At 44.9% G+C, this 134,197-nt stretch overlaps 1 protein-coding gene across 11 annotated transcripts; it reads left to right on the forward strand.

Annotated features, from left to right (window-relative positions):
• Positions 1–47,620: 47,620 nt before the first annotated feature.
• LOC138785889 (acetylgalactosaminyl-O-glycosyl-glycoprotein beta-1,3-N-acetylglucosaminyltransferase-like) lies at positions 47,621–121,049 on the forward strand. Of its 11 annotated transcripts, XM_069962336.1 has the most exons (5): positions 59,186–59,407; positions 94,744–94,874; positions 107,077–107,690; positions 110,943–111,113; positions 117,676–121,049. In XM_069962336.1, exon 5 carries the CDS (start codon positions 117,700–117,702, stop codon positions 118,834–118,836), a length of 1,137 nt encoding a protein of 378 aa, XP_069818437.1. In that variant the 5' UTR covers positions 59,186–59,407; positions 94,744–94,874; positions 107,077–107,690; positions 110,943–111,113; positions 117,676–117,699; the 3' UTR covers positions 118,837–121,049. The 11 variants fall into 11 exon arrangements, with proteins under 11 accessions (XP_069818436.1, XP_069818443.1, XP_069818435.1 ...); XM_069962334.1 differs by lacking the exons at positions 59,186–59,407; positions 107,077–107,690; positions 110,943–111,113 and adding exons at positions 47,744–47,868; positions 47,988–48,052; XM_069962338.1 differs by lacking the exons at positions 107,077–107,690; positions 110,943–111,113 and adding an exon at positions 95,588–95,610.
• The last annotated feature ends 13,148 nt before the right edge of the window (positions 121,050–134,197 follow it).

A 134,197-nucleotide genomic window follows, 5' to 3' on the forward strand; every position in this document is an offset into this window, starting at 1 on the left:
CATTGTCCACATATTAAAATCTGCATGCACTATAATACACGTAAAGAGTGGGAGAATAAGTTTCATTACAACTATACGGCATTAACCATTTGTCATTTGTGCATCAACACTCAAAAAGCTAAGTCTCCATCGTGAATTTACAGATTATTCTGTATTATGGTCTGCCTTAAAAAAAGAGGGCTTACACTGATGCTTTGAGTGGCTTCCAGCCTCTTGTAGGCTACAGCTCAGCTGAAGTCCATAAGAATAAGTGGTGGGCAGGGAACTTATGGTTCTCTGCCAAGCCATACTGGAGAACACATGTGGTGTCCTACCACGGGTGTTACTATTATATACACCCTTCAGAAAAGTCTGTACTTATTGTACTTGTGTGGTAATGAAAGTACTACTAAAGTTTTGCCACGCTGTATTAGATATGTGTATTTAGATGCTGCACAGCTTTACTGTGTAAAGGGTTATTGTTTGTTTGTATGTCAGATGGATCTGCGAACCAATAGGAATCTGTTCTTCTCTCCTATCATCTCTTTCTTTACTTCTTGCACTGTTTGCACTGTTCACCCACTCACAGCACACCTTAGATGCACTGAGGAAGGAAGTCACATAGGTGTAGGAAGTGTATAGGTCTTTGGTGTTGGAGGAAGGACGCAAGCTAGATAGCTCTCTACAAAGGTCCACTCTGTGCCCTGGCCCTCTGCCAGGTCCCCTACTCTGGTATGTCTTATCTAGAACCCCGTATGGGTAGGACGCAAGACAGCACACAGTTTTCTTCTCAGTAATGCTACACAACAATATGCAGTGTTAGACCTTCGCAAGAGAGGACAAGTCAGAGACAACCTCAAATCATGCCGAGGACAAGGAGAGTCACAGAGCAGGACAGTATCCACAGACAGCAGTAAGCTAGGAACTTATCCGGATAGAGCAAAGTTGCACAAAGCCTAGGAACTCTATCTCGCAGGGCAGTTGTCAGCAGGGAACCCTTAGCATTCCGCTCACCCCAGGTAACAAGGTCTGGGCCTTGTGTCACCCCCTAGGATGGTTCAGCCAAATTTAGTGGGCATCAGGTGGTGTGAAGACTAACAAGTCAATACATGGGCACAAGTGTTCTTCTTCTTCTAAGTATTCTTCTACTTCATCCTCCAACATCCCAGCAGAGCACAGTACTACTTGGGTTGAGACTCTCACGACATCCTCCTCTCTGCTACTCTGTTTCTTTGTATCACTCAACACGCTACTCAGTCAGCACGACTGTATTCTACCTTATATTCCTATCGCAGACTCAGTTGCTATATTGTCAAGTATTGGTTCCAGGAACTTAACTGACCGGAATCCAGCGCCGTCCTCAGCCTCCAGGCCGCGGCGCCACCTCCCGACGTCCTCCCGAGTGACGTCACGGATACATTGAGTGTTCCACATATACAGCGTAGGGAACGCCTTTGTGGTTGTCCACGGCTGCCTAGGGCCGACTGAGGCAAGTAAGTAGGGACAGTGGGTGGGTTCAGACTCAGGGCCCACTGTCTTGTGTACGTACCTCTCTGTCCTGACAATTGGTCTATAAGTTTTATCAAGTGTACTATTAAGTGTTTTATCAAGAGAAACATCATAATTGTGTAACCTGCTGCAAGCACGTACTTTCTTAATAAACCAGGCTTATTTATGATAAAAAGACTTTGTGATCCTTTGCCTTACACCGTAACCTTCGGACATTTCCCCTTTCTGTGGGTGGCAGTTCCAATAGTCCGGGGAGAGTGATTACACTGTCCCAAGGGACCCTGTAGCAGCCCGGCAGGAGACTGTCCACAGGGGAAAAAGGTACAACCGGCCTCATAAAAAAATCAGGCGTGCCATCACACCTATGTGCCTACCTGGCACTGGCATCACAAATTAACACCTCGAGGTCCAGCTGTGTCTTAGCCAACCACCACTGGAGTGGCATCACACTTTACCATCTAGCAGGAACGCTGGAACGCAAGTGGCGTCATTAAGATGGCTGCGTCTGGCTACACTACACCGCTACACAGGATTAGGTAAAGTATAAGATACAGACTGCAAAGGCAGTCTGTATTTTCATGAATAGACTAATAGGCTCAATTAGGTCAGACATACACAGCGATCTTGCGATGTGTAGAGCAAGATCACTGTGTATTGACAGAGCGGCGGGCAAAGACTCATGGGAGCCCTTCCTGCCACTCTGCATGCCGGGAGCTTCCTGTCACGCCCCGACTCTTTTGAAAAGAGTCGGCATGTGACAGTGAAAAAAACGTGAATAAATGAAAAATGCAGCCAGAAAATTTCTTAATCTTATTTACAAATATTAATAAAAAAAGTAATTTGAATTAAATTAAAGCGTAACTGTCATATTTTTTTTTTTATTGCAGAAATCAGTAGTATAAGCGATTTTAAGAAACTCTGTAATAGGTTTTATCAGCCAAAAAAGCCTCCTTCTGTACTCAAGAAGCAATTTCCCAGCCTGCCCCCCAGACTTCTTATCTGTGCATTATCAGGCAAACACGTCTTCATTACAGAGAAGCCAGTGAAGACGGGTTCTGCTCTCTCCATTCTATCCTTATGGAGGGGGGAGGGGCCGAGGGAGATGAGGGAGCAGGAAGAGGTGACATGAAGGTCAGCTGTTTGTAGACTCTCTGGGCAGCTAAAACGCTAAATTCAGGTGTCAGAAAGGTCAGTGCTTATCTATGAACTTACTGAGAGAAGATTGCAGGGTGCTGTGCTGTGCAGGACTGCTCCGTGCTCAGTCACTCCTAACAGCCCCTCCCCTCTCCATAGCCACATAATGGAGACAGAAATCCTGCTTCATCTGATGTGAGGGGGGAGGCTGGGATATTGCTTTTTCAGTACAGAAGGAAACTCTTTTAGTACATAAAACCTATTACAGAGTTTCTTAAAATCGCTTGTACTGTTGATATTTAATGTTTTCAAAAAAATTACCCTGAAATGACAGTTACGCTGGAAGGAATAAAAAAAAAAAATTGTCTGTGACTGGTTCTCTTTAACCTCTTAAGGACATATGACGTACCCCTACGTCATATGTCCTCACTTGCACTTCAAAGCGGGGCCACGCGGCGGCCCCGCTTTGAAGTGCCGCGATCCCGGGTGCCGCGAGTAGCCCGGGACCGCTGCTATTAGCGGGCACGGTCTGATCGCCGTGCCCGCTAATTAGCTAATCGGAGGCAGCTGTCAAAGTTGACAGCTGCCTCCGATTACCGGAGGCAACGTTTCCCTGGGGTCTAGTGGGGGAGATCGCTCCTCCGGGACCTTGTCTCGGAGGAGCGATCTCCGTTACTGATGCCGGCCGGGGACGCGTCCAAGATGGCGCCGTCCTCGGCTCGGCACTCGTTCGTTTTCAGCTGCAGCAGCCGAAAGCAAACGAGTGCCGATCTAATGGATCTCTGCAGCATATCTATGCTGCAGAGATCTCAATGAGAGATCACAGTGTATATACTAGAAGTCCCCCAGGGGGGCTTCTAGTATATGTGTAAAAAAAAATAAATAAAGTGTTGTTAATAGTAAAAAGCCCCCTCCCCTAATAAAAGTCTGAATCACCCCCCTTTTCCCAGGTTTTAAATAAAAGTAAACAAATAAATAAATAAATAAATAAACATGTTTGCTATCGCCGCGTGCGTAATCGCCCAAACTATTAATTAATCACATTCCTGATCTCGTACGGTAAACGGCGTCAGCGCAAAAAAATCCCAAAGTGCAAAATTGCGCATTTTTGGTCGCATCAAATCCAGAAAAAATTTAATAAAAAGCGATCAAAAAGACGTATATGGGCAATCAAGGTACCGATAGAAAGATCACATCATGACGCAAAAAATGACACCTCGCACAGCCCCATAGACCAAAGGATAAAAGCGCTATAAGCCTGGGAATGGAGCGATTTTAAGGAACCTATATTGGTTAACAACGGTTTGAATTTTTTACAGGCCATCAGATACAATATAAGTTATACATGTTATATATCGTTTTAATCGTAACAACTTGAGGAACATGCATAACAAGTCAGTTTTACCCCAGGGCGAATGGCGTAAAAACACATTTCCCCCAAATAAAAGAAATGCATTTTTTTTTTCAATTTCACCACACTTTGAATTTTTTTCTGGTTTCGCAGTGTACTTTATGCAAAAATTCAGCCGGTAATTGCAAAGTACAATTAGTGACACAAAAAATAAGGGGTCATGTGGGTTTCTAGGTGGAAAAATGCAAGTGCTATGACCTTTTAAACACAAGGAGGAAAAACCGAAAACGTAAAAACGAAAATGGGCCCCGTCCTTAAAGGGTTAAGGATCATCTGCCCCCCGCTCTTACCAACTCGCTGTCAGCACGTGTGATAGCGCAGGCAGGGAGCGAGGAGTGAGGAGCAAGCGAGCGCTGATCTGACAGGTCGGTATTTGCTTGCTCCTGTGGATTGGCCCATGTAATAGGGACTTTAGAGCTCAACCCCTTTAAGAACCTTGAAACATAACTGCCCAACAGTTTGGTAACACTTTATTCTCGTAGAGATTCTGGTTTGGTTGATAATCTCCAGTTATGTTTCAAGGCAATTTAAGTGGTAAAGCATTGACTTTCAGGGATGCTACGTAAAACAGGTAGCACCACAGGTTGCAAGGTTGCACCTTGCCTTCTGGAGCAAAGCTACTTTGTATATTTTTTCTTAGAGGTTTTAAAGACTTCTCACATTGGTTTGCCACTCTCCTACCTTCCTAGTCCCTTTAAAGAAGGAAGGATGACATGATCTCCTCCCAGCATTCCTTTCTATGTAGTCTACTGATATGAGTGTTCCACTAATCGTGTATCCTTATGCTCAGTATCATGCACATGTTTGTAGTAAACAGTCTGGGTCATACACAGGAGAGGCTTAAAGTATAAGAATCAGGGAGAAATGTAGTAGTAAGGCTAAGATGGTACATTAAAACACATCCATATATGATATATATATTATTTCCCCCCCCCCAAAAAAAAATACTGTGTATATATATATATATATATATATATATATATATATATATAATATATTTATTTATATATATACACAGTACAGACCAAAAGTTTGGACACACCCTCTCATTCAAAGAGTATTCTGTATTTTCATGACTGTGAAAATTGTAGATTGCAGCGGCATGCTATTCCATCCGGTTTGCGTTTAGTTGGACCATCATTTATTTTTTTAAGAGGACAATGACCCCAAACACACCTCCAGGCTGTGTAAGGGCTATTTGAACAAGAAGGAGAGGGATGGGGTTCAACGACAGATGACCTGGCCTCCACAGTCACCAGACCTGAGCCCAATCGAGATGGTTTGGGGTGAGCTGGACCATTCAAAAGTTTGCGGTCACCCAAACAATTTTGTGTTTTCCATGAAAAGTCACACTTATTCACCACCATACATTGTGAAATGAATAGAAAATAGAGTCAAGACATTGACAAGGTTAGAAATAATGATTTGCATTTGAAATAACATTGTTTTTACATCAAACTTTGCTTTTGTCAAAGAATCCACCTTTTGCAGCAATTACAGCATTGCACACCTTTGGCATTCTAGCTATTAATCTGTTGAGGTAAGCTGGAGAAATTGCACCCCACGCTTCTAGAAGCAGCTCCCACAAGTTGGATTGGTCGGATGGGCACTTCTGGCGTACCATACGGCGTTTCACAAACGTTCTTCTTTGTGATCCAAACACCTCAAACTTGGATTCATCCGTCCACAACACTTTTTTCCAGTCTTCCTCTGTCCAATGTCTGTGTTCTTTTGCCCATCTTAATCTTTTTCTTTTATTGGCCAGTCTCAGATATGGATTCTTCTTTGCCACTCTGCCCTGAAGGCCAAAATCCCGCAGCCGCCTCTTCACTGTAGATGTTGACACTGGTGTTTTGCGGGTACTATTTAATGAAGATGCCAGTTGGGGACCTGGGAGGCGTCTGTTTCTCAAACTAGAGACTCTAATTTGCTTATCTTCTTGCTTAGTTGTGCAACGCGGCCTCCTACTTCTTTTTCTACTCTGGTTAGAGCCTGTTTGTGCTGTCCTCTGAAAGGAGTAGTACACACCCTCGTAGGAAATCTTCAATTTCTTAGCAATTTCTCACATGGAATAGCCTTCAATGAGCAAACACATTGTACCATTAAAACACTGGAGTGATAGTTGCTGGAAATGGGCCTCTATACACCTATGTAGATATTGCACCAAAAACCAGACATTTGCAGCTAGAATAGTCATTTACCACATTAGCAATGTATAAATTGTATTTCTTTAAAGTTAGGACTAGTTTAAAGTTATCTTCATTGAAACGTACAGTGCTTTTCCTTCAAAAATTTCAATGTGACCCCAAACTTTTGAATGGTAGTGTATATATATATATATATATATATATATATATATATATATATACATATATTCTTGTGGTTTTAAATAAGGATGGTCCGAACCTGCCGAGGTTCAGATTCCCGCCTGGAAAACTGGGATACAGCCTATTTGGACCATCCGTAGTTTTAAAGAATTAGCACAGTGAATATCTATGTATAGTGTAGTTCAGAGGTACTCAACAACTTTTAGTGAAGGTCCACTTACCAGGGACTTTTGTCCGAGCTTAACATCAGTAGTAAATGCGTTTTGTTACTATTTTACAAACGTTGTTGAACTATTTACATACAGAATTGATGCTTGTTAGTGGGAAAAGTGGCATTTTTTGAAATAAGGTACAAAGGGGGTGGCTGTCCCCAGTAGTATATAGCCCCCCTGTTGCTCCCCCAGTAGTATATATACTACTGTGTGCTCCCCCAGTAGTATATAGCCCCCTGTGCACTCCCCAGTAGTATACTGTATAGCCCCCTGTGCGCTCTCCCAGTAGTATATAGCCCCTGTGCTCCAAACTGTTCCAAGCAGAATACATGTCTATTTGGACAAGTCCCTTCAAGCACACTACTCTATTCTCTCTTCTGCAAAACTCTCTTCTCAAAAGCACCTTATGTCTATCTTAACTGCAAGCAACTGAGTAACCTGTAGGATTGTTTCCTTGTGTTGCACTGGACTGTATTTCTGCCAAAGTACTACTGTATTGCACTAAGTTCTTGCAAGTAAACTGTTCTATTTTTGTTCTAAGTATTGGACTCTGGCCTATGTGGTGATGTTTTCTGGTTGGTGCTACTGCAGTACTCAGCCAGCGATAGTAGTGTCGTGACGCCAGTTCTAGTCCAGCACACAGGTGTTATGTTGGTACCTGCTTTAGTGTGGCCGGTCTGTAGGGTTCCCCAAATGGTCAGTGACCTGCTGGGTTGTAGTGGGCCCCTTGAGCTCTTGTCACTGTAGTCCTGTGTAGCAATTGACCCACCCGGACTATCGTTACTGCCACCCACAGAAAGAGGAAAAGTGACCCAAGGTGTGTGGCTAGTGTGTATAGGTGCTGGTTTGGAAGAAAAGGATGACTGAGTCCTAGTGATGTAAAAATAGAACAGATTTACTGTACAGTCTCTTGATAATACAAAACACCTTGGCAAAAATCTTTGTACAGGCTTTAGTGCTAAAACTCGGTTGTGCTGTGAAGAAGCTTGAAGGAGTAGACTGTAATAGAGTTGTAGTTGTAACGGTGCTTGAAGATTTTAGAGCAGCGTAGAGGAGAGGAGTTTGTCAAGGGAGTCCTAACCCAAAGTAGAACTGTGCTCTGCCGAAACTTGAGACAATACTTGAGAGTGGGAGAGATACAGTACTTGCACCCGTGTATAGACTATAGTCTGACCATCTGCTGCCCTACAGTGTCAAGCTTCTCGTCCTAATAGGGTGATACAAGCCCCAGCCATGGTTATCTGGGTGAAGCTAAGATTCCGAGGCTTCCCGGTTACCTGCACTGCGAGATAGGATAGGTAGACCCTCTGGTAGCTTTTTCCTATCCAGGCTAGTTCCTCTTGTGTATCAGGATACTGCTCTGCACCTTTTATACTGGTTCACAGCATGGGTTAGGATGATCCCTGACTCTTCTCCCTATGTAGTGTCTAGCACTGCATAGAAAGTCTATTAGAAATACTGAAAGAACTTAGTATCTCTGGTTGCTTCTGCATACACGTGTCCTAATCAACTCATTAAACACACTCAACTAAACTGACTTGTCCCGGACCAGAGGACCTGCGCGGTGGTACACGGGGCAATATGGCTTGATCAATTCATATACAGACACTCTGGTGTTGATTTTTAATATAGGCCTAGCGGCATTAGTATCAGCCATAGATGGGATGTGCAGCCGTTCCACTCTCTCCAGTTCGTATTTCACAGTTCTCCCTCTCTGAACAGCTAGCACTCCTTTATAAGACCCACATGACCAAAATTAGCAGGATATGCCTGTGCTCACATGTCTGGACCCTATGTCTTCCCCATTCTGTGAGAGCAGCAATGGTAAGTGTAATACCATATCCATACTTGTGTCATTTGGGGGCAGCCTTCCCCGCCGGTGGTGCTGGCTGGGTTTTGGTGGGGCTTTTTGGGTCTGGTCCTGTGACATTGGGGTTGCAGGGCCGTTCCATTGCCTCCCTTCCCTGCATGTGCACGCTTTGCGGGGTTGGCGGTCGCTGACCGACACGGTGTGGAGTTAGCGTAGGGACCCGTGTGGACCAGAGGACCTGCGCGGTGGTACACGGGGCAATATGGCTTGATCAATTCATATACAGACACTCTGGTGTTGATTTTTAATATAGGCCTAGCGGCATTAGTATCAGCCATAGATGGGATGTGCAGCCGTTCCACTCTCTCCAGTTCGTAATATATATATAGTGTTGTGGTCAAAAAATAAAATCTCCTGGGGCCAGAGGCAGCCACAAAATTGACAGACAGAGCAGAGAGCCAATGGCTGCTTGCTCTGTCAGTCCACTATACTTAACCATAAGGGGGATATATCCCTGTCCAAATTAAGTAAGCTGAGCAATAGCGACGAGGACATGACACCAGGTGGAAAGACGGTATAATTTCCTCTCTCAGCTTGAGTTATGAATGCGCACTCAACGCTTTATTTGGTTTCACATGAAATATATATAAACTTTTAATACAGGTGGGGTTTTAAGTCACAAGACACATACATATCACACTCTGATAGGTCAGTGCATAGATGGTCAGTGGTGCTGGCACATGTGTTGTTTACCATAATTTGTTTATAAAAAGTGCCTCGTTCTTGTGTCTATGTTGTGGCTGCAATGTAGGTTCATGGTGCTCTCCTCCTAGGCATGCTGCCAGCATTCCTTTCCGTCTTCCAGAAGCAGATACAAGGCTGAGGCCATTTGAGGATTACAATGTTTTTACCCAAAGTAACATCACCTTTATGGCCACCTTCACAAGGGTCCATTAGGAGCCCTTATGGATAAGTTCATAGGTGCAGGAGCAGACTACCTTCTGCTTAACCCCTCATGTACACCAGTGTGTAAGTGACCCAATTAGGGATGGCCCGAACCTGGTTCGGACGGGGTTCGTACTAACCTGAACCCTCCGCAATGATTCCCGCTGTCTGCCCGCTCCGTGCAGCGGGCAGATCCAGCGGGAGAAACGCCTGGAAGACTGGAATACAGCCATAGCCATAGGCCGTGTCATCAGTTGCTCAGTCGCGGTTGGCTGAGCATAGGATGACGCTGCAGAGGGTGGCTGGCATTCAGAACAGTCGGAGCTGTTCGCCGGCCGGCCGAAGAAGACGTCACTGACTGAAGATCGGAGACGGGGGTTGCCACGTGACAGGTAATGTATAGCGCACCACACTTCCGGGTACACGGGTGGGGGTGGTGGGACATGGGGAAGGGGGCCATTCACAGACATAACATACATTACAATATTGTATAACTTTGTAATGTGTGTTATTCTGTGAATAATTCTTTACCGCCGCACTACCCCTTTAAGGCACACCATGGGTTATAATAGAGCAATATAAAATAGATATAAAATACTATAAATGACTTTGGCAGTAGGCAATGGTTAGATTGTCCATAGTTGTCAGGAATTTGCCTTTCCGCTCCCCTGTTAAGGGCATTCAGCGCAGAAGACACTGAACCTGGTGTGAACAGGGCTCTGTTTTTATCTGTTCAGCCCAGTAGTGGATTATAATAGGGGCGTTTCGGGCGGCAGCCCGGGGCCCTGAGCTCCTGGGGGGTCCATGACCACCCAAAAAGACTTATACTTTCAGTGGTATACTGTCTCCTGGCTACACTTCCGCCATGATTTGCAAAAAATCACTGTTTTTTTAATGGCAATTTTGCACAAATCAGGACATCATGACATTATCTGTCCTGTACTATGAACGCCAGGCTAGTGCTGCCATAGTTACAGTGGGGTGGGGGGGCCCAGGCTTGGTGAACAGCCCGGGGCCTATGGTAAAGTTAATCCGCCTCTGGTTCAGCCACACCCACCCACCCACCTCTTAGCCTTTGGCAAGGATAGGGTTACTCTGTCTCTGCTAGTTGATTCCTGCAGCTGAGCAGTCTTGTATGTTCCTTGATGGGCAGGTGCATCTGCAAGTTAGGGTGTTTGTTATCTGAGCGCCGGTCCAATGGGGATCTGGAGCGGACTCCTTCACCTCATAAATAGGCAGCATTGTCTGCAGCAAGTGGCTGGCTATTAGTTTACCCACTAGACTAAGCGTTTGTTGCTCTGTACTTTTATCTGACCTCCGCTTGTATCCACTCTATCCTGTTTGCTACCTGCCCTGACCTCTGGTTTGCTCCCGTTTACCCGACTTGTCTGCCGACCTTTTACTTCTGCTTCCCGCTGGTACCGACCCGGATTGTCGACCTTAAATTTATTGTGTTTATTTGGCTGTCACTGTTCTGCGTTTCACCCCATTGAGTATAGGGACTGCCACCGTGGTTGTCCGCAGTCGCCTAGGACTGTCATGTGGCAAGTAGACAGGGACAGTGGGCAGGGTCAGCTTAGGGCTCACTATCCGTGTCTTGTCTGACTGCCTCTTGCCATACCTAACGCTGATAGAATAGCCAGCCCAACTTGGGGTCACTCGGACCATGGACGCCGTGAAGGCTCTAGAAAACCAGATGCAAGGCCTGAACACGCTGATTAAGAACCTTGCCGAGCGCGTCCAGGAACAAGAGGCGGCACCCCGACAGGTGACTATGACCACTCCTTTACCTCCGGAACCTCCTGTGCAGCTCCTTGAAAAATTTAAGCGGCATAGGAAGAATTTCCAGACTTTTAGAGAAGGGTGTAAGTTATTTTTCCGTTTACGTCCTCGCTCATCTGGAGATGAGAACCAAAGGGTGGGCATTATTATGCCCCTTTTGAAAGGACCGCCACAAGAGTGGGCGTTTTCCTTACCGCACGACTTTTTAGAATTGAGGTCAGTGGATCAATTCTTTGCAGCCATGGGGCTACTTTATGATGACCCAGATGTCCCATCTGCCTAGAATGCTCCCGCACTGCGGTGTCAGCTCCGTATGGGACTATCTGAACAACTGAAGGACTTGTTAGTGGTCTATCCTACACCCAAGGCTTTAGAAGAGACTATGACCTTAGCTATACGTGTTGACAGACGCATGCGGGATAGACATAGAGAAAAAGGGATCCCTGAACCTCTTCAAAATCTGTCTCCTGTGGCTTTCTCTCCTAAATTCTCTTCTTCTATGTCCTTGCCTCAAGATGAGCCCATACAAATTGGGTCCACTGATGCTAAAACCAGACGGACATACCGCTTACAAAATCATCTGTGTCTATACTGTGGCAAAGCTGGACATCGAGTACGGGAGTGCACCTCCAGACCTCGACCAATGCCAGAAAAACTCCAGCACCTGAATGACTATGGAGGGGGTCATTCAGGTGCAAAGGTAAACTTTTATAGAAAGAATAAATTGATTTTACCAATTTCTTTAGTTTTAGGAGACAAATATATCTCTATATCAGTCTGGGGGTGTGCCCGCTTCTGCTTAGGTGTCCATTGAACATTTACTGGAGTGGACTTCACCCCTTTGGTTCAGGGTAAAGTACAGTACATTACTTCTCATCTTGATGTAAAGGTGGGATCAGTTCATTTCGAGATGCTTGATTTTTTGATTATGGTGAATTTGTCTTCAGATGTTATGTTGTGGTTGCCCTGGCTGGATCAGCATAACCCATAGTTTGACTGGTCCAACAGGGAAGGGAACGCATTCAATGGGGACAAAGGTGTTCCTCTCATTGTATTGCTTTAAATTTAGTGGAGTGTTCTCCTAAGGAAGGAGAACTTCCTGAGTTTTTGTCTGATTTTGTTGATGTCTTTGATGAGAAATCTGTGGGTGGGTTACCTCCTCATCGTCCATATCATTGTGCCATTGATTTAGTTCCCGAATCTAAGTACCCTAAGGAAAGAATGTTCAATTTGTCCAGGTCTGAAAGGAAGGCCATGCATGAATATGTCAAGGATAGTTTGCACAAGGCCATATCTGTCCCTCTTGCTCTCCTCTGGGCGCAGGGTTCTTCTTTGTGGTGAAGAAGGATGGTGGTCTGCGTCCTTGTATTGACTATCGAGAATTGAATAAAATCACTATAAAGAATCAACACCCTCTTCCCCTTATTCCTGACCTGTTTAATCAGATTGTGGGGGCTCAATGGTTTTCTAAGGTTGACTTGCGGGGAGCATATAATCTAAATAAGAATTAGAGAAGGTGATAAGTGAAACACTGCATTCAATACCCCTGAGGGGCATTTTGAATACCTTGTAATGCCCTTTCGATTTTGTAATGCTCCAGGAGTCTTTCAGCATTTCGTGAATGATATATTTCGTAAATATCTTGGTCGTTTTTTGGTGGTGTATTTATTTAGACGATATTTAGATATTCTCCCCTGATTTGTCTTCACATGTTCGTCATGTTCGTATGGTTATGGAACTACTGAGACAAATTCACCTTTACGCTAAGCTGTCTAAGTGCCAGTTCGGTGTATAGGAAGTTTTGTTTTTAGGATATAAAATCACCTCTAACACATTTGGTATGGACCCCCTGAAAGTAACAGCCATCGAGAAATACGAACGTCTTAATAACCTTAAGGCCCTACAGCGATTCCTGGATTTTGCCAGTTATTTTAGACGGTTTATAAAGGGGTTTTCCATCATTGCTAAACCCTTGACTGACCTAACCAGAAAGGGGGGGGATCTGGTGAATTGGACTCCTGAGGCCATGCTGGCATTTGACAAGCTTAAAGGGGTAGTGCGGCGCTAAGAAATTATTCACAGAATAACACACATTACAAAGTTATACAACTTTGTAATGTATGTTATGTCTGTGAATCGCCCCCTTCCCTGTGTCCCCCCACCCCCGCACGTGTACCCGGAAGTGTGGTGCATTATACTTACCTGTCACGTGGCGACCTGCTTCCCTGATCTTCTGTGCCACGACGTCATCTTCGGCCGGCCGGACGAAGCTCTTCGATAGTCCCGAGTGCCGGCCACCCTCTGCCGCGTCATCAGATGCTCAGCCGCGATTGGCTGAGCATAACTGTGCTCAGCCAATCGCGACTGAGCATCTGATGACGCGGTAGAGGGCGGCCGGGACTCGGGACGATCGGAGAGCTTTGGCCGGCCGAAGATGACGTCGTGGCACAAGATGGCGGATGGGCGCAACACGGATCAGGTAATGTATAATGCACCAACACTTCCGGGTACACGTGCGGGGGTGGGGGGACACAGGGAAGGGGGCGATTCACAGACATAACATACATTACAAAGTTGTATAACTTTGTAATGTGTGTTATTCTGTGAATAATTTCTTAGCGCTGCACTACCCCTTTAACCCCTTAACGAGAAAGGGAGTATATTTACGCCCTATTGCCGGTAAGGGAGTTCAGAGCGGGGCCGCGCGGCGACCCCAATCTGAACCGCGGCGGTCCCGGGTGCCGCTTGTAGCCCGGGACCGCAGGTATTAGCGGGCACGGTCTGATCGCCGTGCCCGCTAATACAGTAATCAGACGCAGCTGTCAAACATGACAGCTGCATCCGATTACCGGATTCAGCTTATCCCTAGTGTCTAGTGAAGGATATCGCTCCTCCGGGATGTTATCCCCGAGGAGCGATCTCCGTTTCTGAAGCCGGCCGGGGACCGCTCCAAGATGGCGCCGTCCCCGGCTCGCCACTCGTTTACTTCCGGCTGCAGCAGCCGAAGGTAAAAGAGTGCCTATCTCATGGATCTCTGCAGCATATCTACGCACGGTAAACTGCGTCAGCGCCAAAAAATCCCAAAGTGCAAAATTGCGCATTTTTGGTCGCATCAAATCCAGAAAAATTGTAATAAAAAGCGATCAAAAAGTCGTATATGCGCAATCAAGGTACCAATAGAAAGTTAACATCATGGCGCAAAAAATTACACCTCACACAGCCCCATAGACCAAAGGATAAAAGCGCTATAAGCCTGGGAATGGAGCGATTTTAAGTGACATATATTTGTTGACAATGGTATGAATTTTTTACAGGCCATCAGATACACAGAAGTTATATATGTTATATATCGTTGTAATCGTAACGACTTGAGGAACATATATAACAAGTCAGTTTTACCCCAGGGCGAATGGCGTAAAAACACATTTCCCCCAAATACATTTTTTTTTCAATTTCACCACACTTTGAATTTTTTTCTGGTTTCACAGTGTACTTTATGCAAAAATTTAGCCTGTCATTGCAAAGTACAATTAGTGACGCAAAAAATAAGGGCTCATGTGGGTCTCTAGGTGGAAAAATGCAAGTGCTATGGTCTTTTAAGCACAAGGAGGAAAAAATGAAAACGCAATAATCGAAATTGGCTCTGTCTTTAAGGGGTTAAAAGGTGTTTTTCTAAAGCTCCGGTATTAATCCAACCTGACTTCGAACAACCACTTATTATTGAGGTAGATGCCTCTGAGGTAGGTGTGGGAGCTGTTCTGTCACAAGGTTCGGAGACACTCATCAACCTCAGAACAATAGCCCACTTTTCTAAAAAATTCTCCAAATCTGACTGCAACTATGACATAGGTAATAGAGAACTTCTGGCCTTAATTGGACCTTTGACGAATAGAAAAATTTTCTAGAAGGGTCTACACACAATATTAAGGGGCTACACACAAAATTAAGGTTTTAACTGACCATAAAAATCTCATATACATGGATAAAGCAAAACCTCGTCAGGCCAGGTGGGCTTTATTCTTTAAACAATTTGATTTTGAAATTACCTTTTGGCCTGGTTCAAAAAATGTTAGAGCTGATGCTTTATCTCGTAGTTTTGACACCAGCAATCCCTCTAGGGAGGAACCGGACACTATCTTGTCACCCGGAGTGGTGGTGGCCATCCTGCAACCTGACTTGGCAGCCCAAGTGGTGGAAGCTCAGTCCTAAGCTTCTCGGAATACTCCTGAGTCTAAACTCTGTTTCCCCCAACCGAAGGTCTTCTTCACCCCCTTTCTGTGCCTACTAGACCTTGGACCCATATCTCCATCGATTTTATAACTGACTTACCACCCTCTAAAGGTAAAACTGTTATTTGGGTTGTCATTGACAGGTTTTCTAAGATGTGCCACCTCATTCCTCTTGGCAAATGTCCTAATTAGAGATGAGCGAACCGGGTTCGGGTTTGAGTCAATCCGAACCCGAACGTTCGGCATTTGATTAGCTGGGGCTGCTGAACTTGGATAAAGCTCTAAGGTTGTCTGGAAAACATGGATACAGCCAATGACTATATCCATGTTTTCCACATAGCCTTAGGGCTCTATCCAACTTCAGCAGCCACCGCTAATCAAATGCCGAAAGTTCGGGTTCGGATTGACTCGAACCGAACCCGGTTCGCTCATCTCTAGTCCTAATGCTCGCACTCTAGCTTCTCTGTTTATAAACCATATTTTACGTTTGCATGGTGTTCCGTAAAATATAGTGTCTGATAGAGGAGTACAATTTGTGTCTAAATTCTGGAAAGAATTTTGTGGTCGCCTGGGAACCTCATTGTCATTTTTGTCTGCTTTTTTATCCCCAGACTAATGGGCAGACTGAAAGAATCAACCAATCGTTGGAGCAGTTTTTGAGAGGTTTTGTTTCTGGGGCCCAAGACGGAGGGAATATCTGTCTTTGGCAGAGTTCGCTCTCAATAACAGAGAGAATCAATCTATCAAAATGTCACCTTTCTACTGTAACTGTGGTTTTAATCCTAGGTACTCATCTGTGCATGCTTCTGAATCCATTAATCCTTCAGCTGAGAATGCCTATAGGAAACTGTGCACAGTTTGGGTCCAAGCTCTTCAGAGCTTGGTTAAAGCCCAAGAAACAGCTGAAAAGCAAGCGAACAAAATACATATATCTGACCCAGATTACTTGGTAGGAGATAGAGTAAGGCTCCTTAAATTTAAGGTCCCCTCTGATAAACTCGCACCCAAATATATTGGTCCTTATGTAATCACTGACATCAGTAATCCTGTCTCTTTTAAGTTACAGTTGCCTTAGACTATAAGGATTCATAATGTATTCCATAAAGCGTTACTTAAGAGATATGTTAACCCTGTATTACCTTCCGCCCTCCCTGCTCCTTTGGTCTTCCAAGGGGAGCTGGAGTATGAAATTTGAAAGAATTCTCGATTCTTATTGGGACCATACCTGATGCTGACAATAGGGCAATTAGTTTTTGGATAAACTGGAACAACAGGATGCATCAGTCCATTTACACCTTTAATGGTGCTATGATGCATCAGTCTTTTTTTTCTGTCTTTGCTTGTTTTAGAAGCAACACAAGTAGATTTTGTGAGGCGCTTGTTCCTCACAAGAAAGAGGATTAAAGGGAAGGGGAACACGGCTAGGCCGGGCATGACAGCTTAAACAGGGATGTTGCTAACTAGGGACACACATTAAACTTAGGGAGCCAACTTGGCTCAACTTAAACTCAGCAGACCGTTCATACTTTCACTTGCTTAGACAGCAGAGTGTCCTTTTTGTAGGAGTGTCAGGGACACTCTAGTGACTTAGGGCTTTATTCCACCGGACGATTATCGTTCGCATAATTCTTAACGATTAACAAACGACCGCTATTGTGAAAGACCTGAAAACGTTCAATCATTTCCATGGAACGATAATCGTTACTTATGATCGTATTTGCGATAGTTTTTTCTTCGCTATCTCTTCGCTATTGCGTTCGTATCTACTGTGAACGACCGAACGATGTCTTATTCAATGTGAGCGATTTGCGAACGAGCAACGAAAAAAATAGGTCCAGGTCTTATAAAGCGATCAACAATTTCTTGTTCGTTCGTTAATCGTTAACTGCATTTCAACCGAACGATTATCGTTTAGATTCGAATGATTTAACGATAATCTGAACGATAATCGTCCGGCGGAATAGTGCCCTTAATGTGGTACCACGGGATATTCCCCTCCACTGGGGCGAATACCTATAAGACCACACAGCACCCTGTATTCTCTACCTGTAACACCACACAGCACCCTGTATTCTCTACCTGTAACACCACACAGCACACTGTATTCTCTACCTGTAACACCACACAGCATGCTGTATTCACTACCTGTAACACCACACAGCACGCTGTATTCTCTACCTGTAACACCACCCAGCATGCTGTATTCTCTACCTGTAACACTACACAGCACGCTGTATTCTCTACCTGTAACACCACACAGCACGCTGTATTCTCTACCTGTAACACCTCACAGCACGCTATATTCTCTACCTGTAACACCACACAGCACACTGTATTATCTACCTGTAACACCACACAGCACGCTGTATTCTCTATCTGTAACACCACACAGCACACTGTATTCTTTACCTGTAACACCACACAGCATGCTGTATTCTATGTCTGTAACACCACACAGCATGCTGTATTCTCTACCTGTAACACCACACAGCACACTGTATGCTCTACCTGTAACACCAAACAGCACAGCACGCTGTATTCTCTACCTGTAATGCTGATATTGAAATAAAGAACTTTTAGATTTTTTTTTCTTCCACTTTTAATTTCCACACACATATTATGATCAAGCATCTTTTATCTTAAGTTGAGCCCCACAATAAGGCTCTGATCCTCTGCCGTTTAGTATCATTTACTTGTGTTACTGCATCATTTTTGTGAATACGCTGCAGTACTGCAATGACACTCCAACATGTGTGAACACAGCCCTAATTTCACTGCACACTTCAGCACAATTCGAGAGATCAGTGCAACACCTGCTTCTGGCCGGTCAGAGATGGTGAATCACTCAGGGGATTGGGGGATCCAGCCAAGCCTCCTGTGAGATCGCGCCCTGCCCCCCAGTCTGCATCATAAGCCTGATCTCAGCAAACACACACAATGTGAATCAGAGGCATGGAAGGTTTGTGGATTGGCACAGGGGCCATTTTTTTTCACTTTCTGGATTTCTTTCAGCTAGCAGTGTGGCAGAACCGTACAGGTATGGTAATACATTATATAGACACAACTATATAACTTTTAATGTACTTTTAATAGAAAACAAGTTTTTCTTATCCGGAGTTCCGGAGTGTTTTATTGAAAGATTTTTTCTGAGATTTTTTTTTCAAAGACAACAAACAATATATATGAAGAAAGAGTGCCAATGCACGAGCAAGGCCAATAAAAAGGTTGTTAAAATACAGGAATTAACAGATAGCTACTAACAACGTCTCTTCATATGGTGTGCAATGTGAGTCTACCACATCAGGGTACTGGTGTGGCATGTGCATTTGAGATAACAAGGGACGATGGAAGTCCATGATATATAGGGTCCATGCAATGGCATAATGATATAATGGTAAAACAAAACAAAAATAATAAAGTCAAAAACAGCAGGAAAAGCATTAACACGAACCTGATAACAAGCATGGCGGCATCTTCACTTAAAGTGTCAGCTGACACAAAGAAAAGGGTAGGCAGGACCTGATTAATGGTGTGTTATGTATGTAGAAGTTAGGCAACTCTGTGGCTCTGTAGGAGTCAACTACCTCAGATTACAAATCAGTCAGGGGGGGGTGAGGTATAGGTACTATTCGACCAGGCTGACCATTGTGCTGAAAAGGAGGCCGTAGTGCTTCTACTGTATGCTATATATTGCTCCAACGCATGAACCTGTCGTATTTCAGCAATCACATCCATAGCTAAGGGGGGAGTTCTCGATTTCCAGCGTCTGGTGATTGCAAGACGCGCTATAGTGAGGATCTTACATATAAGCGGTTTGTGTTTTGTGGGTATATGTGCTAATTGAAGGGACAGCAGAGCTTGGGCAGGGGTGAGGAGAATGGGTGGCCCATCAGTGTCATAAGCAGGTCAGAGACTTGGCACCAAAATAGGCGAAGCAAGGGGCACTCCCCGGTGTTTATCACCAATAGTGATGCCTGAAGTCTGGGAATCTGTAAGGAGCAGCTGCGCTAGCGGCTCCATAGAAATAATGAATAAAAGTGGAGAAAGGGGGCAACCCTGCCGCGTTCCGTTGGTAATCCGGAAGGGGCAGGAGAGGGCTCCATTTGCGAAAACCTGGGCCGAAGGGTTACTATATAGGGCAGTGACATATCTATGGAACTCTCCGGGGATGCCAAATTTCTAGAGAAACGAGAAAGCATAAGGCCAGGCTATTCTGTCAAATGCCTTCTCGCCGTCTAATGATACGAGGACTGCTCGCATCTTATGTTTGTGAATATGGTGTATTATGTTAACGACGCTACGGGTATTCTCATAGGCCTGTCGGGACTGGACAAATCCTGTTTGGTCGTTATTTATGATGGACGGAGTTCCCCTTTAATTTGACCGCCATCACACATATGGCTCATACTCACATCCAGGAACCATCAATTGCCAATTTTGTCTCTGCTTCACCAAGGGTCCTGGGAATAAAAAACAAGAGCAGTATGAGATTCTTAGCATTATAATGTGAAAACATTTTCTATATATCAATATAATTAAGATATAATTGAGTATTTCAACAAAGGGAATATCTAAGTTGGACTCCTCTATAGCAGCGACTGTAGAGTACAATACTCAATAACTTACAAAGAGGAAAAATACTTAAGTAAATATCTATTTTAACATTTTAACTTTGATAACCAGCTTGGACTATTTGACGCCACTTTGGTACCAAAAGAAAAATGGTACCAAACAAAGGAAGTAATAAGAAAAATCCAAAAAGTAAAGACAAAAAGTTAGAAAAAGAAAAATATCAAAACAATGAATACAGCTATTTCATAAAAAAGAAAAATATATGCTTAAGTAATCAATATTCCTAACACTAGGAACAAAACAGAAGAAAAAATAATTATTGTGCCGACACACTATACACAATGCATCGGACAGGACACAAACAGACAAACATCAAACAATAAGGGGAAACTAAACTTTTATCTGTCCCATGATGCATCCTTGGGCAGCTTCTAATTAAAGGTGGTCCAGTTGGTTCTATAGAATTCATACTACGACTTCAGATTTAAAGGGAACCTGTCACCCCCCGTGCCGGAGTGACAGGCTCCCGACCCAGAGAATGATGGAGCGTCGGACTCACCATTGATTCTCTATGAGTGTTGGACTCATCTCAGGAGCGCGCGCGCCGGGCTTCGGGCGCTGATATCTCCGTCACCCGACCGGATCAAGAAGCGGGACCCAGCAGGATCAGGTATGTATAAGGTGACAGGTCCTCTTTAAATAGTCACTGCTGTTATCCAATTCATGTGTGTAGCTGTTGGATACACCTGTTGGATAAGGTATACAAAACAAAGAAAACAAAACATCAACACATCAACAGAAATAGATATTTGGCTGAAGCAATATCTATTCATCACAAAGGGATGTTAATTTGTTTAATTGTTTGCAAACAATTACTAAAATGTTATGTTTGATAACACATGGATTTCTATTAACAAATTGGCCAAATATACAGAGTTCCTTTCATTTTGAATAATTAACAACCAGTTTACTTTGTTGATATCAGAGTCAGAGTTTACAGCCTGTTAAATAAAAACACAAATGTTAGTCTCATCGTTCTGACATCACAAGATTAATGGCCTCCAGTCTAAAAAGAAAACACAAATAGAATTAGAATAGAGAAATTGACACCATAAACAAACACAGCTTTGTCCATTACTCATTTACAAATATTCAGGTATATCACAATATGCAGAAAAGGTTCCCCATATTTAGTAACCTGTATTGGTACATTGTGCTGTACTGTTAATCAGTAGGGGTAAGGCAATCTGAGACCAACTCCAGAATAGCCAGAGTGGTAAATTTGTCCACAAATTGTACGCTGGGATATTAACACCCTCCTTCTGTTCTTCACAACAAGATATATTTTGTTATCTCTTTGTCTCTTTTTTGTGTACATTGGGATTCTGTGTTGTTTGTGACTCTGGTGCAGGTATAACAGGATGAGCCTCCATGTTACCCATCGTTTCCCATGTCTCTGTGAACTCTTGGTTATGGCTGGAGATTTCCTCCTCAAATTGGACACTAGCAATCTCCTGCTGCAATTAATGGACTTTTGGCTCAGGGTGTATATAAGGTGTATTACAGAACCGTTTAATATGCCCTGGCCTACCACATCTGTAGCAATACCTAATATACCATCTCCTCCTAGGACTGTACACCGTAGATATATGTTCTGATGTCTCATAACTGTCTCTAGAATCTTCATACCAGTCCCTATGTACAGTCATGGCCAAAAGTTTTGAGAATGACACAAATATCATATTTTCACATGATCTGCTGCCCTCTGGTTTTTATGTGTGTTTGTCAGATGTTTTTATCACATACAGAAATATAATTGCAATCATATTATGAGTAACAAAAGCTTATATTGACAGTTAGAATGAGTTAATGCAGCAAGTCAATATTTGCAGTGTTGACCCTTCTTCTTCAGGACCTCTGCAATTCTCCCTGGCATGCTCTCAATCAACTTCTGGACCAAATCCTGACTGATAGCAGTCCATTCTTGCACAACCAATGCTTGCATTTTGTCAGAATTTGTTGGTTTTTGTTTGTCCACCCGTCTCTTGATGATTGACCTCAAGTTCTCAATGGAATTAAGATCTGGGGAGTTTCTAGGCCATGGACCCAAAATCTCAATGTTTTGTTCCCTGAGCCATTTAGTTATCCCCTTTGCTTTATGGCAAGGTGCTCCATCATGCTGGAAAAGGCATTGTTGATCGCCAAACTGCTCTTGGACAGTTGGGAGAAGTTGCTCTTGGAGGACATTCTGGTACCATTCTTTATTCAGGACTGTGTTTTTAGGCAAGACTGTGAGAGAGTTGCTTCCCTTTGCTGAGAAGCAACCCCACACATAAATAGTTTCATGGTGCTTTACAGTTGGCATGCGACAAGACAAGCTGTTTTCCAGATGTCCCAAACAATCGGAAAGGGGATTCATGAGAGAAAATGACTTAAACCCCAGTCCTCAGCAGTCCACTCCCTGTACCTTTTGCAGAATATCAGTCTGCACCTGATGTTTTTTCTGGAGAAAAGTGGCTCCTTTGCTGCCCTCCTTGAGACCAGGCCTTGCTCCAAGAGTCTCCGCCTCACAGTGCGCGCAGATGCACTCACACCTGCCTGCTGCCATTCCTGATCAAGCTCTGCACTGCTGGTAGCCCGATCCCGCAGCTGAAACACCTTTAAGAGATGGTCCTGGCGCTTGCCGGTCTTTCTTGGGCGCCCTGGAGCCTTTTTGGCAACAATGGAACCTCTCTACTTGAAGTTCTTGATGATGCAATAGATTGTTGACTGAGGTGCAATCTATCTATTTGCGATACTCTTCCCTGTTAGGCCATTTTTGTGCAGTGCAATGATGACTGCACGTCTTTCTTTAGAGATAACCATGGTTAACAGAAGAGAAACAATGATGCCAAGCACCAGCCTCCTTTTAAAGTGTCCAGTGGTGTAATTCTTACTTATTGATCTCCAGCCCTGTCCTCATCAACACCCACAACTGTGTTAATGGAGCAAGCACTGAAACGATGTTAGCTGGTCCTTTTAAGGCAGGGCTACAATGATGTTGAAATGTGTTTTGGGGGATAAAGTTAATTTTCTAGGCAAATATTGCCTTTGCAAATAATTGCTGTTAAGCTGATCACTCTTTATAACATTCTGGAGTATATGCAAATTGCCATTTTAAAAACTGAAGCAGTAGACTTTGTAAAAATTAATGTTTGTATCATTCTCAAAACTTCTGGCCATGACTGTATGTTAATAAATTTCTCAAAAGAGTTAGTATTTCTTAAAGCAATTCTTGTAGTGTAATCTAATCTACATTGCACTGTTTTTCCATTAAATACAAGAAAGTAGCATCATCCTGGGACATGTCCGGACAGCTGTATACAGACCTATATAGGGCCAGATAATTGTTACAGAACAGTGTTGGATCATCATGCTGCCTAAATCTGGACTTTCTAAGGGCATTCTAACCCCTAGTGTCTCGCACACCCAGGATACGCTGACGTTCCTTCCTTCTTAATTCTTCACTTCTATATGGTCACCTATATGTGCCAGTGATAACTGTGCTGCAAGTGGCCCTGGTAGTCAGGCTTGGAGCAGAGACCAGGCATCTCTGTTACTTAACCAATATTGTTTCACAAAAGCCTCAAATCGGTGACTCATTTGTATCTGCAGCAGAGTTCTTGGCTATAACTGCACTTATCGGACTGCTGACTCTTGTAGTACATTTTGGAAGCTCCTGCCAGAGGACAATCTGATTACCCCTTTAGAATAGGTGTTTCTCTTTTTGTAGCTTTACTAAGTGTTTTCTAGCTAGACATGGCTAGAGCTAAAACTCTTTTATAAGTAAAAATTGCATCCCTACTTTCTGGAACCTGACTAGCCTGCTCTCTACTCCTTCTCCCTAAGCTAGACTGAACTAAACTGATTTTACTTCATCATTTAGGGAGCTCTGTGATTGTAGGAAACACACCCTGTGACACAAAATAAGGCCTTTTATGGGAGGAGGGCTTTGCATGAGGTATCCTTGACAGTTATCAGTCATCTTTCAAACCACAACATATGATTAAATAACACATTTAATCCAGTCCAGTAGCTTAACCAGAATAATGTCCGTTTATTTAAAATATTCAGTGCAATACAACAATAAGGCTTCAGTAACTGCAGGTGCAGGCAAGTGGTAGAAGAAGTAGTAATTATAAAAGTGAAAGTAGAGTAGCGTCTTGAGTGCCCTGTCCAAGGTAGCTGTGTACTCTGCTGGGATAGTGTGGTTGAGAAGAGAAGAAGAAATTCGTACTCATGTATCTGACTGTTTATTACACTACAATGTCGGGGTACCTGTCCTATTAGGGTAGTATGAGGTCCCAGGTCCCTGCACTGGGTGAAGCAGACTTCCCGAATTGTTTCTGAATAGCCGGGCATTACAGCACAATACGTAGGCAAGTATCCCTGGCGTGGACAAGGGGATCCTCAGAGGACATCCTTTCCTCCTGAGGGGTATAGCACTGCATGATAACGGTGACAACTTGCATTAGAAAGAAGTAAGATTAAGTTTCTTGGTCCCTGACAAGGGTCCTGGCTTAAGTCAGACCCTGGCTTCACTGCAGCAAGAACTGTCTCTCTGTATTGCTCGGTGACTGAAACTAGAAGATGATCTTCCCACCAAGAAGTAACCTCTTTTGGTAGGGAAAACTAAACCTCCTACTAATTGGTGGGGCTGTGTAGTGCAAAAGAGAAAACAGAGGAGATAGGACAGCAAAACGAGGGGAAACACCTGCACCTGTGAGGAAAACACACATGTGACATAAATAATTAACCCAATACTTCCTCCAGTTGTGTGAGATACATAGCACACAAAAAACACAGTAGTGACCCCTAGTGGAAAGAACACAGAATGCACAGGGCCATATCCCACTGTGGGAATATGGAATGAGTTAATTTGCCCAGGTGCAATAAAGACTTAGTGGCACACCTGTGTTGGGACACTACATACTCCCCCACTTCAAATAAGCTGCCCACGGCGTAGCATCTATGGGAAAGTCATGAGAAAAGGTGACCACAGCATGGGTTACAAAAATAGGCAACTTGCCAATAAGTACATATACAGAGTACAAAAGTGTACAACAACGTAAAACATTTTGTAAAGTGCCTCAGTGGCTCTTCAAAGACAAGCCAGAGGTCTTGAAGAGCATCCAAGGTCCCACCTGCCATTGGGACCCAGGGGGCGCAACGCCTTGCGACAGTGGCCAGGTTTGCTGACCCCCCTCATCCGGAGTTGCCTTCCTTTACAGCCACCCACAGGAAGGGGAGATGACTTAAGGAAGGTGTATGTGCTGTGTCGGTGTTTGACAAAGAATCACAGAGTCTCTTTAGCATAAATACAATCTTGTTAACTCTGAATATACTTGAGGTAGGCAGCAGATAATACAAATTTGCTTTGATATTATACTTTACATTTGATAGGTTACTTAATACTGTAGAGTTCTGATCTGCACTGAGAGTAGAAGGAGTGGTACCTTTGTGCTGACTGAGTTGTGTGATGAGAGATGAAATAGAGGATCAGAAGAGTAGAGAGGAGGATGTTGAGAGAGTCCCAACCCAATGTAGTACTGTGCTCTGCCGAAACTTCGGAGGTAGAAATAGAAGAATACTTGAGAGTAGAGAGAATACTTGTGCCTGTGTTTTGACTCTTTGGTCTTTGCACCACCTATTGCCCACCAGTGTCAAGTGACCCATCCTAGAGGGTGACACAAGCTCCAGACCTTGTTAACTGGGATAAGCGGAATGCTGAGGGTTCCCTGCTGACACTAGCGCTGCGAAATACAGTTTATAGGCTCCTAGCACCTTTGCTTTATCCGGATCAGTTCCTTACTTTTTTATGGATCCTGTCCTGCACTGTGTTCCTCCTTGTCCACGGCATGGGTTGGGGTGATCCCTGACTTGTCCTCTCTTGTGAAAGCTTAAAGGGAACCTGTCACCCCCCGTGCCGGGGTGACAAGCTCCCGACCCCACGTTAGAGACCCCTATACTTACCTCATCGCGCCGGGTCCCGCTTCTGAAGATGGTCGGGTCCCGGAGATCTCAGCCGCTGCATCCCGGTGCGCGCGCTGAGAGATGAGTCCAACGCTCATAGAGAATGACAGGAGAGTCCAGCGCTCCGTCATTCTCTATGAGCGTTGGACTCATCTCTCAGCGCGCGCGCCGGGATGCGGCGGCTGAGATCTCCGGGACCCGACCATCTTCAGAAGCGGGACCCGGCGCGATGAGGTAAGTATAGGGGTCTCTAACGGGGGGTCGGGAACCTGTCACCCCGGCACGGGGGGTGACAGGTTCCCTTTAACACTGCATAGTGTGGAGTGAAGTTACTTGAGAGAAAACTGTATGTAGCTGCATGTGGTCTGTTCTATGTCTAGACTGCACAATATAGACTGTGTCCTTCCTCTACAGCCACCCACACAAAAGGGAGATGACCCAAGGAAGGTGTGTGTGCTGTGTCAGTGCTTGAAAAGGAATCACAGAGTCTCTTTAGCATAAATACAATCTTGTTTACTCTGAAGATACTTGAGGTAGGCAGCAGATAATACAACTTTGCTTTTATATTATACTTTACACTTAAATACTGTAGAGTTCAGATGTGCTCTGAGAGTAAAAGGAGTGGTACAGTTGTGCTGACTGAGTTGCATGATGAGAGATAAAATAGAGGGTCAGAAAAGTAGGGAGGAGGATGTCAAGAGAGTCCCAACCCAATGTAGTATTGTGCTCTGCCGGAATTTCGGAGGAAGAATCCTGACTTGTTCTCTCTTGTGAAAGCTTAACACTGCGTAGTGTGGAGTGAGTTTGTAGCTGCATGTGCTCTGGTCTACGTCTAGACTGCCCAACTTAGACTGGAGCCGAGCCCAACTTGACTGCTTTAGAGTTCTAGCTTGCATCTTTCCTCTACAGAATCCAAAAGCAAAAAACCCTACACTTCCTCTACCCATGTGACTTCCTTCCTACAGCCACTGTAAGGTGTGCTGTGAGTGGGTGAGGAGTGCATAAAGAGAAGTAAAGAGAGAGATGATAGGTGAAGAGGAGAAAGTACTGTCATTGATATGCAGATCCATGTGGTACACAAACAAACAATAACCCTTTGGGTACTACAGCCGTGCAATATCTAAGTACACATACTTGTAATAGCGACATCTTGTGGCGAAACTCTGGTACTACTACATTACCACTTAATCTTAAAAGTTTTAAATTGTTTTTAAATTAGTTTAGGGCTTGTGTGTTTCAGTTACATTTTTGCTACTATTTAATAAACTTTTTCTGATTACTTATACCTTGCTAGTGTGCCTAGTATTTTATGACATACGCTTTTTCTCTGTTGGTTGGTTACTGTCTTTTGAGTATCTCATACTATGAGCACCTATTTATTGGCTGTGCAGTCCTGTTCTTTCTGATGGTTTAACAGAGACATGCAATAAAATTTTTGGGACTGGTATTGCGTCAAAATGCAACAGAGTATGAAAAATCATTGAAGAACTCTGTCGAGCAAAAACAGAGCTACGTACAAGAGCTACAGAAAAAGACCTAAAAACTTTTCTTAATAATAATAATGCTTTTATTTGTATATCGCACACAAATTCCGCAGCACTTTACATAGTTTCTCCCATCATTCCCTCCTCTGTCACCCCCATCATCCCCTCACCTTCTCTGTCACCCCTATCATCCCCTCACCTTCTCTGTCACCCCCATCATTCCCTCACCTCCTCTGTCACTCCCATCATCCCCTCCTCTGTCACCCCCATCATCCCCTCACCTTCTCTGTCACCCCCATCATCCCCTCACCTTCTCTGTCACCCCCATCATCCCCTCACCTTCTCTGTCACCCCCATCATCCCCTCACCTTCTCTGTCACCCCCATCATCCCCTCACCTTCTCTGTCACCCCATCATCCCCTCACCTTCTCTGTCACCCCCATCATCCCCTCACCTTCTCTGTCACCCCCATCATCCCCTCACCTTCTCTGTCACTCCCATCATCCCCCTCCTCTGTCACTCCCATCATCCCCCTCCTCTGTCACTCCCATCATCCCCCTCCTCTGTCACTCCCATTATCCCCTCCTCTGTCACTCCCATCATCCCCTCCTCTGTCACCCTCATCATCCCCTCACCTCCTCTGTCACCCCCATCATCCCCTCCTCTGTCACTCCCAGCATCCCCTCACCTCCTCTGTCACCCCCATCATACCCTCACCTCCTCTGTCACTCCCATCATCCCCTCCTCTGTCACCCCCATCATCCCCTCACCTCCTCTGTCACTCCCATCATCACCTCCTCTGTCACCCCCATCATCCCCTCCTCTGTCACTCCCAGCATCCCCTCTTCTGTCACACATATCATCCCCTCACCTCCTCTGTCACCCCCATTATTCCCTCACCTCCTCTGTCACCCCCATCATCTTCTCCTCTCACCCCCATCATCTTCTCCTCTCTCCCCTTCCCCTCCTCTCACCCCCACCACCTCCTGTAACTGTTATAATAATAATAATGCTTTTATTTGTATTCCGCAGGACTTTACATCGTTTTTTTTTTTTTTTGCCAATTATTGCTCCCTGTCCCCTTTAGGGCTCACAATTCACCTATCTGTATGTTTTGGGTGTGGGAGGAAACCCACGCAAACACGGAGAGAACATACAAACTCTTTGCAGATATTGCCCTTGGTGGGATTTGAACCCAGGACTCCAGCGCTGCAAAACTACAGTGCTAACCACTTGAGCCACCGTGCTGCCCTGTTCTGGGTGGAACCAGCCTGCCTCTACCGTGCCTTCTCCCTGTGCCCCCCACTTTTCCCTGCCCCCTCTCTCTGCCCCCTGTCACCCCAGCCTCTCTGCCCCCTGTCACCCCAGCCTCTCCCTCCCATCACCCCAGCCTCTCCCTCCCATCACCCCAGCCTCTACCCCCTGTCTCTATATCCCGCCTACCTGTGAAATGTGTGACACAGCGGACACCAGCGAACACTAGCCTGTAAATAAATAAATATATATATATATATATATATATATATATATATACAGGCTAGTGTTCGCTGGTGTCTGCTGTGTCACACATTGCACAGGTAGGCTAGATAGATAGATAGATAGATAGATAGATAGATAGATAGATAGATAGATAGACAGACACACAGGAGAGTACAGGCTATTGTTCTCTGGTGTCCGCAGTGTCACATGCTTCTTCTAGCTGTACTGCTGTGCAGACAACAACAAAATGGCGATGCCCAACAGTACACATAATATCACCTTTCCCCTCTTTGTTCTTTTGTGAAAAGAGGGGGGAGGTGATGATGTCACAGCAGCTGAGCAGGGACAGCCTCTTTTTTTTCAGCATCCCTTTTTCAGGCTGCTTTTACCAGCAGTTTCCTGCTGGAGCTCCCCCTGGTGGCCATCACTGGGAAATATGAAAAATTAGATTGTTAATTTTTCATATTTACTGACATGTAAAAAAAAATAAAAACACATATAAATTAATAAAAAAATAACAAATTCAGTTTTAACACTTTCAAATTTTTTTTTTACTTGGCGACACATTCCCTTTAAATTATTGCATTGCTAAACCCTTTGATGCAGTGGATTTCGAAATAGACCTGCATAAGTCAATCCATAAGCTAAATTTGAAGAGATTTTCTGCACAGGGAGTCGAAAAAACAGTCCCTAAATTAGAAAGAGATGAACCTATTGTTTGTAGAACTCTAGGTTTTCGGTTAGCAGGAGGCAATACAGAGGAGGATGTGATGTGCCTTGAGATACTTCTTTCATTTGCTGGTAACAATGTTGAAGTGACTACAGTTAATCCTTTTTTTTACAGGTGGAGTGAAATCCAGCTTTGCCCCCTAAGTCACACCAGGTGGTAATTTAGACTTACTCGACTTTAGCAGTTTTATATCCACAAGCCCCCTAAATCTTACATTTGCTGAACATAAAGCCCTAAAATGGGTAAAGAGCAATAGGGATATCATAATTTAAAAAAGTGGACAAGGGGGGCAACGCTTTGATTATGAGTAAAGAATACTATTTACAGGAAGCAGCACGACAACTAGGTGACACTAAGGACTACCAGGTACTAAGCTGCAACCCCACACAAAAGATCAAAAGTTGCAAACATTGTTGCGATCTTATGTAGAAAAAGGAGTTCTGTCAAAGAGCAAGGCCGAAAAACTCCTCCTTACTGCCCCCAAAGATCCTTGCTGGTATTTTGTCCTAAAAATACATAAAACCCTTATTGCCCCTCCCGGGAGACCCATTGTCTCCTGAATAGGGTCTCTTACTAAACCACTTTTCCAATATATTGATTGGCTGCTTAGGTCACTTTTGGGCGACCAGCAATGATCAAAGCCACTAATACATTTTTGATAGCTCTCAGAGATTTCGAGTGGCAAGAGGGAGCTCTGTTAGCCACAATCGACATAGAGAGCTTATATACAAAGTGAATTGATTTATAACATCATCAATAATCCTTTTTTCTAGATATATAAAGCACAAGGCGAAATTGGCTTAATCGATGGAATAGAATTAAAAGTTTATTTGAGCCATCTCATTTATAATAGTAAAACGTACCATTAATTGTTTTAAAAAGTTCCTGTAAGGCAGAAGCCTTTTTAACTTGGGACATGCAAGAGGGGTGAGGTCTGAAGAAGCGTGCTAGCATGCAAACCAGCTGTAACCTCGCTTAATCTAGGTGTCTGGCGTCTTACTGATTTGCCCAGTATGTCCTGTGTTTTTTATATATCACTGAAATAAAGAAGATCACACTGCTCATCGAATGCCCTTTTCATCTCTACAACCTTTGATTTCTATATCCATACCTTACATTTTGGGAAAGTGAACACCAACCAGTGATCGTTCATATACTGTCACCGGCACAATCACTGATCACCGGCACAATCCCGGCAGCTGTATCGGCGCGGCGTCAGAGCGTCATAGACGCGCGCCAATGCACATATGCGCATGCGCCAAGATGGTTTGCCATCCGCGTCATGAGACAAGGCCACGGGACGTAGCTAAGTCACATGACACGCCCCAAGCTCGTAGTAAAAAGTATGCGCATGCGCAATGGGTGGAGAACAAATAGACACTCAGCCCATGTGAAAAAAACTCAATTCATATGAATAACTCCCGGGATTAAAGACACCATGTAGCTAAACCAGTATGAGCTATATCAATATAAACAAATGTGCCACATACTCTGAGATCGGAATACAAGTAACATAATTATGCAAAAGACATGGCCGCAATGTTGCCACCCAGTGGTCACAAATGTAATTACACATCAAGATGTTATTACTATTCTATGGAGGGACTTTAATGATATCTGGAGAACAATATAGGTTTAAAAAATATAGGTTTGAAAATTCCAAAAAGTTAGAAATCTATTAATACCAGTAATAATGATGTTACTATCCATGTCATGACCCACCATAAAATATACTCCAATGTAGAATCCAGGAAGGGAGAATTCTATAAATTAATGACTAAAGTGTGAGATAAAAGTGTGATACAAAACGTGACATGCAAAAAAATGGAAAAAATGAGCAAACCAAAATTAATTGTGAGCAAAAAAGTTATTAGTGCAGTGAAAAGTGCGCCGTCCTATGTGACATGCAGGTGTGGATAGTGGAATACCAGTGATAAACATAAGTGCCAAAGCATATATATATAATAAAACAAATTTAATAAATTTGGTGATGCTTAAATATATGTCCATATATGAAGGAAGTTCCTCCATAGAGACACCATAAACTAAAATATATCACATGATTACAAAATACAAAGTGCAAATATGCTGGCGATCCTTATATACGTAAAAAGGAACATCATTATCATAAAAACATATATCATTGATTCATCTGTGTTAAGATCATGATTATAACGTATAAAGTGCAAACGTGCTATGACAACAACTCCCAAACCTTATTGTTGTTGTTGTCATAGCACGTTTGCACTTTATACGTTATAATATATGTATGTTTTTCTGTTTTATTTTCTCAGTCGCAGTTCAGTGTTTGTTATGAGTTTTTCTAAATGTATGTGCCTTTTTATGAAATAAAGAATTTTTGTATGTTGACTACTCAAGGAGGTTCAGTTGTCTCTGTATAGGTATATGGTTTGTAACTAGAACCCATTAATATTATTTCAATACAACATCCTCCACTCATAGAATAACGCATATGTGCTTCAGTGTGGGGGAGATCTGCTATACTTCTTTCTTTTGTATACATCTTTCTAAACGTTGTTATAAAATATTATCAGTGTGGTGTGAGACTCCAGTGTTGATGTTATGCCTGTCACTTGCCAGATGGTGAAGTGTTACTCCACTCCAGTAGTGGTTGGCTGAGATAAAGCCAGACCTTGGGTTGTTACTTCGTGACGTCAGTGCCGGGTAGGCACACAGATGTGATGGCACCTGCTTTTTTACAAGGCCGGTTGTATATTTTTCTTCTGTGGTCAGTGTCCTGCCGGGGTGCTACAGGGTCCCTTGGGTTGGTGTGATCACAGATGGTCAATGCAATGTAGTGACTAGAGATAAGCGAACTTTTCAAAAGATCGGTCCGACCGGACTTCCGGATTTTTTTGGAAAGTTCTGTTCGACCGAATTTCGTATCTCTTCGGATTTCATAGTTTAAAGCATCTATATGATACAGGGGTAGTGTATTTGGTTGAATTTAGGGCTCTACATGTCAGTAACATCATTATCTTTTCAATATCTCAAAGTCAATTTTCTTTTTTAGACTTCAATATTCATTATTACAGGGTCTATGCAGGAAACTCACCATAACTGGGTCTATGCAGGAAAGAGGTCACAAATGCAGTGAAGGAGCAGCAGTAGTCATTAAAGGCCAGTGGACGTCCAGCAATAGTCATTTGAGGCCAGTACCAGAGCTGCAGTAGTCAACATGGAGGACAGGCATCAGCAACAGTAGTCAACATGTAGGCCAGGCAGGAGCAGCAGTAGCCAACATGGAGGACAGGCATCAGTAACAGTAGTCAACATGTAGACCAGTCAAGAGCAGCAGTAGCCAACATGGAGGCCAGGCAGGAGCAGCAGTAGCCAACATGGAGGCCAGGCAGGAGCAACAGTAGTCAACATGGAGGTAACGCAGGAGCAGCAGTAGCCAACATGGAGGCCAGGCAGGAACAGCAATAGTCAACATGGAGGCCAGGCAGGATCAGCAGTAGCCAACACAGAGGCCAGTACAGGAGCAGCAGTAGTCAACATGGAGGCAAGGGCAGGCACACTAGTAGTCAACCTGGATGCCAGTTAAGGCCCAGCAGTAGCCAACATGGAGGCAAGGGCAGACACACCAGTAGTCAACCCGGAGGTCAGTGAAGGCCCAGGAGTAGCCAACATGGATGCCAGTTAAGGCTCAGCAGCTGCCAACATGGAGCCAAGGGCAGGAGCAACAGTAGTCAACATGGAGGCCAGGCAGGAGCAGCAGTAGCCAACATGGAGGCCAGGCAGGAGCAACAGTAGTCAACATAGAGGTCACGCAGGAGCAGCAGTAGCCAATATGGAGGCCAGGCAGGAGCAGCAGTAGCCAACATGGAGGCCAGGCTGGATCAGCAGTAGCCAACACAGAGGCCAGTACAGGAGCAGCAGTAGTCAACATTGAGGCAAGAGCAGGCACACCAGTAGTCAACCTGGATGCCAGTTGAGGCACAGCAGTAGCCAACATAGAGGCAAGGGCAGGCACACCAGTAGTCAACTTGGATGCCAGTTAAGGCCCAGCAGTAGCCAACATGGAGCCAAGGGCAGGAGCAACAGTAGTCAACATGGAGGCCAGGCAGGAGCAACAGTAGCCAACATGGAGGCCAGGCAGGAGCAGCAGTAGCCAACCTGGATGCCAGTTAAGGCCCAGCAGTAGCCAACATGGAGGCAAGGGCAGGCACACCAGTAGTCAACTTGGATGCCAGTTAAGGCCCAGCAGTAGCCAACATGGAGGCAAGGGCAGGCACACCAGTAGTCAACTTGGATGCCAGTTAAGGCCCAGCAGTAGCCAACATGGAGGCAAGGGCAGACACACCAGTAATCAACCTGGATGTCAGTGAAGGCCCAGCAGTAGCTAACAAGGAGGCAAGGGCAGGCACAGCAGTAGTCAACATGGATGCCAGTTAGGGCCCAGTAGCAGCCAACATGGAGCCAAGGGCAGGAGCAACAGTAGTCAACATGGAGGCCAGGCAGGAGCAAAAGTAGCCAACATGGAGGCCAGGCAGGAGCAGCAGTAGCAAACATGGAGGCCAGTACAGGAGCAGCAGTAGTCAACATGGAGGCAAGGGCAGGCACAGCAGTAGTCAACATGGATGCCAGTGAAGGCCCAGCAGTAGCCAACAAGGAGGCAAGGGCAGGCACAGCAGTAGTCAACATGGGTGCCAGTTAAGGCCCAGCAGTAGCCAATATGGAGGCCAGTGAAGGCCCAGCAGTAGCCAATATGGAGGCCAGTGAAGGCACAGCAGTAGTCAACATGGATGCCAGTTAAGGCCCAGCAGCAGCCAACATGGAGTAAAGGGCAGGAGCAACAGTAGTCAACATGGAGGCAAGGCAGGAGCAACAGTAGCCAACATGGAGGCCAGGCAGGAGCAGCAGTAGCCAACATGGAGGCCAGTACAGGAGCAGTAGTAGTCAACATGGAGGCAAGGGCAGGCACATGGAGGCCAGTACAGGAGCAACAGTAGCCAACATGGAGGCCAGGCAGGAGCAGCAGTAGCCAACATGGAGGCCAGTACAGGAGCAACAGTAGTCAACATCAGGGCCGGAACAAGGAGTTTTGGTGCCCTAGGCAGAGAAGGCAAATGGCGCCCCCCCCCTCCCCACACACACAGGAGCATGCTGGGAGCTGTAGTTCTACCTTAGTCACACAGGTGCATGCTGGGGGCTGTAGTTCTACCTCTGCCACACAGGAACATGCTGGGAGTTGTTGTCCAACCTCAGCCACACAGGTCATGCTGGGAGTTGTTGTCCTACCTCAGCCACACAGGTCATGCTGGGAGTTGTTGTCCTACCTCAGCCACACAGGTCATGCTGGGAGTTGTTGTCCTTCCTCAGCCACACAGGTCATGCTGGGACTTGTTGTCCTACCTCAGCCACACAGGTCATGCTGGGAGTTGTTGTCCTACCTCAGCTACACAGGTCATGCTGGGAGTTGTGCTACCTCAGCCACACAGGTCATGCTGGGTCTTGTTGTCCTACCTCAGCCACACAGGTCATGCTGGGTCTTGTTGTCCTACCTCAGCCATACAGGTCATGCTGGGAGTTGTTGTCCTATCTCAGTCACACAGGTCATGCTGGGAGTTGTTGTCCTACCTCAGTCATACAGGTCATGCTGGGAGTTGTCCTATCTCAGTCACACAGGTCATGCTGGGAGTTGTTGTCTAACCTCAGCCACACAGGTCATGCTGGGAGTTGTTGTCCTATCTCAGTCACACAGGTCATGCTGGGAGTTGTTGTCCTACCTCAGTCATACAGGTCATGCTGGGAGTTGTGCTATCTCAGTCACACAGGTCATGCTGGGAGTTGTTGTCCTACCTCAGCCACACAGGTCATGCTGGGAGTTGTTGTCCTACCTTAGCCACACAGGTCATGCTGGGAGTTCTTGTCCTACCTCAGCCACACAGGTCATGCTGGGAGTTGTTGTTCTACCTCAGCCACACAGGTTATGCTGGGAGTTGTTGTCCTACCTCAGCCACACAGGTCATGCTGGGAGTTTTCCTACCTCAGTCACACAGGTCATGCTGGGAGTTGTTGTCCTATCTTAGTCACACAGGTCATGCTGGGAGTTGTTGTCCTACCTCAGTCATACAGGTCATGCTGGGAGTTGTGCTATCTCAGTTACACAGGTCATGCTGGGAGTTGTTGTCCTACCTCAGTCATACAGGTCATGCTGGGAGTTGTCCTATCTCAGTCACACAGGTCATGCTGGGAGTTGTTGTCCTACCTCAGTCATACAGGTCATGCTGGGAGTTGTTGTCCTACCTCAGTCATACAGGTCATGCTGGGAGTTGTCCTACCTCAGTCATACAGGTCATGCTGGGAGTTGTTGTCCTACCTCAGTCATACAGGTCATGCTGGGAGTTGTCCTATCTCAGTCACAAATTCCACTAACACACACACACACACACACACACAGTCTATTAGTGTACACACACACACACACACACTCCATTAGTACACACACTCACACTCACTCCATTAGTACACAAATACTCACCCACCTACACAGCATTAGCAGTGGAGGAGGACACTGAGGATGTTTCTGAGGATGCCGATCAGTCTCCTCATCGTTCTCTGTCCGGAGGGGGGGCGGGGGTTGGGGTATCTGCCATTACACTTGTCCCTGCACTTCTCCCCTCTCCTGATTGGCTCCAGAGGTCATGTGACATTAATTAGAAGCTTTTCTTCTGCTCCGGAGCCAAGCAGAAGAGAGGAGGAGCAGCGCAGGTCCTACCATTGCGGAGCTGGAGCAGAGTGGAGAAGAGATGCTGCTGTGTGAGGTCAGGTGGGGGGATTTTTACGTGAAGCTACATTGCGCCCCCTGTAATTCACCAGGAGATGGCGCCCTAGGCCATCGCCTACCCTGGCCTACCCTTTGTCCCGGCCCTGGTCAACATGGAGGCAAGGGCAGGCACAGCAGTAGTCAACATGGATGCCAGTGAAGACCCAGCAGTAGCCAACAAGGAGGCAAGGGCAGGCACAGCAGTAGTCAACATGGGTGCCAGTGAAGGCCCAGCAGTAGCCAATATGGAGGCCAGTGAAGGTCCAGCAGTAGCCAATATGGAGGCCAGTGAAGGCACAGCAGTAGTCAACATGGATGCCAGTTAAGGCACAGCAGTAGCCAACATGGAGGCAAGGGCAGGCACAGCAGCAGTCAACATGGATGCCAATTAAGGCCCAGCAGTAGCCAATATGGAGGCCAGTGAAGGCCCAGCAGTAGCCAATATGGAGGCCAGTGAAGGCACATCAGTTATCAACATGGATGCCAGTTAAGGCCCAGCAGCAGCCAACATGGAGCAAAGGGCAGGAGCAACAGTAGTCAACATGGAGGCCAGGCAGGAGCAACAGTAGCCAACATGGAGGCCAGGCAGGAGCAGCAGTAGCCAACATGGAGGCCAGTACAGGAGCAGTAGTAGTCAACATGGAGGCAAGGGCAGGCACAGCAGTAGCCAACATGGAGGCCAGTACAGGAGCAGCAGTAGTCAACATGGAGGCAAGGGCAGGCACAGCAGTAGTCAACATGGATGCCAGTGAAGGCCCAGCAGTAGCCAACAAGGAGGCATGGGCAGGCACAGCAGTAGTCAACATGGGTGCCAGTTAAGGCCCAGCAGTAGCCAATATGGAGGCCAGTTAAGGCCCAGCAGTAGCCAAAATGGATGCCAGTGAAAGCACTGCAGTAGTCAACATGGAAGCCAGTTAAGGCAAAGCAGTAGCCAACATGGAGGCAAGGGCAGGCACAGCAGCAGTCAACATGGATGCCAGTGAAGGCCCAGCAGTAGTCAACATGGATGCCAGTAAAGGCCCAGCAGTAGCCAACATGGAGGCAAGGGCAGGCATACCAGTAGTCAAGATGGAGGCCAGTGAAGGCCCAGCAGTAGCCAATATGGAGGCCAGTGAAGGCCCAGCAGTAGCCAATATGGAGGCCAGTGAAGGCACAGCAGTAGTCAACATGGATGCCAGTTAAGGCACAGCAGTAGCCAGCATGGAGGCAAAGGCAGGCACAGCAGTAGTCAAGATGGAGGCCAGTGAAGGCCCAGCAGTAGCCAATATGGAGGCCAGTGAAGGCCCAGCAGTAGCCAATATGGAGGCCAGTGAAGGCACAGCAGTAGTCAACATGGATGCCAGTTAAGGCACAGCAGTAGTCAACATGGAGGCAAGGGCAAGGCACAACAATAGTCAAGATGGAGGCCAGTGAAGGCCCAGCAGTAGCCAAGATGGAGGCCAGGGCAGGAGCGGCAGTAGTCAACATGGAGGCCAGGGCAGGAGTAGCAGTTTTAATGGGGTGATATGAGCAGCAAAAGCATAATAATGAGGTCCATGGACAGGCGAGAGGTTGCAGGGCAGCAGGAATGGTGGAATGACCAGAAAGGTCTAGTTCACATATAGGCCATAATAGATGCAGAAAAGGTCCTACATCTTGGTGACAACAGGACCAAATCCTTCTCCTTGGTATCAGGAGCAGGTGTCACAAAGTCCTTATCTATCCATGTGGCGTTCATTTTGATGAAAGTCAGACACTCCACACTATCACAGGACAATCTGGTTCTCCTGGGACTGACAATATGACATGGATGCCAGTTAAGGCCCAGCAGTAGCCAACATGGAGGCAAGGGCAGGCACAGCAGTAGTCAAGATGGAGGCCAGTGAAAGCCCAGCAGTAGCCAATATGGAGGCCAGTGAAGGCCCAGTAGTAGCCAATATGGAGGCCAGTAAAGGCACAGCAGTAGTCAACATGGATGCCAGTTAAGGCATAGCAGTAGCCAACATGGAGGCAAGGGCAGGCACAGCAGTAGTCAAGATGGAGACCAGTGAAGGCCCAGCTGTAGCCAAGATGGAGGCCAGGACAGGAGCGGCCGTAGTCAACATGGAGGGCAGGGCAGGAGTAGCAGTTGTAATGGGGTGATATGAGCAGAAAAAGCAAAATAATGAGGCCCATGGACAGGCGAGAGGTAGCAGGGTAGCAGGAATGGTGGAATGACCAGTAAGGTCTAGTTCACATATAGGCCATAATAGAAGCAGAAAAGGTCCTACATCTTAGTGACAACAGGACCAAATCCTTCTCTGTGGTATCAGGAGGAGGTGTCACAAAGTCCTTATCTATCCATTTGGCGTTCATTTTGATGAAAGTCAGACACTCCACACTATAACAGGACAATCTGGTTCTCCTGGGACTGACAATATGACCTGCTGCGCTAAAAACTCGCTCGGATGACACACTGCTGGCCGGACAGGAGAGTATGTCCAAAGCAAATTCAGCGAGTTGTGGCCAGACATCTAATTTTCCCACCCAGTAGTCCAGGGGTTCCGGCATGTTAGGTGGCAACGTAGAGTCCAAAAACACCTCGACTTGTTGTTTGAGGTGTGCCACCATGTTCTACTGCTGTGCGGGGGCTCCTGTTACCCCAGGCCTGTGGCTGCATGAAAGCGTGCATCATAAACATCAGGATCAGACTGGTGCAGCTGCTCATGCCACCCAAGCTGCTAGAGGAGGATGTGGAGGAGGCAGCGCTGCTGGTGTGGCCCTGGTGGGAATGGCGTGAATGAGAGCACCGTTTTCCAAAGGCTGCCATTAACTGTGCACCCAGCTCCTCTCTATAATAATTCATTTTTCCCCTTCCGTTGGGAAGGGTGAATGAATTCACACAGCTTGTTGCAATACCGTGGGTCCAGTAGTGTGGCCAGCCAGAACTTATTCCGTTGACGAATGCTTTGCAAGCGTGGGTCAGCCCGAAAGCATATCAACATGCACTTAGCCATTTCCACCAGGGAGTGGGAAGGATTCCCCGCCTCCGTTTCCACAGCATACTGCCAATGGGTACTGCCTCCATCCTCCTCATAGCCCTGCATATCCTCCTTTGGCCCCCCTCTGGTCTGGCAGGAAGGCTCATCTCTTTCTCCTCCACCCGTCTCCCCTAAGAGTTCCTGTGCATTCAGTTCCTCCTCCTCAACTTCCTCTCCCTCCTCTTCCGCCAAGCCTTCCTCTAGTGACCCAGGCTGCGACAGTGGCAAGACCTCTTCCCCCTCGCCACTGAGTCGCATCAGCATCAGCTCCAGTACATAAAGCATGGGTATGATGGCGCTCAGTCCTGTGTCTTGCCCACTGACCAGAAAGGTGGCCTCCTCAAAGGGTCGTAGCAAGCGGCAGGTGTCACGCATGAGCTGCCACTGCCCGAGCTCCAGGTTAAACAGGGGAGTCGCTGTGTCCACCTGCATCAAGTGGAAATCAGCCAAGGCCTTCCTCTGCTCATAGAGCCGTTCCAGCATGTAGAGGGTGGAGTTCCACTGCGTGGCTACATCGCAAATGAGACGATGGTTGGGAAGTCCATTCCTCCGCTGCAGGTCGAGGAGGCTGTTGTGAGAGCGACTTGAATGGCTGAAATGGTTACACAGCCGATCACCACAGTCTGCTGGTGAAATCGTGGTAGCAGCATTGCAAGTAGGGATGGTCCGAACCGAGTTCGGTTCGGGTCCGTCCGAACCCGAACTCTCGGTAATGATTCCCGCTGTCTGCCCACTCCGTGCAGCGGGCGGATCCAGCGGGGGGACCGCCTGGAAAACTGCGATACAACCATAGCCATAGGCTGTATCGCAGTTTCCCAGGCGGTCCTCCTGCTGTATCCACCCGCTCCACAGAGCGGGCAGACAGCGGGAATCTGATGCTGAGCGTTCGGGTTCATACAAACCCGAACCTCGGAGGGTTTGGACCATCCCTAATTGCAAGTCCCAGCCAGCAGTCTGTAGTAATACTATTAAAAAATGCTTTTAAGCCCTGAAAAGGGCTGTTTGTTTGTATTGCTAGTATTCCCTGCCTACTGGAATGCTAAATTCTACACTGACGCTCTCCCTGAGAAGCAGCAGCTCTGTCCCTAATCTCTCACAGCATGCGTCTGAAGCGAGCACTGCCGGCTGCGCGTTTTATATGGCAGGGTCATCTGATCTGGCCAACCAATCGCTGCTATCGACATGTGTGGGTCCCATGTGATCGCAGGATGTACCAAAGAGTCTCCTGCATGTTTATTGGCTGAGAAATAGCGCCCAAACTTACTGGAATAGGATGATGAGATTTTCTCGAGTATCGTGAGATGCTCGTCCGAGTAACGAGTACCATTGAGTACCCTAATACTCGATCGAGTACCAAGCTTGGACGAGCATGCTCACTCATCACTAGTCTGGACTATTTGCAGGTCATGACACTGACCTTATGTGTCTTTTTTAAGGAATGTTTTGACAGTTTTTGCTCTGTGGCGAGATGCTTTATCATCTTAAAAAAAATGTCATCACCCCTAAACATCCTTTCAATTGATGGGATAAGAAAAGTGTCCAAAATATCAACGTAAACTTGTGCATTTCTTGAAGATGTAATGCCAGTGGCGTAGCTACAGCGGTCGCTACGGTCGCCATGGCGACCGGGTCCGCCATCTTGGGGGGCCCGCAGAGGCCCCGCCACCTCTCTTTGTCCCTAACCTTGGTGCAGCAGCCCATCCATGCATCCATGGGTCATAAAGACCCATGAATGCAGCAAACTGCTGCTAAATTGCACGCTCCGGGCCCAGCTCACCTGTCCGCTGAGGCCCCTTCCCCACGTCAGCTGTACAGTTATGTCCTCTGTGCCCTGGACTGCACCACTGCACCATCTATGAGGGGGGTGAGAGCTTTTCTTCAGGCAGCTCTCTCTCCTCCCAGCCTGCAGGGGGTGGCAGATGGTGTAAAGCAGACCAGCCAGCTAACCAGCTCTGCCCGGCTTTCAGTGTTAGGGGGCTCAGCCGACACCTGACAAGAGGAAATGCAGTGTGTCTATGGCTGTATCTCCTGCCTGGTGAGCAGGGAGAAAGGCCAGGCTGCTAGGAGAGGGGCTCCTGGGGCAAGGGGGTGAGGCTGGGGGGTCCCAGGGGACAGCACCATCCAAAGCATCCAGTACAGAGTAAAGTACCTGTGTCTCCTGCTTCACTACTGGCTGCGAACTACCAGGCAAACATGGTTCAAACTACCAATACCGGAGCCCCAGCAGGGGGGGAGCGACCAGGACCTGCACCTACAGAGACTGAGTGCCTGGGGACTACTACACCCAACATCTCTTAGGTAACCTGCTGTATATAAGATGTAAAATACACTACTGCACCCAACATCTCTTAGGTAACCTGTTGTATATAAAATGTAATATACACTACTGTACCCAACATCTCCTGGCCAACCTGCTGTATATACCATGTAATATACACTACTGCACCCACCATCTCCTGGCCAACCTTCTGTATGTAACATGTAATATACACTACTGCACCCAGCATCTCCTGGCCAACCTGCTGTATATAACATGTTATATACACTACTGCACCCAGCATCTCTCGGGTAACCTGCTGTATATACCATGTAATATACACTTCTGTACCCAACATCTCCTGGCCAACCTGCTGTATGTAACATGTAATATACAATACTGCACCCAACATTTCCTGGATAGCCTGCTGTATGTAACATGTAATATACACTACTGCCCCCAACATCTCCTGGATAGCCTGCTGTATATACCATGTAATATACACTACTGCACCCAGCATTTCCTGGTCAACCTTCTGTATATACCATGTAATAATATACACTACTGCACCCAGCATCTCCTGAGTAACCTGCTGTATGTAACATGTAATATACACTACTGCACCCAACATCTCCTGGCCAACCTGCTGTATATACCATGTAATATACACTACTGCACCCAACATCTTCTGGCCAACCTGCTGTATGTAATATGTAAAATACACTACTGCACCCAGCATCTCCTGGTTAACCTGCTGTACTGTATGTAACATAAAGTATACACTACTGCACCCAACATCTCCTGGATAACCGATTTATATAACATATAGTATACACTACAGCACCCAACATCTCCTGGATAAGCTGCTGTATATAACATGTAATACTAAACACTAGTGCACCCAACATCTCCTGGTCAACCTGCTGTATATAACATGTATTATACACTATTGCACCCACCATCTCCTGGCCAACCTGCTGTAGGTAACATGTAATATACACTACTGCACCCAGCATCTCCTGGGTAACCTGCTGTATGTAAAATGTAATATACACTACTGCACCCAGCATCTCCTGGGTAACCTGAGTACTGCATTAATCAGTATGCAAAATCAACTAAAAAAAAGTGTATAAAAAAAATTGAAAACATTCTTAAAAATATTAATAACTTCCACCCATAGTAATAACTGAAATCACCCTCTGTTTTCCCAATAAAAAATGTGGTGTACAGGATTGTCAATACTAAATTATCACATTCCTGCACGGGGGATAGTTTTGGGGTGATGTGGCATTGTGTGTGTGTGTGTGTTGAAGGGGGGGGGGCTCCCAAGTTGACCCCTTGCATCAGGGCCCATAAGACATTAGCTACTCCCCTGTGTAATGCCATATTCCCAGTGCCTTAATTTGACATGCAGCCCCACTGACTGTGGAAATTTGCAGGTTTTCTTCAAGCAGTCATCTCTATAAATCTTATTGGAGCGGCACCAAACAAAAGTTCCAACGTCATCACCTTGCCCAATGCAGATTTGAGATTCATCACTGAATGTGACTTTCATCCAGTCATCCACAGTCCACCATTGCTTTTCCTTAGCCTATTGACACTAGAGATGAGCGAACCTGCCGGATTTCTGGTTCGTACACCTTGTTTTTTTCTCTTTAGGCCCCGTTCCCACTGAGGAAAGGTAGCGGAATTCCGCGACGGAATTGTCCGCCGCGGAATGCCGTTAGCCTCCCGCTCATAATGGGAGTCTATGGGAGGCGCGCGCTCCTGCCCTATCCGCGCTGAAGAATGAACATGCATTCCGTCGCGGAATTCCGCTACCTTTCCTCAGTGGGAACAGGGCCATAGGTGTTAATGATGGCTTTTGTGCTTTTGTATAGCTTTTCTGTATGTAAATCCAATTTCCTTTAGAAGGTTTCTTACAGTTCGGTCACAGACTTTAACTCCAGTTTCCTCCAATTTGTTCCTCAATTGTTTCATTGTGCAATTTCTGTTTGCGAGACATATTGCTTTAAGGGTGGTATTACACGGGCCGATGGGGGCCCGATAATACCTCTAAACGAGCGCCGATCTGCTAGATCGGCGTTTGTTTACTAGGCCTATTACACAGGCCAATAATTGTTTTACAAGGGCTGCAGGGACATCGTTACCGATGTCCTTGCAGCCTTTGTTTAAACTGTATACATACCTATCGAGGCTGAAGGGCTCCTCTTCCTCTGTGCTTCTCCCGAGTCCCGCGCGCTCCAGCTTCACAGCGGCTTGTCTCAGCTTACAGGCCACTCAGCCAATCACTGGCCACGGCGGTCCCGGCCTGTGATTGGCCGAGCGGGCTGTCAGCTGAGACAGGCCACTGTGAAGCCGGAGCGGGCGGGACCCGGTGAGAAGCTCGGAGGAAGAGGAGCCCTGCAATCTGGATAGGTATGTATTCCTCTTTGCATACACATAGCGGTGCGCGGTCGACGCACAACGATTATAGGTCAGAACCTATATCAATGATCAGCCCATCGGCCCAGCCCATCGTTGTCTTTATTACACAGAACGATAATCGGCCAGATAGGGCCGATTCGGCTGATTATCGTTCCATGTAATAGTACCCTAAGTTTTCCGTCTTGACACTTTGATGTCTTCCTTGGTCTACCAGTATGTTTGTCTTTAACAACCTTCTCATGTTGTTCGGATTTGGTCCAGATTTTAGACACAGCTGACTGAGAACAACCAACATCTTTTGCACTATTGCGTCATGATTTACCCTCTTTTAACCCCTTCCCGCACGAGGACGTAACTGTACGTCCTTGCGCGGGTGGGGGAGTTCAGAGCGGGACCACATGGCGACTCCGCTCTGAACCGCCGCGGCCCCGGGTGCAGCATATAGCCTGGGACCGCGGCTATTAGCGGGCATGGTCTGATCGCCGTGCCCGCTAAATAAGTCTTCAGATGCAGTAGTCAAAGTTGACAGCTGCATCTGAAGACTTACTGCAGCTGTTCCCTGGTGGTCTAGTTGGGAGATCGCCCTCCCGTGACGTTGTCACGGAGGAGCGATCTCTGTGTCTGGTGTCGGCTGGGGTCTGCGCCGTAATGGCGCTGATCCCGCCTCAGCATTCTATTGCTTTTGGCTGCAGCAGCCAAAAGCAATAGAACACTGATCTCATCGATCTATGCTGTATATCTATACAGCATAGATCTCTATGAGAGATCAGTGTACTTATACTAGAAGTCCCCCAGGGGGGCTTCTAGTATATGTATATAAAAAAAAGTGTTATTAAGAAAAAGCCCCCTCCCTGAATAAAAGTTTGAATCACCCCCCTTTTCCTTTGTTATAAATAAAAATAATTAAATAAATAAACATGTTTGGCATCGCTGCAACCATAATCGCCCGAACTTTTAATTTATCCCATTCCTCATCTCGCACGGTAAAAATCCCAAAGTGCAAAATTGCATCACATCAAATCCAGAAAAATTGTAATAAAAAGTGATCAAAAAGTTGCATATGCGCAATCAATGTACCGATAGAAAGAAAACATCATGGCACAAAAAAATGACACCTCACACAGCCCCACAGACCAAAGGATAAAAGCGCTATAAGCCTGGGAATGGAGCGATTTTAAGGAACATATACTTGTTAACAATGATTTGAATTTTTTACAAGCCATCAAATAAAATAAAAGTTATACATGTTACATATCGTTTTAATCGTACCAACTTGAGGAACATATATAACATGTCAGTTTTTCCATAGAACACACGGCGTAAAAACGAATCCCCCCCCCAAAGAAAAATAATTGCTTTTTTTTTTCAATTTCACCATGCATAGAATTTTTTTCTAGTTTTGCAGCATATTTTATGCAAAAATGCAGCCTGTCATTGCAAAGTACAATTAGTGACACAAAAAATAAGGGCTGATGTGGGTCTGTAGGTTTAAAAATGCAACTGCTATGGCCTTTTAAGCACAAGGAGGAAAAAAATGAAAACGCAAAAACGAAAATTAGCCCGGTCCAGAAAGGGTTAAGAGTTTGATAATCCCCTCCTTTGTTTCAATTGACAGGTTGTGTTGAAGCCATGATTCATGTCGGTCCAATTGGGGCAAAAGCTCTCCAAGGTGTGATCACTCCTTTTTAGATGCAGACTAACCAGCAGATCTAATTTGCAGGTGTAATGCTGTGTTTACGCGAACGATTATCGGGTGAATTTTAACGATAACGATCGAATTCGAACGATAATCGTACGTGTAAACGCGGCGAACGATCGATAAATCGTTCATTTTGATCTTTTAACATGTTCTTAAATCGTCGTTCGTCGTTCGCAAAAAATTCGCCTATCGTTCCGTGTAAACAGTCTGATTTTACCTATGTGTGAGATAGGCTTAAGCGATCGCAAAAAAAATTTTCTGTACGATATATCGTTCCATCTAAACGCTGATCGTTATTAAAAAAAAAATTGTTACTTCGAAATCGTTAATCGTACGATCGGGCCAATTACACTGGCCAACAAATTTTCAAAAGTTGTTTGGTTCCGAGATAAAATTAGCCATTTCTTAATGATTTTTATGTGCTGAATTCAAATATCACAAGGAGAAATGTGAATTGGCTCTAGTTTCTATGATATGGAAGAGTTCTCATGTTACTGTTTTGTGAATTGTATAGAATACAGTATAATAGCCATCATAAACTTTTGAAATATATTCATAGGAAACTTAGTTTTATCTGAAATCAACTACAATTTACAGGCAGATCCAAGAATTTTTACAAATTAATTATGTTTATGGAACTCTGGAATGTAGGTCCTTATTCAATGGCTACTCGGTGCACTTACACATGTCTTTTGTATTCATACATGGGATTGTCTCTGATAACCGTCCAACAGTAATCTGCAAGCATTGATGAGTTCCATTGAGGCTAAGTTCACACTGCATTTTTGCAATCCGTTTTTTTGCAAAAAAACGGATGGAAAAAAAGGGATGCATTTGTGTGCATCCGTTTTGATCTGTTTTTGACTTCCATTGTAGAAAAAATGGATCAAAAACAGATACGTATTTTTTTACGGACAAAAAAACAAAGCTGACACTACTTTTGTGTCCGTCAAAAAAAAACTGATCCGTTTTTGTTTTTTTTTATAATGGAAGTCAATGGAAAAACGGATCAAAGCGTCTTTTGCAAAAAACGGATGAAAAAAATGGATTGCAAAAATGAAGTGTGAACCTAGCCTTACCCTGATACCTTTTTTCCATATTGGTCATTCTAAGATGATGCAATAAACCAGTTGATGATGTAATACTGAAGATGCAAACTTTTTCTAGTATTGTATCACAGGCTGTGAGAAATATAGAAAGTACGTCTATATCTTGAAAATTAGAGCCAATTTCAAAATTTGAACATCATTTTCGATCTCAGCACCCCAAAACTAGTTAAGATAAACTGTTTTCATGTCGGAACCTTTTTGGCCGTTGACCAGTGTTATCGCTCCGTGTAAACTTAGCATAAGTTGTGGGAATGAAAAACTAAAGGGTGATTTCATCATTTTTTCCGCAGAATTGAGTGTGTCCATATTTTTAGGTCTAAAAAATTAAATGTTACTGACAACCACATTTTTATTTCTTGAGTTCTAATAGTGTTTCTTAAAGCCCAGAATGTTGCCATTTGACATTACTTTGAGTGGTCATTTGGGTTATTTTGGGCTGGGTCATGAAAGGATTAAAGCAAAAATGGGAACCACATTTTTTGCACAATTTTTTTAACACAAATTTTCCTGACGTGTGTGATGTGATCTGACTTGTATATAAAGCCTTATAGTTTTAATTAAATTGATTATGAGGATTCTAATACATTCTGAATAGGAAACAAAATTCTACTCAGTTCTTCAGTCTTATCTGTCACTGATAGTAGAAACAGAGGGCTGGGCTTCTTATATGCTCATAAGAAGTCAGTTTATATGACCAAGCATTTTCATCAGGATGGAGACAGTCTAGTCTCTGGACAGTGTCGTTTGGTCTCTACAAACACTCCTTACTACCTGTGACGTCAGTGCTTCTCTTCCTTATAACCCACATAGGACACCACTCCCTGGGCCAATTTATGCTGTAAGTACCTGCCCTTCTTCTATTCTTTAGGTAGTGGCATGCTTTTGCTTTGTGTCTCACATGGATTTGATTTATCATCCTTCTGATACATCTATCAAATGACCCTCTCTCCAGCACACGTATCCTGAGCGGTAAGTTCCTAAAGTTCATTACAGTTTGGAATTTGTATTTATTAATCAGATGAAGCAATGATATGTTAGTTTGGGTAGACCATTACCTTCAGTGTTTAATATACTTTATACATTCACAGAGGTTTTCTATATTGGGTCAATGCTGCTCCAGCAAGTTCCAAAACTTTTGTATTAGTTATTGAAGGTGTAGTATTGTTTTATTTCTTATTTCTTATATTTGCCAGCTCCACAGTTTCAATATGAAACAGCTTTTATGGCATCAATTGACCTTTGGGTGGAACATAGACAGAAGATTAACAACGTGTTTTTCTTTCTCCCATGGTTCACCTCTTCACAAGATGGCATTAACCTCACACTTGCCAGAGACACTAAAGAAAATATTGTGTCAGAAATGTGTGATCTTTGTTGTGTCTTTGGAGAAATATGGAAATTATATTATGCTTGTGTCTTTTTGTCTTAAAAGCACTGGTTATAGGCCTTCTTCTTAGATACATAGACATTTTTTTACAGGACCTGCCAGCACATAGATCCTGGTGGTGTGATCCACTTTTGAAATTGCCGGCTGAGATCCCACCATCTGCATCAGTTTCTGCATATATAAATAGGGCTGCTCTATGCACTGGAGGTGGGCCTGACACCCTCAGTACACCGATATCCCTTCCAGTTTGGTTTTAGACCTAGAGTTGGTAATGAAAACTGCTAGAACTCCAGAAATTCTTAAAAATATGTTTAATATTAGAGGTCAAGACAAAAAAAGATAAAAAGACAGTACTTTCAAGTGAATCCAAATGGTTTTAATATCACACCGTATATATTCCCCCCTCCCGGTGTACACACGATAAACACCTGCCCTGTAGATATTAAAAAGTGAGGATCTTAGCAAAATATTTGATCAGAGTGTACCATGTTGCCACGTTCAGGAATCCTTTGTTACATAGTCCCTACTCTAGCATTTTCACACTAGCAATGGCCTCTCTTGGGCTGAATAAGCCTACAACTGGGCAGATAGGAGCCAAATGATCTCTTTTAGAGCACCCTTGGGACATAGGTGGAGTGCAAGCCAACAGGAGGTAGCCACCCCCCCCCCCACATTCAACAGAAAAAAGGAAAAATTGGCAGCACATCTATGACTCACATCTATGTTCACACTGCAGGTTGTACGCTGCTTGTGGCTTAAGTACAGACAAAAAAAAAAACAGAAGGTGCAACAGCAACGCACAGGTGCAGGGGCTTTCCGTATATTCTCCTCCCGGTGTACACACGATAAACACCTGCTCTGTAGATATAAAAAGAGAACATTTGGCTCCTTTCTGCCCAGTTGTAGGCTTATTCAGCCCAGGACAGGCCATTGCTAGTGTGAAAATGAGTAGAGTAGGCACCATGTCTCAGAGGACGCCTTAACGTGGCGACATGGTTCACTCTGTTTGATCAAATAGTTTTCTAAGATCCTCACTTTTTAATATCTACAAAGCAGGTGTTTACTGTGTGTACGCTGGGAGGAGTATGTGTGGTTAGCCCTTGCACCTGTGGGTTGCTGTTGCACCTTCTGTTTTTTGTCTGTACTTAAGCCACCAGCAGTGTGCAACCTGCAGTGTGAACAAAGTCATAGATGTGCTGCCAATTTTTCCTTTTTTTCTGTTTAATATCACACCAATACACAACGTGTTAGCTATATAGAGCCTTTCTCAAGCAGTGATACAACATATCACACAAAACCCAGTATAAATACATGTGAATCAGGTTCAAACATAATTAATTAGTGTCAATCAATATTAATCAATAATATCACAACAAATCCAAAACAAACATATATGTATATATATGACGTGATACAATACACAGTGAAGGAAAAGAAGGATCGTTCAATCATTATGCAGGTCACTGATCATATTCAAGAACCCAGTGTGCTATGCATAACCTACTGTATGTAAGTGTTAATAAGTAACAGCTCAACCCAAAAGCGGACGCCTTTTTTCTATTTTAACGCTGTGTGAACATAGGCAAACAATAAGACTCTATGAAACATTCAAACTCTGAGGCCCTAAGATAAAAAATATTACCTATTATTTTCACATTGTTAAAAAAAAGATATTGTTAATAAAAAAAACTATAAAAAAATCAATAGGAACTTAAGTCAAATAAGGAGGGGGGGCATAGCTGAGCAAAATACCAAAGACGATTTTGAACCATTGGAACAACCTATTTACCTGAATAATTGTCTAGCATTTATTTACTATCAAGTTTATCTAATCCTGATATCAACTTAAAAAGGAGGAGTTAAAATTAGCAATACAAAACTAATGGGAATTTTTAAAACATTACTTTTAAAAATAATGTATTTATCTTTTCCGTGCGGAAACCTCTGCAGCACCAAAATGTGCACATTTGGTGAGGTTTGGTATATCAGATTTACAAGTGGAAATACTGTGGATTTCCTCCTGAGGAAAATCCTTTCTGTTGTGTGTAAAATTAGCATGAAACTCTAAAATCTAATCGGCTTGATGCCAAGATGGTTACATCTTTGGTATCCTTTAAGAGGTTGTCCAGGGAGCAGAAGATGGTTGCTTTTGCTCTCTGGTGCCTCTGATACATGGAGCGGACCGACGTACAATATATGCTAATCAACACATGTGATGTCCAGGTACTGCGCAATGTCACCACAACTTACTTCTGAGACTTTGACTCACAGGAAGTGAACACCAGGGAGCAGCAGCAGACTGAACCAATAGAGCACAGAAATAATGAGTTGATGCAGTAATGCATTGATCTCTATGAGCAATCAAGTGTTTAAAAAAAAAAAAATATATATATATATATATATATATTTATATATATATATATATATATATATATATCAATCATAAAAATTAACCCCACTCCCCATTTCTTATTTTTTAAATAAAAAATGTAAACAAAAAATAATAGTTGACAAATAATAAAAATAATAAAAAAAAAAATTGCTGACTGCCCCCCCCCCCCCCTCAACCCTGCCCAAAGTATGATTTTTTTTTAAGGCTGGTCTCCCACTGCCTTAAAATCAATTAGATTGTTCTGGTTGTCTCAAAAACGTCATTGCTGTGCGTATGACCTTTTTTTTTCGGTCATTTTTGTGGTTCAGGAGCTAGGTCATGTGATGGCAGAGAAAAAAAAAAGTTCCGCAGACAAAAATGCCTAAACCACAAAAATATATGTGCATTCAATAAATCGCTTTTTATTTATTTTGAGACCACTTTATTGGGGTAGCGCTGGCACCCAGTGGCAATTTTTATTTTTTTTTATTTTGCAACTTAAACCACAAAAAAGATCATTCACACAAAGTTAAAAATACCACAAAAATGCAAATACATGGAAAAAACACATTGCCAGTTTTTCTGGCATTTTTTAGAGGCCGGAAAGACACCACACAAAAAGGATGTAAGTAGTAAACATGGGTATTGGTGTAATCGTACTGACCTGAAGAATATAGATAACATGTCAGTATTACCATACCGTAAACAGTGTATGGCTATGTTCACACAGTAGTTCCATCAGTCTTTTGGTCCGTCTTTTTTCAAACAAAACAGGGAGTGGGTTGATAACACAGAAATAGAGATGAGCGAACCTCGAGCATGCTCGAGTCGATCCGAACCCGAACTTTCGGCATTTGATTAGCGGTGGCTGCTGAACTTGGATAAAGCCCTAAGGCTATGTGGAAAGCATGGATATAGTCATTGGCTGTATCCATGTTTTCCATACAACCTTAGAGCTTTATCCAAGTTCAGCAGCCCCAGCTAATCAAATACTGAATGTTCGGGTTCGGATCGACTCGAACCCGAACCCGGTTCGCTCATCTCTACACCTCTGAAAATACTCTCCGGACACCACTCTTGGACATTTTATCTCTGCTGTGTACTCAGTTGTACTGTAATCTTTTCTTATATCTTATGATATTTATAATATGTATTATTTTATTTCATAACGCATAAGATAATGTGCAATTATATTATCTATGTTAAAATGCTGAAATTCAATAAAATATTGAACAAAAAAAAAAAAAAAAAAGAAGGAAACTGTGCAAATCTCTCCATTATAATTTTGCCCTGTCAGTTCCACTGATGGTTTTAGTTGAAAAAAGACTGACAGAAATGAAAAACCCCAAATTAGGGTGTTTTTTTTCTATTTCACCTATTCAAATATATATTTTTTCAGTTTTACTGCATGTTTTATGGAAAAATCAAGAAAGTAATTACAAACTATAATTGTCCCGCACAAAGTAAGCCCTTATATGATTCTGCACATGTAATAATATGAACAAGGTGAAAGCAAAAACTCAAAAATAAACATTAGCGGCAGAATTAAGGGGTTAAAGTGTCACTGCCATAAATTTTTTTTAGCAGAAATCAATAGTACAGGCAATTTTAAGAAACTTCGTAATTGGGGTTTATCATGAAAAAGCAGTTTGAAGCTCTCCCCCCTGTCTTCATGGTTGGCTATGGAGAGGGGAGGGGTGGAGGGAGATGAGGCACCAAAACAGGACAACAAAGAGTTAATTTACAGCTACATCACCGGGGTATCTCCTCTGAAGTCAGCACTGACCTCTCTGACCTCTGTATATGGGATTTCACACAGCTCCCACTGTGTAATCCTTTGTTCTCTGCTCTCTGCTGATGACTAATCTCCCTCCTCCCCCTCCCCTCTCCATAGGTTACACAAGGCACGTCTGATGTAAAATAGTGATTTCCTGATAATTAGCAGTGAATGAGAGAGAGGAGGTGGGGGGGGGGACCTGGGAAAAGTCTTTTTGAATGCAGATAATGGCATATTATCCTAATAGACCCAATTACAAAGTTTCTTAAAATCACCTGTACTATTGATTTCTGCAAAAAAACAAAACAAAAACAAGACAGTAACTCTTTAACCCCTAGACGACCCTGGACGTAGGGTTACGTCATGGAAGTCTGTCCCCAGACGACCCATGACGTAACCTTACGTCCTGGGTGTTTCTCCCGCTATGAAGCGTGCTCCGGAGCGGAGCGCGCTTCATAGCAGGTGGGGGCCGGCTGCAGTGAGCAGCCGGGACCTCACCGGTAATGACACGCTGCAGTGATCGCACTGGCGCGTGTCATTAACCCCTTAAACGACCGCGGCGTTTAAGTGTAAGTGACAGGGGGAGTCCCCTGTCACTTACCGATCGGGACCCCCGCAGTGTGACTGCGGGGGTCCCGATCGTTGAAACGGACTGCCGGGGGTCTCTTACCTGCCTCCGTGCGGTCCGATCGGCGATCTGCTACACTGAGCCTGCACAGGCAGGCTCAATGAGCAGATCGCCGATAACACTGATCAATGCTATGCCTATGGCATAGCAATGATCAGTGTATAAATCCAAGTAGTGAATGTAGAAGTCCCCCAAAGGGACTTCAAAAGTGTAAAAAAAAAAAAAGTTCAAAACACCAACACACTACCCCAGAACCCCTCCCCCAATAAAAGTCTAAATCACCCCCCTTTCCCATTATATAAATAAAACATATAAAAATAAATAAATAGATAAACATATAATATACCGTAGCGTGCGTAATTGTCCGATCTATTAAAATATAACAAGCGTCATTGTGATCGGTAAACGGCGTACACGAAAAGAGGGGAAAAAGTGCGCAGATTACCGATTTTATGTTACATCATATATTAAAAAAAATCTATAAAAAGTGATCAAAACGTCCGATCTTCACAAATATGGTATTAATAAAAACTAGAGATCATGGCGGAAAAAATGACACCCCATACAGCCCCGTAGGTGAAAAAATAAAACTGTTATAAGCGTCACAATAGGCCCATTTTATTAATATTTAGTTGCCAAAAAAAAGGATTTCATAAAAAAATATATATATAACATTAGAGAATCTGTGTAACCTGCATATGGTTGTGTTCGGACTGACCTATAGAGTAATAGTATCATGTCGCTGTTACCATATAGCGCATTACGTAGATGCAGGAACCCCCCAAACGTTACCATATTGCATTCTTATTTACGATTTCACCTATTTATATCTTCATAAATAATATATTTGGAATTCCATCATACATGTTATGGTAAAATGAATGACGCCATTACAAAGTACAACTATTCCTGTAAAAAACAAGCACTTACATGGCCTGTAGATAGAAAACTGAGAGTGCTGGAGCTCTTAGAAGGGGAGGAGGGAAAAAAAAAAAACACTAAGATCAAAATTCACTGGGTCATTTTGGGCCTGGTCCTCAAAGGGTTAAAGGGGTTATCCTGCGCTACAAAAACATGGCCACTTTCCCCCTACTGTTGTCTCCAGTTTGGGTGGGGTTTTAAAATTCAGTTCCATTGAAGTAAATGGAGCTTAATTGCAAACGGCACCTGAACTGGAGACAACAGTAGGGGGAAAAGTGGCCATGTTTTTGTAGCGCTGGACAACCCCTTTAATGTCCGGTCACTCTACAACATAATAGAAGATTAGTTAGGTCGTAATGCTGTCAGATTTTCAAAAATTAAATAGCACTTGATCAAATTTACAGGCCAAATTTATAATTGCAGATATTACTTTTATTCACCAGCACAGCTATATTTAAAATAAAGGGGGTCCCGATCGTTGAAACGGACTGCCGGGGGTCTCTTACCTGCCTCCGTGCGGTCCGATCGGCGATCTGCTACACTGAGCCTGCACAGGCAGGCTCAATGAGCAGATCGCCGATAACACTGATCAATGCTATGCCTATGGCATAGCAATGATCAGTGTATAAATCCAAGTAGTGAATGTAGAAGTCCCCCAAAGGGACTTCAAAAGTGTAAAAAAAAAAAAGTTCAAAACACCAACACACTACCCCAGAACCCCTCCCCCAATAAAAGTCTAAATCACCCCCCTTTCCCATTATATAAATAAAACATATAAAAATAAATAAATAGATAAACATATAATATACCGTAGCGTGCGTAATTGTCCGATCTATTAAAATATAACAAGCGTCATTGTGATCGGTAAACGGCGTACACGAAAAGAGGGGAAAAAGTGCGCAGATTACCGATTTTATGTTACATCATATATTAAAAAAAATCTATAAAAAGTGATCAAAACGTCCGATCTTCACAAATATGGTATTAATAAAAACTAGAGATCATGGCGGAAAAAATGACACCCCATACAGCCCCGTAGGTGAAAAAATAAAACTGTTATAAGCGTCACAATAGGCCCATTTTATTAATATTTAGTTGCCAAAAAAAAGGATTTCATAAAAAAATATATATATAACATTAGAGAATCTGTGTAACCTGCATATGGTTGTGTTCGGACTGACCTATAGAGTAATAGTATCATGTCGCTGTTACCATATAGCGCATTACGTAGATGCAGGAACCCCCCAAACGTTACCATATTGCATTCTTATTTACGATTTCACCTATTTATATCTTCATAAATAATATATTTGGAATTCCATCATACATGTTATGGTAAAATGAATGACGCCATTACAAAGTACAACTATTCCTGTAAAAAACAAGCACTTACATGGCCTGTAGATAGAAAACTGAGAGTGCTGGAGCTCTTAGAAGGGGAGGAGGGAAAAAAAAAAACACTAAGATCAAAATTCACTGGGTCATTTTGGGCCTGGTCCTCAAAGGGTTAAAGGGGTTATCCTGCGCTACAAAAACATGGCCACTTTCCCCCTACTGTTGTCTCCAGTTTGGGTGGGGTTTTAAAATTCAGTTCCATTGAAGTAAATGGAGCTTAATTGCAAACGGCACCTGAACTGGAGACAACAGTAGGGGGAAAAGTGGCCATGTTTTTGTAGCGCTGGACAACCCCTTTAATGTCCGGTCACTCTACAACATAATAGAAGATTAGTTAGGTCGTAATGCTGTCAGATTTTCAAAAATTAAATAGCACTTGATCAAATTTACAGGCCAAATTTATAATTGCAGATATTACTTTTATTCACCAGCACAGCTATATTTAAAATAAAGGGCCACTATAGAGGCCAGATATAAATCCAGCTAAACTCATCTGTAGAATGGTAAATGGGAGGAGCTTTATTCCTATTTACTGGTTGTCTATGAACGTAGTGATTTTTAAGTGTTTTATAGACAACCTTCTGAAAGCAGAATATGCAGTCTGTTAACCAGTTTTTATCTGATATTAATAGGAAGCAGTTTTTTTTCCTTAAGTTATTTACTTTCCAGCGTATAAGACAACTTTTTAACCCTGAAATATTTTCTTAGAAGTCAGGGGTCGTCTTATACGCCAGGTATGGTTTCCCCAATGCGCTGTCACTTTAAGCATCCCGAGAAGCTGCAGCCGCACAGCTTCTCGGGATGCACAGATCACTTTGATGTTCCGCCCGCACAGTGAGCGGGCGGAACATTAAAGTGAGCATAATGTAGGAGCAGGAAGTGTCAGCATCCTGCTCCTACATTAACTCCCATAGGCTGCCGGCACATCATGCCAGCAGCCTATGGGAGGCCGGGACGTGACCTCTCCAGCAGGCGTGATGATGTGACGTCATCACGCCTGCCGGAGGTCCCGTCCCCGCGGTTCGCAAGATGGAGCCAGAAGAGGAGGAGGAAAGCTTCTGCCTGCAGCCACAGCGCGGATTAGGTGAGTAGGATGTTTGTTTTTTTTAGGGGCAGAGCAGGGGGCATTATCAGTTCATGAAGGCACCTCTGGGGGCATTATTAGTTCATGGGGGCACCTCTGGGGGCATTATTAGTTCATGGGGGCCACCTCTGGGGGCATTATTAGTTCATAGGGGCACCTCTTGGGGCATTATTAGTATATGGGGGCACCTCTGGGGGCATTATTAGTTCATGGGGGCCACCTCTGGGGGCATTATTAGTATATGGGGGCGCCTCTGGGGGTATTATTAGTTCATAGGGGCACCTCTTGGGGCATTATTAGTATATGGGGGCACCTCTGGAGGCATTATTAGTATATAGGGGCACCTCTGGGGGCATTATTAGCTCATGGGGCACCCTGGGGGCATTATTAGCTCATGGGGGAACCTCTGGGGGCATTATTAGTATATGGGGGCACCTCTGGGGGCATTATTAGCTCATGGGGGAACCTCTGGGGGCATTATTAGTATAGGGGGGGCACCTCTTGGGGCATTATTAGTTCATGGGTGCACCTCTGAGGGCATTATTAGTTCATGGGGGAACCTCTGGGGGCATTATTAGTTCATGGGAGCACCTCTGGGGGCATTATTAGTTCAAAAGGGGCACCTCTGGGGGCATTATTAGTTCATAGGGGGCACCTCTGGGGGCATTATTAGTATATGGGGGCACCTCTGGGGGCTTTATTAGTTCATGGGGGCACCTCTGGGGGTATTATTAGCTCATGGGGCACCTCTGGGGGCATTATTAGCTCATGGTGGCAACTCTGGGGGCATTATTAGTATATGGGGGCACCTCTGGGGGCATTATTAGTTCATGGGGGCACCTCTGAGGGCATTATTATTTCATGGGGGCACTTCGGGGGGCATTATTAGTTCAAAAGGGGCACCTCTGGGGGCATTATTAGTTTATAGGGGGCACCTCTGGGGGCATTATTAGTATATGGGGGCACCTCTGGGGGTTTTATTAGTTCATGGGGGCACCTCTGGGGGTATTATTAGCTCATGGGGCACCTCTGGGGGCATTATTAGCTCATGGGGGAACCTCTGGGGGCATTATTAGTATATGGGGGCACCTCTGGGGGCATTATTAGCTCATGGGGGAACCTCTGGGGGCATTATTAGTATATGGGGGGCACCTCTTGGGGCATTATTAGTTCATGGGTGCACCTCTGAGGGCATTATTAGTTCATGGGGGAACCTCTGGGGGCATTATTAGTTCATGGGGGCACCTCTGGGGACATTATTAGTTCATGGGGGCACCTCTGGGGGCATTATTAGTTCATGGGGGCACCTCTGGGGACATTATTAGTTCAAAAGGGGCACCTCTGGGGGCATTATTAGTTCATAGGGGGCACCTCTGGGGGCATTATTAGTATATGGGGGCACCTCTGGGGGCTTTATTAGTTCATGGGGGCACCTCTGGGGGTATTATTAGCTCATGGGGCACCTCTGGGGGCATTATTAGCTCATGGTGGCACCTCTGGGGGCATTATTAGTATATGGGGGCACCTCTGGGGGCATTATTAGCTCATGAGGGCACCTCTGGGGGCATTATTAGTATATGGGGGCACCTCTGGGGGCATTATTAGTTCATGGGGGCACAGCAGGGGGCATTATTAGCTCATGGGGGCACAGCAGGGGGCATTATTAGCTCATGGGGGCACAGGGGATCCTACATACAGGGGGCATCCCACATTCCTACTCACTTTACTGCACATAACACCAAACAGCGCAGTTACTTTGGGAGCCGACAGGAGGGAGAAAGGAAGTTGCTAGAAATGTGCGGAGCCTAAATTGTTTGTCTCGCAGGTTCTGAGGGGATGAAACGTATCTGGAAGAAATCATCATGGAGGACTGGACTGGATGGAGAGGAAAAGGGAAAGTGACGCCTCAGATCAAAGAAGACGTCACCTGTGAGTCACTGTATGACGGTTTTCTTATTTTGTAGAACATTATTTAGTAGGGGTGCCCCGAGGAAATTTTTTTTTTCCAAGGGGTGCCCCGAGGTGGAAAAGGTTGGGAAGCACTGCTTTAGGGGTTAACTATGATACTGAATTGTTAGCTCTTCAAACATGTTTGCTCATCAGATATTTCCTTGTACATTACAGTGAAGGCTTTTTTACCTGCATAGTTTCATTAGACCTTGGACTGTGCCTGGAATCTTCGCTGGCCTGCAAGTGGTATATGCTTCAAATAAGGCACTAAATTCAGACAATGTATCTGTTATAAAAGGTTCCTTTATTGAATCCATATATTAAATACTGCTTAACAGAACACATAGCACAAAACAAACACTTTTTTAAACTAGAAGTCATGACAGCTATGTAACTTTTTAGATTATATTGGCCTTTGTTGTTTTTGAGTTTTAGCAATAAAAATATGTAATAGTTTTAATAGTATTAATTGATATATTTATTCTGGGTAATACTGTAGTTTGCCATTTTGTTGATGACTTGGGTAGTTGTAGGGATATCTAAAACATGCATAGAGACAAGTGTTACTAACAGGATAGGTCCTTATTGAAGAGTTAAGTGACCATTAATGTGGCATTGCCGTATCATGTCACCAAGTCAGTTTGTCACTCTTCTTTAAAGGTGTGTATCTACTACCACAGTAATAACAACGTAACAAATAGGCTCGCAGTCTAAGGAGGAAGTAAGCTGCCCCACCTGGAAAATATTGAGCTGATGACAGCTAGCATCAGGATGTTGTGTGTGGCTGTGCAGACAAGGTTGTGATCATCACCAGCACTAGAACATGCTCTGCAGAGCTCAGGCCAACATACAAGGTCCAAAGGCTGGCTAGTGTCCCCACATTGGGTGCTGCAGTGCACACTTCACAACATCCTGAGACGGGTCAGAGTCAGAAGTTCTAGCAAGAAGGCACTCAGAGGTCAAAAGAACAGAAAAATGTGCCAAGAATAAAACTAGTAAGTATATTGGAGTCTGGTTTTATTTTCTTGGTCTCTTGTCTGAGATCTGATGATGTTTTATAACTAATGGTTTTGCTTCTTCACACAGTAATATGTAAGCAAAATACATCAGTAAAATTTTATAAAAAAAATGTCAGTCTGTGCACAAAATTTTAGACTGACATTTGTTCATAAACTTTTACTGATGTATTTTGCTTTTATTTGAGTGTGTGTGAACATAGCCTCATACTGTTATTGAGGGAGGTGGTCTGGGGTCTGACCTCAATGATCCCAAACCTCTACATTACTGGAACCCAGACCAGAGCCCTAAATTAGGGGTCAGGTCTGGGAGCTGAATGACTAACATGTGATTTAAAAAATCCTGTGATATTATTACGCAGTGGGAACATAGCCTGAAGCAGAAATGTCAAGCACTCATGCACCATATCTTGAATATTCAACCAAGTTTTGCATTTAAGTAGAGAAAAAAAGGAGGGGTAGGGGAGATGGGGAGATGGGGAAAAAAACCCTGAAACATTAATCTTAATAAGGATACAAATAATAAAGTAATGCTTTTGTATGACTGATTCTAACAAAAACAAGAACCAGCTTATATAGTGACATAGAGGCAGCATCTACTAATGGATTGTGCAACAGAATCAATGTGTGGTAAATTCACATGGCTCCATAAATTATTGAATGGTTTGCTTTGTACAGTTGCATTAAAAAACAGGTGCCTTTGTTACAGAGTAGCATATCATATCAAGAGCAGCTACAGGTGCTCAGTTACGGAGCATGCACAATAAGGAAACCGTGCGAATGACCCCCCGTGGATTCCGTCACTTGTACCCACATGCCAGTGGCATGTATCTCAGCCCGTACCATAAATACCATTCTTTGGCCGGGCCGATTACGCCGTCTGCCAAAAGAATTGTCATGTCAGTTCTTTCAGCAGAGGGCAGAATCAGAAATATTTGTCACATAGCCATCTATGGAATCTCGGCCAGAGCGTATTCATTGAATAGCAGCCACAGAAACCCATGTCAGTGCACACTGTGGAGCAAGCTGCTGCAAGCTCCATAGTGTGCTGTTGGGAGTTCTGTTGCGGGAGCACACGGATGCCCACGCATCAGAACTCTGCGGCCCGAAAGATCATCTGGCCGGGAACTGCAGTAGACCGGCTTAGGCAAAATGTAGAAATATGCTTGTGCAATAGAATGAGGGGCTATTAGTGTTGCTTGCACACTAAAGCATGTTTCGGATGTTTCTCAAAGTAGATGAAGTAGATTGAAGAGATCACTTTTCGGATTTGCACCGCAGCAGTAAATTTTGCCTGGTGTAAAGGATGATAGTTACAAGTGTTCTCCTAGCTGGTATATCAGTATTAAGTTAAAGTAAATGTACCAGTTCAGGTAAGTGAAATTGTATTTTCCCCTACCTGGCTGGCACCGGTGCAGAGATCCCGGCAGCGCTGTCCATTTTTTAAAACGTCACCCGATAAAGAAAACGGTGCTGATTGCTAAAACTGTTTTGAAAAATGGACCACGCCACTGCCAACAAGGTAAGGTAAAAAATGACACTACCTGAACTGCTACATTCAATTTAAGAGGTATGTGCTTATAAAATAAACGGAAGTGCTAACAGTGTTTGCTGTTCGTTGGAACATTATAAATTTCCAAGAGTAATTAACATTGTGAAATCATTGTTAAAGTATGAGTCACTACATTTGCAGTTGGCAATGTCTGTGGCTCAGATCGGGCTGTCACTGTAGCCAATACACAGAAGAATGCTGGCAATTACCCCCTGTGTTGGGGTAGTAAAATGCCATATAAAAATCCTCTCAATATGGGCATGTTCTTACAGCAGTGTTTTCTCTTTGTAGCTCAAATATGCTTACAGTGTATATATTTTCAAACTTTTCACATTTGTATTGCCCAGGGCTAAACTGGCACTCGAAGTAACATGCACTTAACACCTTAAAGGACAGAGCCTGAAATGGCCTTAAGGACACAGACAAATTTTATGAATATGACCAGTGTCACTTTATTCATTAATAACTTCGGGATGCTTTTACCTATCTGGACGATTCTGAGATTGTTTTCTCGTGACATATTGTACTTTACATTTCTGGTAAAATGGAGTCGATACTTATAACGAATCTTTATGAAAAACACCAAAATAACGTAAAAAATTGTGAAAAAATGCTTTTTTAAAACTTTGAAACCTTTCTGCTTATACAGAAAATGGTTATGTCACATAAATTATATATTAAATAGCGTTAGCAACATGTCTACTTTATGTTGGCGGCATTTATTAAACTATATTTCATTTTTTTTTAGACAATAGGAAGCTTAAAACATTAGCAGCAATTTTCCAAATTTTCTGTAAAATTTCAAAATGAGATATTTTTAGGGACCTGTTCAGGTGAAGTGTATTTGAGGGGCCTGTATGTTAGAAAGCCCCACAAAGCACCCCATTTCAGAAACTGCACCCCCCAAACTCAGCAAAAGCACATCCAGAAAGGTTTTTAACCCTTTAGGGGAGTCACAGAAATAAAAGCAAAGTGTGTAAGAAATTTGAAAATTTTTATTTTCTGTGCAGAGATTTTATTGTAATCCAATATCTTTCATAATGATAAACCTATTAGCAGAGAAATGCACCCCAATATTGATTTCTCCGTCTCTGCAGTTTATAGAAATACCTCATATGTGGCCCTATTGCACTATTTGACGCAACCACAAGCCTCAGATATAAAGGAGCGCCCAGAGAATTTCAACGCTTCCGTTATATTTGGTCATTTTTGACCGTACCACTTCAGGTTGGCAGAGGCTCTGGGGTGCCAAAACCTAAAAAACACCCCTAAAAGGACACCATTTAGAAAACTGCACCCCTCAAGGAATGTAACAAGGGGTGCGGTGAGCATTTGGACCCCACAGGTGCTTCGCAGATTTTCAGAACAATGTGGTGTAAAAAAGGAAAAATTCTATTTTTTACACTAAAATGTTGTTCTAGCATTCATTTTTCATTCATTTCATTTCAGGGGATAAAAGAAAAAAAAAAACACCAAACATGTAGCGCAGTTTCTCCCGAGTACAGAAATACCCCACATGTGGACATAAAGTGCCAAGCGGGCGCAGGACAAGCCTCCAAAGGGAAGGAGCGCCAATTGGCCTTTGCAGGCTGGATTTTACTGGAATGGATTTCAAGGGCCATGTCGCATTTACAGAGCCCTCGTGCTGCCAAGACACTGGACACCCCCCACAAGTGACCCCATTCTGGAAACTACACCCCTCAAGGAATCTAACAAGGGGTTCAGTAAGCATATGGACCCCACTGGTGACGGGCACAAATGTGGAACAATGTGACATGAAAGGGAAAAATTTCATTTTTTCACTTTCATGGCACAAATGTGGCCGTCATCAAGGGGTCCATATCCTCACTGCACCCCTTGTTAGATTCCTTGAGGGGTGTAGTTTCCAGAATGGGGTCACTTGTGGGGGGTTTCCAGTGTTTTGGCAGCACGAGGGCTCTGTAAATGCGACATGGCGTTCATCATCCATTCTGGCCACATCCAGCCTGCAAAATCCAAATGGCGCTCTTTCCCTTCGGAGGCTTGCCCTGCGCCCACATGGCGCTTTATGTCCACATGTGGGGTATTTACGGACTCAGGGGGAATTGCTCTACACATTTTGTGTGTCTTTTTCTCTTTTAACCCCTTGTGAAAACAAAAAATTTAAGGCTAAACCAACATTATAGTGTAAAAAATGTAATATTTCATTTTCACGCCATATTGTTCCACATTTGTGCCCGTCACCAGTGGGGTCCATATGCTCACTACACCCCTTGTTACATTCCCTGAGGGGTGTAGTTTCCATAATGGGGTCACTTGATGGGGGGTTCAACTGTCTTGGCAACACAGGGGCCTTTTAAATGCAACATGGCCCCTCGAAATCCATTCCAGCCAAATCCAGCCTCAAAAAACCAAATGGCGCTCCTTCCTTTTGGAGGCTTACCCTGCACCCGCATGGTGCTTTATGTCCACATGTCAGGTATTTCCGTACTCAGGGGAAATTGCTCTACACATTTAGTGTTTTTTTATCTTTTAACCCCTTGTGAAAATGAAAAAATCAAGACAATGTCAATGATTTAGTGTAAAAATTAAACATTTTTTACACTAAATGTTGGTCTAGCCTTAATTTTTTCCTTTTCCACAAGGGGTTAAAAAAGAAAGTGAACACAAAACGTGTAGGGTCATTTCCCCTGAGTACGAAAATACCCTACATGTGGATATAATGTGCCATATGGGCAGAGGGCAAGCCAACAAAGGGACAGAGCGCCATTTAGAGGCTGGAATGGAGGATGGAGGCCATGTCGCAATTAAAAAGCTCCTGTGCTGCCAGGACAGTAGAAACCCCCCACAAATGACCCCATTCTGGAAACTACACCCCATAAGGAATCCAACAAGGGGTACAGTGAGCATATGGACCCCACTGGTGACGGGCACATAAGTGGAACATGTGCCATGAAAATGTGGCCGTCACCAGGGGGCCATATCCCCACTGCCCCCCTCGTTAGATTCCTTTTTTATACAAGGGAGACGACAGGCCACTACTACTCAAATCAAATCAAAAAGTAAGGTACAAATTAAGGGGTGCTCAACCCCAAAATGACATAAAAGAAGCAACTAAATCCAAGAAGAAGAAAAAGTATGTCATATAAATATGGGTGGCACATCCCAGATAATAAATGACTGTATCTCTCACAAATGAATGCAATAATTCTTTATTGATGTATCAAAAACTACAAGTGCAAGACAAACATCTAAAAACATTTAAAAACAGAGAAATGTTCTATTGGACTGGGCAAAATAACCTCAGTGCCAGGACACCCCGACTGGTACAAGTGTAATCCCCCTCCCATGAAAACAAATGATATACAGAGGAAAAACAATAAGTAAAATAACCAATAACCCAGTTTCCAGTCCCCGACATGGGCTCCCTCCTATGGTGATATCTGCTCTTATGCTTTATTATGTGCATTTTTTTCTATTTCCTTGAGTTATTTTGGTCTTTGTGTCCATTTCAGATATAGATTGAGCTACAGCCACAGTCATATTTCTCATATTTTTTCTTATTGGTTATTTTACTTATTGTTTTTCCTCTGTATATCATTTGTTTTCATGGGAGGGGGATTACACTTGTACCAGTCGGGGTGTCCTGGCACTGAGGTTATTTTGTCCAGTCCAATAGAACCTTTCTCTGTTTTTAAATGTTTTTAGATGTTTGTCTTGCACTTGTAATTTTTGATACATCAATAAAGAATTATTGCATTCATTTGTGAGAGATACAGTCATTTATTATCTGGGATGTGCCACCCATATTTATATGACATACTTTTTCTTCTTCTTGGATTTACTCATTAAATTCCTTAAGGGGTGTAGTTTCCAGAATGGGGTCACTTGTGGGGGGTTTCTACTGTCCTGGCCGCACAGAGGCTTTGTAATTGCATCATGGCATCCTAGGAATGGCGGCCATACCTATTTAGCTGGGGAAAGGGACCATTCTAATTTATTTGGGGGTATTAGGCCAATTATTAGTTTATAAGGTTGAAAATGACAGGTGTCCATCAAATTCAACCTGTGTTGATCCAGAGGAAGGCAAAAAACCCTCTTGAGGCAGACAACAGTAGCCTCATCACAGGGGAAAAATTCCTTCCCGACTCCATAATGGCAATCAGAATAATCCCCGGATCAACTTGACCCCTGAAATAAGAATAAGGGACAGAATTTAGATAATGTAGAACTCCAATGACGTGTGGTGTGCCTTGAAGCGGTCCAGTATGCAGAGGCTGGGGTGATCAGGACAGGTGTCACACTGGAAAATGGTGTCCTTCCTGATCCCCCTGTTACGCCACACTCTGCACTTCTTCTGGGGTCTCCCGTTCTCCAGTGTGGGGGACGTCACCTGGAAAATGTTGCCCTGGTGCGATATGGGGTCCCACATATCCAGAAGCGCTGGGTCCACTCCATGGCTGCTAAATATTAGGGCTTTATTACTACTTCTGATATTTACGTATCGTGCCGCAAGCTACAGTAGCTCGGACAGCGAGGGACCGGAAGAGGGGCTGCTGGTATAAAAGTTATCCCCGTACAGGTGGTAACCTTTATCCAGCAGTGGGAAGATCAGTTCCCTAACGATCTCCCCACTAACTCGGAGGATTGGGGGGGGGCATCTGGGGGCTGGATTTGGGTGTCCCTTCCTTCATACACTCGGGTAAGGCTGCGTTCACACTACGTATATTTCAGTCAGTATATGTATATTTCAGTCAGTATTGCAACCAAAACCAGGAGTGGATTAAAAAAGGATCTGTTCACACAATGTTCAAATTGAGTGGATGGCCGCCATATAATGGTAAATATTTGCTGTTATTTTACAACAACGGCTGTTATATTGAAATAATGGCAGTTATTTACTGTTATATGGCGGCCATCCACTCAATTTCAACATTGTGTGAACAGATCCTTTCTGTGTTTTTAATCCACTCCTGGTTTTGGTTGCAATACTGACTGAAATATACTGACTGAAATATATGTAGTGTGAACGCAGCCTTAGGGTACGTGCACACTGCGGAATGGTGAAGGATAACCCTTTGTGCATTCCGCAGCTTGCACCTGCCGGCGGACTGATGGAGGCGCGCATCTCCGCTCGTGTCACACTCCATTATATGCACGGGCGGATTCTGCCCTCTGTCTAAAGAATGAACGTGTTTATGTTTTGCATAGAATGGAGTGTGACACGAGAGGAGACATGCGCCTCCATCAGCTGCTGAATGCACAAAGGGCTATCCTTCGCCATTCCGCAGTGTGCACGTACAATATATCTGTAAGTGTACCCTCAGGTACACTTACAGAGTTTGTAGAATTTCACGCCATACTGTGATCTCTTATTGGGACGGTACTGGCAGAAAAGACGTGTCTGGGGGACAGCGTACGCTACGCTATCCCTAAACACGTCACTGGATGATGAGGATGATGAGGATGAATGGAGGAAAGAAGGATCCCCCCATTCATCCTCACTGGCTGTTTCGGTGTCGGAGGCAATAATAACGTATGCCTCTGACGCCAAAATCTTTATACGGGGATTGGTATATGGGGTATGTAAATGTGTAGTGGTGTAGTGTAAAACTATATTTCATGTAGTGTAGTGTAGTGTAGTGTTTTTTACGCGTTTTTTTGACAGTAAGAAAAAATATCCCTTCGCCAAGAAAGGAGCTGCCGATAAATGCCGCACTCATGTGCGGCACTTATCAGCAGACAGTGGCGGTAGGATATAGGGGGGAAAAACGCCCCTACGCCAAAAAGGAGGAGTTGCTGATCAGTGGCGCACTTACGTGCGATGCTGATCAGCACTCAGCGGCGTTAGGGCGCAAAAAAAAAAAAAATTTGGAAAAAAAAATCTTTTTAACCCAAAGCAACTGCTCAGTGAATGATATTCTAGGGGGCAGTAGAGCGACGCTGCTGGAGATTGCCGAGACCCGCCGAACCCGAGGACCCGAGCGTTTCTGAAGATTTCCGACGCTGGACGAAGTTCGTCGCTCCGGATGCCCAGATCAGGTGAGTATGGTACACCTGCACCACACACACCTGTTCTGCACCCCTCAGCTACCTAGTCACCGGGTCACCGATGACCCGGAAAGCTGTTTTCAGCTGCTATATGCTGATCTGTATTGATCAGCATATAGCAGCGATCGTCGGCACGGGAGGGGTTAATCACCCCCGTGCTGACAAGCAGAGATGGCCTGCTATACATTATAGCAGGCCATCTTCCCCGACCGCTGTGTGTGAACACACAGCGATCGGGGAAACATTGGGCGTAAGTATACGCCCGTTTGCGTTAAAGCCCACCCTGCGGGGGCGTATACTTACGCCCGATGTCGTTAAGGGGTTAAAGTTTTATTTCAGTATAATACAAAGCATGATCCAGCCAACCAGCAATGAAAAAATGCATACAGTGCCTACAAGTAGTATTCAACCCCCTGCAGATTTAGCAGGTTTGATAAGTTGCAAATAAGTTAGAGCCTTCAAACTTCAAACAAGAGCAGGATTTATTAACAGATGCATAAATATTACAAACCAAAAAGTTATGTTGTCAGTTAAATTATAATAAATTTTAAACATAAAAGTGTGGGTCAATTATTATTCAACCCCTAGGTTTAATGTTTTGTGGAAAAACCGTTGTTTGCCATTACAGCTAATAATCGTCTTTTATAAGACCTGATGAGGCCAGCACAGGTCTCTGAAGTTATCTTGGCCCACTCCTCCATGCAGATCTTCTCCAAGTTATCTAGGTTCTTTGGGTGTCTCATATGGACTTTAATCTTGAGCTCTTTCCACAAGTTTTCAATTGGGTTAAGGTCAGGAGACTGACTAGGCCACTGCAACACCTTGATTTTTTTCCCTCTTGAACCAGGCCTTGGTTTTCTTGGCTGTGTGCTTTGGGTCGTTGTCTTGTTGGAAGATGAAATGACGACCCATCTTAAGATCCTTGATGAAGGAGCGGAGGTTCTTGGGCAAAATCACATTCCCGGGCGTGCGCTCTGGAGCGGTTGCTGACGCCGTCGTCGCATCCTGTCGGCCTCAGTACCTGGTGTGCACATGTCCGTGACGTTTCTCGTTGCGGACATGCGCACTCAGGGTGAGCTGCCGGACCGGATGTGACGCGGCCTCCGCTTCCGGTCTAGCGCGCCGCAGTCCCGGAAGGAGCAGGGCTACCAATTAGTACTGAAGCATATTTAAGGGGGGTAAGATCAGAAGTAGGCAGTTCCCCGAGGAAGCGTGCAACAGCGAAACGTACGTAGGAACGGCTTGTGCGGTGTCAGACAAATATGGGTATGTGCAATATGCTCTAAATGCTATAGTGGCCACTTGGCTTTCTTTGTTTACATGCGGAATGATATTGAGGCAATACTAGAACAGTATATAACTTTATGCACTTTATAGCTATATTCCCATATTAGAAAATTGTTGTGGGTATAATACCGCATTGCTGACACCTATCTTATATGTGTTTTTACTGGGGTCATATTTTTTTAAAACTTCATTTTATATTGGTAAAAATTGTTTATGTATTGGTACCTATTATATACAATAAAAATTCTTTATATTTTTTATGAATTAAGCCCATTGTGTTTTTCTATTTGTATACAATTTTATTTGTGGGTAATTTCTAATTGATAGAGTGACATCTAGTGGTGTAGGCAGGTACTACATCCCTTATTCTAAGATCATCTCTCACATCTATCACAAACCAGTGTGTGTAATCAAGTATGAGTGCTGTTCACAAGTTTGGAGAGGGTCTTGAATAGTCAGAAAAGGCGGGAAAAACAGATAATTAATCCAAACATGTGAAGCTCATTGTTCTTTGTGCCTGAACTACTTCTTAATACTTTAGGGGAACCAAACAGAATTCTGGTGGTTTGAGGGGTTGAATAATAATTGACCCTCTGAATAAACTTTTCTCAATTTTAAAAAACAATAAACAAAGAAATAACATTCTTTTTTGCTGCAGAGCATTTCACACTTCCAGGCTGATCTACAGTCCAAATGTCACAATGCCAAGTTAATTCCGAATGTGTAAACCTGCTAAATCTGCAGGGGGTTGAATACTACTTGTAGGCACTGTATATGGAAGTCAATGTATATAGCTACTGGCGACGTTTCGGTGGGATTTACCAGCCACCAGACAGACTACAGAGGCTTGAGAAAGGTCTGGGTTCGACTGAAACGTTGCCAGTAGTTATATACATTATATGGCTTTTGTCATTGCTGGTTGGCTGGATCATGCTTTGTATTATACTGGAATAAAACTTTAAGTGCATAATACTTCGGGTGCCGTGTTTTCTGGACATTTGCCTGAGGAATTGAGGAATTCCTAACCACAGACACCGAGGTCTACAAGAAGAGAGAGTGCAGTACGGTTTTATTATATAAGATCAGGGCAAAACTGGAACTGAAATCCAGCCCTGGCATTGGAGGGCATAGAAGCTATCTTTATGCCTGGTTTATGTTAAACATATTTAAAGGGGTACTTCGGCACTTAATAATTTTTAATACTGGGCTACCCTTATATAAAACATGATAAACATTTTATTCTTACCTATTGAAGGCCCCCAAGTGTCCTCCTTTGGCGTCTCTAGGTATCCTGCTTAACGCTACCACTGCCACTTCCAAAACTAACTTATCTCAGCAGTGAAATGGGGGAGCACAGTGTCCAGTGATTTGGCTGAGGAGGGTCTCACAGCTGAGATAAGTCAAGCTTGGAAGTGGCAAAGCCAGCGTTCAACAGGGACCTAAAGACACCGCAGGAGAAAACCGGAGGAGTGTTAAGAGATAAAAATAATGGGGGAATTTTATGAAACTTGCACCCTGGTGTACGCAATGGGGAAGGCCCAGATTCTTACCTTCTCTGTGGTGTAAGCCAGCCGTAACCCTGATGGGCGGGTGGGGGGCTATAGCCAGGTGGGGTGAAAGCCTGGCCTCCTCCTTCACCTTATTTACCATGCTAGCAAACGTAAATCATGGCAGAGATCTACACCTGCCCAGCATGCAGGTCTCTCCTGCCAGACTTACCTAAGAGGCGTACTATTCTAAGTAAATCTGGTGGCCTGAATGGGGGGGCAGGGACAAAATTTACAATGCCGGTCTTAATAAATGTCCCCAATATGTTTATTATTCATACGAAAAAAGTCCAGCACCAGGTCGGCAGATAAAAGCAAATGAGTCTTCTAAACCCCTTGGCGCAAAATGACGTTCCGGGAACGTCATGTATTGCAGGTAGTTAATGCAAAATGACGTTTCCAGAATGTCATTCTCTCCCTGCCTCCCCTCTCTGTCCCTAACAACGATCGGGCAGCACGAGCAGGCTGTGTCACACAGCCTCCTCCTGCTGCTCCTGCTCGGAGGGGAGCTGCGCTCCCCCCGGGCAGTTAACCTCATAGACACTGTGGCCCCGGCAGAAGAGTCTATGGAGCAGCCGGAGGGAGATCTGCTCCCTCCGACCCCCCCTTCACCCCCCGGACCTGCGCGAGTTACCATAGCAACCCAGACGCTGCTTCCTGCGTCTGGGCGGCTATGGATGAGTATGAACAGGCCCCTGAGGCACTGAGGCAGGAACCTGATCGTATGAATGAGCTGTCAGCTGCTGACAGCTTATTTATTCTATAATACATTACAGCACTGATCATGTGCTGTAATCAGGGGCGGATTAACTTTACCATAGGCCCGGGCTGTTCACCAAGCCTGACCCCCCCCCCCCCCCACTGTAACTATGGCAGCACTAGCCTGGCGTTCATAGTACAGGACAGATAATATCATGATGTCCTGATTTGTGCAAAATTGCCATAAATAAAACAGTGATTTTTTGCAAATCATGGCGGAACTGTAGCCAGGAGACAGTACACCACTGAAAGTATAAGTCTTTTTGGGTGGTCATGGGGCCCCCAGGAGCTCAGGGCCCAGGGCTGCCGCCCGAAACGCCCCAATTATAATCCACTACTCGCTGTAATGTATTATAGATGGACCTGTAAAAGTGAAAACACACACACAATTACATAAATACATAAATAAATAAATGAAAACACAAATAAATAAATAAAGTAAATCAATTAATTAATAAATAAAATAAATAAAAATGAATAAATAAATATACACATTCCCCCACCCCCCTTTTTTAAATGATCCCCTATAAAAGAAGATACATATATTTGGTATCCCCGCGTCCGTAATGATCCCGTCTATTAACCTGTTACATTAATTATACCGCCTGATAAACACAGCAAAAAAAAAATTACTAAAAAACTAATCAAAATGACAATTTTTTGTTAATCCCACCCCATAAAAAATATAGAAAAAAAAGCTAACAAAACGTCAACGCAAAAAAAAGCCCTCACATAACTCCATTGGCGAAAAAATTAAAATATTACTGCTCTAACAATATGAAAGATACAAATAGTATTTATAGCATAAAAGCCATAAACTAAAACAAAAGCTATATAAAATGGATATCACTGTAATGGTACCGACCGGATGCATAAAGATAACATGTCATATGTAACGTATAGTAAACGGCGCACAAAAAAATGATGAAAAGCAGATGCTAAATTGTGTTTTTTATTCATACCACCTCATAAAAATTTTTTTATAAAAAATGATCAGGGTGTGACATATCCCCCCGAATGGTACCAATGGAAAGGTCAACTCGACAAATATTTTGGCACTGCAAGGCCTCTATGACATGGTATAATGGCTAAAAAAAATCAGGTCTCTGTCATGTCTGCGGCATGTGATTGAGTCAGGTGTCTTACTGCGGCCACACATGGTGGATTTCTAGAAACACTGGAATAAGGGGAATACATAGTGAGTGGTATTTCTCAGTTAGTATTTGCTGTGTAAGAGGGAAAAATTAATTAAAATAGAATATCTGCCAAAAAAATGAAAATTTAAAATTTCCCCTCCAACTTTTAAAAATTTCTGCAAATCACCTAAAGGGTTAATAAACTTATGAAATGTTACTTTGAATACTTTGAGGGGTGTTGTTTTTAAAGTGAAGGGATTTATGGGGGTAACTAACATACAGGCCCCACAAATCCGCTTCAGAACTGAACTGGTCCCTTATAAAATCAGAGCTGAAATTTTCATGAAAATTTGAAAAATCGCTGCAAAATTTTGAAGCTCTCTAACATCCTAACAGATAAAAGGACACCAAATGACGTCACCATAAAGCAGACATGTTGTAGATGTTACATTAATAATTAGTTCATGTGGCATGACTATCTTTCTTAGGAAAAGAGTTTTGAATATAAAGAAATGTAAATTTTTCAAATTTTTGCGCAAATGTGTTTGTTTGTTTTTTTACAAAAAACTACTGAGCATATCAACTAAAGTATACCCCAAACATAAAGAGGAATATGTCACCAAAAAACAATCTCAGAATAACCGCAATAGTTAAAAGCATCGCAGAGTTATCACTACATAAAGAGAGGCAGGTCAGATTTGAAAAATAGGCCCCGAGCATTAAGGCCAAAACAGGCTGAAGGGGCAAGGGGTTAATTAAGAAATCTTTATATAACAGGAACAGTACATACAGTTTTGACGTCTCCCACTCCTTGTTCATAACTGAGCATAACATATGTGACCACCTTTGCTCTATTTAAAGGGCGGTGCTCTACAACTGCATGATCAGCAATTAAAATCCACATACAGTGATTTGCAATAAATTAGAATATCAACTAATTATTTTTTTTTTCCAGTAATTCAATTCAAAAAGTGACCCCATATATTACATATAGGGTGAACTTTTTCAAGCGTTTATTTCTGTTAGGGTATAAACCCACACACCGTATACGCAGCAGATATGCAACAAAAACGCTGAAGATTTGTTGGTACAGATTTGATGCTGTGTTCAGTTATTTAGATCTAATCTGCTGCGAGTTTGCTACGAGTTTGCTGCGTATCGCAGCAGCAAATACGCTGCATATACGGTGTGTGGGTTTATACCCTTAATGATCATGGATTACAGCCAGAGAACCAATCACATGAAATTAACTGTCCCTATAATAAAAGTTTCTCTCTCCCTAAGTCTATTCCTGAAGATACAGACTGCCTTTGCAGTCTGTATCTTATACTATACCCAATCCTGTATAGCGGTGTAGTATTGCTGGGCGCCGCCATCTTAATGACGTCACTAGCGTTCAAGCGGTGCGTTCAAGCGGTGGAACGCAACTGACGTCATGAAGATGGCGGTGCCCGGGAATACTGTATCTCCATAAAGTCTACTTATAAAGATACAGACTGCCTTTGCAGTCTGTATCTTATACTTTACCTAATCCTATGTAGCGGTGTAGTGTGCCGGGCGCCATCTTGATGACTGGAACGCACCGCTGGAACGCAAATGACGTCATCAAGATGGCGCCTGGCATTACTGCACCGCTACAAAGGAGTAGGTAAAGTTAAAGATACAGACTGCAAAGGCAGTTTGTATCTCCATGAAGTCTACTTATAAAGATACAGACTGCCTTTGCAGTCTGTATCTTATACTTTACCTACTCCCCTGTTGTGGTGCAGTAATGCCGGGCGCCATCTTGATGACGTCATTTGCGTTCCAGCGGTGCGTTCCAGTCATCAAGATGGCGCCCGGCACACTATACCGGTACACAGGATTAGGTAGAGTATAAGATACAGACTGCAAATGCAGTATAGCGCGAGATCATGTATAGCGCGAGATCATTGTGTATTTACAGAGCGGCAGGCAAGGGCTCATGGGAGCTCTTCCTGCCACTCTGCATGCCGGGAGCTTCCTGTCACGCGCCGGCTCTTTTGAAAAGAGCCAGCGCGTGACAGTGAAGAGAGACATAAATAAATTAAAAACGCGGACAGAAAATTTATTAATTCTATTTACAAATATTAATAAAAAAGTAATTTAAATAGAATTAAGGAATAAAAAAAAATAATAATTCTTCCGTGATTGGTTCTCTTTAACCCCTAGACGACCCTGGGCGTATAGTTACGCCATGGAAGTCTGTCCCCAGACGACCTAGGGCGTAACTGTACGCCCTGGGCATTCCGTGGCTGCAGGGGTTAATGTGACCATATAAAGTAAAGATGGCTGCTGATTATTTCAGCAGCTATCTTTTGCTTACCTGCAGCCGCGGAATCGCGCCCCCCATGCCATCACGATCGCTGTGATTGGCTGGCAAACTAAGGGCAGCCAATCACAGCGATTCTGATGCATTGTGGGCCGATATGACGTTGATAAACCGTGATTGGTGATGTCAGAGACAGCACCAATCACGGTTATGCCTGGGGCCGTGTCCCACGTGACCCCCGCCCCCCGATCGTCTGGATTGGCCGTTTGCCGGTAACCGGCCAATCACGGGCAAGGCGGGCAGTCCAAAATATTGATCCCTCCCTGCTCGCCCTCCTTTTCGTCAGGATCGGCGAGCAGAGAGGGTGTACGTGAGTCCCGTGTGCCCCCCGGTACTGCCCCGTTGCTGCCCCGTTGCTGCCCGGTGCCCTCAGCAGGGAGATCGTGTTAGCAGCACACTCTGTGCTGCTACCACTTCCCCTGCTTGTGATCCGCCTCTGCCCCGCCCCCTCCCTTGTGCCATCAGCCCCCACCTCCTCCCTTGTGCCATCAGCCCCCACCTCCTCCCTTGTGCCATCAGCCCCCACCTCCTCCCTTGTGCCATCAGCCCCCACCTCCTCCCTTGTGCCATCAGCCCCCACCTCCTCCCTTGTGCCATCAGCCCCCACCTCCTCCCTTGTGCCATCCACCCTCACCTCCTCCCTTGTGCCATCAGCCCCCACCTCCTCCCTTGTGACATCCACCCTCACCTCCTCCCTTGTGCCATCAGCCCCCACCTCCTCCCTTGTGCCATCAGCCCCCACCTCCTCCCTTGTGCCATCAGCCCCCACCTCCTCCCTTGTGCCATCAGCCCCCACCTCCTCCCTTGTGCCATCCACCCTCACCTCCTCCCTTGTGCCATCAGCCCCCACCTCCTGCCTTGTGCCATCCACCCTCACCTCCTCCCTTGTGCCATCCGCCCTCACCTCCTCCCTTGTGCCATTAGCCCCCACCTCCTGCCTTGTGCCATCCACCCTCACCTCCTCCCTTGTGCCATCCGCCCTCACCTCCTCCCTTTGTGCTATCAGCCCCCCCCTCCTCCCTTGTACCATCAGCCCCCACCTCCTCCCTTGTGCCATCAGCCCCCACCTCCTCCCTTGTGCCATCCGCCCTCACCTCCTCCCTTGTGCCATCTGCCCCCACCTCCTCCCTTGTGCCATCCGCCCCTACCTCCTCCCTTGTGCCATCTGCTTCAACCTTTGTGCCATCCCCCCCACCCCTGTGCTTTGTCCCGCTGTGCCATCTGTCCCCCTGTGCCATCTGTCCCCCTGTGCCATCTGTCCCCCTGTGCCTTCTGTCCCCCTGTGACATCCGCCTTCTGTGACATCAGCCCCCTTCATCCTCCATCAGCCTTCCCCCCCCTGTCATCCTCCTCTTCTCCCCCCTGTCATCCTCCTCTTCTCCCCTGTGCCCTCCCACTGTTTTTGTGCTCCCCCCCATCTGTGCCAGCCTCGTTGGTGGCATAGTGCAGAGTGATCAGCCAGCAGTGCCCTCTGTGTGCTTCCTGGCTGATCCCCTGAAATTTCTGACTGTGCAGCAGCAACAGTAGTTCTACTGCTGCTGCTGCTCCTGTCTCTCTTGTTCTGATCAGTGACTCATCACTGATCAGCAACAAGTGGGCACAGGTTTTTTTTTTTGTAAAAAAAAAAAAAAATCCCCTTTTTTGTGATTCCCCCTGCGCCGCTCCGTGCCGCCTGTGCTGTTGCATCTGTCAGTGGCATAGTGTGTGCAGGGAGATCCTGCTAGCAGCATCCTCTGTGCTGCTAGCGGTCCTCCTGCCTCTCTTTGCCCCCCTCAGACCGTTCCTCCGTGCCGCCCCCTCACCTGCCCACCTCACTTTCCCACCCCTGTGCCAACCTTTCCCCCTGAGTCTCTTTGCCCACTCAGACCGTTTCTCTGCCACCCTCCCCCTCACCAGGCCACCTCACCTGCCCACCCCTGTGCCAGCCTCTCCCCCTGACTCTCTGCCCACTCAGACAGTTCCTCCGCCACCCACCCCCACACCTGCCCACCCCTCTGCCATCCCCCCGTCTCTCTTGTTCTGATCAGTGACTAATCACTGATCAGCAACAAGTGGGCACAGTTTCTTTTCATCTGAAAAGTTAAAAGTGTAAAAAACACACACACTACACAAATAAATTTTACTGATTTACATAACCCCCCATATCTAAATCTTAAAAAAAAAATGTCCCAACGCCTGAAGAGGCATATGCTCTTATTGCCTCTGACACCGAAACAGCGAGTGAGGGAGAAGAGGAAGATCCTACTTTCCTTGTTTCGACTTCCTCCTCCTCCTCCTCCTGTTCATCATTTAGTGATGATGAGACCCCAAGGCGCCGAAGGCGTCCAAGGCGAACGCCTCAGGCAGCCTCCCCCGATCTCCACCCCAGTGCTCCCATCTTCACCCCAGCCCCCCATACAATTGAGCCCATCTGGACCCCAGCCCCCCCCAATTTTGAGCCACAGATTCCTGATTTTGTGGGACAATCGGGAATCCAATTTGACCCCTCAGGCTTCACTGAAATAGACTTTTTTAAACTCTTTTTCAGTGAAGAACTGATAAGTCTGATGGTCTTACAAACTAATTTGTACGCCCAGCAGTTTCTGGCTCAGCACCCCGTCTCCTCTCTTTTTTCGGGATCCCACAGCTGGACCCCAGTTGATGCAGCAGAAATGACCACGTTTTGGGGTCTTCTGCTGCACATGGGGCTAGTTAAAAAACCCCGAATTAGGCAGTATTGGAGTGTGGATATTTTATATAACACTCCAATACACCGGATGGCCATGACAAGGCATCGCTTTGAGGCCATCCTCAAATTCCTGCATTACAATGATAATGCAAGGTGCCCCCCCCCCCCCCCCGAGATGATCCCTCTTACGACCGCCTATACAAAATTAGGCCGGTCATTGATCATCTCGCAGCCAAATTTTCAGAGGTATATATCCCAGGGAAATATATCTCCATTGACGAATCCCTTGTCAGCTTCAAGGGGAGAGTCCAATTTTGCCAGTACCTTCCAAGTAAGAGGGCAAGGTACGGCATCAAACTCTACAAACTCTGTGAGAGTACCTCAGGGTACACTCACAGATTTAGAGTTTATGAAGGGAGGGACACCCACATCCAACCTCCAGAATGTCCCCCCACTCTTGGAGTTAGTGGGAAGCTTGTGTGGGAACTGATGTTCCCACTACTGGATAAAGGTTACCACCTCTACGTGGATAACTTTTATACCAGTCTCCCTCTTTTCAAATCCCTCAGTACCCGAGCTACTGTAGCTTGCGGCACTGTGAGGAAAAACCAGAGAGGTCTCCCGAGTCACCCTGTGGCAGAAGTACTGCGACGGGGTCTCCAAGGCCCATTGTAGCGACAACATGTTATTAGTCAAATATAAGGACAAACACGATGTCCTTATTTTGACTACTATCCATGGTCCTGGCACGACCCCTGTTCCTGTCCGCGGTACCACCGCAGTAGCACTCAAACCCGATTGTATTTTGGACTACAATCGGTATATGGGAGGAGTTGATCTTTCAGATCAAGTCCTCAAGCCATATAGTGCTCTGCGGAAAACAAACATCTGGTACAAGAAGTTAGCCGTGCACATGGTCCAAACGGCAATGTACAACGCGTTTGTACTTTACCGTTGTGCCGGCCACCCTGGGAAATACCTCCAGTTTCAGGAGGCAGTTGTCAAGGCCCTGATTTTTTGTGGAGGAGAAGGAGGAGGGCCTAGTACTTCTGCAGCTGCAACTGGAGGTCCCCGTATCGTGCCAGGACAGCACTTTCCTGGTGAAGTCCCTCACACTGGCAAGAAGGGCAAAAGCCAGAAAAAGTGTCGTGTGTGCTACAAAAAGGGGTTTAGAAAGGACACGTGTTATCAGTGTGATACCTGTCCTGATAAACCTGGCCTCTGCATGAAAGAATGCTTCAAGACGTACCATACGTCTATGGAGTATTAATTCCCAATCTTCAAAATTCCCAAATTTGTCCTTTCCAATTCGGGTCACTGGCCACTAAAGATGAGCGGACCGTCGGACTTTTGGTTGCTCTCTCGTCATGCCTGTGATCCCGGCTGCATAGTTGTGCTCCCGCGAATATGCGGGCAGGAGATTCCAGGGAATTCAACATGGATTCCCTGGAATATCCTGGCCACATATTCCCGTGAGCGGAACTATGCGGCCGGAATCACAAGCATGACGAGAGAGCGATGATGCCATTGGACCAAAAGCCCGAACAGTTCGCTCATCTCTACTGGCCACATGTAGGGTTTATTTTTTTTTTATATAGGGGACATAGGGTCTATTTACAAGGAAAGATTATCTGCCAAAGATTTGAAGCCAAAGCCAGGAATGGATTTGAAAGAGGAGAAATCTCAGGCTTTCCTTTATGACCTGATCTCTGTTTATAGTCTGTTTCCAGCTTTGGAAACAGACTATAAACAGAGATCAGGTCATAAAGGAAAGTCTGAGATTTCTCCTCTTTCAAATCCATTCCTGGCTTTGGCTTCAAATCTTTGGCAGATAATCTGTCAGATAATCTTTCTGTGTAAATAGACCAATACACGGCATAATTAGTGGAGGGCAGACTTTCCATGTCGGCATCACTGTCCAACTGTCAGCCAATGCCGTGCCTATCTCCTAATTTAGACCTCAAATACACATGGGCTCCCAAGGCCCATTGTATTTGCAGGCTTATAATTAGAGCCAGATTTAGATTTTTTTTTTCTAGAAGGGACATACACGGCATAATTAGGGCATGATCACACTGAGCAAAATCGGGGGAATTCCAAAGCAGAGCTCCACTTGTCTAAGTCTCAAACAGTGTTAGTATGGGAGGGCTCGTGCGTCTCCGCTCAAAGAATTTACATGTCAGTTCTTTGAGCGGAGGCGTGCAAGCCCTCCCATAGACACACTGGTTTACACTGGGGCAGGTGGAATTCCAACGTTTTTGCTCGGTGTGAACGCACCCTTAGGGCCAGTTCACAATGAGTAAACACGGTGTAAATCCCACCGTGCTCAGTGTGCTGCTGTAAGTGAATGAGAGGACGCACGCTAGTTTGAGCGGAGAGGACAGGGAGCGGACCAGCGAGCACCCTCTCATTCACTTACAGCAGCACACTGAGCACGGCGGAGAGGTCCGCCACGGAATAACGCCGTGTTTACTCAGTGTGAACTGGCCCTTTAGTGGAGGGCAGACTTTCCATGACGGCATCAAATGCCGACGTGGAGAGTCATACTGGCCTTACAGTTGAGCAGTGTGAAAATTGGCATTTCTAATTTTCAACTACTGCAGCACATTCAGTCCAGGAAAATAAATTTTTGAAATACTTTTGCACCCTACACCTCCTAAATACATTTCTTGGGTGGTGTAGTTTCTGTAATGGTGTCCTTTTGCTTGGGCATTTTTCTATTTATTTTCCTGAGAATGTCTGCAACTGTCAGCCAACTCCGTGCATGTCTAATTTATTTTTCTCTTTTAACCCTACCTATGTGCCGGTCACCAGTGAGGTCCGTGTAGCATGAGGGCTCAAAAGGGCATTCCGGCCTCAAAAGGGCACTCTGTCCTTTTGGAGGCTTGTCCTGTGCACACATAGCAATTCATTTCCACACCTATATGCAAAGTGGATACCCCCCACAAGTGGGGTCCATATGCTCACTACACCCCTTGTTAAATTCCTTGAGGGGTGTAGTTTCCATAATGGGGTCACTTGTGGGGCATATCTACTGTCTTGGTAACCTGGGGGCTTTGTTAATTTAACATTGCTTCAATGATCCTTTCCGGCCTCAAGAGGGCACTCTGTCCTTTTGGAGGCTTGTCCTGTGTCCACTTAGTAATGTATGTCCACTTGTGGGGTATTTCCCCCTTCGGCGGAAATTGCTTTGCTCATTCCCCATCCACCCCACTTTTAACCCCTTGAGAAAATGAAAGATTCCAGGCTAGACCAACCTTTTAGTCTAAAAAATTTAATTTTTTATACTAAAATGTTGGTCTAGCTTAGAATCTTTCATTTTCACAAGGGGTTAGAAGAAAAAAATACCCCCTAAACATGTAGAGAATTTGCCCCCCAGTATGGAAATACCTCACATGTGGACTTAAAGTGCCAAGCGGGCGCAAGGAAAGCCTCCAAAGGGAAGGAGCACCATTTTGGAAGCTGGATTTGGCGAAAATAGAGGACGAACACCATGTTGACTTTACAAAGCGCTGGTGCTGCCAAAACAGTGAAAATACCCACAAGTGACCCGATTATGGAAAGTACACCTCTCAAGGAATCTTAAAAGGGGTGTAGTAAGCATATGGACCCCACTGGTGGAAGGCACATAGGTGGAACAATGTGCTGTGAAAATGAAAAAATTAATTTTTTAATTTTTACAACCCATTGTTCCATATTGTGCCTGCCACCAGTGGGGTCCATATACTAACTATACCCCTTGTTACGTTCCTTGAGGGGTGTAGTTTCCATAATGGGGTCACTTGTGGGGGGTTTCTACTGTTTTGGCAGCACTGGGCCTTTGTAAAGGCAACATGGCCTCCGTCCTCCAATCTGGCCAAATCCAGCTTCCAAAATCCAAACGGCGCTCCTTCCCTTTGGAGGCTTTCCTAGCGCCCACTTGGCATTTCACGTCCACATGTGGGGTATTTCCGTACTCGTAGGGAAATGCTCTACATGTCTAGCAGGTTTTTTTCTTTTTTAACCCCTTGTGTAAATGAAAAATTCGAGGCTAGACTAACTTTTTGGTAAAAAAAAAAGTAATTTTTCATTTTTTTAGCAGATTGTGCCTACCACCAATAGGGTCCATATGCTCACTACACCCCTTGTTACGTTCCTTGAGGGGTGTAGTTTCCATAATGGGGTCACTTGTGGGGGGTTTCTACTGTTTTGGCAGCACTGGGCCTTTGTAAAGGCAACATGGCCTCCGTCCTCCAATCTGGCCAAATCCAGCTTCCAAAATCCAAACGGCGCTCCTTCCCTTTGGAGGCTTTCCTAGCGCCCACTTGGCATTTCACGTCCACATGTGGGGTATTTCCGTACTCGGGGGGAATTGCTCTACATGTCTAGCAGGGTTTTTTCTTTTTTAACCCCTTGTGAAAATGAAAAATTTGAGGCTAGACTAACATTTTAGTTAAAAATATAAAATCTTTCATTTTCACGGCACATTGTTCCACATTTGTACCGGTCACCAGTGGGGTCCTTAAGCTCACTATACCCCTTGTTACGTTCCTTGAGGGGTGTAGTTTCCATAATGGGGTCACTTGTGGGGGGTTTCTACTGTTTTGGCAGCACTGGGCCTTTGTAAAGGCAACATGGCCTCCGTCCTCCAATCTGGCCAAATCCAGCTTCCAAAATCCAAACGGCGCTCCTTCCCTTTGGAGGCTTTCCTAGCGCCCACTTGGCATTTCACGTCCACATGTGGGGTATTTCCGTACTCGGGGGGAATTGCTTTACATGTCTAGCAGGTTTTTTTCTTTTTCAACCACTTGTGAAAATGAAAAATTTGAGGCTAGACTAACTTTTTGGTCAAAAAAAAGTAATTTTTCATTTTCTTAGCAGATTGTGCCTGCCACCAATAGGGTCCATATGCTCACTACACACCTTGTTACGTTCCTTGAGGGGTGTAGTTTCCATAATGGGGTCACTTGTGGGGGGTTTCTACTGTTTTGGCAGCACTGGGCCTTTGTAAAGGCAACATGGCCTCCGTCCTCCAATCTGGCCAAATCCAGCTTCCAAAATCCAAACAGCGCTCCTTCCCTTTGGAGGCTTTCCTAGCGCCCACTTGGCATTTCACGTCCACATGTGGGGTATTTCCGTACTCGTAGGGAAATGCTCTACATGTCTAGCAGGTTTTTTTCTTTTTTAACCCCTTGTGTAAATGAAAAATTCGAGGCTAGACTAACTTTTTGGTAAAAAAAAAGTAATTTTTCATTTTTTTAGCAGATTGTGCCTACCACCAATAGGGTCCATATGCTCACTACACCCCTTGTTACGTTCCTTGAGGGGTGTAGTTTCCATAATGGGGTCACTTGTGGGGGGTTTCTACTGTTTTGGCAGCACTGGGCCTTTGTAAAGGCAACATGGCCTCCGTCCTCCAATCTGGCCAAATCCAGCTTCCAAAATCCAAACGGCGCTCCTTCCCTTTGGAGGCTTTCCTAGCGCCCACTTGGCATTTCACGTCCACATGTGGGGTATTTCCGTACTCGGGGGGAATTGCTCTACATGTCTAGCAGGGTTTTTTCTTTTTTAACCCCTTGTGAAAATGAAAAATTTGAGGCTAGACTAACATTTTAGTTAAAAATATAAAATCTTTCATTTTCACGGCACATTGTTCCACATTTGTACCGGTCACCAGTGGGGTCCTTAAGCTCACTATACCCCTTGTTACGTTCCTTGAGGGGTGTAGTTTCCATAATGGGGTCACTTGTGGGGGGTTTCTACTGTTTTGGCAGCACTGGGCCTTTGTAAAGGCAACATGGCCTCCGTCCTCCAATCTGGCCAAATCCAGCTTCCAAAATCCAAACGGCGCTCCTTCCCTTTGGAGGCTTTCCTAGCGCCCACTTGGCATTTCACGTCCACATGTGGGGTATTTCCGTACTCGGGGGGAATTGCTCTACATGTCTAGCAGGTTTTTTTCTTTTTCAACCACTTGTGAAAATGAAAAATTTGAGGCTAGACTAACTTTTTGGTCAAAAAAAAGTAATTTTTCATTTTCTTAGCAGATTGTGCCTGCCACCAATAGGGTCCATATGCTCACTACACACCTTGTTACGTTCCTTGAGGGGTGTAGTTTCCATAATGGTGTCACTTGTGGGGGGTTTCTACTGTTTTGGCAGCACTGGGCCTTTGTAAAGGCAACATGGCCTCCGTCCTCCAATCTGGCCAAATCCAGCTTCCAAAATCCAAACAGCGCTCCTTCCCTTTGGAGGCTTTCCTAGCACCTGCTTGGCAGTTTATGTCCACATATGGGGTATTTCTCTAAACTGCAGAAACAGGGCAATACATTTTGTGGTGCATTTCTCTGGTAATAGGTTTTCTATTATGAGAGAAATTGGATTACAATATAATTTGTGCACAGAAAATTGAAATTTTCAATTTTCTTACACATTTAGCTTTTATTTCTGTGACTCAACTAAAGAGTTAAAAAACTTTTTGGGAGTGATTTTGAACAGTTTAGGGGGTGCAGTTTCTGAAATGGGGTGATTTGTGGGGGGGTTATTACATACAATCCCCTTAAATTCACTTCAAACCTCAACTGGTCCCTAACAAAAGCTGATTTTGAAATTTTCTCGAAAATTTGGGAAATTGTTGCTAAACTTTTAAGCTTTCCAGTGTTTTAAAAAATTGAAAGCAAGTTTAAAAAATGCTGCCAACATAAAGTAGACATATTGCTAATGTTATTTAGTGTCTAATTTATGTGGTATAACTATTTTCCTTACAGGCAGAATATTTCAAAGTTAGAAAAATGAAAATTTTCACAATTTTTCACATTATTTTGTGATTTTTCGCTATAAATATCCACTCAATTTTACCAGTAATATAAAGTAGAATATGTCACGAGAAAACAGTCTCAGAATCATTAGGATATGTAACAGCATCTAGACATTATTAATGGATAAAGTGAAACAGGTCAAATTCAAAAAATTTGGCCTGGTCCACTGGGTCATTTTGGGCTTGGTCCTCAAGGGGTTAAAAGTCAGTATTTCAGAAAATTACAATATTATATAAAACCAACTGAAAAAAATGTTTTTACCACAGAAATGTCGACCAAATGAAAAGTCTGTACAGTAAATGCCCTCAATACTTGGTGGGAGCACCTTTTGCATGAATGTAGCATTAATGCGGCAATGTGTCATAGAGGCAATCAGCTGATGGCACTGCAGAGGTGTTACTGAAGCCCAGGTTGCTTTGATAGCGGCCTTTAGCTCATCTGCATTGTTGGGTCTGGTGTTTTTCATTTTCCTCTTGCCAATACCCCATAAATTCTCTATGGGATTAAGGTCTGGCGAGTTTGCTGGCCAATCAAGCACAGTGATGCTGTGGTTAGTAAACCAGGTATTGGTACTTTTGGCAGTGTGGACAGGTGCCAAATCCTGCTGGAAGATGAAAATTCCATCTCCAAAAATCTTTTCAGCCCCGGGAAGCATGAAGCGCTCTAAAATTTCCTGGTAGACGTCAGCGTTGACTTTGGTGTTGATGAACCACAGTGAACCTACACCAGCAGATGACATGGCTCCCCAAAGCATCACTGATTGAGGAAACTTCAAACTAGACGTCAAGTAGCTTGGATTGTGCCTCTCCACTCCTCCAGACTCTGGGACCTTAATTTCCAAATGAAATGCAAAATTTACTTTAATCTGAAATCACCACCTTGGACCACTGATGGACAGTCCAGTTCTTCTTTTCCTTGGCCCAGATAAGACGCTTCTGGCATTGTTCATTGGTCAGGAGTGGCTTGACACATGGGATGCAACACTTGTAGCCCATGTCCTGCAGACGTCTGGATGTGGTGGCTTTTGAAGCACTGACTCCAGCAGCAGTCCACTCTTTGTCAATCTCTCCCAAATTTTTGAATGGCATTTTCGTTACAATCCTGTTAAGACTGCGGTTCTGGGGGGCGTGTCCTGCTGCCGAGGAAGATGGCCGCTTGAACCGGGAGCTCTGCTCACAGACCGCCTGCATCATTAGCGTTTCCCAGCTGGACCGAACCCACCACCCGCCACCTGGCTCTCTTACCGCCTGAGGACATCAGGGAAGCTCCCGCTCCACGTCTCGGGACTCTCCGCCGCACGGAAGCGCTCTGTTGCGGAGTGCGGCCCTCACTCACGGCGCAGCCGGCGCCATCTTGGCCCACGTGTTGGTGGCAGCGGACGCCAGGATCCTGCACCCTGCTGCTTCCAGGGCACCTATCTGAGCACAGGAGCTCTTTCGGCCACGGACCCCTGAGCTCCCGGAACCCGGAGACCACCTAGGGGGGAGAGCTGATGGAGCTCGGCTCCCACCTGAGGAGCGCTCGCCGCCATCTTGCCCACTGCGGAGGAGCTGGACTCTAGACCGTACAGCCAGCCTACAGTCAGGTACTCTGCCCCACGGTCCATAGAGACACTATCTCACAGAGATACCATCCCTCAGGGATACCTACCCGGCTATCTCTACCCCCGGACTGTCAGGCCCCTCTATAGAGTACTATATAGTGCCTGCAGCCTAACCTACTGAGTCGCGGGGTCCTAGTGCTGCCCTCATACCCTCTCCCTGCAACTACACCACATCAGGGTGAAGTGCCTGGCTGACGGGTCCCACGCCTGCAAAGAAGGCTTCTTGGACCCCTTCTACCCTGTCCTCCACGAGCCTCAGCAGGATCACTGCAAGAGGGGACTGGGTTCTATATCTGGTGGCAGTCACGATTCTGGAGGACTGGAGCCCACAGACCCCCAGACTACGACCCCCCTTGGAGCTAGGGAACCTGTCACACCCGCTCTCAACCCTACCCCCCCTAAACAACTCACACAGAGGACTTTACACCAATTCTTCCTCCCTCTGCAGGCGCCACACCATTTGCAACATCAGCGCAGTGTTCCTGATCTCTTCACCTTGCTGATAACGTTCCCATACCTGCCAGAGAGCAACTGGATACTCAATCCCCCGAGATGCCTTATAAAAGTACCCGCTCTGCATCCACCACAAAAAAGGGCCAACCTGGGCCTTCCCAGAGAATGGCGGGCTGGAGGGCCTCACAGGAGGAGGACTTTAGTGCTACCACGTCTCTCCTGGCACAACGTAAAGACTGGCGCTCCTCAACAGAGTCTCTGACAGAGGAAGCTCCTGAGCGTTCTCATACTCTACTGACCCTCCAGAATGGCACCCTCTAAGGCAGACTTCCAATCTTTAGTCTCAGAAGTGAAAGAAACTTGCCGGGCAGAAATTGCACATCTGCGCAAAGATCTTAAACATGTCTCAGAACGGGTGGACTCCTTAGAACATGCTCACACGGACACTAGGAAATTTGTATCCTCCCTCCAGAAACATGCTGTTTTAACCACCAGGCATCTTCAGGAGACCACAAGACACCTAGAGGACCTTGATAATAGGGGCAGAAGGCACAATATCAGAATACGGGGTCTCCCGGAGGATACGTCTGAAGATCTTAAAGCAGTCCTGCAGATGCTCTTTAATTCTATTCTAGACCGACCGGCGGACTCTCCTCTGCAGCTGGACAGGGCACATCGGGCTCTGCGGCCCAGGGGCACATCCACCCAGCCCCGTGACGTTATCTGTTGTGTCACGGACTACGCAACAAAAGAACTCATCATGTCTAAAGCAAGACAACTGACTGTTCTTGAATACCAAAATGTGCCTGTCCAGCTATTTGCTGATTTATCCTGGCTGACCTTGCAAAAACGCCGCCACTTGAAACCGCTTCTGATGATCTTGAAAGATCACAACATTCCATACAGATGGGACTTCCTGTTTGCCCTTATTGCTCGTAGGGGAGGATATACTGCCACGCTGACAACGTATGCTGATCTGGATGACTTCTGCACTGCGGTTGAGATTCCTCGTCCAGACATCTCGGATTGGGAACTGCCTTTACCCCACGTATCCCCTCATCAGACTTGCTACGAGTGGATGCTCAAAAGCGGAAGCACCCTTCCCCCAGGGGCTCCCCTGAGTCTATCCCGCCCTGATAACATGGAACTCATGTGCTGCACCATTGTGTTTTGGAGAGTTATTAGATGTTATTAGATATTTTAACTCTCCCGGAATGTTCCTATGTTCTATTGTCATTTCTTACTTCCTTCTAACACAGGATGGTATTTTGCTTATATTGCTGCTGTTCCATTACCAGTGTAAACCTCCATTACTAACTCCTTTTACTTGCAAGAGGTTCAGTCCCTTTAAGACATGTGCCTGGCACTGACAAGGTGTCATGATAATTGTTAGCTCCACAGCGGTTGAGCTTATCTCACGTTGATTTCACCTTACTCTTACTAGTTTCGGTTGGCGGCCGTACTTGCCGGTAGTGTTGGTTCTACCCCCCCTCCTTTATTGGGGTTCTCCCTCTTTGGGCATCCCAGTCCTCCTGTCCTTCCCACGCGGTGGGTGGACGAATTCCTGGGATCCTCATTAGTATAGAACTACTTGAGATTACAGTATATTTTCTACCCCATTCCAGGATTATCCAGGGCGCCTTTTTGGGGCACACTAGGTAATCCCTGGTATTGACTATTTGGATAGTATTTTCTTTATCTTACTTGTTTGGTTTTTCCCCAGTTGTTCATTACCGCATTACTTTAACGTGTTTACTTATTGTACTCCGTTTCTTATAGCTCTCTTCTTTGTTTGTGTCAGTCCGCGTGTCCCCCCCCATCCTTGGTGTGTGCCCCTTTTCCCTCCCATTGGACCCGCCTGTCATCTGGACTGGTAAGTAGCTTAGAGTTTCCTCATTCGGCTACCCTTATTACTGGGCTGACCCACGATGGTTCGGCTCTTTTCACTTAATGTTCATGGCCTCAATTCAAATGCTAAGCGCAGACTTGCACTGACGGAACTCACTAATGCGGGAGCTGAAGTAGTCTTCCTCCAGGAGACGCACTTTGACACCAATGGCAATTTTAATTTCGCTAAGCAGAAATACCCTGTAGTGTACTCGGCCCCTTGTGATCGTAGACGAGCGGGGGTGGCGATACTTCTCTCTCGTACATGCCCCATTCAGATCCATACCTCTACATTAGACACCGGGGGTAGATATATCATACTTCAGGGTACCTATAGGGGGCTTCCAATTGTACTATGTAACGCCTATGTCCCTAACTCCCACCAAATACGATTTCTGAACAAGCTTCTTTCACAACAATCTAGACTGCCCCCTTCTACGTTGATTCTAGGGGGAGATTTCAACGCCGTTATGTCCGAACACGTAGATCGCTTTTCTCCAACTATTGTCCAACCCCCCGCCTCCTTGGTCTCGCTGGCCAGAGACTTCCGTAAATTAGTCCGCAAATATGCTCTATACGACCTATGGAGAATTAACCATCCCACCGACAGGTCATACTCCTTTTATTCTTCACCGCATGGGACGTTTACCCGTATAGATTATTTCTATGGAAACATCCCAGCAGTACGAATAATGAAGGATGCGCATATGGGACTTATTACGTGGTCAGATCACGCCAATTAAAGATTCGGCACTGTACACTAGGAAATGCCATTGGAGACTCAATGAGACTTTACTAAAAACTCCCCACTTGAGAGAGAGTCTGGGGTCTTCCCTGACTGAATATTTCACTGTAAACACAGGTTCGGTGGGGTCTTCGGTGATGCTATGGGAAGCCCATAAGGCTGTAATGAGAGGCTGCTGTATATCCTTGAGTGCAAAGCTGAAAAAGGATAGAAACCACATGATTGACAAGTTATCTGCCCATTTACGCTCCCTAGAGGCTAAGTTAGTCACTTCGCCTTCAGTGGCACTTCTGAGAAAGGTTCTGAGTATCAGAGCCACAGTCAAAAACCTAGCATTGGATAAAGTGGAAAAACTCCTACTTTATACTAAACAAAGGTACTATGAGAGAGGTAACAAGGCTCACACCTTATTGGCTAAGCAACTGAGGGATCGTACTGACCAGCAGACGCCCCACACTATCCGGAACAAGAATGGCACTATACTCCATGACCCCTCTGCCATAGCGGAGGAGTTTAGAGACTATTTTGCCCGATTATACAACCTTTCGGATGCACTCCCGAAGAACCCAGGGGACCAAATGCGCCTCTTCGATGCTTTCCTAGCTACTTGTAATCTCCCTAGGTTGTCAGCAGACGCGCGTGATGCTTTTAACGCAGAGATCACAGCAGATGAATTAGGGGAAGTACTGAAGGATCTGCCCAATGGCAAGTCGCCTGGCCCTGACGGGCTAACATACTTATACTACAAAACGTTTTCCCATATTCTTACACCTCATATACTTAGAGTATTTAATGCCTTCCTCCAAGGGGAACCCATCCCAACCACACTATCCCATGCTTACATCACCCTAATCCCTAAGACGGGAAAAGATCCCTTGGATTGTGGGAGCTATCGACCTATTGCACTCCTCAATGCAGACCTTAAATTGTTCACTAAGGTCCTTGCTAATCGACTATCGGTATGGCTCTCACAACTCATTGACAAAGATCAAGTGGGGTTTGTCCAGTGCCGCCAGGGGGGCGATAACACGAGACGCGTAATTGATCTTGTAGATGCGGTAAACAAGGAAAAATGCTCAGCGCTACTTTTAAGTCTTGATGCGGAGAAGGCCTTTGATCGCCTGGGATGGCCGTTCATGCTGAGAATCATAGAGACCTTTGATCTGGACGGGACCTTTCTCACAGCGATCAGAGGCCTGTACGCCTCGCCCTCGGCGACTATCAAATTTCCCCACACCTTGTCCAATCTCATACATATTCACAACGGCACAAGGCAAGGCTGCCCCCTTTCCCCCCTCATCTTTGTCTTGTGCATCGAACCCCTGGCGGCAGCCATACGACAACACTCTGCTATTCATGGGATATGGATCAGAGGGGTCGACTTCAAACTCTCACTGTTTGCAGACGACTTCCTGCTAACGATTACCCAACCCCACATTTCCCTACCTAACCTTCATGAACTACTGCACACATTTAGCCGACTCTCCGATTATAAAGTGAATACGTCCAAGACCGAAGCCCTAGCCATTAACTTACCGAAGCCCTTACTAGATACCCTATGTTCTGATTATAAATATAACTGGAAAGATCTCTCCCTCAAATACTTAGGGGTCCAGATTACCAACTCCTACTCTTCTCTATATACCCAAAACTTCCCTAGGCTCTTTTCCGAGATTCGAGCTCTGCTGGATAAATGGCATACCCTCCCATTATCACTCATGGGAAGAATTGCAGCGGTCAAGATGACCATACTCCCTAAGTTGATATATCACTTGGAAGCCCTCCCGATTCAGGTACCCCTCAGAGCCCTTAAGGCCCTACAGGCTTCTATCCTCCGCTTTGTCTGGGCACATAGAAGACATAGGGTGGCAAAAAATATCCTGCTCGCCCCTAAGTGCTGGGGGGGGTTTGGCCCTCCCGGATTTGGTTTGTTATTATTGGGCGGCACACTTACGCCATATCCCAGCCTGGGCCGCTTTACGTGCCTACTCAAAGTGGATGGTAATAGAGAAGCTCTGGATAGCGCCAATACATCCCAACTCTCTCTTATGGTCCACATCTGATGTTACCCTGCAGGACAGTGCTCTTGGGCCCATGGCCCATACTAGACAAATATGGAATGTGTGTAGGCAACGATTTCCCTTGGTGTCGAAGTGCTCCACTATGACTTCATTTCTGTTCCATTCTAAACTGCCGGACAGTCTTACCAGTGGGATGACGAAATATTGGTATGATAACGAATTATTTCGCTTCACTGACATTGTGGCTCCGCTAGACAGGGGGTCAGCGCTCATTCTCTAGTCTAGGACTTTAGCCTCCCCATTGTAACACAGTTTCAATACCTCCAGATCAAGCACTACATGATGACTCTATTCTCTTCAACGACAGTATCCCTACCAACAGATTTTGAGAGGCTTTGCAAGGCTGGGGTGTCCACCAAAGGCCTAATCTCGGATATAAAGAGATTGATTAAGCAGCCACCGCTGGATGTAGATGTGCGTTATCCCTATATGGATACATGGGAAGGCCTTTTCGGGAGGCGTCTGCCTCAGAGCATTTGGAGTGTAATATTGGACAGAGCGGCTAAGACTTCTATCTGCGTGACGTACAAAGAAAATCAATATAAAATAATGTTGCTCTGGTATTATACTCCAAGAGTTCTGCATGCAATGAACCCAACAATCTCTAATCTCTGTTGGAGATGTCAACAGAAGGTGGGCACCCTCCCACACATCTACTGGCTTTGCCCTCTCATCTCCCCATATTGGCAGATGGTTAAGGGCCTAATTAAAGATGTGTCAGGTATAGATATCCCCCTGGATCCGGTATTCTATCTTTTTAACGTTACATCAGTCAAACTGAAATGCCATACTCTCAAATTGCTGTTGCATCTTCTCACGGCAGCACGGTGCCTGATAGCAAAATATTGGAAAGCAGTAGCACCACCTTCTAGAAGTCATAAGAGAAACAGATTGCTGAACTCAGGGAGAACAGCCAAATGACAACACTGCCGGCTGCTAATGAAAGCGCTCAATGCAGTGAAGTCCTAGGTGCATTGCCCCCTGGGAAACATGAGTATGCAAAAGAGGAGTCTGTGGAGCCTCATTGAAGAGTCTCAAAACACAGGACTAGCCAGATATCCCTCCGGGAAGGACCCAGCCAAGTGGCAGCTCCTGTTAGGAAACCACCAAATCCACCATATTAAGTGGCCCTATAAGTCAGTGTAATGACAAGGGATAAACCAATGGTAGATGAAGTGTCGGATCCTCGGGGTAGGCGGGGACCACAGAAGCCAGAATGACGGCGCTTCACGGCTTCAGGTTTAATGAAGTAAAACGATGAATTTTAATGGTCTCATAAACAACGCGTTTCGAGGCATAAATTGCCCCTTTGTCAAGTAGGAGAGACATGACAAAGGGGCAATTTATGCCTCGAAACGCGTTGTTTATGAGACTATTAAAGGACAACTCCCACAAAAAAAATTTTTTTCTCATTTAACACACATTACAAAGTTATATAACTTTGTAATGTGGTTAAATACCCGGCCTGGCCCCCTTCCCCCACTTTCGGACCCCCGACCCCCCACCCCGGAAGTTAAAGAATGTATACATTACCTATTACGATCGTCACGGTCCTCTTCTCCGGGGCGGCATCTGGTGACGACGACGTCAGAGCCGGGGGGGTGGTCCGGGTCTTCTTCCTCCTCGGCGTCTTCATGCAAAGTGAATGGGGATGAAAAGGCTGCTGGTGCACATGCGCACCAGCAGCCTTTTCATTGGCTGGAGCGCATCACATGGCTTCCAGCTTGCTCAGCCCTGATTGGCTGAGCTTGCTGGAAGCCATGTGATGCGCTCCAGCCAATGAAAAGGCTGCCGGTGCGCAAGCGCACTGGCAGCCTTTTCCATCCCCTGGACCCGGAAGTCGGAGACATCGCTGGATGGCGGACGGCGGCGACGGAGAGGCGGACGGTGGGCGAATCGAGTGGCGATCGTCACCGGAGAGATGGTGAGTATGGTGTCTGTGTGTGTCTGTGTTTTTTTTTTTGGGGGGGTCCCGCGGGAGTTGTCCTTTAAAATTCATCGTTTTACTTCATTAAACCTGAAGCCGTGAAGCGCCGTCATTCTGGCTTCTGTGGTCCCCGCCTACCCCGAGGATCTGACACTTCATCTACCATTCTCCATTCCCTGATCTCCTGGCTTGGGATCTCGGCATCTACCCTTGGAGCCTGGCTGCTACGGCTACTACCTCTCTCTTCACTGATATACTGTGCATACAGGTGTTGTCTTAGCACAACACCATCAGGTGAGCAGTTTTATTATCAGCTTGTTCGACCTACAATCTGTTGTTTACGTTATCACCCTATGGCGCCCTTTCCACTTTTTTAGCCCTACTCAAGGGATAAACCAAGGCTAGGTAACCATCCACAGACAGCTGTTTCGGGGTGTTGCCCCTCATCAGTGTGGAGCAGGATTTTGGCTAGGTGGGAGCAATGCCTAGTAGAGCCATAAGAGAAACAGATTGCTAGGTAACCATCCACAGACAGCTGTTTCGGGGTGTTGCCCCTCATCAGTGTGGAGCAGGATTCTGGCTAGGTGGGAGCAATGCCTAGTAGAGCAATGCCTGAGTTCAGCAATCTGTTTCTCTTATGGCTCTACTAGGCATTGCTCCCACCTAGCCAGAATCCTGCTCCACACTGATGAGGGGCAACACCCCGAAACAGCTGTCTGTGGATGGTTACCTAGCCTTGGTTTATCCCTTGTCATTACACTGACTTATAGGGCCACTTAATATGGTGGATTTGGTGGTTTCCTAACAGGAGCTGCCACTTGGCTGGGTCCTTCCCGGAGGGATATCTGGCTAGTCCTGTGTTTTGAGACTCTTCAATGAGGCTCCACGGACTCCTCTTTTGCATACTCATGTTTCCCAGGGGGCAATGCACCTAGGACTTCACTGCATTGAGCGCTTTCATTAGCAGCCGGCAGTGTTGTCATTTGGCTGTTCTCCCTGAGTTCAGCAATCTGTTTCTCTTATGGCTCTACTAGGCATTGCTCCCACCTAGCCAGAATCCTGCTCCACACTGATGAGGGGCAACACCCTGAAACAGCTGTCTGTGGATGGTTACCTAGCCTTGGTTTATCCCTTGTCATTACACTGACTTATAGGGCCACTTAATATGGTGGATTTGGTGGTTTCCTAACAGGAGCTTCCACTTGGCTGGGTCCTTCCCAGAGGGATATCTGGCTAGTCCTGTGTTTTGAGACTCTTCAATGAGGCTCCATGGACTCCTCTTTTGCATACTCATGTTTCCCAGGGGGCAATGCACCTAGGACTTCACTGCATTGAGCGCTTTCATTAGCAGCCGGCAGTGTTGTCATTTGGCTGTTCTCCCTGAGTTCAGCAATCTGTTTCTCTTATGGCTCTACTAGGCATTGCTCCCACCTAGCCAGAATCCTGCTCCACACTGATGAGGGGCAACACCCTGAAACAGCTGTCTGTGGATGGTTACCTAGCCTTGGTTTATCCCTTGTCATTACACTGACTTATAGGGCCACTTAATATGGAGGATTTGGTGGTTTCCTAACAGGAGCTGCCACTTGGCTGGGTCCTTCCCGGAGGGATATCTGGCTAGTCCTGTGTTTTGAGACTCTTCAATGAGGCTCCACGGACTCCTCTTTTGCACCTTCTAGAAGTGACTTGTATGCCAGAATCCTAGATGTATGGAACATCTAACAGCCAGATTAGACAACAAACTGGACCTGTTTAAAAAAGTCTGGGACCCATGGGATCTCTATTGGGTGGAGAGGAATACTGACCGCTCCGACCCTTCTGCCTCTTAAACTAGTCCAGTTGAATGTGGGCTCTTCCCTTACCCCTCCCCCTCCCCCCCCCCTTTCTTTTCTTCCCTTCTGTGTACTGTCTGGTGTCTTTATGTAGTCTAGCTTTTTATGGTATCATTAGGAGATCGCCATACGCCTTTACATTGGAGCTCCGACATTGTCGTTCTCTTATCTCTTTGTATTCGGGCTATACTGGGTTACTGTCATATGTACAATGCTCCTTTTTGTCCCGATGTTTACATTGTTGAAAATTCTCTTTGAAAAAATTTAATAAAAATACAATTATTTAAAAAAAGACTGCGGTTCTCCCGATTGCATGTGCACCTTTTTATACCACACTTTTTCCTTCCACTCAACTTTCCATTAATATGCTTTGATATAGCACTCTGAGAACAGCCAGCTTTTTTAGCAATAAACTTTTGTGGCTCCTTGTGGAGTGTGTGAATGACTGCCTTCTGGACATCTTTCAAGTCAGCAGTCTTCCCCATGATTGTGTTGCATAAAAAGTGACACTTAAAGTGTTACTGTCATTATAACTTTCAAAATCTAAATCAACAGTAGATGTGAAATAAAGCAAGTTTGCAATTTACATTTATTATTTATATTTTAGTTATTAAAAACATGGCACTTCCTGTTTTCTGACTCTTTTTTTTCTCTCAAAAAAACAGGAAACAGTCAGAAAACAGAAAGTCCTGTGTATCCTAGGCCATATGAGTGCTCACAGAGAGAAGGCAGTCATGTGATTGACGAACACATTGAGCCGTGACACTACCTTTGGAAGACTGGACCTGTATTTCTGGTAAGTTCAGCTTTGTTTTACAGCATGATAACAACAACAAAAAAGGAATGTATATTGCAAATTTGCTTTATTTCACATCTACTGTTGATTTAGATTTTGAAAGTTATAACCACCGTGACACTTTAAGATGCATACTTCCTCTAATAGGTTAAAATTAAGTCATGTCTGGAATTCAGGCCCTGTGGCACTCTGGTTCCTAGTCTGAATATCCAGAATGACTCCCTATTGAGAAACTTGCGTCTTAGGGATCCCCCTCTTTTGGATGGATAAATCTTTTCAACACCCATTATTTTTAAGGACTGGATATTTCCCGCATGGATTTCTCTAAAATGTCTTGTTAACCAAGAAACATCTACCACTTCATTTCTACAGTCCAAAATATGTTTCTGATTCTAGTCTTGAGGCTGGTAGACATATATCTCACATATTGCACATTACAAAATGTACACATATATTACATAATTAGTGTTACAACTAATGTAGCTATGGATTTGAAAAGTGTTATTATTAGAACAAGATACAATTTCTTTGGAAATCACAATATGTGAACATGTCAGGCAACGCTGGTGTCCACATTTGTACGAACCTTTAACATTTAGCCCAGTAAGTTCCTTTGGCTTCTCTTTCACATAGAGGGAGGGAAACAAAGATGATGCCAACGTTGGGGGCTTTCTTGAGATAACCTTAACCCCCTCCCTTTTCATATTGTATAGTGTTTTATCCTGCCACAAGAGAGGTAAGTGCTTCTTAATTATTTTACATATCTGTATAAACTGCTTACTATAAGTGGTAACAAGACAATATTATTCTGCCTATCTTTCTGATTGTGTCATTTTTCTCATGCATCTATGCTCACATAGTAGTTCTCCTCTGGTGATTTCCGATACTCTGTGAATGGCCTGATCTAAGGTCTCTTGTGAAAAAGATCTTTCTCTGAATATATCCCGTAATTTCTCTCATTCTGATTTATATATATCCTCTGCTGCAATTTCTTTTAAGCCATAAACATTTTCCATAGGGTATGTTGTGGAAGACGTGTGGTGGGTGACATGACATAGCCATCAGAATAGTGTTGCCCGCACAATCCTTTCTAAATGGCAGCACTTCTACATGTTTCTTAGTTTTGTCTGCCACCAAACGTACATCCAAAAAGGAAACCTCACTCCCTCCAAGTCACGTAGTAAACTTTAGATCATATTCGTTACAATTCAAAAGAATTTTCATTGTCGTTCCACACTATCACTAAATCATCAATTTAACACTCAATTCATTGTATATGATCTAAAAAGGATTATTTTCAGAGAATCCATATTTCTCTTCTAGGCATGACATTATGATGTTAGAAGAGAAATATGTGGTTTCCCCAACTCTACTGCTGCAGGATAAATACTGGATGAACACTTGTGTCCTGGGGGGAAGGGGAAGGGTTCGGGCGTGGGTGGGTGGCCGTGGGTGACACAGACAAATTATTATGCCGCTGGAGGATAACTACTGGTTGAACTGTCTCAGGGAGGGGGGGGGGGGGCAAGGGTTAGAGAACGTCATGCTGCTGGAGGACAGCTATGTCATGCTTCTGGCTGCTGTGGAGGATAAGGTTACATTCACACATCCGTTGTTCTGTCTGTAAACGCTGGCACACAATTGCGGACAATTACGTCTGTACACGGCCAAAATACTACTGGTGTGATTAATCACAGAATCATTCCTTACATTTCAAACATGCCATCAAATAGCAGACATACTCAATTCACACAATGGACACTTACTGCATATGACACTAACATCCCCTCTATCAGGACTGGCCTTTGTGATATGTAACCATTTTTAGCCACACAGTGCCCTCCCAGCAGGAAGAGGGCATCACCTGGCCAATCCTGCCATTATTTTCAGTCCTGAAGCTTTTACTACTCAGATAAGAGGAGACTGCAGAGGAAGCTCCACCCACAGGCTGCCCCAGCAAGTCTCTGCTGAAAGGGAGGATGAGAGGTCTGCGTGTACAACATTTGTGTGTGTATGTGTCTCTGTAGGGTATTGATGTATATGTTTATATGTGACTGTATATGTGTCTGTACAAGCAGTACACACAGTATTTGCCTAAATGTGTGTCTTTGCCTGGGTGGGTATACAGTATGTGCTTGTGTGAATATATATGCCTATATGTGTAATGCCCCAGTACAGGTGTGCCACTAACTTGTTATTGCACCTGGGTAAAGTAACTCGGTTCAGGCACTACTGTGTTTTTGTGTGCTTTGTTCTCTGCACAGCTGAAGGAAACACTGGGTTAAACCGTTGTATGTCACATGTTGTTCTTATGCCTTATAACAGGTGCAGGTCTTTTTTTTCCACTTTTTCTGTCCTATCCTCATACGCCTCTATTCTACACACACAGCCCCACCAGTCACAGGGAGACTTAGTTGCCCCTATAAAAGGAGGTTTGTTCCTGGTGGAAGTGTGGTGTCCCACCACGGGTGTTGCTATTAGTTACACCCCTCTCAAAAGGCTGTACTTATTATGTGTAAGTAGAGATAAAGTTCCCCCACTAGATGTCGCTGTTATAGGTATGTGTACTCAGATGCTGCACGGCTGAAGTATGGAAAGGGTTATTGTTTTTTTGTGTGTCACATGGATCTGTGAACCTATGGAAGTCTCTTTTTCTTCTATCCTATCATCTCTCTCTTTGCTTCTTCGATCTACACTCCTCACCCACTCACAGCGCACCTTACAGTAGCTGTAGATCGGAAATCACGTGGGTGACAGGATGTGTGTGGTCTTTGATATTGGACTTTGTAGGGGAAAGACGCAAGCTAGAACGCTCCCTATAGTGGTCCCTTTGGGCCCTGGCCTTGTGCCAGGTCCCCAGCCTAAAAGTCAAGAGCAGTCTTAGTCAGGTTCCTGTATGGGGAGGAAGTAAGACAAGTCACAGTTTCATCTTAACTAACTCTACACAGCATTATGCAGTGTTACAACCTTCACAGGAAAGGACAAGTCAGAGATCAACTTAACCTACGCCAATGACTAGGAGAGTCACAGTGCAGGACAGTATCCACTAAAGCCAAAGAAAACTAGGAACTGATCCGGATAGAGCAAAGTTGCTAAGAGCCTAGGAACTTTATCTTGCAACATGGTTGTCAGCAGGGAAACCTCAGCATTCCGCTCATCCCAGGTAACAGGGTCTGGGGCTTGTGTCACCCACTAGGACAGGTCCCCCGACACTGGTAGGCAATAGTGGTGATCGAACAGTAAATACAGATACCCAGCTTTCCCAGCATCTTGTATAGTAGTCAGTATAATGGAGGTCACCTAGCTTTCCCAGCATTTTGTATATTAGTCAGTATAATTGAGGTCCCCCTTGCTTTTCTAGCATGTTGTCTAGTAGTCAGTATAATAGAGGTCACCCAACTTTCCAGCATCTTGTATAGTAGTCAGTATAATGAAGGTCACCCAACTTTACCAGAATGCTGTATAGTAGTCAGTATAATGGAGGTCACCCAGCTTTCCCAGCATCTTGTATAGTTTTCAGTATAATGGAGGTCTCCTAGCATCTTGTTTAGTAGTCAGTATAATGGCGGTCACCCAGCTTTCCTAGCATCACGTATAGTAGTCAGTATAATGGCGGTCACCCAGCTTTCCTAGCATCTTTTATAGTAGTCAGTATATTAGAGGCCACCCAGCTTTCCCAGCATCTTGTATAGTAGTCAGTATAATGGCAGTTACCCAGCTTTCTCAGCATTTTGTATAGTAGTCAATATAATGGAGGTCACCCAGCTTTCCCAGCGTCTTGTATAGTAGTCAGTATAATGGAGGTCACCCGGCTTTCCCAGCATCTTGTATAGAAGTCAGTATAATGGAGGTCACCCAGCTTTCTCAGCATTTTGTATAGTAGTCAGTATAATGGAGGTTACCCAGCTTTCCAGCATCTTGTATATTAGTCAGTATAATGGAGGTCCCCCAGCTTTTCTAGCATGTTGTATAGTAGTCAGTATAATGGAGGTCACCTGACTTTCCAGCATCTTGTATAGTAGTCAGTATAATGAAGGTCACCCAGCTTTACCAGAATCCTGTATAGTAGTCAGTATAATGGCGGTCACCCAGCTTTCCTAGCATCTTGTAAAGTAGTATAATGAAGGTCACCCAGCTTTCCTAGCATCTTGTATAGTAGTCAGTATAATGGTGGTCACCAAGCTTTCCAAGTATCCTGTATAGTAGTCAGTATAATGGCAGTCACCCAGCTTTCCTAGCATCTTGTATAGTAGGCAGTATAATGGCACAGTGTATATATATATCTGTATGACAATAACACAAAGTGTGTATTCATATCTGTATGACTATAACACACGGTGTGCATATATATATATATATATATATATATATATATATATGACAATAATACACGGTATATATCTATCTGTATGACAATAATTGATTGATGCGTATGACAGATGGGAAGATGTTTTTTATACTATTATTCAGCAATAAAAACTGACAAAAATGGACTTTTGGGCACTGAGTGTGAATAAGAAAATAATGGAGGTCACCCAGCTTTACCAAACCCAAGTATTGCTGTCTATGGAGAGGGAAATGCTATCTGACTAGGTCTACGCTTCTCCCTAAGTCCCTAAGCTTGTCCCTAAGTCCCTGAGCTTGCTAAACACCCCACTAACTAACTAGCTAACTAAGCTAAATAGCAGCATGCAAGCAGACAGACAGACAGAGAGCAGTCTGTACAGCACAGTGAGTAAGCAGAAAATGGCATCCAGAACACATCACAGTGATATATATATATATATATATATATATATATATATATATATAAGATGGTCATGTGATTTTACCAGCCAATGAGACCTCTATACCTCAGCAATGACATTGCTGACACTTCTATGTGCTCTGCACTGATTGGCTGGCAAAAGACGCTTGAACTTGAACTCGAACACTAACTCAAACAAACAGTAAAAAGTTCGGTTCGAGTTCAAGAAAATCGACATGTTCGACTCGAACTTAATTTTTCTTGAACAGTTTAATCAACACTGGTAGGCAATAGGTAGTGCGAAGACCCAACGGTCAAAACACAGGCACAAGTATTCTATCTTCTTTCTCAAGTATTCTTCTACCTCATCCTCCAACCTCCCGGCAGAGCACATTACTACTTAGGTTGGGACTCTCACGACATCCTCCTTTCTGCTCCTCTGATTCTTCTACATATCTCTCTACATGCAACTCAGTCAGCACGACTGTACTCCTCTCTATACTCCTGTCACAAATCTGGATCCCGTGTTATCAAGTGTATTATAAAGTGTGTTATCAAGTGTAATGTATACTGTCAAGGCAAAGCTGTATGTTCTGCTGCTTTCGTACTTTCAGAGTAAGCAAGATTTTATTTATGGTAAAGAGACTCTGTAATTCTTCACCCCACACCAACACAGTATACACACACTTCTTGGGTCATTTCCCCTTTCTGTGGCAGTACCTATAGTCTGGGTGGGTCACTACTCCCCTCCGGACCACTGTGATAGCAACCCAGGGGACCCCGTAGCAGCCCGGCAGGTCACTGGCCAGAGGGGAGCAAGGTATAACCAGCCCTTTAAACTAAGAGCAGGTGTACAACCATACCTGTGTGCCCAACCGGCACTGGCTTCACAACATAACATCTTAGGGTCCGGTTACATCTCGGCCAACCACCACAGAAGTGGCGTCACACCTTACCACCTAACAAGTGACCGGCCGTTTCTCTGCCATAGCATCACGGGGGCTCACCACAGAAGGGTCTGTCAGTCTTTTGTCAGGAGTTGAGAGAGAGACGCAGGGAGAGTGTGTTCCAAGTCAGCAAGTAGTCACCACTAGCATGAGGACCCCTAGACCCTTCAGGAGGAAAGGACATCATCTGAGGATCACTTTGTCCATGTCAGGGATACTCTCAACACAGTACAGGGCAGTGACTTGTATCCAGTTAGGCACTGACCCTAGTAGAACAAAGCTGCAACTAGCCTACGTATTCTACTGCATAACGCACGGCTTTCCTGAAAGGATTCGAGAAGTCTGCTTCACCCAGAGCAGGGACCTGGAACCCCGCACTACCCTTATAGGACGGGTAACCCATCTATACGAGTTCTTTTTCTTATCTCAACTACACTATCCTGGCACAAAGCTTCATCAAGATGCTCCTCTACTCTCACCTCTGTTGTTACAACTACTTCTTCCTCTCACCTTCACCTGCAGTTACAAAAAAGCCTTATTCTGTATTTGCACTGGAAAAGTATCTCAGTAAACGGACACTATTTTGGTTAAGCTACGGAACTCTGTCAGTCATTTTTGCACCTACACACCAGGTTACACTTGGGCTATCCAAACCTGCAGAAGCAACGCCTGTCTGACTGGGGGTGGGTACCAACATCACTCCAGGTTACCATGACAAGTGCCCAAGTGACCAACACCCACTTAGCAGCACAGAAAGGAAACCTGTCACGTTAGAAAAGGACAAATAATATATATGGAAATTACATTACATATGTACTTTTTCTTTCTTTGCCCACCACTACATTGAAGACAAAAGTGCCTTTTATTCTGGTTTGTAAGCGCCAAGGAGGCTTCAGAGCCACTGACCTGTGCAACTAGGTAAGGCCTTCTCAACTTGCCCAGCTCGTCTCCTCCCCAGCCTAGCTCTTGGAACCCATGCACCATGAGATGGTGGGCACACGTGGTGAACTTCACTACTTCTCTAGTGACTTTTGTGTCTCCACGCGCAAGATCTGTCATTTCCTCTCTCTGCACTGTCAATTCCACTGCGCATCAGTAATTCTTTAATACTTCAATAAAATATTATAGGGAAAGTCTGTTTTTTTGGAATGTGACACATACTAACAGGGCCGGGACAAGGAGTTTTGGTGCCCTAGGCAGAGATGGCAAATGGCGCCCCCCCTCCCCCACCCCCGCATAAAAAAAACATATATACACGTAGGGGGACATGTATGAAAAGGCGAAATTGCCTTTTTTAGGTGCAGATGGGGCTGTTTGGCGTAAAAATATTTGCAAAGGGTCATTTTGCGAATATTTTTTTGCATTGGCCCAATCTGTGCCACCTTCGCCAGTGGGGCAGAGAGGGGGCATTATAGGGGGTGCGGCAGCACGAAGAGGGGGCGCGGCCTCTGCGTAGGTTTAAAAATTTTCGCACGGACGGGCTCGGTGCGCTCGGGATTTATGTAGAGGCAATGCGCCTCTACATAAATCCCCTGAGCTCCGAAGCTTCAGGGACATTTGTAAGCCCTGGACTTCATAAATGCCCCCCATAGTGTATAGCTCCCACGTAGTGTATAGCCCCCAGAGTAATACTGCCACATCTTGAACACACTAGCACTGCTTAATGACTGAACAATACCAGTACTGCTACTAAATAAAAAACTACTGTAGAGTCCAGCATTACCCCCACACAGTGACAGTATAGTGATCAGGGCGCAGTCACTCACAGGTGACGTCTTCTCTCATCAGAGTCATTCACTTTCTCTTTTCTCCATTTGGATCCGGTTCCAACTAGCCCCTTCTATTCCTCCATGCTGTAAATACTTCCATTTTGCCTTGACACTTAATGAGATCCCCTCTGCACCTCCACACTATTATAACCCCCCCTCTTGTCTCTTCATGTAGTCATAATCACCCTATCCTGTGCCTCCATGTTGTCCTAATCCCCATCCTGTCTCCTTATGTAGTCATAATCCCCCCCATCCTGTACCCAGTGTTTTTCCTAATGCCCCATTCAGTGTCCTTGTGTAGTCATAATCCCCCCTGTAGTCCCCCTGCTGTGTCCTCAAAATCCCCCTATAGTCCCCCTGCTGTGTCCCCCTCCTCTGTCCTCATAATCCCCCTGTTGTTGTTGTTCTTCTTCTGCTGTGTCCCCCTGTAGTCCCCCTCCTCTGTCCTCATAATCCCCCTGTAGTCCCCCTGCTGTGTCCTCATAATCTCCCTGTAGTCCCCCTGCTGTGTCCTCATAATCCCCCTGTAGTTCTTTTGCTGTGTCCCCCTCCTCTGTCCGTATAATCCCCCTTAGTTCTTCTGCTGTGTCCCCCTGTAGTCCCACTCCTCTGTCCTCATAATCCCACTGTATTCCCCCTGCTGTGTCCTCATAATCCCCCTCCTTTGACCCCCTCCGTTGTCCCCCACTTCCTGGATAAGTTATAAAACAAGCCAGCTACTCACCTCACACATCGTTCCCACGCTGCTGTGGCTTCCTGGATGCTTCCTGGTCAGGCTGCACACAGATAACATGGAGCAGCCTGACCAGGAAGACATCACTGGCTGCTCCAGATCACTTCTAGATTGCAGCCCTAACAAAGCCTAACAAAGAAGTGAATGGCACAGAGCAGAGAGCTGATCACTCCCTGCTCTGAGCTTCCTCTCAGCTGTGTATGCGCCCTTATAAGGACACCCAAAGCTGACAGCAGGGGCATCCATACAGTGCAGGAGCAGGAAGTCCGCTGTCAGACTGGAGTCCCCGCTTCTGCACATATTCCTGGAATGTGCATACAGGAGCAGAGACTGCATTTAATATAATGCAAGGCCACTCACTGTGTGGACACTCACTGCGCCCCCTGTAATATTCACCACAAGATGGCACCCTAGGCCTTCGCCTGCCCCTGCCTACCATTTTCCCCGGCCCTGCATACTAATAGCGAGTGGTTGACAGTGGAGGACATTAAGATCTTATAAATGATGTTGCTGGTGCACCCACTAGAACTGACAGTGCAGAGAGAAGAGATGACAGATCTTGTAAGGTGAGACACAGAAGTCACCGGACAAACTATGTAGGCTGCCACGCTTTCACCATTGCATCTCACGGCACATGAGCTCCAAGAGTTAGGCTGGATTAGTTATCAGCTAGACTGGGCAGCGCAAAAAGTTGAAGAGACGTTGGACAATGGTGCAGAGCATGGGCTTTGATGCAGCAGTTGGCAAAAAATAATTAAAGGTACATATGCAATGTGGTTACTAGTAGTTACTGTGCTTGGCTTATTTGGCTTTTTTTTGTTCCTGACAGGTTTCCTTAAAAGTCGTATGTGCAGGGCCGTCATCAAGGCAGTATTGCTGGGAGTGCTGTAAGGGGCCCAGGCCAGGTGACTTACGGAGAGGGGCCCAATGCTGCTGCCAGTACAGTGTATTGCTTAGTGACAAGAATGGACTTTCGCCATACCTCCCAACTGTCCCGGATTCCGCGGGACAGTCCCGTTCTCGGGGTGCTGTCCCGCGGTCCCGGAACGGCACCCAGTGTCCCGCATTAAACGTGGCCCCACCGAAAAAAACAAAGACCAGTAACTCACCTGTCCGCCGGTCCCAGCAGCTCCTCTCCCGGCAGAGCGCGCACTCCCGTCATCCTCCGGGGCGGGCAGCGGGGTATACAGACACTGACTGTGCCGGAAGTGACCTGCAGCCTCTGTCATGAATTACTTCCGGCACAGTCAGTGTCTGTATACCCCGCTGCCCGCCCCGGAGGATGACGGGAGTGCGCGCTCTGCCGGGAGAAGAGCTGCTGGGACCGGCGGACAGGTGAGTTACTGGTTTATTGTTTTTTTTCGGTGGGGCCACACAAATGGGAGGATTGGCTACTATGTGGGGCGCTATATGGGGGATTGGATAATATGTGGGGCACTATATGGGGGCATTGGCTACTATGTGGGCACTATATGGGGCATTGGCTACTATGTGGGGCGCTATATGGAGGGATTGGCTACTATGTGGGGCATATTTGGGGGCATTGACTACTATGTGGGCACTATATGGGGGCATTGGCTACTATGTCGGGCACTATATGGGGGCATTGGCTACTATGTGGGGCACTATATAGGGGGATTGGCTACTATGTTGGGCACTATATGGGGGCATTGGCTACTATGTGGGGCACTATATGGGGGCATTGGCTACTATGTGGGGCACTATATGGGGATTGGCTACTATGTGGGGCACTATATGGGGGGATTGGATACTATGTGGGGCACTAAACGGGGGCATTGGCTACTATATGGGGGGATTGGCTACTATGTGGGGCACTATATGGGAGCATTGGCTACTATATGGGGGGATTGGCTACTATGGGGGCACTATATGGGGGATTGGATAATATGTGGGGCACTATATGTGGGCATTGGCTACTATGGGGGCACTATATGGGGGATTGGCTACTATGTGGGGCACTATATGGGGGCCTTGGCTACTATGTGGGGCACTATATGGGGGATTGGCTACTATGTGGGGCACTATATGGGGATTGGCTACTATGTGGGGCACTATATGGGGCATTGGCTACTATGTGGGGCACTATATGGGGGGATTGGCTACTATGTGGGGCACTATATGGGGGAATTGGATACTATGTGGGGCGTATATGGGGGCATTGGCTACTATGTGGGCACTATATGGGGGCTTGGCTACTATGTGGGGCATATATGAGGATTGGCTACTATGTGGGGCACTATGTGGGGGTATTGGCTACTATGTGGGGCATTGGCTACTATGTGGGCACTATATGGGGGCATTGGCTACTATGTGGGGCACTATATGGGGATTGGCTACTATGTGGGGCACTATATGGGGGCATTGGCTACTATGTGGGGCACTATATGGGGGATTGGCTACTATGTGGGGCACTATATGGGGCATTGGCTACTATGTGGGGCACTATATGGGGCATTGGATACTATGTGGGGGATTGGATATTATGTGTGGCACTATTGGGGGGATTGGATACTATGTGGGGCACTATAATGGTGGATTGGATACTATATAGGGCATTTTTGAGGGGATTGGATACTGTATAGGGCACTATTCAGTCAGCAGCATGTGGTGACTGTAGGGGAGTGGCTATGGAGGGTTGTTATGGGGCGTGGTTATGGATAGTCGCTATGGGGGCGTGGCTATGGAGGGTCACTATGGGGCGTGGCTATGGAGGGTCGCTATGTGGGCGTGGCTATGGGGACCGCGGCGCACATGTCCCTATTTGCTCTTTGAAAAAGTTGGGAGGTATGCTTTTGTAGACCTGTTCTTCTGGGGGTCCTGCTCCCTCCACCTGTGCTGTGTGGAGTTCTCACCGGTGCTCCTCTCCCCTCATGGTTCTCACAGACTCCTTCCTGCTCTTCACTGCTGTCGGTGCAGAGGGGGGGAGGGGCGGGAGAGGTGGTGCCAGCTGCGAGGAGAAGGACAGATGTGGTGTCCCACCAGGGGTGCGATCCAATGCACCTCAGCAAGTCACTCGTTCAGGTTAACAAAGTGAGAGATGTAGTATTGTATTTTCCCCACTAGGGGTCACCACTGTTTTTATGTCTTCTATGCACAACTGAAGAGTTAAGGGTAAACTGTTTTATACCAAGGGGGGGATTTATGAAAGGTACGCCTTAGGCGTACACCAGGGAAAAGGTGCGTGGCCTCCTCCCGTGCCTCATTAATCATGATTTACGCCTGCTCGCAGGTGTAAATCATGATCAAAATCTACACCTGCTTGGAAGCAGGTGTAGATTTAATATGCGCAGGTTTGGGCGCCCAGCTGTCCGGATTTACTAAGAGGCTTGCGCCGGTGTTCATAAGTCCACCCCCATGTGTTTATATGCTGACCAGTCACAGGTGCTCTTCCTTCCTATCCTATTCTTCTCTCTCACCCACACTCAGCCCCACCACTCACAGGAGGGTTAAGATTTACCCCTGCAGGAGGAGTTAACCTGGTGGAGGAACTGAGTCAGTTCTTACTTAGTTTCCAGAGTGAGAGGACACAAACAGACCCAGTTGCTGCAGAAGTTAAGCCGGGGCCTGGCTTAGCCAGGACCCCTGACAGGGACCAAAGATTATAGACAAGACACTTTCTTTTATGAAAGCAACTACTTTCACTATGAAGTGCTAAGTTCACCTTAGGGGAGAGAAGCCACCTAGGATAACCCTTGCCCATGCCAGGAACCCTTTAAAAACGTGCAGGGCAGTCTCCTGGCACTATGGGAACTGACCCCAGTAGGACAAAGCTACCAAGGAAAAGGTCTACGTATCTTACTGCACAGCGCAGTATGACTGGGAATCTCGGGAACCTGCTGCACCCAGATAACTGACGACTGTGGCTTGTACTACCCACCTACCAGGGGGTTTTACGCAACTAGGGGGCATAGGCGGTTCACAGCCTCAATATTGCATCTGTTAGTATGAGTATAACTTATCGCTTCTCTCTACACTCTTATTCCAGCAGAGCACATATACTACATTGGGCAGCGTTATTCTGGCAACTCCTCTCCTCTTCTTCCTTTTTGCTACAAAGCACCTACTTCTACAAAGTACTGGGTCTACCTTAGGGCCCACCAAAAGATTATCTGACAGATTTTTTTGAGCCAAAGCCAGGAACAGACTATAAGCAGAGAACAGGTAACAAAGGAAAAACTAAGAATTCTCCTCTTTTCAAATCCTTGTCAGCAACTATGTTTCAGTGTCAAGATTTGCACTAACTGCATTACGTGCACTGTTCACCTCAAGCCTTGTTCAGCAAAGTGTTCTATTTTCTCTACTAAACGCACAGGACTGTCTTGTCTTTCTGCACCTGCACCCAAGCACACCACTATTTTCCTTGGGTTATTTTTCCCCTTTCTGTGGGTGACGGTACTGATCCCGGTGGGTCTACTACCACTCCAGGTTACCGTGACCCAAGTGATCCTCAACACTCCCAGCAGTTACCGACCATTTGGGGACAGCAAACCAGCCAAACAGGTATCAACATCACACCTGTATACACCTTAAGCAGCCAGCCAAGTATCACACAGAGGATCTGCAGGCGCTGTGAAGATATAAGGAGCTTCCTCATGAAAAGTAAGTGCCTGTGTGAGAGTGAATGTGTGTGTGTGTCTGTATATGTGTGAGAACTGTGGAAGCATACATGCAATATGCAAGTGTGTATCCGTATAAAGTGTTTATACACTTTATGGTAGGTGTATATGATGTATGTACAGTAGGTGTATATTATATATGTATATGTACAGTATGTCTGTGTGTGTGTGTGTGTGTCTTTCTTATGATGTTAACGTGTCACAGTCGTTTAAAAAAACTTTTCAAATGTCAGAGAGAAATATCAAAAGTTTTGATCGGCCCGGCTCTGAGGTTTAGATTCGAATCAATCGGAAGAAGGAGCGTGGAGGAGGCTGCACTTAGCAGCGTCCTTTCTTGGCTCTGTGTCGTATGATGAGTCGAACTCCTAGTGTAAGTCTATGGAGCCTGACTCTTTCACTGACACAGAGCCAAAAGAGGACTGAGTGCTGACTTCTCCACGCTCCTTCTCCCATTTGGTACAAATTTAAACCTCAAACTTTTAATATCTCTCTCTGACATGTCAAAAGCTTTTTAAAAGGTCAGGTACACTTTAAATGTGGGCTATACAAGGGAAGGGAAACTGACAGCGGGATATGCATATATCACTTTCCCATTGCTGCTCACATAAGCAGTGCATACATGCCATCACCATTGCTGTGTGATCCCATGTCTTGCACACAGCAGCAGTGAAGGTATGTGTGCACTGCTTGTGAGAGCAGCAACAGGAAACAGTTTCCCTTTAAAGAGAACCAACGATTGTGCTGATATGGTTCCCTTCAGCACCTTATAAAGCTACTGTGCAACTCATGGCACATACTGGCTGCGGCTGCTGCAGTAGCTCTAGTTAGCAGGAAAATAATTTTATTCCCCCACACAAGGCATGTAGAGGGGTAGCAACTAGTCATCTGGACGTGGAGTCGCCTGGGACTAGTCACGGCTCTCTGCCTGTCAGCGCACAGTGTGGGGATGATTGAAAGGCAGAAAGTCAGAGATGTTAATGTTGTGACGCCAGTGCTCGTCCAAACAAGAAATTTGTAGTTGTAGTTGTGTTTAGACTTTGGTCTGACCACCTTCTGCCCTACAGTGTTGAGCTACCCATCCTGTCAGGGTACTACAAGACCCAGCCGTGGTTATCTAGATGTAGCTTAGTGTCCAGTGGTGTCCCAGTTACCTGCACTGCGAGAGATGATACGTAGATCTTCTTTACAGTACCTTTGTCCTATCCAGGCTATCCTGCTCTGTGTAGACATGTTATCGGCGTGGGTTAGGGTGTTCCTTGAGGCTCTCTACCTTTAAAGTGCTTTGCACTGCATACTAAGGGGTAGATAAAGAACTGGTTGTCTCTTGCTGCATCTATACACTTAAGTGTCTAGACTCCAACAAGGAACTAACTAACTCCTCCTACAGGGAGTGAATATGGAGAGAAGAGATATTTTGTAAGAGATAAAGCACCTACTAGAGGTTAGTACAAAACACATGGTACACAATAAACGTTGGACATAGAAAATACTGATATCTAGTGGCGAAATCTTAGAATACCTCATCACCACTTTTTAATCTGAAAAAAGAGGCTTTTGGACAGGTGCACAGGAGAGAGAAAAACACCTGTGGTGGGACACCACACCATATTAGTACAATCGTGCTGATTGGTTACCTTTAATTTACATAAGCAGCTCATGGTACGGGGGCTTGGCTATCCGCGCCAATTCCAGACTATTTCATTTTTGGATGGACGCTTTACACTAACCTCTGAGGTCTATAAAGGCTGGGCATTGCATATTTTACATATGCGCAGATTTCTCCATGCCATGGCAACCATGTTTTGAACAAGCCGTGTGCAGGGCAGGGTCTCCCACCTACTATGGATTCGTATTTACCTTTCACCTGATATAAACATGTTTATATAATTTAATTATTTTTCTATGTATATATACAATCCACTCAAGTCCTCACTACCCCAGAGGCAGTCCAGAGAGTGCCTCCTGTTGCCTGTACATTGCATTGCAGTATATTTATTTAGGCAAATATGTATGCATTTTCTTATTGCTGTAGTGGTCTAGCATAGGGTTTGGCCTTACATATGACTTTGCCAGCATTTGAGGGGTATGTTTGTGGCTATTTAGCCTGGTTGGTATTCTGGGTACTGCTTTATTGAGCAGTCTCATAGTTAGTTTTTATGATTTTTGGGGGGCCATTTCACCATATGTAGGTACTTTGTGTCATGATTTGTGGCTTTGGATATCTTAACATTTATGTTTTTGGGGTTTAGGGTACATTCACACATAACGTATCGTAGCTGATTTCACACTACAATTCTCTCGCAGTGAAATCCTCTACAATACTGATTACTGTTATTATGACATATCAGAGGTTGTTGAAAAGGTACGGTACACTATATTTTGGCTTGTAAATCAGCACATATTTTGGCTCTAAAAAGACAATAATATGTCCCCCATTTTGGTAGGGGGGCCAAGACACTTTGGCTGTATGGGGCCCCAAAACTCCTGATTTGTATAGGGCTTCCCGGTCTGGGGAGTTCATGCAATACCTTGTTTTTACAAATTAAGCCATCTATCACTGAGATAGCTATCTTTGTATTAATATCAAAATGAGCCTCAAAAGCTTAGGGGGTGTTCCTCCAGGACCCAAAAGCCTAACTACAGTATGTAAATTCAGCTGCTTGCAATGCCCTGTGCGCAATTTTATTAGCATCCAGCTGTATGGTTTTCATCTTTTAGACTTTTTTCACCTACTCCAGAGTTCTCCCAGCTGCCTCTAGGGTTTGTCTGAGCTGACAAAAGCCCAAACGCAAACCAGTCCATTTTTTCCATAATGATACAGTAAAAAGATCTCGACAATGGAGGGCTAAATTTATAAAAGCAAGGTATGGGTGAATTAGAAGATAGAGCCCCCAGCTGAAAGGTGATTCCTGGCTTCCTGTGGCAACCAGGCTGTATATTATAAGTAAATTCCATCAAGAAAGAAGATGTGGCACTCACCAGAGCGTAATGTAAATATGAGGTTGTATTCCATCATTAGGTCAGTGTACGTGGAGGAACAAACAGGGATGTATGTTCCTCCACGTCTGTACACGGACCTTATGATGGAAATAACCTCATATTTGCATTACGCTCTGGTAAGTGCCACATCTTCTTTCTTGCCGGAATTTCATTGTGTGAATGCTTTCCTTGAATGTTGATCACCACAGTGAGCTTAAACGAGTAATCCAGGCACAGAATTTTTTTTTCAAAACAGGGAAGAAGGTGGCTGAAATAACAACATGTGCTTACCACCCCAGCTCCAGCACTGGGGTTCGTGCCTCGGCCGCTGACTGGCTAATTGGGCCTGACACGTCATGTCCTAGGCCCCCACCCAGACCTATAAGCGGCTGGGACCCGGAACTGGAGCAGAGCACAGCAGATCCAAGTGAGGCGAACCCCCGGATGGTGTTATAGTGGTGGGACGGCTGGTCACTTGCTAGATGGAAGTGTGATGCCACTTCTGTGGTGAATGGCCGAGATACAGCCGGACCTTAAGATCTTGTCACGTGATGCCAGTGCCAGGTGGGCACACAGGTGTGATGGCATGCCTGCTTTTAAGGTTTAAGGCCTGTTGTACCCTTTTTCCCCTGTGGTCGGTGTTCTGTCGGGTTGCTACCGGGTCCCTTGGGATAGTGTAGTCACAGATGTTACGGTCACAGGAGGCCAGAGCAGTGTAATGAGCCTCCCGAATAGTAGGACCCGCCACCCACAGAAAGGGGAGAAGTCCCAAGGTTGTGGTGTATATGCTGAGTAGGTGGTGGTGAATAATCACAGACTCCGTGAATAATGTTGACTTGATTTACTAGCAGATGGGCAACAGATAATACAGATGAGCACGGATATACACTTAATAAAGTTTCAATAAATACTCGTACATAGAACCACCAGATCTGTGTGATAAGTGCTGAGTAGGATGTAGTAGTGTTTGTAGAGTTGCACTGAGGTATCGTAGTAGAGAGGAGGGTGCCGTGAGAGTCTCAACACATGTAGTAATGTTCTCTGCTGGGATGTTGGAGTATATAGAAGAATACTTTTAGAAGAAGAAGAAGAATGAGAACCCTGTGCCTGTGTATTGACCTTGAGTCTTCACACCACTTGCCCACTAGCATTGGCTGAACCGTACTAATAGGAGACACAGTCCCCAGACCTTGTTACCTGGGATGAGCAGGTGCTGAGGGTTCTCTGGCTGACACTCGCGCTGCGAGATGGAGTTCATAGACTTTTACAGTAACTTTGCTCCACCCTGATCATTTCATAGCTCTTTGGCTCTTTAGTGGATACTGTCCTGCACTGTCGTTTCTCCTAGTCCACGGCGTGGGTTGAGATAATCTGTTAGCTAGTCCTCTCCTGAGAGGTTTAACACTGCATCCTACAGAGTATAGGCACTGAGAGAGAAGTTGGTAGCAGAGCACTGTCCTGCATCCTACCCATGCGGGGCACTGACTAAGACTACTCCTCTTCCTTGCAGGGGGACCTGGCAGAGGACCAGGGCCCAAGTAGGACCACTGTTGAGAGCAATCTGGTCTGCGTCCTTTCGCCACAAAATCCCAACTAAGACTCCTCCTTCACCCAAGGGACTAACTTCCAATCCAGCGTGTAAGGCGCACTGTGGTTGGGTGAAAAGAGTGCAACAGAAAAACAGAGAGAAGAGGTGATAGGACAGAAAAAAGTAAAGATCCTTCTGGTCCATAGATTCTGGTACACACAAACACAATAACCCTTTGAGACACTTCCGCTGTGCAGCTTCTATACTTCAATACATAATATAATGACAACTAGTGGTCATCTCTTAATACTACTTTGGCTGCAATAAGACCACAAAATGTACAGACTTTTGCGAAGGGTGTAAATAAAAGTAACACCCCTAGTGGGACACCACACCAGCGCTCCCTGTGGTGGGCAGGCTGTATATGCTATGTAAATATACAGACTGGCCGTTGCAGAGAATTAGTTTTGTCAGTGATCGACTGTTGTCACATAGCAGATACAACCCCCACACAGATCCTCCACCTGACAGGGATCCCCGAACCACACAGAGAAAATTATATGTGGGCAGTGGTCCTTTTACCTCATGAAGGATCTCTGTCAGTGCTGAATGTTTTATGTGGTAGCTGGGGACCACTGTGACGACTGGGGACTTGTGAGGGGGCCCGCTTGTGTATTCTATGTGGTGACAGGGCATCACTGTAACAGCTGTGGTGGCGGACTGTATATTCACATAGCATATACAGTCTTGCCACCACAGGGAGCCACAAACTGTCAGTGATCCCCCAGCTGTCAGTATTTCAAATTCTGGAGGATCGTGAGTGACCAATCACTGGTGCATTACTACTACTAATGCATAGTTGCCAACAGTCCCGGTTTTGAGCAGACTGTCCTGGCAAAACCATGTCCCGAGTATGTCCCAGGAAGCTCCATTCCTGCTGTGGGAAGCCCCGCCCCCTGTTGCCCAACACCTTTAGCTATAAGCACTAAAGGTGAACTTATAGCTTACAGTGTACTCGGCTTAGGTGGCAGATTCTCCATGCTTTAGGGGGCAGCAATTTCTTCTGCCATTTTAGTTAAATCAGTCTGTCTTAACTAAAATGACAGGGCCTGGCTGACTGGCTCTCACACTATGCACACTGTGTTAGCAGCATACTGAATGGTATGTGCTGGGGTGGCCACCCTGACCCTCTTCTAGATGCAGTGAGTATGTTGCATCGCCGCTGTCCTGCTCCTGGTGCCGACTTATAAGGTCGCAGTCTGGTGAGTCCTGCTGAAGTTTTCTGTGTTAGCTGGTTGTATGGATAAAAGATAATGACAGGGAGGTCACACAGGTCACTTGAACAATGGTGCACCAAAACACAGTAGGCTCCCTCCAGTTCCCAGGAACCATAAGGTTAAAGTAAGTTTAACCCTCTGCAGACTATTACTGTGAAAATCTAGTTGTAGACCGCACCTGTAAACTGAATAAAGCTATCTTTTCTTGTGTTCAGTGTGAATTAGTAAATTACAATTAAAGGGCACATAATATACACTTCTGACAAGCGTGGCTATGTGTGACATATATACACTGCTGGCATATAGCTCTATGTGTGGCATATATCCTGCTGGTACAGTATATAGTTAAGTATAAAGTGTGTGTGATATATATATATATATATATATATATATATATATTTCTTTTTTTTTTTTTTTTTTTTTGTTGGTCTATAGGTGTATGTATGGTATATACACTGCTGGTATATTGTCATATGTACCATATACAGATGCGTAGGGTATATTTCTGGGGCGGCGCTATCATTTTCCTTTTCGCCTAGTAGTATGATGATGCAGGGACAGGATGATAAAGGGGTAGTAGTATGATGATGGGGGGGGGGGGGGGGGCAGGAGGATAAAGGGGGTAGTAGTATGAAAATGGAGGGAGAGGAGGATAAAGGGGGTAGTAGTATGATTATATGGGGTGCAGCTGCATCATATGGGCAAAAACTACCAGTATATACAGTCAGTCAGTAGAGTGCTATCTCTGGGCCACAGCTTGTATGCTGCTCTGAGGTGGGGTGTGTAATATACTTGGGACCTGACACTGGGGTGTGTAATATATTGGGGACCTGATACTGGGGTGTGTAATCTACTGGGGATCTGATACTGGGGTGTGTAATGCTAATTTGGGGTTGTTTTAACTGGAAAATTCTGGAAAAAAAACCATTGGTGACAAGCCTCACCTGTCAAACCAAACCCATGACAGGCCACACCCCACTGAGGCCACACCCACAATAAGCCACACCCCTTGTTGTCCAAGTGTCCCTGGAAAAAAAATTCAGATGTTGGCAACTATGCTAATGACTCCAGTTTTTTTTCACCATATCTTTGCTGCACACGCTGACTGTGTTTATCTATAATGCACTTGTACTGGTGTTGTGACTTGAATATTTAGTACTTAGGTGGCTATCTGGTCAGAGCCTTATTAAAAAAGAGACCCGACCAGCAAAATTAGGATCTGTGCCCGAATCCATGCGTTCAGTCACACAAATCCGATCACAAACAGTGACAAGACTGCCCATAGGGGCATGGCCATGATTGCTCAGGCGGGACATGTTACCCGCCGTAGATTAATGGTGGTCACATGTTCTGCTGCCATTCTGCTGCTGAACAGAGTAGGGAGAGGTTGCTGTTGCAGGCAGGGAGAGTTAGGCCATAAAACATTAACTCCTTTTCAGAGCACAACAGTGCGATAGTCTCTGCTGAGGAGCTAGGGTTTTCTAAAACGTCCATGAGAGAGGAGGGGGTCAAAAATGTCAGTACATTATTAGTGCTGTGCAGAAAAGGGAGAGGTAGCTGCTGCAGGCAAGGACAGATAAGCCTGAAAAATGTAAGTAACTGCCCTTTTGAAGGGCACAATATTGCAGTCTTCTGTGCTTTGGAGATGGGGGGTCCCTGAACATCTATGAGAGAAGAGGAGGGGGGCAAAAACCATTAATAGAGAATCGACAGTAGGCTGTCCTGAAACTAATGTACCTGAAGGACAAACACCACAACGGGCAGGAGCTGTGGTTCTGTGGTTAGGGATAGAGCAACAAACAGACCACCAGTGCTTGCTGCTGCTGAACCTGAAGCCTGGCAAGGTGGTGTGGGACAACAGGTGAAATTTGGTAGCAGCTCTGGGCTTAGCCAGTTTGAAGCACATCCCTTGCCTGGCACATGTGCTGAACTTAGTGGTGCAGAGCTTTCTGACCCATTACCCTGATATGCCAGATCTGCAGAAAGTGCGCTCTGTGTGTGCGCGCATTTTAGGTGTTCTCACCCTGAAGCAGCTTGCCTGTCAATACTGCAGTGGAAGCCTCCCCACCCACCGCCTCATTTTGATGTACCCATGGAAATACACCTTGCACATCATGCAAAGAGTCTGCAAGCAGCAGGTCATAGTCAAGTTTCAGGTGACTTGCAGTACTAAGGAGCTAGAGGAGACACTACCCACCGAGGACAGCTTGTTCTTGACTCTGGGCAGCCATGTTAATATAAACAATTACATTCTGCACTGCCTGAGAAATGACCCCGAGTTGCCTAGATTCTAACTAGGGCAGTCTAATGAGTGGCCACCCTACTGGATCCCTGCTTTAAGAACAGTATTGCATCCTTAGGCTGGGTTCACACTACGTATATTTCAGTCAGTATTGTGGTCCTTATATTGCAACCAAAACCAGGAGTGAATTAAAAACACAGAAAGGATCTGTTCACACAATGTTGAAATTGAGTGGATGGCCGCCATATAATGGTAAATATTTGCTGTTATTTTAGAACAACGGCTGTTATATTGAAATAATGGCCGTTATTTACTGTTATATGGTGGCTATCCACTCAATTTCAACATTGTGTGGACAGAGCCTTTCTGTGTTTTTAATCCACTCCTGGTTTTGGTTGCAATATGAGGACCACAATACTGACTGAAATATACGTAGGGTGAACCCAGCCTTAGGGTATGTGCACACTACAGAAACGCAGCAGATCACTCGCTGGTCCTATAGACTTCATTCTATGGTTTGCCAGATTACGCCATCCGACCGAAGAATGAGCGGGTTCATTCTTTGGGTGACAGGAGAATCTGGCAAACCATAGAATGAACAAACAAAACACAGTAATCACTGAACTCAAGGAGATCAGTGAAAAAATTCCAATGAAGTACTCAATCAAGAGTCTCCACTGATGCCCCCAAAAATTTAAATATGCAAAACAAGAGTCCGTGGATGCCTGCCTTGGCAAGCCCTTGTCATTATTTAGCTAAAAAGTCTACAGTCTTCCAGTTAATATCAGCTGATGTATGTCCTGTAGGAAGTGGTGTATTACATAGTTACATAGTACAGTTGAAAAAAGACAAATCAAGTCCATCAAGTTCAACCAAGAAGGGGATGGGTGAAGGAAAAGGGATGATTGGTACATTCTATACATATGCATTTATGCTATTTAAGTCTAATAACTTGTCTAAGCCTGTTTTGAAGCCCTCTACTGTTTTTGCTGTGATCAGATCCTGGGGTAGACTGTTCCACAGATTCACTGTTCTCAGGGTAAAGAAAGCTTGTCACAGATGATACTAAACTGGATAAAGTAATCACCACAGAGGAGAATATTATATTACAGAGGGATTTGGAGAAGCTGGAGCCTTGGGCAGATAAATGGCGAATTAGATTTAATGTGGCTAAATGTAATGTTATGCACTTGGGTCGTAGAAGCAATAGTTACAATATTTTGCCAAATGATAAAACACTGAGTAAAACTGCTTCCGAAAAGGACCTGGGGGTATTGGTGGACAGTAAACTCAACTTTTGTGATCCGTGGCAGGTAGCAGCTGCTAAGGCAAAAAAAAAATTAAATGCATTAAAAGAGGCATAGATGGTAAACATGAGAACATAGTTTTGCCTCTTTATAAATCAGACCACACATGGAATACTGTGTACAGTTTCGGACATTGATATATATGAAGGACACAGCTAAACTGGAGCAGGTGCGGTGGATGGTGACCAAAGTCATTAAGGAAATGGGTGGATTACAGTACCAAGACAAATTACCAACCTCGAGCTTGGTTAGTTTGTATAATAAAGACTTTTATACATCCCTACAATCCAGGGAAGTATTCTGATTGCCATATTTGAAGTCAGGAAAGAATTTTTCTCCCTGCTATGGGGCAATTGACATCTGCTTCCTAAGGTTTTTTTTCCCTTTCTCTAAATCAGCACAATGGTTATAGTTTGAATTTGATGGACTCTTTTTTCCAACCTTATCAATTATCTTACTATGTAACAGGACTCTGAGACATAATAATAATTCATGTTTAGCACACCATTGCATATTTATTGTAGGATGAGTGTCTATTTCTCTCTACATGATATACTTTAAATCATAACAACAGATAAGTAATAACAGTGCTTTTATAATAATGTATTTCTTTTTTTTTTTCTAATAATTTTCAGAATCTGCCACATTCCAGAATTATCATGATGAAAAGGTTTTACCAGATTCTTCTTCAATTAGCAGCTGGTGTTATCCTACTGCGCATACTTTTCTTATCATACAACACTAAAGTTCCATCTGATATAAATCAGGTAGATGTGGCTGTGCGCTATTTTTTTCCAGCCCCTTCTGAATCACCACTAGTCAACTGTACACCAAACACTTCTGTTCAAAGCCTCCCAACCTTTAACGGCGAACCGCAAAATTTTAAGGATTTTCTGACTTATCGTCATTGCAGGGCCTTTCCATTGCTTCTTGACTCCCCAATGAAATGTGGTGGCCCTAATGATAAAAATGTTTTTTTGATGCTAGCTATTAAATCTTCCCCTGGAAATTTTGAACATCGTGAGGCAATCAGGAGGACTTGGGGAGAGGAAAAGAGTTATGGTGGTGCACAAGTGAAAAGACTCTTTCTTACTGGCATCCCAAGAAAAAAAGAACAATCAAAACGGATGTTGCAGCTGCTATCCACAGAAAGTGAAATATATGGAGATATTCTGCAATGGAACTTTGAAGATTCATTCTACAATTTAACCTTGAAGCAGGTCCTTTTCCACCAGTGGATTCATCAGAAGTGTCCGGGCGTCCAGTTTATATTCAATGGAGATGATGATGTTTTTGTCCATACGGCGAATGTTATCACATATTTGAAAAGTACAGAAATAAATGGCAGAAAGGGTCACCTCTTTGTTGGGGCACTAAATATAGGGATGCCTTTAGTCCGTGAGAAGTACAGCAAATATTATGTCTCAAAAGAACTTTTTCCTAATGAATCCTATGACCCCTACTGTGGAGGTGGAGGCATTCTCTTGTCCAGCTTCACTGCTTCTTCAATACTCAAGGAATCTCAGTACATCCCATTAATTCCAATTGACGATGCATATCTGGGAATGTGCTTGAAGAGAGCAGGGCTAAAACCAGAAAATCATCAGGGGATACATACTTTTGGGATCACATTGCCTAAAAATGTGGATTCTTTTGATCCCTGCTTCTACCAGTATTGCCTTATTGTCCATCGATTTGTTCCCTATGAAATGTTAGTCATGTGGAAAGCTTTGCAGATGACCAAACTGCAGTGTAGAAAAAATATAAAGGTGGTGCTAAATGGAAGTCTCACCTGATTGAGTAAAGAATTAAAGTTCTTGGTTGGTTTCTTAATGAGGTGTCCCAAGTTCACAATATGATATTGAGGTCATACAGTACATCAATATCAAGATTTCCCTAGGATTTTAAAAAAGGAATTGTCTAGAATTAGGAAAAGACTCTGCTTTTACTAGTAACATAAAAACTTTCTATTTTTTTATTCTACAAAACTCCTTAAATTAAAACACTAATTCATGCTTTAAATATTCCAAGATATTTCAGAACGCAAATATCAGAAGAGAAAAATGGCATATAGTAAATAGTACTTTTAATGTGTATGACAAAATGCCTAAAGGCAAGTAAAGGACCTATTACACTGAATGATTATTGGCCCTACTTGGCCAATTTCTGACCGATCACGCTGATAATCGTTTAGTGTAATAGCACATGTTAAAAAAAAAAAAAAAGGATCAGCTGACATGCACAATATCGACTGATCGTGGTCTTTCAAAATGTTAAAAAATCATGATCAGTCTGCTGCGCTTCGCTCTATCTGTGTAATAGCACAGCACAGCGAGCAGAGAATGAGGGTGAAGCGAGAGCCGACAGGTCAGCGTTCGCTTCCCCGGAACATCAGGCTGTGTAATACAGCCTTAGGCCATCTTCACACAACGTATATTTTAGTAAAAGTACGGCCGTTGTTGCCGATTGCAACAACGGCCGTACTTTTACGAAAATATACGTTACCTTGCCGTCTATGGAATCTCGACCGGAGTGTATACACATAGCATACGCTCCGGCCGGGATCTCTAGTGGCGCCGTAGAAAACTGACATGTCAGTTTTCTGGGGCCACTATTCATTAAATATCGGCCTCAGAAAAAACTGTCAGTGCAGTGGGGAGTTCTAATGCAGGCGCGCACGGATGCGCCCGCATTAGAACTCAGCAGCGCTAGAGATCATCTGGCTGGTACTGCAGTACCGGCCTGGATGATCTTTTCTGAGACCGCCCGTTTCATGACCTGGCTGGGTGACGGAATGGCTGGTCTCATACTTTTTGTCAGATTTTTCTGACAGATTTTTTAAGCCAAAGCCAGGAGCAGTCTATAAACAGAGAACAGGTCATAAAGAAAAGACTAAGATTTCTTCTCTTCTAAAATACATTCCTGGCTTTGGCTTCAAAAATCTGTCAGATAAATCTCTTTGCGTAAAAACACCATAACCAATGTTTTTATATTATTATAAAGTAACAGCTTCTTTTTTGGAATACACTTCTCAGTAGTTGAAGGTAAATAGGTCATAGGTCATAGGTAAAACAGGCTGAGAAAAAAAGTAGCCAGGCCTTCAAGTTGTGGATCAGTCTTGGAGACGGTAATTTATAGATGATAAACATTGCAAAAATGTCCTAAATCTTGGTAAATAAAAGTAAAACAGTTACCAACTTTTGACAGCTGTGCCAATTTTACAGTACTAATATATGAATTGTATTATACTTTTTTTATGCTGCCGCCATACAATTTAGGTGTGAATGGCTACCACTTCGAGAGGGACATATATGAAGGCTGGTCTTTAATAAAGCCACACACCCCTTTTCCCATCCAAATTTACTAAGGGTCCATTTACACAGAAAGATTATCTGACAGATTATCTGCCAAAGATTTGAAGCCAAAGTCAGAAACAGACTATAAACAGAGATCAGGTCATAAAGGAAAACCTGAAATTTCAAATCCATTCCTGGCTTTGGCTTCAGATCTTTTGCAGATAATCTGTCAGATAATCCTTCTGTGTAAATGGACCCTAATGCTACGTTTACACAGAACGATTATCGGGATAACGATCGAATTCGAATGATAATCGTACGTGTAAATGCGGCGAAAGATCAATAAATCGTTCATTTTGATCTTTTAACATGTTCTTAAATCGTCGTTCGCAAAAAAATTAGCCGATCGCTCCGTATAAACAGTCGTCACGCGATAGTCCGGCCCCCTGCTCATCCGCAGCCCACTACGCCGGCTCGATCGCCACCCACGCCGCCGCTCTGATCGCCACCCCCGCCGTCCAGATCGCCCCCCCCCCGCCACTCCGATCACCACCCCAGCCCCGATCGCCACCTCCGCTGCCACCCCGATCGCCACCCCCACCGCCGCTCAGATCGCCCCTGCCGCCCCGGCCACGAGCATATGTTACCTGCTCCGCGTAGCAGGTCTTCGAAATCCCCGACTTCCCTCTTCAGTGCATTGATTGGCTGAAGAGGGGAGCCGGGAATTTCAAACGGCTCTTCTTCAGCCAATCAGTGCTCCTCTTCAGCACTGATTGGCTGAAGAGGAGCCGTTTGAAATTCCCGGCTCCCCTCTTCAGCCAATCAGTGCTGCCTTGCATTGATTGGCTGAAGAGGGGAGCCGGGAATATCAAACGGCTCCTCTTCAGCCAATCAGTGCTGAAGAGGAGCACTGATTGGCTGAAGAGGAGCCGTTTGAAATTCCCGGCTCCCCTCTTCAGCCAATCAATGCACTGAAGTGGAGCAGGTAATGTATGCTCGCGGACGGGGCGGCGATCGGAGCGGTGGGGGTGGCAATCAGAGCGGCGGCGGCAATCGGGGCCGCGGGGGTGGCGATCGGGGCGGCTCAGGGGACTGCGGTTGACCGTGAGGCTGGGCTGCGGGCGGGCCGGGCTGTGGGCGCGCGATCGCAAAACGATCGCTAAAGATTTTTCCGTACGATATATCGTACCGTCTAAACGCTGATCGTTATGAAAAAAAAAATCGTTACTCCAACATCGTTAATCGTACGATTGGGCCAATTATCGTTCCGTGTAAACGTAGCATAAGAGGTGCATGCCTTTTAGTAAACCTGGCTGGCCCTGCGGCTGAGGGGGGCTCTGTGTGAGCAGGTGTAAATCATGATAAATCAGGTGCAGGAGAAGGTCATCGGGAGGCATAAAGGAGGTGTATGCCAGTGAGAAGGGGCGAATCTGCAATAGCATTGCGAATAGAATTTGCAATTCACAATCATAATCATTTCTTCCATGAGGTCTGCAGATTTTACCCTTTCTAGTGCATCACTAGACTAAGCAACAAACCTGTGGTGTAAATACATTTTTTATTCCCTTCAGGGCTTATTTAAATCCTGCTTTGTCTACATGCCACCACTATATGTTGGTAACTTACTAAACTAAAGATAACTAAAGATATGCTGTATATGATAATTCCCATATGATTTTAAGTGGAAAACCACCTTAAGTTTCAATCAATATCAGAATTATGTCTCAATTGTGCAACAGCTGTTTCTTTTTTGATCATTCTGTGATGTTTTGTTTTAAACCTCTTTCCACTAATTTCTGAAAAAAACGTAATCTCTTTCACTATAAATAAACAGTTTTTAATAAGTTCCTATGTGAACTGTAATTTTAAATATGTAGTGTGTATGATATATTGTCAAACATGCAACTTGTCCAACAGTAACACTTCTAAACTAAAAACTAGAGTTGGAGCTTTTAATTCATGTCAAGTAATAGGTTAAGAGAAAGTCCCATTCTGTGTACCTGGTGGAGACCGTAGTTGGACACTTACGACTAGAGAGGTCTTCTGGATGGTCACTATAAATACAGTGGTTCCCCGTGGTTCAATGACAGAACAGTTGCATTTCCCATACTTATTAGGTACTAAATGTCATTCAGGTAATTCAGTCTGACACAGTGATCTCTGCTGACATCTCTGGCTGAGACAGGAACTGTCCAGAACAGGAGAGGTTTTCTATGGGGATTCATAGAAAACCAAGACAAAGTTCCTGTCTCGGCCAGAGATGTCAGCAGAGAGTACTGTGTCAGACTGAAAATAAAACAACATTTTCTGCATGACATATAGGAGCTAATGACTATGGGAAGACTTGAGATTTTTTTATATAAGTAAATTACAAATCTACATAACTTTCTGATCCCAGTTCATTTGAAAGAAAAAGATTTTTGCTGGATTACCCCTTTAACATAAATAACCACCAAAATTAAATGGGTTATCCAGGAAAAACATGGCTGCTCTCCTCCATAAATAGCACCACCTATGTCTTCAGTTTGAGTGTGGCATTGAAGCTCAGTTCCACTGAAGTGAATAAGAATAAGTTGTAATTAGAGATGAGAGAACTGTTCGGACTTTTGGTCCGAAAGCAGTTTGCTCTCTCGTCATGCCTGCGATCCTGACCGCATAGTTGCGCTCCCGGAAATATGCGGCCAGGATATTCCAGGGAATCAATGTTGAATTCCCTGGAATATCCATGCCGCATATTCGTGGGATCGCAACTATGCGGCCGGGATCACAGGCAGAACAAGAGAGCACTAATGCCGTCGGACCAAAAGTCCGACGGTCCACCCATCTGTAGTTGTAATAGTAGACATAACCAGTGTGAACACGAAGTGCCAATAGTAAATTGATAGAATAGATAGTGTGATAGCAATCAAAAATCTCTGAATACATATAAAACGCAACTAGTGAAAAAACGTGCTGTGACTAAAAAACGCATCAAGTGAATAATGTTGAAAAAAAAATTTTTTCCTCTATTAAATAATTTATTTACATATTATTTATAGCATTCATCAATAATATAATCATAAAATCACATAATCAGGTTCACAGAAAGTTATTTGGCTAACATAGTCAATCCATCCCAGATTCCAGATATCTTGAGGTCCCTCACCCTAAAATCGGCAGAAAAACCTATCATAGTTTGAAATAATAAACACCGAAAAAATTAAGTACAGAAAAGAAAAAGGGGGAAGAAAAAGAAGAAACATTAGTACCAAATAAATCACAAAAAGACTACAGGTTCATAAAAATGGAACAAAGCTACAATTCTCATTGAGCCCAGCCGGAGCCACTGTACCTAATAATGTTATCCAGCGGCATTCCTTCTGGGCCAAGATCTTCCTCACATTGCCACCTCTAATTCCAACCTTGACCTTTTCGATCTCTCTCACTTGGAAACTTTTTGGGTCACTTCCATGAAACATTTTGAAGTGACGGGGAATTGTTTTTAGGGTATCCACATCTTCCACATCTTTGGCTGCCACTATGCCCCTCACATGTTCTCTTACCCTGACTTTTAATTCACGTGCGGTTAGGCCCATATATATTTTACCACAACCACAAGTGGCATAGTAAACCACATGTGTACTATTGCAAGACACATAGTCCCGAATGGTATATTCTCTTGTACCGTCTGCAGTTTGAAATGTCCCTACCCTAGAAATGTTCGGGCATGCCACACAATTCCCACATGGGGAACACCCCATTCTTGGGTGTACATATCCAAATGGGTTTTCCGTTTTGGCAACATAGCGGCTCCTTACCAAAAGATCTTTTAGATTTTTTCCCCTTCTAGCTGTCATTGCGGGGGCCATTGGAAGCTTGAAGGATAACACTGGGTCTGTACATAAGACCGGCCAGTGTTTCTGAAGAGCCCTTCTCATAATTTCCCATCTACAGTTATATGTCGATACAAATCTAACAGTTCTATCTTCCTTTTTTATCCCTACTTGTAGAGTATCTTCTATTTTAGTCAGTTTAGCTCTCCTAAATCCCCTTTCTATTGCCCTCTTGCTATAACCCCTCTCTCTAAAGCGATTTTTTAGATCTTCTGCTTGGGTCATGAATTTAGCTTCAGAGGAACAAATCCGACGCATTCTAAGGAACTGACCAGTCGGGACAGCCCTAATAGTGGCCGGTGTATGGGCAGAGGGGGCATGGAGCAGTGAATTTGTAGAGGTTTTTTTGCGAAAAACATCTGTCTGTACCGAGTCATCACATTCAAATTGGATGTCAAGAAACTCTACCTTTTTCGGGTCACTTTTGTAGGTAAGTTTGATGTTTAAATCATTTCGATTGAGCCCCTCCAAGTTTGATGTTTAAATCATTTCGATTGAGCCCCTCCATTACATATATAAAATATATGTTGGGACTCCGAACCCTGCCAAACAAATAAAATATCATCAATATATCTTAGCCAGCACTGGACATGGGAAGCAGCCTGGGCGCCCCCACACTGAAAAACCAACCTCTCCCAGTATCCCAGAAAGAGGTTGGCATATGAAGGCGCACAGGCCGCCCCCATGGCCGTGGTACTGAGGTAGACATTTCTTAACACTCGTAATTTGGTAACTTATTCATTCTATGTGGGTTATTTTATATATGTAATTTTATTATTGAGTGGTTATTTTTAAAAGTATATATATATATATATATATATATATATATATATATATATATATATATATTTTATGGAATAGTGAGTTTTAATCATGTTATGTAATGTATCATGGTAAATAAAATTTTGATATTATTCAGACTTTATGCCCATAGTTGTTGGATATCCAAATCTTCAAAACTGTTGGTTATGTGCTTACTCTCCAGCATCATCTACAACTATTCTTTATATTGATAATACTTTAACTTATGATTATGGGAGAGTTAGCACAGGAACCATAAATATCCTTAGCTAATAACCCTGAAGTAACAAAGGTATTGCCTCTAAGATGAGCTAAGAGGCCTTGTTTCCTATGTAGTCAAATAGGAGTCCAACTGCTGCCTAAGAACTATGGTTACTTATGTTGCAAGCTGGAGGCACCAATGGGATTTTTACCCAATAAGAAGGGCATTCACATGCTCTGTAAATGACGGAGGCTACAAACACTAAAGCTGCGGACCATCATTAGAAACTCTCATCATCATGTATCATGATGATGCCGGGAGCTCTAAAACTGTTCAAATCCTCCTGCTACTGTACTGACATAGCTGCACGGCTGCGTCAATACAGTAGCGAGAAAATCTAAACAGGTTCAGAGCTCCCAGGATCATAAAGATGCTGTGATTTACAGAATGTGTGAATGCCCCCTACACTGACTGAATACAGTTTAAGGCTATGTTCACACTCCGTATATGTCCGGAAGCATATTTTTCGCGGCCGGACATATACGTGTAAAACTCCGGCCGGGATTTACGCAAGTTGCGGCCGGCTACGTACGGTCCGTGAACTTACGCCCATAAGCTACGTACGCTTCCCGAGCGGCGTACGTAGTGATCTGACAGCGGTATTTTACTTGGATATCTTCGGCTAGCCCCGGACACCCCACAGAACCTTTTGGATCGCAAATCAAAGTGTAAAAATGAAGAAATCACCACTCCGTACGGGACCGCATGTTACGCCATGGGCGTAAGTTACAGAATTTACGTCCCGAAACAATGGTCTGGTTAATTTTTTGCGGCGCCGCATACGATCCGGGCGAAAGTTCTTACGTAGTTTGAACTGTGCAGCCGTAGATCGTATACTTTCCATTGTACGCAAACTACGTAAATCTCCGGCCGCTTATTCACGGAGCGCGCTGCGGCCGGAAACTTACGTAGTGTGAACCTAGCCTAAGAAATCAAGATTCAGGCTTCCAGAGTTTCTCAGTCTTTTGAATGCTAACAATTGTGAATGCAGTTTTTAGGTACTTTACTGGTTATTACTCTATATGGTAAATGCTTTTTTGTTACACTAGTGGTTAAATTTATAATGAAAATTAGGGATGAGTAAACTTATCAAAAAGGACAATTTGGTAAATTCCCAATTTTTTTCAGAAAAGGTTGATTTCTATCCAAATTAAACCAAAACTCAATGTTAAAAAAACTGGTGATAATAAGAGCTATAATAGTGGGGCTATTGCACATTATCCTGGGGGGGACAGCAGTGGCTTTAACAGTGAGAGTAGTGGAATATGGTACTATGAGAGTGCACAATCTCACCTACTGCAGCAGGGAGTAGCCGTTTGCTCTAACAACTTAGCTAGGGACGGCATAGAACAGCAGAACAAAGGTCTCTGCATTCCTATTCTGTCTTGTAGGGCAGCAATATTGGACACATGATACAGAGTTACGGATGTCAGGCTAGGTTCATACTGCGTTTTCAGTATCCGTTTAACGGATCAGTTTTTTTTTAAGGCCCAGAAAAATAGGGTCAGCAACGTTTTTTGGTCCGTTTTGGAAATGAAAGTCAATGGAAAAACGGATGCACACAAATGAATCCGTTTTTTGCAATCTGTTTTTCATGCGTTTTTTGCAAAAAACGGATGCGTTAAACGGATGCTAAAAATGCAGTGTGAACCTAGCCTCAGCAGCCGTCTCAGTGACCCCACAGGGCTTACACATGACAGATAAGGGTAGCTATAGCTTTAAGATTAGATCATTTTAAGACCAACGGCCACAGCGGACCCTACAGGCCTAGGACAGACAATTTTTTATGTCAATGGAAACAGCAGGACTCGTTTTACCCCTCAGAGCCTAGGATAGACACTTTGATGATGGCATAAGCAGCAGCAGAAACAGCACTCAGGCCCACAAGGGCTTAGACTAGTCACTTGGAAATAAAATTGGAAGCATCAGGAAGAACATTCAGTCAGACTCACAAGAGCCTAGGACAGACACTTGCATAGTTGCCAACAGTCCCGGTTTTGCTGGGACTGTCCCGATTTTGAGGAGACAGTCCCGGCAAAACAATGTCCCAGGTAGGACCCGGGAAGCTTCACCCCCTGTCGCTGTAAACCTCGCCCCCTGTCACGGAAAGCCCTGCCCCCGACCCGAGATCCTTTGAGCATTTCTGTCCGAGCGAATTTGGTGAGGTAATGACTTATCTGTGTCCAGGCTGCAAATTGCACCACCTTATAGTATCAGAACAATTACACAGCAGCCCCTGAGTTACCCGGCCCTGCGGCCTCCCTCCCCATTGTTCTCAATCTGTTTATCTAGTACCTCATTAAAATCCCCAGTGATAAGTATTCGGCAGTCTGCTTTCTTTCTACTATAACGGTATAGTAATTCTAAGACCCCTAATTTACATCTTGGAGTGTTGTAGATACAAACTAGGATACAGGTCATATTATAAATCCTGCCATACAGAAAGACAAATCTTCCTTCTTCATCTATTCTCTTATCAATTAGATGCCAATCTATACTGCAGTGTATCAAGATTAAAATCCCTCGTGAGTAAAAGAAGTGGTACTGATTTGACCACCACCCCTTCCTCAAAAATCACTTTTTTCCTTCACCAAGTGTGTTTCTAGCAAGCAGATCACATAATTCATTACTGCTAACCTTTTACCTTGTTCAGCAAGCCCTCTCACATTCCAGTTTAAAACCTTAACACTGATCTTCCCCTAGGGAACACACAAAAAAACAACAACAAAAAACTTCCCCTTACACCCCCCCCCCCCCCCTTTCAACTCATGAACACTTTGTCCATGAATCTCTGAACTTGAGCCTAATCAGACATACCCGTCAATTTTACCTCACAAGCCCTTGGAATCCAACCATGGGCCCGCCTCCTCCGGACTCTCAAAAACCTGACCTGACCTGTCTTCAAAGATCACTTTTAATTTTGCTGGAAATAACAAAGAGTATCTCAGACTCTTCCCCTACATTCTCTTTTTCACTTGTACAAACGACATTCTCTTATTCTGGGTCTCCAAAGCATAGTCTGGAAATAATTTTTTTCAGCATTGTTGTAGCAGATATTACCCAGTTCCTGACCCCTCCTTATCACGGTAACACATAATTTTAACAATGGTGGATCTTGGGTGACTACCAGAAGGAGGCGCTCTCATGGGGACCCTGTGAGCCCTGTCCACACAATATAAGGGAGAAAGATTTTCTTTACTGAAAACTTCCCCACTGTTGCACATTTTTTACCATATCTCCCCCCCAAATTCCCTCAGGCATCCCCACTATCCTCAGATTGCACATACGTGCCCGATTTTCCACTTCAGTAACCTTAGGGCCCTATTACACCAACAGATTATCTGACAGATCTTTTTAAGCCAAAGCCAAGAATGGATTTGAAAAGAGGAAAAATCTTAGTCTTTCCTTTATTACCTGTTCTCTGTTTATAGTCCATTCCAGGGGCGTAACTAGAGATGGCTGGGCCCCATAGCAAAGCTTTGATTAGGGCAACCAACCCCCCCACCCCCCCACCCCTCCACCCCGCCTTCCCGACTGACCACTAAGCTGTTAAGTGTAGTCATAAATGCATAACTGCAAGAGCTCGTCTGAAGTGCTTTCAATTAAAGAGACATTTGCAGATCCCAGAAGATCTGCTCAGCCACTGGGTGCAGCAAATGATGACAACAAAGGGGGTCCAGTGCATTGCTGAAGCAGGAGCCCCAAAGCTGCCGCTATGGCTGCTACAGTGGCAGTTACGCCTCTGGTCCATTCCTGGCTTTGGTTTAAAAAAATCTGTCAGATAATCTGTTGGTGTAATAGGGCTCTTAGTTTTTAAATTACAATTCTCCTGTTCTAAATTCCCCTGGCGTCTTTTGACAATCTTCATTTCATCTTCCAGGGTACTTATTCTATTCTCCTTTATTAATGTCCTCTCATAGAAATGATATTTCTACCCCTACTGACCCCACCTGCATTGCTTCATCATTGCTGCTATTGACGCATGGCCTTTTTGAAAGGCAGCTAATACTTTTGCTAGCCAGCCTGGTTGTTGTAAAGTCTCCTTTTCCCCTCCCATTGACTCCTTTCTAGACTCTGGGGATGAATCATTAACAGCTTCCGATCCTCCTTTCCCTTTATCTCCTGTCCCTGGAGAACAGAATTTTTTTTAAAATTCTGACAGCCCCTCCATCTCCCTACTTACTATCACCGTTTAGGGTTAAACACGCCTGTCTGCTCACCCTTTACCCACAGATACAATGTAGCATACTCAGAAAACATCTTAAACAGGTTAGTCCCATTTACCAGTGAAATTACTAGCAGCAACAACAACAGCCCTTTTTTTTAACCAGGTAGTCAAATCAAGTACACTTCAAGGATTAGTAATCTCAGAGGAACGAGAGAGTGTAATACACAGCACGCTGTTACCACCCCCCCAGTATACACTGTTGCACTCAAACTGCTTTTCTCCACAACAGTAATAGCTCAGTTCCTTTATACGTTACATTGAGCTCTAACACCAGATGCACATTACACAATTCCAGTCAGGGCAGACCCGTTCACCTCCAGAGTTAGCAATCTCAGAGGAGAAAAAGGGTATAATACCCAGCGTGCTGTTACCATACCCCCCAGTACACACAGTTACTCTCAAACTGCCAGTCTCCGCACCAGTTATTACTCAGCTCCTTTATACATTACATTGAGCTCTGACACCAATTGCACAGTACAGCAGTTATTTTTGTCAGCAGGCATTACTATAATCATAGTGTTACCCTCCTTTCTGCTGTGAGCTGCCTAACGGCGGCCTAGAGTCTGTCTGTCCCCCTAGTTGAGTCTTTCTGCAGGTCACTTCTTTCACAAGCAACCCGCTCACAAATGCCTCTTTGTTTACTTCTGGTCTGTTATTCTGTCTTGGTCTCCGAGCTGGGACAACCAAAATGGATGCACTTTATGCGGACCACTATGTCCACCAGGGGACACAAAATTCAATGTCGCCAGAAAGGAGGCATGGTCAGAAATGTCCATCTGAATATGTGATACACCAGAAAGGAAGGCACAAGCCTTCGGGTTGCCAATCATGTAGTAGATACATGTCATACACTGGGAGAGTTCCTTACCGGTGTATGACATGTAAATTCCCGTACCTGTGGGTGTGTATGCAGCTAGAGGTCCGTCCAACCCAACTCATTTAGCAATCGGGCAAGAAGAAGGCACACTGATTGGCCCTGGGATTTGTTGAGCATGGAACTTCTCTATGGAGATATCAAGTAAAGTATTAAAATCACCCATACAGGCAACACAGGCCTGTGGATATCCAGCTGTGAATCATATAGCTTAATGCAGTATATTAATTGATTCGGTGGGTGGAATATATAGGCATGGTGGCTCAGTGGTTAGTACTGTAGCCTTGCAGTGCTGGGGTCCTGGGTTCAAATCCCACCAAGGGCAACATCAGCAAAGAGTTTGTATTTTCTCTCCTTGTGTGGGTTTCCTCCAGGTACTCCAGTTTCCTCCCACACCCAAAAAAACATGCAGATAGGTGAATTTAGATTGTGATCCCTGATGGGGACAGGGAGCAATAATTGGCAAAAAGTATGTAAAGAAAGTGCTGCGGAATCTGTGTGCGCTATACAAATAAAAGCATTATTATTATTACCCCAAAAGCAATGAAGGGATATGAACCCTGAATGATCACCACCATATACATAACACAATCGGCAATAGATCACCGCCATAATAAGTGTTCAAATAAACTGTCTTATATGTCCAACACTGGGTCTGAATGATCAAAATATTATAACACCCTTCTAGAGAGACACACATTCGGAACTACAAGCTATAAAATAATACTTTGACGCTATGGAGCCAGAAGAGTGCTTCTTCGATGTATGTATACTAAGAGTAAACTGATATAAACAGTGGAACTTAATGTCAGTCCAGACACTAAGGAGAAGAAGAAGGCATAAACAAACCGTATAAACTATATAACTATGTAACATACACATGTAGGCCAACATAACATCAGGTATCTGGACAGGGATGGGCAGGAAGTGAGACAGAGCTAGCAATAGTAACTCAGTATTGCCCTGAAGGCAGTTGTTAACATATAACCATGACGCACAGTGCATTCGTGTTAATTTTAAAACAAAGCAGCATATCTTGCATAGTAGTAAGTCACACACGATCAACAAGTCAGTCAAGTCAAGATCAGCCAAGTAAACCAGGCTTGAAACTCAGGCTAAGTCCAGCAATAATGTAGAACTGAGCAGGTAAAAAACGGCAGCACAACAAAGGGGTCATCAGGCAGCACACTCAGACATGGTCGCCACCTTGAGCCATGACTCCCACAGTTCCATACCTCATGGCACACACAAATCTCTGGGTAAGCACATAGTATTAGGTCAGTCACGTCTCGGTGATCTGCCCAAGGACCGAATCCAGTCATCAGCCTCTGCTGGATTAATAAAGAAGAGAGATTTCTCCTTGTGCACAATACGGATTCGTGCAGGGAAGAGCATGGAGTTTACAATGTGTCGCTTTTGGAGTCTTGCTTTTACAGCAGTAAAGGAAGCCCTGGTTTTCTGTAGGGCAGTGGAGAAATCAAGGAAAATTTAAATATTGGAGTTTTGAAAAGTCAATTATCCCACCTTTCGAGCGCCTGCAATTCAGCATCATGATGAACTTGCCTGCTGAGGAAGCGAATAGGAAATGGCCTCAGAGGTGTCCAATGTTCCAATGTGCCCTCTCCACTGCATAGATGGGGGAAAATATGGCATCCGGGAGCAGTTCCTTGAGTCAGAGCTTAGCTATGACACATGGGTCTCTCCCCTCAGCTCATGCAGGTACCCCCAGGAGCCCTCAGGTTATTACGTCTCAGCCTGTTTTCCAGGTCATTTGCACGCTGCACCCACGTCTGCGGCTTTATCCAAAGTAGTTAGCTTTGCTGGCATGGGAGCTACTGCGTTCGCTAGTAGTGATATACGAGTCTCCACCTCCTGCACCCTGTCTCTCAAGTTATGGATTAACAATCCCACTTCCACCTTTACCTTGCCCATTTTCCCCGCCAGGGAGGTGGTGGATGCTTGTATTCCCGTGTGTGCTGTGTCGGCACCATGTTGGCCCTGCGGTCTGGCAATTTTTTTTTTACTTTTCAGCTGCTGTAGCTTGTCTGGTGCGATTCATCTCTGCTGCGGACAAAACTGGGCAGCCGTGGAGGGTATTATGGTTAATCAGCATACCCATGATTATTTTAGAGCATTGAAGCAGGCCTGTCTTCCAACTTGTGCAGAATTCAGGGAAGGCCCCTGGTAATCTAAAACTTCTCAGTGCCATAGAACATTTAGTATACACTTTGAAACTACAGGTGTTCCACTATAATTGTGTTACCAACTTATGGGCTTCAAAAAGGTTAGTGGAAACTTTATGAAAATCAGAATTCCTGTAACCTGGGAGACCAGGGATACTTGTTGGCTCCACTGTGTTTCTTGGGCATCCATATCAAAAAGTTATTTGCAAAAACTGTGTGTGCCTCCACCCCAGAGTGTTATAAAAATAGAGTAGTCACACAACAGTTTAACCCCTTAATGACCAAGCCTATTTGAGCCTTAATGACCAGGCTCATTTTTCAAAATCTGACCTGTCTCACTTTATGCGCTTATAGCTCAGTGATGCTTTAATGTATGCTAGAGATTCTGAGATAGTTTTTTCGGATATGGATTGGGTCATTATGGACGTGGTGATACTAAACATGCATAGGTTTTGAGATGTTTTTATGTAATGGTTTATTGTATATAGGGAATGTAATGCATTTTTATTATTGGGGGGGCTGTGGGGGCTGTGTTTTGGTGCACTTTTTTTTTTACTGTCACACTAGTGTAATACTAAACAGGGATCTTTGATCACTGATACATAGCACTACTACAGTACAGTACAGTACAGTACAGTAGTAGCATTGTGTATATCAGCATCATGCTGACAGGTATATACATCATGAAGGCCCCTGGGATTACCATGAAGACGATCGGGGGCAGAGACCCTGCTGCAGGACCTTCGATCAAGTGAGTATACCCGCGGCGGCCCTCAAAACCGGTTTCATGTTGCTGACATGATTTCACAGCGACATTTAACGGGTTAAACTATCCAGAGTGGAGGATTCTCCACTCCAGGTACTTACAGGGGGAGATCAGCTGGGGGGTGGCAGAGCATTCCGATACATACGCCTTTTAACAACGTATGTATCAGAATAAGGCTCATTAGTGACTGCCATTAAAACACATGGGCAGTCACTGACAGGTTAAATAAAAATTAATCGTTAATCGTTAACTGCATTTCAACCGAACAATTATCGTTTAGATTCAAACGATTTAACGATAATCTGAAAGATAATCGTCCGGTGGAATAAGGCCCTTAGGCTGAGCCTGATCAGCCACCGTAGCTGTGACACCAGGAGGCTTCGGGGAAGCCTCCTGACGTCACAGGTCCATCGGGACTGTGCAATCTTACCACACAGCCCCGATGGAGGAGGAAGGGAGGGTTAACTGCCGAGATCTGGACTCAGAATGGATCTCGTCAGTTGCGGCGGGTGCCCGGCTATCAATGACAGCCGGGCCTTGCTTGGGATGACACGGGTGCAGCTCCTGCGCCCCTGTCATCTCTGGAATGTGCCGGCAGGTCCATCTGCACGAACGTTGTGCAGATTTGGACGTGCCGGCACGTCCAAATGCGGGAAGGGGTTAAACGTAAAATTTCTTAAAATGGACATATCCGATCGAAACAAAAAAAATAGATAGCACACCTGTCACCACCGAGGGCTTTGAAACGCAGTTTGAGTCTGTGTGCAAAGCGGTTCGGGCTGTATTAATCGCAGAAGAATGGCAATTAATATAATTATTGGCAAATAGTAGAGATGAGCGAAAGTATTCGAAAGATTCAAGTTTGATCGAATATG

The sequence above is a fragment of the Dendropsophus ebraccatus genome, chromosome 3, assembly GCF_027789765.1.
Source record: "Dendropsophus ebraccatus isolate aDenEbr1 chromosome 3, aDenEbr1.pat, whole genome shotgun sequence".
Lineage (NCBI taxonomy): Eukaryota > Metazoa > Chordata > Amphibia > Anura > Hylidae > Dendropsophus > Dendropsophus ebraccatus.

Coding starts and splice junctions, on each gene's coding strand:
- LOC138785889 (XM_069962335.1), top strand. CDS start 117,700: ATGATGAAAAGGTTTTACCAGATTCTTCTTCAATTAGCAGCTGGTGTT.